Raw genomic sequence first — 142799 nt, forward strand, 5'->3', positions numbered from 1 at the left:
GGAAGAAAATAATGTAACAAGCTAGCTGTGTGTCGGGTAGGCAATGATGGCAGAAGAAATGAATTTTACTGGTCTTCACCTCTCATTACTGAAAACATTTTGCTTCTGTTCCAGTCCACTGATAAACCCCACAAGCTAAGATCTTGAATGTACACACCCCATACACAAACACACACATGCACACTTCTCATTCACAAATCCCACTAGGGGATATAGGGAGACTGGACTGCACACTGCTTAATATTATGAATGTAAGAGTCACATAAACCACCCAAGAGGGTAAGATAGGAGGATCATGAGTTCGAGGGCAGTCTGGGCTATATAGTGAGATCTTGGGGGGGGGGGGGAAGAGAGAGAGAGAGAGAGAGAGAGAGAGAGAGAGGAGAGACTATTGTCCCCATTTGTGTGATGGGAATAAAATAATAAAATGTAGACTAGTTCATAGGTTATAGTGTGAATTCAATGAAAAACAAAAACATTAGCTGGGCACTGGTGGCTCATGCCTATAATCCTAACTACACAGGAAACTAGATCAGAGGATCTCAGTTCAAAACTAGCCCAGGCAGGAAAGTCTGTTGAAATTCTTACCTTCAATTAACCAAACAAAAAAGCTGGAAGTGGGGCTGTGGGATGGCTCAAGTGGTAGAATGCCAGCCTTGCGCAAAGGAGCTCAAAGACAACACCAAAGCTGTCTGGCACACACACACACACACACACACACACACACACACACACACACACACACACACACAAACCTCACATCCATATTCATCATATTTGCAAGTACATGATGTTTGGTAACTGTCTGTCACTAACACACTGAGAACACCTTTAAGGAAAGCCACAGCTCACCGTCTCTGTGCCCTCAGATTGTACCAGGATGCCTAGCCTCTGTGAGGCATTCCAGAAATGACTGCTGGATAAATCACCATGTGCAGGGCTGGGGTGGAGTGGGCTGGGGGGGTGTCAGGGAGCACGGGGACACCCAGCAATAAAGTCATTTGCCCAGGGTCACTGATGCCACACAGCCACTTCAAAGCAGAGCTGACAACTCTCGCCGGTGTGGGTGCCCTTTAAGTGTCTCGCTCCCTAAGTGTGTAGATTGTACCTGACTGAGCATAAGTCTGGGGGAGAAAGATTCAATCAAAGTTCCAAGCCTGATTTCATTCCTGCCAGAGCGGAGTGAGTGTCTGTTCCTCCCTTTCTCTGGGCCTGCCACAATCCCAGCAAATAGGCTTTTAAATTAAGTAGTGATTTGGAATGTAAGTGAGTGCATTTAAGATGCTAAGAGACGGAGAGATCCTAATGGCTGAAATATTTGTCATATCACAAGTAAACGGAGTGTTTCGGGGAGTCACTAATATAACTAATTTTTTCCAGATCCTCCTCTGCTCTGTGTGAGGAGATGAGGTCAATGCAGGTTGAGCCAGCCCGGAGTGAGCAGCTGTCGGGGGACTGAAGAGAATACTGATGGATGGCTGAGGCATCCACACTGTTTTTCTTGAGCAACCACAGCCCAATTGTGCAAATTAACCAGCCGCAGGTTGCTACAAATGAAAAGGAGGGGGGGGGGCGTGCAGCCCCCCATCCTTCCCTCCCCGGAGAGCAGCGATGTCCTGAAGGGAAGATGGAAATAGTTAAATGCGACTCCCTCCTCCTTCTCCATGTCCCTTTCTCACATCTCCTCCTCAGAGAGCCTCAATCATGTCCCTCAAACCCCTTCTGAGCAGGCCCAGAGCCTGGGCCTCACCCCCGCAGAGGTCAGCACACAACCTCCGCTGTAGCCATAAAGGCCATTCTGCCCGTGAACTGAAAGCTGTCAAATACATGGGTATGGCAGAGCGTGGTGGAACACGCCTGTAATCTCAGCACTTGGGAGGATGGCATGTTTAAGGACAACCGTAGCATGAGAAAGAGAATAAGCAAATAAAGCCAGGTGCCAGTCTTACAACTGTAATCCTAGTAACTCAGGAGGCTGAGATCTGAGGATTGAGGTTCAAAGCTAGCTGGGCGGGAAAGGCAGAAATGTCTGCAAGACTCCATCTCCAATTAACCAGCAAAATGCCAGACTAGAGACTATGGCTCAAGTGGTAAAGCACCAACCATACGCAAGGAGCCAAGTGAGAGCTCAAGGCCCTGAATTGAAGCCCTGGTACTGGTGCGCACACTCACGTGCCTCACGCACACATACTCACACACACACACACACACACACATAACGACACAAACAAGACACAGCTGGTGAAACAATGTTACGCCATCTGGGCTTTCCTAAGTCTCTTGAGAGGATTCCCCAGTGAGCAGAGCGGGGTGGGAAGGCAGGGAGGCTGGGTGTGGGGAGGGGTCTTCCCTACCTCATAAAAATGTTAGCCAGGCCGGGCGCTGGTGGCTCACGCCTGTAATCCTAGCTACTCAGGAGGCTGAGATCTGAGGATCGCGGTTCAAAGCCAGCCCGGGCAGGAGAGACCGTGAGACTCCTATCTCTAATAAACCACCAGAAAAACGGAAGTGGCGCTGTAGCTCAAGTGGTAGAGCGCTCGCCTTGAGCTGAAGAGCTGAGGGACAGCGCCCAGGCCCAGAGTTCAGGTCCCACGACCGACAAAAAAAAAAAAAATGTTAGCCAGGCGCCGGTGGCTCACACTTGTAATCCTAGCTACTCAGAAGGGCTGAGAACTGAGGATCGTGGTTCAAAGCCAGCCTGGGCAGGAAAGTTCATGAGACTCTTATCCCCAATAAACCACCAGAAACAGGAAGTGGCCCTGTGGCTCAAGTGGTAGAGCGCTTGTTTTGAGCTGAAGAGCTGACTTCGAGCCCCACAACCAACACGCAAAAAGGAGCAGGGCTTCCTCAGCTGGCTGAGACCCTGCTCACACGCCTGCTCGCCTTAGCGTCCAGGCCTTTGAATCACGCTCTCCCCTTGCCTCACCTGCCCTTTCCTGTGGCTTTCTCCTGCTCATTCCTCAGGATGGGCTTGGCATTGCCTCTTCCAGGAAGCCTTCCTTGATCAAGCCTGGGTCCATGCCCCTCCAGAGGATGTCACCATGTCCTGCACACTGTCCTCTCGCGTTGCTCTCTGCTGTCTTCCTCATCCCTTTGCTCCAGCTGCTGGAGGGGATGAGGCAGGAAGGACTTAGTCCTCCTTTGTGTGCCTAGCACCCTAATAGCTGACCAATGAGTGAGATGCAAAGCCACGGGGGGGGGGGGGGGGCTGCAGAGCTCCTCTCGGTCACCAGCTCTCCTGCAAACCTAGGCTAGGCTAGGCTAGGGGGTCTGAGGGAGCGATTAGCTAGTCCCTTAGTGTGAATCACCAATGCTGCGACCTGTTCAGCCGCAGCCACCCCTCCAGCTCCCCCAAACCAGCCAAGTGCTCTTCCAAGTTCCTCTCTGGGAGTACATCGACCTGCTTCTCACGAAAACCTTAGACGTGATAATAGCAGGGGGAGAGAGAGAGAGAGAGAGAGAGAGAGAGAGAGAGAGAGAAGGAGAGGAGGGAGGAGAGAGAGGGAGAGAGAAAGAAATAACAAGGGTCGAGAGTAGACAATTGGTGGCAACAAGATGAACACTGATTAATGAGGTGGGCCTTGCCCTGGCCTGGCCTGGGGAAGGTTTGTGGCTGATACCCATTAAAGAGCTTAATGAAATAATTATAATTCCCTCCCAGAGCACGGAGGAATCAATAGCGGGAACTCTGAGCCACTCTGGGGGTGGCGTCCCACCAGCCTCACAGTTCAGGGCAGCAGGCAGAACGGGTAGAAGCAAATGCAATTGACACAGAAGTTGCATTAAAAGAGGGCAATAATAGATTAAAAGCTGCCGGGATCCTGGTGACTGGACGTCAATATCCTTTATTCTGTGCCTCGCCCCAAGTCTGCCCCTTCATGCACTATTAGCCCAAATCGATGGGCTGTCAGTTGACATCACCAGCTACAGCATTAATGCGAGCTCACAAAGGAAGCCCAGCTCTGTATTATCACTCTCCCTTCCAAATTACCACATAATGCAGGCTGCAGGCAGCTTGTGACATGTTAGCACCATACACGATTTGTTGGGATTGGACTAAACATTTCATAGCTAAAGATTTCATCAGAGACTTGATGACAGAAATAAACTGCTATCCACGGGGAAATCATGGGAAATAATAGAATTAAGCATTGCTTGAGAATCTGGAGGAATGGTGGGAGGAGAGAAATGAAACCTGCAGCTGGTGGCCCGCTCTGGAAGCAACTCCAGGAGAAAACTGTCATTAGAAGGCTTTTTGTGGGTCCTACTTAAAGAACGAATAGTGGGTTGTGTAGGGTTCAGTTTGTACCTTTTGTAAGACCTGGGGAAGGGGTCCCTCCTCAGTACAAGAATATGTGGTTTAGCCAGGCGCCGGTGGCTCATGCTTGTCATCCTAGCTACTCAGGAGGCTGAGATCTGAGGATTGCGGTTCAAAGCCAGCCCGGGCAGGAAAGTCCGTGAGACTCTTATCTCCAATAAACCACCAGAAAACCAGCAGTGGTGCTGTAACTCAAGTGGAAGAGTGCTAACCTTGAGCTGAAGAGCTGAGGGACAGCGCTCAGGCCCAGAGTTCAAGCCCCATGACCAGCCAACCAACAAACAAAAAAAGAGTATGTGGTTTATGGGGCTGGGGATTTAGCTCAGTGGAAGAGCATTTGCCTGGCAAGTGCAAGGCTCTGAGTTTGGTCCTCAGTTCCGGAAAAAAAAAAAAAAAGTATGTGATTTGTTTATGTCCTTCTGGCATAAATACAAGACTTGTATCTCAAAAATGACCAGAGCAAGTTGGGCACCTATGGATTACACCTATAATTCTATTTGGGAGGCTGAGATATGAAGATCCAGATTGGAAGCTAGCCTGGGGCAAGACAGTCTGGGAGACTTATTTCCAGTTAACCAGCAGAAAGCCTGAAGCAGAGCTCTGGCTCCAGTGGCAGAGCTAAGGGACAGCACTCAAGCCCTCAGTCCAAGCCCCAACACCAGCAGAAAAAAAGAGCAAAAATCCCACAAAGACTAGAGGTATGACTCAAAGCACCTGCCTAGCAAGAAGGAATCTCTAAGTTCAAACCCCAGGACATTAGCAATGCAATCAGGAAAGGCTGACCCAGGGAAACTTTTCTCTCCTGGTTTCCCACCTCCACGTTTCAAAGCTCTGTATTCCCCCCAGAGGGTTCTGTGAACCCTCACCAAGCCAGGCACTTTGACATCCATTCAAATCATATGGTGCCACGTTCTCACAGGGTGCTTGTCAGCTAGAAATGCTTTGTTTGCAACATTCCTGGCTGATTTCCTTCCTTATAGCTCACTGCACAATCTGTGAGAATTTTGTCAGCTTGGCAGCGAAGGTGTGGCTCAAGTAGCAGAGCAACACGTAGAGCTTCTAAAGCCAAGAGAGCAAGGTCAGTGGTGAGGCCCAGTACCGAAAGTCCAATAGCTTCCTCCAGGTAAACGGGTGGCAGCTTTACAATTAGCTACTGCCATCTAGTGTGCAAAAATATCCTCACACTAGTAGGTAAACTTAACAGAAGCCAAAGTTAAAAACTAAAAGAAAATTCTCTCACCCTGTTCCACCTTCACAGGAACCTAAAGGCCACTTTTCTATTAAAGCTCAGGGATGCAAACATTACCCCACCTGCAAAGTATTATTAAAAGGCCCCTTTTTCCTTAAGTATACAAATATAGTAACATTGAGGATCTTACTCCTGTAGTAAGAGCTGAGGAAGTACTATTCAGGAAATCCTGAGAACCATAGTAATCAAAAACATTTTAACAAGCTAAATATGCAGAAGCCAGTCACACCTTCTTTTTTTTTTTTGTCGGTCATGGGGCTTGAACTCTGGGCCTGGGCGCTGTCCCTCAGCTCTTCAGCTCAAAGCGAGCGCTCAACCACTTGAGCTACAGCGCCACTTCCGGTTTTCTGGTGGTTTATTGGAGATAGGAGTCTCACGGTCTCTCCGGGCTGGCTTTGAACCGCGATCCTCAGATCTCAGCCTCCTGAGTAGCTAGGATTACAGGCATGAGCCACCAGCGCCCGGCCAGTCACACCTTCTTAAAACTGACTTAGGGATTCTGATTTCTCTCTTACTCAAATTCAGTGGCGCACTATAAAAAGCAAATAAAGGGGCTGGGAAGGTGGCTTGGTGGTAAAGTGCTTGCCTCACATGCATGAGGCCCTGGGTTCAATTCCTCAGCACCACATAAGCAAAAAGAAAAAAGCCAGAAGTGGTGCTGTGGCTCAAGTGGTAGTGCTAGCCTTGAGCTGAAGAGCCGAGTTCAAGCCCCACAACTGACAAAAAAAAAAAAAAAAGGTAAATAAAATTAAACCAGCCATCTCTGCCAACATTCCTATACAACCAGCCCTATACAACCTTATAAAACAATTACTCCTGGGCTGGGAAGGTGGCTCAGTGGTAGAGCACTAGCCTTGAGCTGAAGAGCTGAGGGACAGCGCCCAGGCCTAGAGTTCAGGCCCCACTACCGGACCCAAAAAAAGAAAACAATTACTCCTGCCCCTGTATCTACAGATCATCCAGACATTCCAAGATGTGGCATTTTCTATGTCTGAACTGGATCTCTCCATTTTCTTTGTGCCCATATTGAGGCTTGAATTCAGGGGCTGGCCTGGGTGCTACTGTTTTTGCTAGTTTAGTGCTCTACCACAGCTCCACTTTTGGCCTTTTTGGTTTATTGGAAACTGTTTTCATGCCTGGGTTGCCTCTGAATTACAATCAACTCTCAGCCTCCTGAGTAGCTCAGATTACAGGTATGTATGAGTTTCCAGTGTTTTGCTCATCTCTCCACACTCGGACATCTCTACTTCCGACATGATTCCTGTGTCTGCCCTGCCCGTTTGGTTTCAAGTATCTAGGACTGTAAGGCCTCAGTCACTCTATTTCCCCTTATTAATACTTCTTGGTTTTCCATCAAATTTTGTGTGGGGTGGAATGTGGCTGTGGTAGTGCTTGTCCAGCATGCATGAAGCCGTAGGTTCCATTCCTCAGTACCACACAAACAGAAAAAAGCCAAAAGTGGCACTGTGGGGCTCAAGTGGTAGAGTGCTAGGCTTGAGCAAAAGGTCAGGGACAGTGCCCAAGGCCCGAGTTCAAGCCCCAGGACTGGCAAAAATAGAGGTATCTCAAGCCACTATCCTCAGCTTCAGTGTGTATACCCTCCGACTAGCCTGCAGAACATTTACTGGGAGTCATATTCACATTGCTTACTCAAAAACACCTGTTTTCAATAACCAATGTGACAGGGCCATCAGATGACTTCCGAGACACTAAGCTGCCAACTACAAGTTGCCTGTGTGCCATTATCCATCATCAAATACCAACTCTAAAATAAGTTGAAACTTGTTACACCATGAATCCTAATATTGGATATGGGACACCTGTATTGTACTTAAGGTTAAATTACTAAGGGTACCTAACCAGATGACTCATACCTGAAATCCTAGTTCAGGAAAATGAGACGCCTGAACCAGCTGATCAAAGTCCATATGAGTACTCTTCAATTAGCTCACAGAAAAACCATGGAGCTACCCAAATGTGAGTGACAGCTAAGGACTGAAGCCCCAAGCCCTAATACTAGCATAGTAAAAAGCACCAACTACACAGGCCAGCAACCTTGCTACTTTGACCTGTATAAAAGGGAGTAGACCTGTACAGGGCAGTTAATCCCTACCACCTATTGTCATAGCAAGATTTTATTCTGAAGCATACTTCACTATCAAGCATGGCCTCTAGGCATTAAAGATTTGACAACTTCCCTTCCCCTTTCACCTGTTTTCCTATCTGCCATCTCATTTGGCATAGTCAGCTGCCCTCAACAGGGTCAACCAATGTCAGTTCTGAAATTAATCATCTATCGGGGCTTAATAGAAAGGTCTCAGACATGCCTGCCTGGGTTGGCTTTGAACTGTGATCCCCAGGTATTAGCCTACTATGTAGATTTAGTAGCCAGGATCAGTAGTTGCAAACAGCCAGTGGATTGTTGAGCCACTATAGCCCAGCTGTGTCAAATTAGAGGCTTTTTAATCTGCAATTAGATTACCTAGCTCTAAATTGACACAGGTTGACCCAAACAGCCCACATTGGTCCTTAATACCTATTACCAAATCCACCCTTAACTATGTAGTACTAAGGCAACTCAGGAAACATGACAATTGTGTGCCAATTTTAAATATATTTATTTAAGACATTGCATTTTCCACTTACAATACAGTGCTTTATAAAGTGCAATGTTTATATTTTTCCCTGTGTACATGTTCCATATTCAAGTATTGAGAATGCCCAGTAATTTACTACAGCAGCTTAACTTTTAAAAGCTGCTATAGAAGTTGCTAAATTTGGGTCTTTAAATGTTTTCTTGTGTGGAACAATGCTACATGTATGTTTAGGTTGCCTTAATCAACCTCTTCAATGGTGGGCCCAGAGGAAGCACCACCAGAAGGAGGAGCTCCTCCACCAGGGAAGCCTCCAGGCATGCCTCCTGGCATGCCACCGGCACTCTGGTACAGCTTGGTGATGATAGGATTGCACACTTTCTCCAGCTCTTTCTGCTGATGTTCAAACTCTTCCTTTTCTGCAGTCTGTGGAAATCGAGAGAAATATTGCTAATTACTTACACAGAAAACAGTATGGAAATAGCTATAATTCTAACAATGCCAATCTATTATCTTTCACACATGTTCTAGCTGTTAGGATCCTTCTGATAAAGGATAAAGCCAGCACATAAAACTCATTCTGGCTTTTCCTTGACCAGGTCACTCAGACATCCAAGGAAGGTAAATTACCAACATGGCTTTCAATTCTGGTGGAAACCGCGAATGTTTTGGACCATTCATCCTTGTGACCCTTTCCTCCAAACCCAAGCTCAAAAACCTGGTAACACCATCATTTTTCAGAGCACTAACCTGATTCTTATCCAACCAATTGATGATCTCGTTACACTTGTCAAGGATCTTCTGTTTATCCTCATCATTGATCTTGCCCTGGAGTTTCTCATCTTCAACAGTTGCTTTCATGTTGAATGCATAGGATTCCAGTGAATTCTTAGATGATACCTTGTCCCTCTGTTTCTCATCTTCAGCTTTGTATTTCTCAGCTTCCTGAACCATGCGTTCAATGTCCTCCTTGCTAAGACGACCTAAAATATTTAAAGCACATTGTCTCAGGGTTCAAGACATTGCTGTATCAGCAAAGTGATATATGCCCTACATTCTCCATTAACTACTTCTCAGTATTACTACTGTAACAGATCACTGCCCACTTACCTTTGTCATTGGTGATAGTGATCTTGTTCTCCTTTCCTGTGCTCTTATCTACAGCAGAGACATTGAGGATACCATTGGCATCGATGTCAAAAGTGACCTCAATCTGAGGAACACCTCGTGGTGCAGGAGGTATGCCTGTGAGTTCAAACTTTCCAAGAAGGTTGTTGTCCTTAGTCATGGCACGTTCACCTTCATATACCTTTAAGCAAAAGGTGCAACTTTAACAGACTTGTAGAAAAGGTTTGTGCAACAAAATTAACTTTAGATTGGTCGCTCAGACATCCAAGGAAGGAACTGACCAACAGCTAGTGTTTCTGGTGGAAACTACGAATGGTTGTGGAATCAATCATCACAGCAGACCAGTTCCCTTATTTCATGGGTTATGCCAATACTATCTGAAGAGTGAACACATACCTGAATGAGCACACCGGGCTGGTTGTCAGAATAGGTGGTGAAGGTCTGAGTCTGTTTGGTAGGAATGGTTGTATTGCGTTTAATAAGGACTGTCATGACTCCACCAGCAGTCTCAATACCCAGAGACAGAGGGGTAACATCCAAAAGCAGCAAATCTTGAACATTTTCAGACTTGTCTCCAGAGAGAATGGCTGCCTGGACAGCTGAAAGGAGAAGTCAAATGTTAGAAAGAAGTACACAGAATTTATACACAGAATTTATAGATCTCATTCGCTCAGACATCCAAGGAAGGAACTAGCCAACACAGTATTTCTGGTGGAAACTACGAATGGTTTTGGAATCCATCATCACAGCGAATGATTTGAGCGACTTAGGGAGGCTGCTGACCCAAGAACGTATTAGGGACAATGAGATTACCTGCACCGTAGGCAACAGCCTCATCGGGGTTAATGCTCTTATTCAGCTCCTTCCCGTTGAAGAAATCTTGCAGAAGCTTCTGAATCTTGGGAATACGGGTGGAACCACCCACCAAGACAATGTCATGGATCTGTGACTTGTCTAGTTTGGCATCACGGAGAGCTTTTTCTACAGGATCCAGAGTGCCACGGAAGAGGTCAGCATTCAACTCTTCAAATCGAGCCCGGGTGATAGAAGTATAGAAGTCAATGCCTTCGTACAGGGAGTCAATCTCGATACTGGCCTGTGTGCTGGAGGAGAGGGTACGCTTGGCCCGCTCACAAGCAGTGCGGAGACGGCGGACAGCTCTTTTGTTCTCACTGATATCCTTCTTATGCTTTCGTTTGAATTCAGCAATGAAATGGTTTACCATTCGGTTGTCAAAGTCTTCTCCACCCAAGTGGGTGTCTCCTGCTGTAGATTTGACCTCAAAGATCCCATCCTCAATAGTGAGGATAGAAACATCAAAAGTGCCACCTCCTAAATCAAAAATCAGCACATTTCGTTCGGCCCCAACCTGTCATAAGGGGGAAGAAACAATAAGCGAATGCACACTTGAATCCAACAAATAAAACCCAACAGATGGTACCCACGAGGCATACCTTCTTGTCTAAGCCATAAGCAATAGCAGCAGCAGTTGGCTCATTGATAATTCTCAGAACATTCAGACCAGCAATGGTTCCAGCATCTTTTGTTGCCTGGCGCTGAGAGTCGTTGAAGTATGCTGGGACAGTAACCACAGCATTTGTAACAGTCTAAAAGCAAAGGTAAGGGAAAATGATAGTAAGCTACTGTACTTAGGCGACTAAAATTGCCAGACTAAAGAATACCAAATGGTCACGTGCCAGGGACTTGCTACTTAAGACTAACCTCTATTTGAAGCTCTTACCTTTCCAAGATAGGCCTCTGCAATTTCCTTCATCTTTGTGAGAACCATGGAAGAGACTTCCTCTGGGTAGAAACTTTTCGTTTCGCCTTTATATTCAACTTGGACCTTGGGCCTGCCTGCATCATTCACCACCATGAAGGGCCAGTGCTTCATGTCAGACTGGACGACGGCATCATCAAACCTACGTCCAATCAAACGTTTGGCATCTGTAAAAGACATTAAAATTCAATTATTTCAGGGCATATCCACCCAACAGCCAGGCATAAATGTTACACCGAAAGCCCAACACAGCCAACATTGAAAGGAAAAGCCCAACCCACAACTAATGCTACATCCAGATGATTTTCATCTCATCTCTGAGCAGCAGTGGTGCATCCGTTTAAACTTACTTTAACCCACAGCTTGTTTGGAAAGGAAGCTACTACCTATGTTCATTCTGCTAGCAAACTAGTGGCTCACCAAAAACAGTGTTGGTGGGGTTCATCGCCACCTGGTTCTTTGCGGCATCACCGATCAAACGTTCGGTGTCCGTGAAGGCAACGTAACTTGGCGTGGTTCGGTTGCCCTGATCGTTGGCAATGATCTCCACTTTCCCATGTTGGAAGACACCCACGCAGGAGTAGGTGGTGCCGAGATCAATGCCAACTGCAGGTCCCTTCGACATGGTTGCTGTGGGGGAAAGAACAGAATCACCGTGAGGCCTTCATCCTCGACACCCTTTTCCCCCAGAGCACCTTGGGCAGCGGCAATGGCCGCCGGGCCCGGACTCGCTCCCGAGGCTGACCACGTGGCAGGGACGGGGCAGACGCCGCAGCCCCGACAGCAGTGCCAGCCCGCGGAGCGCAGGCCCGCCCGCCTGCGCCCCCTACAGCCCCGCCTCGCCGCCACTCCGCCCGCGCCTGGCGCGCGGCCCCTTTAAGAGCCGGAGAAGGCGAGGAGGAAAGCCGGGCTCCGCCCGCCGCCGCCACCCCGCGTCCGGCCGCCCTTGCTTCCTGCACGGCCTGGCCGGGGCGGGCCGCCCGCCCGCCCGCCGCCCCGGCGCGCGCCGCGGCCCCGGCCTCCCCGCACCAGCCCGCCCCGCCCTGCCCTCCGCGGCCCTCGGGGCCGCCCGGCCGAGCCCCGCCCGCCGCGCTCCGCGCCCGCCGCCCGGCCGCACAAAGGCGGACGGCCGCGGGGAGCCCGGCCCGCGCCGCCCCGTCCCCGCCCCGTCCCCGCCCGGCCGCCGCAGACGGGGCCTCACCTCGTGTGTAGGCCCGGTTCCGCCGAGGAAGAAAGCACCCGCCGCCAGAGAGCTGCCACCGCGTTCAATGAGACCGGTTTCCGCCCGCCACCCCGGCTCTTATACCCTGTCTCAGAACCTTCCAGAAGGATCCCGCCCCGTCGGCTGTCTGTCACGGCGCCCTGAACCAGTAGGCACCGCTTTCCTTCCGAGAGCCCCAATCACGATCCAGAGCTCACTCCTTGGCCCCGCCCCCGCCCGCCTCCACTCCGCCCCGTTCCGCCTCACCTTGCGATGACGCACCACCTCAGCGTTCTCGAACTTTCACGCTCGCCCCCGCTCTCGGAACGGCCCCGGGGAAAGCGAGGGTGGGGCCCAGAGCCCGCGCGCGGGAGTCCTCTGTCACTCCAGGCGGGGGAGGGGAAGGCGCATTTGCTCCTACGCATGCGCCACGCCAGGGCACACGCGGGAGGGAGCGGAAGGAGGAGGCGGGGAGGGGGCGGGCACCGTCGGAACGAACCAATGACAGCGCGATTTTTGGCCGCACGGAACCCGGACAGGGGGTGCGCAGGGGCCTGAAGGGAAGAGAAGACGGAAGTGGAGCCAGGACAAAATGGCCGCGAAGGTTGTTGTTCCCCTCCCCCACAGGAGTCTGCGTTCCCCCTCCCCACCCCCACCGCAGTGTTGGCCCCGGGCCTCCGCCCCCCCCCCCCGGTTCCGGCGCCCCCCTCGTCTCGTAGGTAGCGTGGCTTTGGGTCAGGGTCGGCCCCCGGGGTCTGAGGTGAGGGTCCCGGCCGCATGGCGGGGCCGCCCGGGCTTGGGGCTGGCGGGAGCCGGCGCGGGGTCCCGGCAGCCCCCGAGCGCGCGGTGTGGGGCGCGGGCTCGCCCTGGGCTCCCGGCCCTGCGACGCCGCGCGCGGAGGGCCGTGCGCACCCTCCTCGTGGTCGGCCCGGCCGCGCCCCGCGGCCAGCGCGCCGGACCCCGGCCCGGGAGACCCCGCCCGCCCGCGACCTTGCGCCGCGGGCCGAATGTCAGACGGGGCGGGTCACGCAGCCGGGCCGGTCACGCAGCCGCGCCGGTCACGCAGCCGGGCCGGTCACGCAGCCGGGCCGGGGCCGCGCGCCTCACTCGGCGGCTGACCCGCACCCGGGGCTGAGAAGCGGCTTTCAGGTTAGGCTTTTCCCCGCTGTCAGTGGCAGGCCTGGCGCTGGCGGGCCTCCGACCCCGCGCGGCAGCACGGCCGGAGATGGAGGACACGTCGTCCTCGTCGCGTCCGTGGAGCCTCCCACAGACACTGGGCACCGAAAGGGACGGTTCCCCCTGGGTGTAGGCTGTTGGCGTGGAGTCCCACGAAGGGCACACGGCCTCTGCCTACCCCCCAGGCCCGTCGCGCCATTGTAACCAGCAAGTGGGGTACATATTGTTCGTCTGCGTTAGGACTTGAGCTAAAACCCTTTACTTGTGTGTGGTGAGTTGGAAGTGGGAAGTTCAGAGATGTTACCCCTGGGAAAACACACAGCTGGTTAAAAGAAAATGTCCAACCTAGCTCGGGTTTTTTTTTTTTTCTGCATTGTAATTTCCTTTCTAGAAACTTCTAGAAATGTGCCTAAGGTCACTTTCGGTTTCCTTTAACAAGTACACATTAGGAACTACAACTGCATTGAAAAAAAATTACCATTTGCCGCTGAACCGTGAACTGTTTCTTTCTACTGTTTCTGTAGAAAAATAGAACTGGGGCCCAAATCCATAGGTTTGGAAGATCCCACCCACTAGAAAATGTAATAAAATGCTTTGGACTAGCAAACTTGAAGCTCAGGCCTAGGTTTAATCACCAGCAGACCAAGTAACCTCTGTTTCTAGTTACTGAGAAGATCCATCACATCCATCCCAGGGTACCATGCAGGCACAGGAGAAAGATTACCAGGTTTATTAGAGGAACCATACTTCCCCTGGAGAGAAAGCACCTGGCACCCTCCACTATCTAGGTAGCACCAGGGTCTGGGGGTAGGAAGTGAGGTAGATGGGAGCTCAGGTGGGTCTGGGCGGAGAGATGGAGGGAAGCTGTATGGCCGGAACTCCAGGGCTGGGAGGAGCTCAGGTCTGAGTGGAACTCTGGACTAAAGGTGGGCCTAAAGCTTCCAGTTACTCAAATGTGTTCTAGGACTTGGAATATGTTCTTATGACTCAGAGTTTATATATGAAAAGGTCAGACTATGATGACTGTCCTTTTTCCACACCTAGAGGTACAGGGTTTCAAATAGTACATTTATTCAAACTCTCTAAGTTTGGTGCATGGGGCTTCAGTGGAGGAGGAGTTGGGACTACTGACTAAGGAATGGAATAATTAACATTGTTACATTTCTACTACATGCTAAGCAGTCCCCTAAGTAGATTGCATATATTCCCTCATTTAAACCACAAATCTTAAAAGGTAACCACTTACATATTTTTATTTGTTTGGTCGGTTGTAGGGCTTGAACTCAGGACCTGGGGGCTGTCCCTGAGTGTTCAAGGCTAGCACTCTACCACTTGAGCCAAAGCCCCACTTCTGCTTTTTGAGTGGTTAATTGGAGATGAGTCTCACAGAGACTTTTCTACCTGGCCTTTCTTCAACCACAATCCTCAGATCTCAGCCTCCTGAGTGTAAGGTCCGCTCCTGGATGGCAAGCAGACTCCACCCTCCTCACAGCAAAGTCTCCACCCAGTACCTGGGTTACCTAGGTCACTGGCACCCCTGGAAGAGGTCACATCTGCATCTGCTGAAGTCACATCTGAATTTGATGTGGCCACACCTTTCTCCTCCCATACCCTAATAAGGCCTAGCCCAGGCCCAGAAGCTCTCTTTTTTAGCTCTTTTCCAGCTCTTTCCCAGGCCTCTCCCAGCTGCGTGGAGGGTCAAGATGGCCTGGTGCCATAAACCTGCCCCTTACCTGAATACCATGTGTGTGGTGCTGTTCATACTCAGCTACCTCTTTTTAAAAACCTAACACTGAATAAGGCTAGGGTTCCCAGCTTGATAATCCATTTTGTAGAGGAAACTGTCACTCAAGTCACAGGATTGGGCTGGGAAGGTGGCACAGTGGTAGAGTGCTTGCTTTGCATGCTTGAGGCCCTGGGTTCGATTCCTCAGCACCACATAAGCAAGAAAAAAAGCTGGAAGTGGCGCTGTGGCTCAAGTGGTAGAGCACTAGCCTTGAGCTGAAGAGCTGAGGGACAGCGCCCAGGCCCAGAGTTCAAGACCCACGACCGGACCCAAAAAAAAAAATTAATAAATCAAGTCACAGGATTAAGCTAAACCACAAAATAAGACAATAGAACCTGTAATTCAAACACAGCCTAGCTAGTATCTTTAAAAATATCTAGGGCTGGGAAGGTGGCTCAGTGGTAGAGCGCTATCTGCTTTCTACCAACATTGCTGGAAATCACATTAAAATGAAGACAAAGTTGTGTGGCTTTTACAGCCTCATAATCCTTGATTATATCAGACTAAATATTTAGTCTATGAAATGCCTGGTTAGTGTTAAGCATACTTTTGTTTTTTCCTACACTGGGGTTTGAAATCCTTTCTTTTTTTCACTCAAGGCTGAAGCTCTACCCCTTGAGCCACAGTGCTTGTGACTTTTTGCTGGTTAATTGGAGTTGTAGATTTGTCTGCTTGGGCTAGCTTTTAACTAAAATCCTGAGCAACCTCCTGAGTAACTAAGATTATAGTTGTTAGCCATCCCCTGATAAGTATACTTTTTTAAGGGGGCGGGGGCGGGGAAGGTCTTGTATTGTGCTAGGTTCTGGGTCTTGAACTCCAGGCTTGGGTGCTGTCCCTAAGCTTTATTGTTCCTTGCTAGGGCTCTGCCACTGGAGTTAGCCCACTTCTGGCTTTTGGATGGTTAATTGGAGAAGAGTCTCGTGGGCTTTCCTGCCTGGGCTGCCTTCCAACCATAATCCTCAAATCTCAGCCTCCCTAATAACTAGGATTACAGCTTGAGCCACCAGCATAGAACATTTAATTGGATAGTATGTTTTATAGCTATGTGGTATGTGGTGTTTCTAAACATACTTTTTTTTTTTTTTGGTCAGTCGTGGGGCTTGAACTCTGGGCTTGGGCGCTGTCCCTCAGCTCTTCAGCTCAAGGTGAGCGCTCTACCTCTTGAGCCACAGCACCACTTCCGGTTCTCAAGTGGTTTGTTGAAGTTAAGAGTCTCATGGACTTTCCTTCCTGGGCTGGCTTTGAACCGAGATCCTCAGATCTCAGCCTCCTGAGTAGCTAGTATTACAGGTGTGAGCCACTGGCACCCGGCTTAAACATTCAATTTTAAACTTTATTCAACATCAAAGAATAATGAATTTATATGGTAATTCTTACTTTGAAATCTCAGATATTAAAAACAACCCATTTTGTGACTAAAAGATGAAATGTGTAAACTGATTTCCCAAAGAGTTCAGTATATTTACCAGAGACATTTAAAACCAGAATGACTCAAGGTGTTAGTATTTCAACTTTCTAACTGTAGCTAGGTATAAATTACTGCTGTTGACACATAGGAATAATTCCACTATCTTTTTTCATCATTATATTTCACTTGCCTAACCAGATTATGTGTTCTAACACCTTCATGCCCAGTGTGGTGTTTAGCTGGTAGTTTTCATCTTTGCCAATAGTATTTTATTACATGCTTGACATATATTTTCTGTATAACCCTCTCATCATCTATTCTAAGCACCTACTATGATCTTATCTTCAGATAGAGAAAGTCAGGCTCTCATAGATTCTAATAAGTTGTCCTAACTCAGCTTGAATTTCTCTAAATCAGACATATCTGGCTTTTGGGAGTTAATTGTGGATAAAAGTCTCAGGGGCTTTCCTGCCTGGGCTGGCTTTAAACAAGTCCTCAGATCTCAATTATTTATTTATTTTGCTGGTCCTGGGCTTGAACTCAGGGCCTGGGCACTGTTCCTGAGCTGCTTTTGCTCAAGGATAGCACTGTACCGCTTGAGCCACAGTGCCACTTCCAGCTTTATCTGTTCATAGTACTGAGGAATTGAACCCAGGGCTTCAGGCATGCTAGACAAGCACTCTACCACTAAGCTACATTCTCAGCCCCAGATCTCAATTTCTTTTTTTTTTTTTTTTTTTTTGGGTCCGGTCGTGGGGCCTGAACTCTGGGCCTGGGCACTGTCCCTCACTCTTCAGCTCAAGGCTAGTGCTCTACCACTTGAGCCACAGCACCACTTCCGGCTTTTTTCTTTTTGCTTATGTGGTGCTGAGGAATCGAACCCAGGGCCTTGAGCATGCAAGGCAAGCGCTTTACCACTGAGCCATCTTCCCAGCTCCAGATCTCAATTTCTTGAGTGGTTAGGATTACAGGCCTGAACCACAGCACTGGCATAATTTTTATAACTTCCATCTGAGAATGGTAATAAAAAGGTCATGCAAATCAAGACAAAGCTGATAAACAGTTTAGAAGTAGAGCTGGCTCTTACTTGGAATATGTAGGACCATGGGCCAACTCCTAGTACTGCTAAGTTAGTGGAGAAAGGAGGTAGGGGATAACAGAAAGAGGGAGAAAAAAAGCCAGCCCTAAATTTTGTAAACTTAATTACTTCTTTTTTTTTGCCAGTCATGGGGCCTGAACTCTGGGCTTGGGCACTGTCCCTCAGCTCTTCAGCTCAGGGCTAGTGCTCTACCACTGGAGCCACAGTGCCACTTCTGGCTTTTTCTGCTTATGTGGTGCTGAGGAATTGAACCCAGGGCCTCATGCACTCAGGCAAGCACCTCTACTGCTGAGCCACCTTCCCAGCCCCAATTTAATTACCTAAGTATAAGGTTTCTGAAATATTTGACCTCTGTAAATATTTTTAATCATCTTTGGAAAAACTATTTATTTTGTGATATTAATGTAGTTTTTATCTTCTTTGTCTCAGAAGACTACAAATTTAACCTTGATAAATTCAAGATATTCTGTGATTAACATTCAACTAAGGTTATGTATATGACCTAAACCTATTATTACTTTATTAACATGAAAACATCATAGGCAATAATAAAGTTGTAAATTTTATCCTAATTTTCAAAGCAAAGAAATTCTGAAAACAGATTCGATTTATGCATGAGCAATCTTAAGTGTGTCCAGGCATCCTAAAAAGCCTTAGGACAAGGCAGAATGTAAAGAGAAGGGCAAACCTATAGTTTAGGGTAAAAGAGTGAAGACAATCTGTATCTCGCAGTTCTGATGGAATGCACATCCCAGTGGCGGTGCTTAAATCCTAGCTCTGCTAAGACCTGACCTCTCTAAGCCTTAGTTTTGTCATTTATAAAATGAAAATATATAGTAGAGTGCCTAGTGCATGGTACTTCAGTGATAACTACTAGTATTGCTACTATATTTATAGACCTCTGTGACTTTCTGGGGTTGGGATGGGGGTCTGCAAAGACTTGGCCTTGCCTCATTGCAAATGCAGTGAGACTTAGACTTGCTATATAGGAAAGCTGTTCTTGAACTCAAGATCCCCCACTCTTAGCCTCTTAAATGCTGGTATTACAGATGTAAGCCACCACACCCACCTTTCTATGAAGTTTTTCAGATTTATTTAAATCCTTTAGTATGTGCTTTTGTTGTTGTTGCCATTTTACCTTGGTACAAAATACTTTCTAAGTAATAATTATTTGTTGATTTTAAGAAAGTGCTTTAACAACAACAACTCTTGTCATTTCTGGATATCTTGCCTTGTGAGAATAAAGTACTTGGTATACTTGTGACTGAAATCAATAAATAATAGATCATATTCAGTCTGAGTTCCCTCGGCAGCAAGCTGATTAACAAATTTCCAGTGTGGGTTATATGAGCTTCAGCCTTCCTACAGTATTGCCTTTACTTATTTATTTTTTAATTGCTGATACAGACACATCTATAATAAATATTTGGTTTTGTGATGTTCACAGTCTCATCTGCAAAGCAATTTAGAAGTTAACATTGAAACATAAATAGCTTAATACCAGAAATGAAGCAAAATTATAAATAACTTTTTGGAAAAACAATTCTGAGATTGTTTTTATACAATGTAACAACAAAAGTATCAACATTATTTTACAAATTTAGTGTTGATTTATATATTTTATTGAAATGGTCACTCTCCTAATATCCACATTATTCCATCTGCATTTTATTACTACAACATTTGGTCTTCTGAGTTTAAATTATATCCCCTTTCATAGTTTCATTTTGAAGGATCAATTTATTTGATTTAAAAAGTCAGCAGAATGTGGTCTAGAACCTAGTGTCTGTACATTTGATCTTAAACTCAGAGCCAAAAGAAATGTGTTGACCTTGCTTAGACTTCAAGTCCTTAGAATTTCTCAGCTCTTAGTATAATCTGTTTTGTGTGTTTGTTGTAGATTTCCATTGTGAGTAAATTTATAAAACAGCTTGAATATTCAATGATATTAACTCTTCTACTTTCATAAGCAGGAAATGTTTAGTTCAAAAGTAGTAAATAAGAGAAAATTGTTAATGATGACACAGCTCACATCTCTATAGTATGCTTATTTGACTCAAGTACTCTAGGAAAAAGAATTCTCAGAATTACGAGCTGAAGAGATAGGTTGCCTGGATACTACCCTTGGAGAAGAATAAAAATGTAGTCCAAGTAAAGGTTTTAAATCTTACAATGAGGTAAGAGTTAGCATAAGAAGCATTCCAAATATACCAGTTCTCTTAAAGTAATATCGTTATGTTTGTTTTTTTTTTAAGGTCTCTCACTTTCTACCTTTTTTAGAGAAGACAAAATTGAGATTAGAATTTTCCTTTTAAAATTTGCCAGGCCATGGGCTAGGAAGGTGGCTCAGTGGTAGAGCGCTTGCCTTGCATGCTCGAGGCCCTGGGTTCGATTCCTCAGCACCACATAAGCAAAAAGAAAAAAGCCAGAAGTGGCACTGTGGCTCAAGTGGTAGAGTGCTAGCCTTGAGCTGAAGAGCTGAGGGACAGCGCCCAGGCCCAGAGTTCAGGCCCACAACTGGACCCCCCTCAAAAAAATAAAATTTGCCAGGCCACAAGTTCAATCTCCAGGACTAGAAAAAAACAAGATTTTCATCTAAATTCCTGAGGACTTTAGAAGTAAATGCAGTTTTACTCAGTGAAGACATTATTGTAAAAATCAAATGTAGGGAAGAAAAACGAGGTAAACTTTTTCCTGTAAGAATCTGATTCTCATTTTAAAGATAATGCTTTTTTCACCATTTTCATTAATACTTTTTCTTTTCTGTTGCATGTTGCCCTTTAATAATAAGAAATACTCTCCACTTATGGAGATAGGTGTCATTTATTTAACTTCATTGAAAGGATAATTCAAGTGCAGCATTTGTGCCATAGACATCTATCTTAATAGAAACTATTTTAAAAAATCCCAAGTTGCTATACTTTTTACCTTTCACAGTTACCTTTCCTCTCTGATGCATTAGCTCCTTCAATAGTTTTCCAGATAATTTTTTTTTCTTTTTCTTCAATGGTAGTGGTTAAATCCAGAGCCTTAAGGACTCTACCACTGAGCTACTTCCGCAGCAGCAATTTAAATGTTAATGGACACAAGCTGAGCCTTCTCTCAACACCCATTACTTTTTCTTCCCTTTTTCTTTTCTTCCAGCCCAGAGCTAAGCTTTCTTGGAAGTTGAAGCTGGGAAAATGTGGAGTTAATGCTTTGGCCTCTCTAGAGGGAATGATTATGTCATGTCCTCGCAATACCACTAGGAAATGTTGGCAGCCTGATTTTTTTTAAAATGATTTAAGGCCTAGAATCATTAAACATCCTAGATTCTTATCCATCTAAAATGAAAAATAGAGAAAGCTCAAAGTTTGTTGCAATACTACACTTATTTGTACCATTCCTGAACATATTAAGAGATAACTGATCTAATCACTCAGTCTTGAAGTTCTGGTTTCACACACTTTCAGAAAGGGAAACTAATGTTGTGTCAGATGATCTTCAACATTCCCAGATCTTATTTCTCTAGAAGACTTTTTTTTTAATGACATTGTTAAATGACATGTAGAGAATATTTTTCTTCCAGAGATGTCCAGCAGGGAAGTCCTTAGAGGCATCTAATTTGAGGAAAAATTCACAATTGTTCCAGTATGTTGTTCTGATATTTTTCAGTAATCCTTCCGAGCATTAGGAGAAGCTGTTCACAGAACTTTGTCACACTTTTTAGACTTCTTTTTTAGGTTTTATTTTAGGGTTCAACTTAAGAAGGTTAGTAGTACAGTGGGGAAAACTCACTCTTTTCCATCTCCTACTAGTTCATATCCTTCTGAAATCAATACTTAAACTTTATGACACATGAAGTCAAGCCAGACCAGAAGAGATATATTGCCTTTTTTTTTTTTTGAGTTCTTGGAAACAATTAGCCCAATACCTGGTGCAGATAGGTATCATATAAGGCCATGGGTTCTGTTTGACTGTCTGAATTACCACAGTAATCCAGTAGGTTCACAGAAATGAATACAAAATTCACAAACACCCCATTTCTTCTTGACAATGGTAACTTAATACATAGATGCAAAACGTCTGAGGTGCCTCACCTTTCCCCAGCACCCTCACCACGGTTCTGGTCAGCAAACAGACAAATTTGGATCCCTGCTGTTTCTTCCTCTGGTCTAAAAGCCATATGAGATGCCTTACTGGAGATGATCACCCTACATCTTTTTGCTTCTCTGGTGTCATACCAAGAAAAGTGCCCATCTGAATCTGTTCCACTTGTTGTTCACAGCTATTTAAATAACCTCTTCTACGGTTGAAGGGGTTGTGTGGCTGGTGACGAGTTTCAGTGACTAGAATAGTCCTAAAATCCTGACTCCTAGGAAAGCATGGAGGTCAAGTCCACTTTAATTCAGACAGTTTGGAAGGCTCCACTCTGGCTGGGGATCATGCTGGATGTGGTTTCTGCTTTGGTCAGGGTAGCATGGTGGACTCTCTTTGGTTCAGATCCTCTCATGTCAGACCCAAGTAGGCTGTATGGCTGGGTGGCTATGCCTGGCTGAGGTGCTGCGTCGGTTGACAGTGTCCGCTGGCTGCGTGAGGCACTATTTGCTGTGGAGCGAGTGGAGGAAGAACCAGAGTGAGAGCTCTGAGAGCCTGAGGAAGAAGAGCCAGGTTTCACAAGGCGGGCTTTTGGAGCTTCAGCATCTTCTCTAAAGAGAAAAAACAGCAAAGATAAACTTCAGTGCTGGCAGGATTATGATGGTTTCCACTATGCTTACTTCCTCCTTGTAAGGTCTGCACAGGGACACCTCCCTCCCTCCCTTCCCTTTTGGCTAAGTTGCCTCCCAGTATCTGTTACCTAAGTAACTGGCAGACTTGGAAGCAGTCACCTTCCCCTCCTGCTAGGTCACATCCTGGGCCACCTCTGGTCACATGCCTCCCCTCTGACCCTAGGAGGGTCCCAGACCCTGAGGTTACGTCCAGATCCAGTGTGGCCACACCTTACCCCCACCTGGTCACACCTCTTCCTGTCCCTGGTCTAGATAAGTCTTGGCCCAGAGGTGGGTCACTCTTCTCCCCCCTTCCCCCCCCCACCCCCCCCCACCGTTCCGCCCCTTTTCCTTTTCAGCCATGCTTCTCCACTATGCATGGCGGGCTGGGGGGGGGGGGGGGCAACAGTTTGGTAAATTAACTTCTTTTCTTGCCTGAATAGTGTGTGTTGTTCTCTTCACTGGCTACCTAATGAAACCTACCTATTAAATATACCTTACACTCCTTAGGTTTCCCAATAAATTCCTCAAGCTGTAAACTTCAAATATCATCAGAAGGCAGCCATTTACTGAACTAATCACCCATCATTTCTTAATACTTAATGCTGGGTTTAAGCAAATGTTTGTTTTGTTAGCCAAAGGATCCAGCCTACAATGAGAGGCTACAACTCACTGTGAGACAGTGTAGATAACATTTGTGCTGATTTAGAGTTCCTACACTAAACCCTCTCATTTTCTGTAGGTCATAGCCATTCCTTATTGTATGCCCTGTATAAATGGAAATGAATCAGAAATAATGTAAGGTTGAACTTAAAAGTCTATTGACAATAGTTTCCAATAAAGTCTAGGTATAAACCATACCTTCTGTCCCTAGGCTGCAACTTCCTACTTATCAGGATAATTGTTTTATGATTCAGAGGAGTGGGGGGGGGGAGGGGGAAGGGGAAGGGTATTTGTTTAGACTAGTTACTATGGAACTAGCCCTAGAAAGGAAGGAAGCTCAGTCTAAGAATTTGTGAGGCTTACCGAATTTCGTTAGGTCTCTCTTCCTCATATCTCTCTTTGTCTTTCCTTCGGATTAGCAGCCACACCAAGAGAAAAATCAGCAGGGCTCCAGCAACTATGCCTGTCACTGCTCCTGCAACCATGCCGATGCTTTGTACATCTGTTTTCTCAGAAGCACAATAAAACAAACATAAGATAGGAAATACATGAATTAAAAAACTATAGTCTCTGGACAGGATATTTCTCTCCTGTCTTGCAGAGTAGCTACCCATTACTCTCTTTGTCTGACACTTCTTTTTTTTTTTTTTTTGGTCGGTCGTGGGGCTTGAACTCTGGGCCTGGGCGCTGTCCCTCAGCTCTTCAGCTCAAGGCTAGTGCTCTACCACTTGAGCCACAGCGCCACTTCCGATGTCTGACACTTCTTATTGAGTGATAATTTAGGAGAATGAAGGAATACCACCTAAATTTTGTGGCAGTGAAGACTTTGATACTTTATATCTTAGCATTTGAGTTGAGATATAAATGATAGTAAACATTGTCTTGTGATGATCGTGATGTAGTCACAGAGTCAGGTCCAGGTCACATAGGGCCTTTGAAGCTATGAGCAAGGTGTTTATTATAATGACTATGAGAGTTTGTTGTAGTGGCTATGAAAGAGTAACTTGAGCTGGGCCCCAGAGTCTCACACCTGGATTCCTAGATTCTCAGGAGGCTGAGATCTGAGGATCTCAGTTCAAAGCCAGCTCAGCCCATAGTTCAAGTCCCAGGATGGGGAAAAGAAAAAAAAAAAAGGAAGCTATAATACCAGTTAGAATGCTTTCAATCAGTAGTATAGGGCTAGAGATGATGCTAGATTAGGCTACGGTAAAAATAATGTGCATAGAAGCAGATAGATGGATATTGCTTACACTGTAGAAGTATCATTATCAGAAACACTGCTTATTCTTTTATTGTCTTCATGAACTAAACTTACTATAAAATTTTATTTAAAAAATTAACTTTTGGAAATGGTGCTGTGGCTTAAGTGGTAGAGTGCTAGCCTTGAGCTGAAGAGCTGAGGGACAGCGACCAGGCCCAGAGTTCAAGCCCATGACCCACAAGAAAAAAATATTTTTTTTGATATCCTATTTAAAGTTTCAAAAGGCTGTAATGTAGTTTACAATTTCAGCCAAGGATGATGTTTTTCTTACTGCCCTACTCCCAACACAATCTACGTGGATTAGCTAGTAATAGAAATTAAGGCTGCTTTTTTTCACAATAGAAAATAATATGTAATTTCTGTATATTTGCACATATATAGAATACCTCTAAAGGATAAATTCACAGAAGTAGTGCTAGATAAAATGCAATGAACTTTTCCATCTAAAATGAATCACGAGTTGGGCAGTCAAATACTATAAAACAATGAGAATGATAGTATAGTTACAAGCAACAAAATGATGAATTTCAAAAACAATGTAGAATAGAAAAAGCTAGACACCAAAAGTGATTCTGGAGCCAGGCCCCTGTGGCTGTAATCCTAGCTACTCAAGAGGCTGAGATCTGAGGATTGCAGTTCAAAGCCAGCTGGGCAGGAAAGTCTGTGAGACTTATCTTCAATAAACGTCCAGAAAAATGGAAGTGGGGCTGTGGCTCAAGTGGTAAAGCCCTTACTTTGAGCTGAAGAGCTGAGGGACAGTGCCATGACTGACCCCAAAAAAAGGGGGGGTTTGGGAAGGTGGCTCAGTGGTAGAGCGCTTGCCTTGCATGCATGAGGCCCTGGATTCGATTCCTCAGCACCACATAAGCAAAAAAGCTGGAAGTGGTGCTATGGCTCAAGTGGTAGAGCATTAGCCTTGAGCTGAAGAGCTGAGGGACAGTGCCCAGGACCAAACTTCAGGCCCTATGACCGGCAAAAAAAAAAAAAAAAAAAAAGTGATTCTGTCTCTTTCAAGTTTTGAAACAAAGAAAGCAGTCATAAAGTTGGAATCTGAGTAATGGAGGGGTGGCAAGAGGTAATGACAGGTTCTTAATCACAGTGCTTATTGGTTACCCAGGTAGACGTACTTTTGAAAAATCTACCTAAGTGTACATTAAGCATTTATGAACTCCTTTATGTAATTTTACTTCATTATATTTACTCCTCTCAAGTCTGTAGATCAACTTAGCTAAAAGCTGCTACCAGTTTATACTTCATTCAAAGATGTAAAAGTAGCTGGGACTTGGTGGCCTGTAATCCTATCCTAGCTACTCAGGAAACTGAGATCTGAGGACCACAGTTCAAAGCCATCCCAGACAGGCAAGTCCCTGAAACTCTCCAATTAACTACCACAAAACTGGAAGTGGTGCTGAGACTCAAGTGTAGAGTTCTAGCCTTGAGTACAAAGAGGCTCAGGGACAGTGCCCAGGCCCTGAGTTCAAGCCCCACAAATGACCCCCCCAAAAAAAAGTGTATATAAAACACATATATATTCATATATATATATATATATGAATATATATGTGTTTTATATATATATATATATACACTATGTATATGTTGTATATCTATATATACATATATATATATATATATATATATATATATGTTGTAGTCTTTTTTTATGGCCATAACATGCAATTTGCCGTATTTTTCCCTAGTGAAATGCCTATTGAATTTGTACAAAAAAATTGCCTGAAGCCGGGCGCTGGTGGCTCACGCCTGTAATCCTAGCTACTCAGGAGGCTGAGATCTGAGGATCGCGGTTCAAAGCCAGCCCGGGCAGGAGAGACTGTGAGACTCTTATCTCCAATAAACCACCACAAAACCGGAAGTGGCGCTGTAGCTCAAGTGGTAGAGCGCTCGCCTTGAGCTGAAGAGCTGAGGGACAGCGCCCAGGCCCAGAGTTCAAGCCCCACGACCGACCAAAAAAAAAAAAAAAAAAAAAAATTGCCTGAAACAAAAATAAACAGAAGTATAGTGCTGACCATTTACGACTTTGTAGGAGCAACTTGGCAACTTGTAGACCCTTGTCTAGTAGAGATGGAAATAATTACTGTTCCAGTTAAACACATGACTTCAGAAGTTACTGTGTGATTTTGTAGAACATTAACCAGTCTGATGCCTAACCTAGCAATCTTTTCATCTGCTCAACTGTTGTTGTCTGTAACTTCTCAAATGTACTTTGAACTAATTTTTTTTTGGGGGGGGAGGTCCGGTCATGGGGCCTGAACTCTGGTCCTGGGTGTTGTCCCTCAGCTCTTCAGCTCAAGGCTTAGCGCACTTGAGCCACAGCGCCACTTCCGGCTTTTTTCTTATGTGGTGCTGAGGAATCGAACCCAGGGCCTTGAGCATGCAAGGCGAGCGCTCTACCACTAAGCCACCTTCCCTGCCCCACTTTGTACTAATTTTATTTATTTTTTTTGGGGGGGGTCCAGTTGTGGGGCCTGAACTCTGGGCCTGGGCGCTGTCCCTCAGCTCTTCAGCTCAAGGCTAGCGCTCTACCACTTGAGCCACAGCGCCACTTCTGGCTTTTTTCTTTTTGCTTATGTGGTGCTGAGGAATCGAACCCAGGGCCTTGAGCATGCAAGGCAAGCACTCTACCACTGAGCCACCTTCCCAGCCCAATGAACTAATTTTAAAGTAAGTAATAAAGCAGTTTTTTTTTTTTTTCAGTACTGGAGGTTGACCCTAGTGCCTCCACATGTGCTAGATAAGCACTCTACCATCTGCATCTCTCTTGCTTGGCCTCAAACCCAGGGACTCTGCACATGTTAAACAAGTGGTCTAACACTAAGCCACACCCCTCAGTCCCATAGTATATTTATTTAAGGGGCTGGTTAATTCACACACTTGTAAATACAGAGAGTCAAACCTAGATATTGAATGGCTCCTGAAACTGTTGAACTTATTTTTGGTAATAGACATGTCCTCCTACAAATGGAAAACTTTGACCTTGACCTTACTTTTACTGTTAGGCACTGGTGGCTCACACCTGTAATCCTAGCTACTCAGGAGGCTGACATCTGAGGATCATGGTTCAAAGCCCATCCAGGCAGGATAGCCCTGACACGATTATCTCCAATTAACTATCCTAAAAGACAGAAGTGGAGCTGTGGTTTAAGGGTAGAATGCTAGCTTTGAGCACAAAAGCTCAGGGACAGCAGCCAGGCTCAAAGTTCAAGCCCCATGACTGGCATAAATAAATAAATAGTCATATTGAAACAATGTGAAAATAAAATTAAAATTTCTGGAAAGTTGATTTTTCCTTTAGAATTGTATGATTAAGGAAGATTTTAACTATTGCCTTTGTCCCAAAAAACAAAAACCTGTAGCTTTACATTGCAGTGTTTTCTCCAAAAGGCAAGAAGCAAAACACAGATGTTGAAGCAAAAATAGGATAGAATTTTTCTTCCATTTTAGTTGTTTACTATTAAAGTTGGTATAAACATTGATGTTTATCTTCTTGTAAAATGATTTATAAATTAATTTTCTATAAAAATGTTTTAAATGGTAAAATAAGTAAATTTGATTTAATTTAAAGATATAAAAGTACTCCTTGCTGTCTGGTTGGTGTGCCTACCTTATATACTTAATAAGGCCCTGGGTTCAATCCCTAGAAATAAACAAAGGTAAAACAATAACAACAAAAACAAAAGCCCTTCAGGTACTTACACTGTACGGTTACTCTCACCACGCAGCTTTCCTTCCCAGCCTCATTGCCCGCTGTGCACCTGTAGAGCCCAGAGGAGGCCATAGTGAGGTTCTGTAGGAGAACTCGCCCTGGGTTGTTGTAGTCTGTAAAAACAGAAAGAGTGATGCTAAAAAGTGACAACATCTGTATTTCTTGTTTTCTATCAGGGGTGGGTAACCTCTAGCCTGTGGGCCAAATGAAGCCTGTGGTATATGATGGGATAGACATGTATGCTTCTTATTGACTGCCTAAGCCTGTCTGTATTGATAATTTGCCTATTAAAAATACCCAAATAGTCCTTGCAGAAAAAGTGTTCCCCATTCCTATGAGCATCCCTGCACTGATTCTCTACTATAGACTAATAAGGAAGACATGATAGAAAATCTCCCTCTTTGAAACAGGGAAAGGAAACAGGTAAATACACTATTTATTTATTTATTTATTTTTGGTATGTCATGGAGCTCGAATTCAGGGCCTGGGTGCTGTCTCAGAGCACTAGTTCTCTACCACTTAGGGCCAAAGCACTAGTTCCAGTTTTCTGGTAGTTAACTGGAGGCAAGAATCTCACGGACTTTCCTTCCTGGGTTAGCTATGAACCATGATCCTTAGATTTTGGCCTACTGAGTAGCTAGGTTTATAAGTGTGAGCCATCAGCACCCATTGTAAATATGTTTTTAAATGGAAGTGCATTCTCAAAAGTTAGAAAATGCTTGTGAACTTTTAAGTGATCAACAAGATAGATGTAAGTGATTTATTTAATATATTTATTCTCAATCTCTTAGCATTTCTTTGTGTCATTTTAAGAAAGATTTTTCTGTCCTCATTTATAAATGAACAAAAATGGAAGTTGAAGAGGTTCAGGAGTATATTCAAAGTGAGCTACTGCAGCCCACCCAGTGTAGAGTTCATGGATACCATATGTCTCATTGGCCCAGTAGAGTGGTAGGAAGATGACTTACCAATCCTAGATTTAGGAGGCAAATGTTCATCCTCTCCTTCTTTCTCCCGGACTCTCTGCCAGTAATACACAATGGGCTTTGTGCCAGAGGATGACTCACACTGCAGAGTCAGGTCACTTCCCTCTGTCAGCTCTCCTTCCAGTTCACACTTGGGCTTGGATGGTCTCACTGCAGATTCAGAAATTCCCCAAATATCACATTGAATGGAAAAAGTACGTCTTACTGAGTTATTTCTCCAGTCATCCCTTGCACTGTCCCTGAGTGTCTTTTGCTCAAGGGTAGCACTGTACCACTTGAGCCACAACATCACTTCTCACTTTTTCTGTTTATGTGGTATTGAGGAATTGAACCCAGGGCTTTATGCATGCTAAGGCAAGTACTCTACCACTAAGCCACATTCCCACCCCTTATGGTCCATTTTTGAGTCAGGATTCCACTCACTCTGTCCCCTGCACTCACACAATTCTAGCTGCTACTAGTGGATGTGTAATTTTCAGGTGTAGCCTCAGAAACTCCCATATCACTTCTCAAAAAATAGGAACTTACTTATTTGGAATTTAGGAAAGCATGGTTTCACTGATACTTAAATAGGATTAGAAGATCATTAATTTGGAACTGATTAGGTATAACTCAGTGGTTCTTGATGTCAAAAGGCAGAAATGGCCAGGTGCTGGTGGCTCACGCCTGTAATACTAGTTACTCAGGAGGCTGAGATCTGAGGATCATGCTTCAAAACCAGCCTGAGCAAAAAAGTTGGTGAGACTCTTCTCTTCAATTAACTATAAAAAAAGCTGCAAGTGGAGCTTTGGCTCAACTGGTAGAGTGCTATCCTTGGGTAAAAAAGCTCAGGGACAGGCCCTGAATTCAAGTTCTAGGACCAGCACAAAGGAAAAAAAGATAGAGATGAATTTCAGTAATGTCTCAGAGATTGTAGAAGAGGCTGGGAATGGAGCTCAGTGGCATAGCACCTCTTAGCATGTTTAAGGCAATAGGTTAGATTCCTAGCATCAATAGTAAGTTATAATAATAAGTTAGACAAGTGCTCTACCAGTGAGCTACACCCCCATCTCTTTAAATATAAGGTATTTAAATTTGGTAATGAGCTAACATGGAGAGTTGTAATTATATTTTCTTTTTTCATTATGTCAAAATACAGAATATTATGTTCCTTTGCTAGGAATTGGACTAAATGACCTCTAAATGTAATATCTCTGCAGATACCTTATGGAGATGCAGGCATGACCAGGCACTGTTGGCTGACACCTATAATCCTAGCTACTCAGGAGGCTGGGATCTGAGGATTGCAGTTTAAAGCCAGCCTGGACAGGAAAGGCCATAAGACTTAACTTCAGAAAACCGGAAGTGGCGCAGTAGCTAGTAGAGTGCTAGCCTTTAGCTGAAGAGTTGAGGGATAGCGCCCAGGCCCAGAGTTCAAGCTCCATGACCGACAAAAAAAAAAAAAAGATGTAGGCATGTAAACTGTGTGGTGTGCACCTAAAACTGCAGCACCCAGGAAACTGAGGCAGGAGGATCTCATTATGGACGCATGGACTCTACATAGTGAGACCCTGTCTCAAAAAAACAAAAAGCAAGATATAGGCAGCTCCCTTGGCCCTATCTTACCTAGGACTTTTAAGATGACATAGTTCCACACGTAGCGTCCTGAATTCTTCACCTTACAGGTGTACTGGCCCTCATCACTGGGCTTCAGAGGCTCAATCTGCAATGAAGCATCTCCTGCCAGGAAATTAGAAGCAAAGGCTACTCGGCCATTCTGTTCCTCAGTTAGGTTATTGTAGACATGACGACTGGAATAGGTAATCACCTACAGGACAGACCAAGACAGGGTCATGGTTAAAATGCAGGTCTGATGCTGAGGATTTCATTGTTTGCTTTTTCTTCTTTGCTGGCTTTACTGTAGATTAGTAAGAATAAGTCAGATGGGGAAAAGGGGCTACCCTTCAACAAGTCAGTTTGTAAGTACAACACACCGTAATTGACATCACCCTCTCATCATTCTCTGTCCCTCACAACCCATCCCATCCCTTCAGTTTATTACCTGATGGACTTTGAATGATGTAGTCACTCTTACTTTGAAACTTAGTTGTTTTTCCATCCTTCGAATTAGAAAAAAAAAAAGCTTCTGAGTTCTAGTAGGCTATGCTATCACTTTTGGGCTGAAATTCAAATGTTCCTGAGACTGCCTACCCACCCCCAGATGTTCTGTGCCTGCTCTGAGAAACCTAGACAAAGGCAAAGAAAATATTTCTTCTCAGATTGAAATGGGGAGCTAAACTTGGGATCTGCGTCATTGGTTAGCCTACTTTTAGCACCCCATGTATTCCAACCCTTCCTGTCTTTTCTGTCACCCCCCACCCCAACACTGTGTTACCAACACGCTGGCAGTTATAAAGTCTTACCAACTTTACTATTTTTTTGTAATCTCCTTCAGATTCCAAACTACCTATGGCTATTATTTAAGCTATTGTATTGTATGAAATTGCGTTTGCTTTTAGTTAAGGCTCCCTAAAATCAATATGCCAGTGTCAGGACCTAAGATATACTCTTGAAAGCCTTCATTGACATCGTACAGGCAATTCTAAGTTCAATAACATGTATGGCACAGTAGGCCTTCCTGGGTTCTGATCCTATAGCCCCCACAGGCTCACATTTTGTATTGCACTTACACTAGCTTATGACTTCTCAAAATTTTCCAGCCTTTGTGTCTACACTCAGGGAAGGCTTTTGTATCAAGACTTAGATCAAAGCTGGCTGAGGTAGTACATGACTGTAATTCCAGTTCTTAGGAGGCTGAGGCAGAAAGATGAGTTCTAGGTCAGTTTTGGCTACTTGAGGAGACCTTGTCTCAAAAGCAAATGTGGAGGAGATGGGGAAAAACAAGTCGTTTAAGAATACAGGTGGACCTGTTGCAACAATGAGAAGTACAAGTTGTTGTCATGTCCAAAACGAGCTTTACAACGTCGGTGCGGGGGGGAGGAGAAGGATTGGGATTGGGGGGGGAGGGGGGAGGCTGGGAAGGGATGTGAAGGGTAAACAAAGGAGGAGGCTGCAATGCTTGGTAAGAAATGTACGCATTATTCTGCCCATGTAATTGTAACCCCTCTGTACAGTATGTTCACAAATAAAATAAAATTAAAAAAAAAAAAAAAGCAAACAAAACAGTCTTAGACCAGCTGTGCTTTCCATCAGGAAACTGTCCTTGACCTGCTCTCCTCTGCTGTAACTATTCAGCCCATGGTTCTTCCTTGATATTGTAATTCCTCTTAAATAGATAATTTTCCTTTCTGAGGTTTTATTACCAGCTATTAATCAAATATTAAGTAAAAAGTCCAGAAGTAGCCGGGGCCTGATGGCTCACGCCTGTAATCCTAGCTACTCAGGAGGCTGAGATCTGAGGATCGCGGTTCAAAGCCAGCTGGGGCAGGAAAGTTCGTGAGACTCTTATCTCCAATAAGCCGCTAGAAAACCGGAAGTGGTGCTATGGCTCAAGCAGCAGAATGCTCGCCGATTAAAATAAAGAAAAAAAGAAAAAAAGAAAGTCCAGAAGTAAACACTTCATAAGTTTGAACTTGGCCACCATGCCAAGCATTGTGATTGTCTCTAAAATTCTGTTCTATCCTGCTTGGCACAGAATCATTCAGCCTTTCCCTACTGTGCAGACGACTCACCTACTACTTACTCAGTAGTCATTTCATCAATTGTTGAAGTTTTATGTGCTTATGTTTAAATAGCTTTTATTTTACCCCAAAGCATAGGTGTAGTGACCCTGGCAATTTGGATATGCTAAAAAGAAGCGATAGCCAGGCACTACTGTCTCATGTCTATAATCCTAGCTACCCAGGAGGCTGAGATCTGGAGAAGTGAGATTTGAAGCCAGCCCAGGCAGAAAAATCTTTGAAACTTCATGTCTAATCAACAAGCAAAAATCTGGGCTGGAGATGTCGCTCGAGGGTTAGAATACCAGCTAAAATGTGAGGCCTGAGTTCAAACTCCAGTACCAGAGAGAGAGAGAGAGAGAGAGAGAGAAAGAATAAAGTGCTTCTTTCAGTGAGACGGTAAAAGTTTTTGACTTAATAAAACAAAAATCATATGCTGAGATTGCTAAAATCTCTGGGAAGACAAATACTTTTTGAGGGGGAAGGAATGTGTGTCAAACTTTCGATCCTCCTGCTTCAGTCTCCCAAACTCTGGGATTATAGGTATATATTACCACATCCAGTTTGCCAAAAACCAAATATTTTGTCTGAAGTTTTGAAGAAGGAAAAAGAAAATCATGAAAAATTTGCTCAAACTGCAAAAGTCATACCACAGTGCCTGGTAAGTGCTTAGTTAAGATGTAAAAGGCATTAAATTTGTATATGTAAGGAAGGTGCTGGTGACTTCTGCCTGTAATCCTGGCTACTCAGAAAGCTGAGGTCTGAGGATAGCATTCAAAGCCAGTCTGGGAAGGAAAGTCTGATACCCAATTAACCATCAGAAAACTGGAAGTGGAGCTGTAGCTCAACGTGGTAGAGAGCTATCCTTGAGCAAAAGAGTTCAGGGTCAGTACCCAGGCCATGACAAAAAATAAATGAATAAATAAATGAATTAAAAAAATTGTACATGTTGGGCTGGGAAGGTGGCTCAATGGTAGAGCGCTTGCCTTGCATGCCTGAAGCCCTGGGTTCGATTCCTCAGCACCACATAAGCAAAAAGAAAAAAAAGCCAGAAGTGGCGCTGTGGCTCAAGGGGTAGAGCGCTAGCCCTTGAGGGACAGTGCCCAGGCCTAGAGTTCAAGCCCCATGACCGGACCCAAAAAAAAAAAATCTGTACATGTGAACATGGGCAAAAGTTAGGGATACATAGAGTTTGGTATTGTCTACTTTTAGGCATCCACGGAAAGAACTCAGGAACCTGACTCAAGTATGGTGAAAGGAAAGTCTATCATAGTCACTTTTGGATTTTATCATAAGAACATGGGCTCTTATTTACTTATTCTGAACTGAGAATATCATGTCTAAGATTGTCCAACAAGTTGGAATAAACACATTCAGGTTAAGGTGACCTTGCTCTACAGAGAACAGATGCACTACTAGAACAAAACGATAAGGAGTATCAAAATAACAAGGTGATACTCTTTAAGCACGTTAAACTCCAAACAATGATCTTGAACTTTAGTTTTTTTAAACTCTAAACAATGATCTTGAACTTTAGTTTTTTGTGAAAATCTTAGCTTTCCCCAGAATAAACCATTTTATAAAATTAGCAATGGAAACTGACTGATCAGAGCAAAGGAGAGATTTTCATTTTTTAGCAGGAAAAGAAGTAAAGTTCTACCAACAATTTGAAGACTTTAAGCCACAAAATAGTTTTTTACATTAAACAGTCAATGCTTTATTATGTAATAAATATCATGGTAGATGATTTTGCCAAACTAGAGGCTAATATACATGATCTGAGCCTATTTCAGTTAGGTGAGGCGCAACTTTGATATTAGGGCCATTAAATACATTTTCAACTTACGATATGTCTATTTTACCATAGGTTTATGGAAATGTAACTTCATTCTAAGTTGAAGAGCATCTATGTTTACAAGAAAATTGTTTAGTACATTGTAGGAAATACTTCAGTGTTTACTTAGTCATAAAGGCAAAATGGGTTCAGAGGACTGCAAGTGACCTCAAACTCATAGCAAGGCCTAATTTTATGAAGAGACATGTCACACACTGTTCAAAGGTTTTTTCCTCTATGACTAGAAGGGGTCAAGACAAACCAAAGAGACCTTATAAATGTGTCTCTAAAACTAAACAGGAGGGGCTGGGAAGGTGACTCAATGGCAGAGCACTTGCCTTGCATGCATGAGGCCCTGGGTTCGATTCCTAGCACCATATAAGCAAAAAGAAAAAAAGCCGGAAGTGGTGCTGTGGCTCAAGTGGTAGAGTGCTAGCCTTGAGCTGAAGAGCTGAGGGACAGCGCCCAGGCCCAGAGTTCAGGCCCCACGTCCAGACCCCCACCCAAAAAAAAAAAAAAACTAAACAGGACACAATTTGGAATTTTAAAAATGAATCAGATTCCCATCTTCTCACTAATGTGACTTACTGGTACTTCTCATAAGTTAGGTTTCCCTTTGTTTCATTATTTTAGTCATCCTAAATCACAAAACCTTAGACAAGAATGTAAGTCTGAATAAAAACAAAAAACCCTGAGAATAATTATGCTGGAAATAATAGTTTTCTCTAATAGAGGAAACCAACCACTGTTGTATGAAGACAAGGCAGGAAGGAGTACTTTAGAACATGTAGCTTCTTCTCTTCTGGCAGTTCTGGGGCTTGAACTCCGGGCCGGTGCTGGCCTTAGTCCCTAAGCTTTTGTGTTCAAGACTGGTGCTCTATCACTTGAGTCACAGCTCTACTTCTGGCTTCTTGAGGTTCATTGCAGACTAGAGTCTCATAGACTTTCTGCCCCAGCTAGCTTCAATCACAATTGAAGCAGATCTCCATCTCTTGAGTAGCTATGATTACAGGCATGAACCATTGGTACCCAGCTCATAGTTGTCATTTTTTTCTTTTTGCCAGTCATGGAGCTTGAACTTGGCCTGGGCACTGACCCTGAGCCTTCTTTTGCTCAGGGATAGCACTCTACCACTTGAGCCACAGCGCCACTTCTGACTTTTTCTGTGTAAGTGATACTGAGGAATCGAACCCAGGGCTTCATGCATGCTAGGCAAGCATTCTACCACCAAGCCACATTCCCAGCCCTTGTAGTTGCCATTTCTAATATATAAGGATTTGGGGCCTGCTCCTTTTTTATTTTTTTCCAACTCTACAACCAGCATTATTTCCTTTGCTGGCTACTTAATGTTTGTGTGCAGTGTTTTGGTTTTTTTTCCCCCAAACCCTTGTTTGTCTGCATCATACATGGTTTGGCATATTACATAATCTTTGGAACCTGTAAACTCTGATTTTGTGCAAAGGTGAGGTCTAGACAGGTAGTAATAGTTCAAAAGTAGGAAAGGGAGCAGAGCTAGAGTTCTAGGCTTTGGGTCCTTCACACTGGATTATGGGATCAAGTTGCTGGATCTTAGGCCTCTTCCTCGGCAAAGATGTTAATAATTAAGATTCCCTCCTTGGGCAAATGGTAGATAGCTTTCTAGTACTTCCAGTTTATCAAAGAACTTAGACTTTCTTATCCTCACAATCCAAATATCCTTTCTTTCTAGTTTTGTATATAGAGTCAAGCATAAGCCAGATGAAAAAACAAAAACCCAACAAGAAAGACTGGAAAATGAAGAAAACAAATGCAAGAGAACAAGCAGGAGGGGTACTCAAGAATGACAGAAAAGTAAACAGGCTCAGATGGCTACGAGTAGGAAAGGGTGAATGAGGTGACTATGGTTGACTTCTCGTTTGTTTCCTAGCTTATTTGCATGTATGAAAATAAAACAGTGAAATCTAGTGAAATTGTTTTAAGGAGGGGAAATGGAATAGAGGAATACATGTGTGGAAATGTCACACTAGATCCCTCTTTGAATACTAATGTATGATAATTTTTTTCATGGGCAAAATTTTAAAAGTGGGTTACTCAAGCCAAGTATATACTTACCACTTTTTGTTTCCCTTCATTATCTGTGAGCAGCCATTCGATATCCAGGGTGTCTTTTTCCTGAAGTCCCAGTTGATGGTGACAGGGCAAGGTGACCTTTTCCTCTGCTACTCTCTTGATCTCAGTGTGAGTTCCCAAGGTTCCAACATAGTAGGAAACTAGAAGAGGCAAACCTCTAATGAGCAATGTAGAAACTGGACAACAGTTTGGGGAACAAACATTACAACAAATACTTTGTGGGTGTTCTTTTGAGCAAGGAGCAGCTTGTTTTGGAAAAATCTTACACTAGAAGTACAAATAGCTCCCCATTAATGAAAGTCATCACATCTTTAACCTCTCTATCTTTTACTAGTCAACGGCTTCCAGAAGGATGATGATCATGGAAACCATGCACTAAGTTGCCGAGCAATTCGTGTTCTCCACATTACAATATCAAAACCATTTGAAAGTGTAGAAAACCCTACAGGTGAGCTTTCTTATTTTGCAAATTAGCTTCTTTCAATCTGTAACAATTGTTCCTGATCAGTAGCCTATTTAAGAGGATGAAAAGAAGACTAAGAAAATACAGCCAGGTGCTGGTACCTCACGCCTGTAATCCTAGCTACTCAGGAGGCTGAGATCTGAGGGTCGCGGTTCAAAGCCAGCCCGGGCAGGAGAGACCGTGAGACTCCTATCTCCAATAAACCACCAGAAAACCAGAAGTGGCGCTGTAGCTCAAGTGGTAGAGTGCTCGCCTTGAACTGAAGAGCTGAGGGACAGCGCCCAGGCCCAGAGTTCAAGCCCCAGGACCGACCCCCCCCCCCCCCAAAAATACAATAATAATATTATTCATGATCAAAAGACTATACAAATTTACAGAAGAGAAATTATAGGCAGGTAAGTATAGGGTTCAGGTTATCGCTTTCAAGGGTTTCGTGAATATTAGAAATAGTGAATGTTAATCGTGTAGTATAGTGTTTAGCACATTATGGCTCTGAAAGAAAACAAGTGAGTGTTCTGGTTTGTTTCGGTTTTGTTGAGACTGGTGATTTGACTTAAGGCCTCCAGCTTGCTAGGCAAGTGTTCTACCACCTTAGCTACACCCTCTAGTCCTTTTGATTTTTAGATTGTTCTTCAGAAAAGGTCACGGTGCATTTTCCTGGGCCAGCTTCAGATCTTGATCCTCCTATCTTTACATCTACATAGCTGGAATTCCAGATGTGTCTCATCCTGCCTAGCCTAAGACACCTGCTTTTACGGAGAAGGGGTGGTGATGTTTCAGTGGGCACAGTAGTATATACTTGAAATCCTCTCTACTCATGAGGCTGAGATGGGAAGATTGCTTGAGCCCAGAATTCCAGAGCAGTCTAGGCAAGATTATGAGACAGAGACTCAGAAAAGTAAACAAAACCAAATAAAAGTGAAACTAAGCCAGGCATCGGTAGCTCACGCCTGTAATCCTAGCTACTCAGCAGCCTAACCAGGAAAAGCTATGAGATTCTTATCTCCAATTTACCAACAGAAAACGGGAAGTTTCACTGTAGCTCAACTGGTAAAGCACTAGCCTTGAGCTGAAGAGCTCAGGGACAGCTCCCAGACCTAGAGTCAAGCTCCATGACTGACCGGAAAAAAAAAAAAAAAAGTGAGAAAAGTTGGGTTTTGGTGTGGGCTTTGGAAAATAGAATTCTTATGGAGGTCAAGGAAAGATGTTAAGATGTGGGCAAGGGGAAATGGCAGGAACAAAAGCATAGTATAGGAACGTAGGGAAGGGGATATCAGTGAATGATAATAATTCAGTATGGTTCTACTAGTCTCTGTGATTCATGGTCTGCCCCTCTTTGGTTTCTAATATGCTCAGATTTACATCATAATCCACATTTCTGTACTGTGTCACCTCTTGTGGTGTATACACCAAACACTGAATGCTGTAGTAACGAATGCAGTGAAAAGTGCAAGAGCAGAAAAAGAATTCAATACATTAGAGTCAGATTTGACCAATTTATGTCATATAATTGAAATGGAAATGATACATTCAATTTCCTTTTATTATTCAGAATAATTTTTGTCAAAAGAGACTATGTTTTACTTTTAGTTTTACATGGAAGGTTTGAATACATTGCAGATATTTGGTAAATATTTGCTGAATTGATTTGAATCTAACTTTTGTATCTGTTTATCATTGAAGAAACCAAGGCAAAAGTCAAGACACAGGAGTAAAAGAGTTATCCTTCACTTAATAAATGATTTAGAGCAGAAATAACTTCTTTTATTACTCATCTTCCTTCAGTTCCCATAGGGCAGCTCTAAAACAGCTGAAAAAATTTGCCTATTTTTGTTTTGTTGGTCGTGGGGCTTGAACTCTGGGCCTGGGCGCTGTCCCTCAGCTCTTCAGCTCAAGGCTAGTGCCCTACCACTTGAGCCACAGCACCACTTCCGGTTTTCGGAGTGCTTTATTGGAGATAAGAGTCTCATGGCCTTTCCTGCCCAGGCTGGCTTAGAACCATGATCCTCAGATCTCAGCCTCCTGAGTAGCTAGGATTACAGGCGTGAGCCACCGATACCCAGCTAATGTGCCTGTTTTTGTTGTCTTAAGAAGCCAGCCTTGGGCTGGGAAGGTGGCTCAGTGGTAGAGCGCTTGCCTTGCATGCCTGAGGCCCTGGGTTCGATTCCTCAGCACCACATAAGCAAAAGGAAAAAAGCTGGAAGTGGCGCTGTGGCTCAAGTGGTAGGGCACTAGCCTTGAGCTGAAGAGCTGAGGGACAGCGCCCAGGCCCAGAGTTCAGACCCCATGACCGGACCCCCCCCCCCCCCAAAAAAAAAAAAAAAAAGCCAGCCTTATAAAAGTTCTGTCTTCTGTTTTGAACCTGACAATGCTCAAATGAAACCATGTATTTCCATACCACACAGAGCTAGAGAACCTAGTACCAACTTAGGAAGACAAGCAGGCATTTACTGAATACACTGAATAAATAAATAAATGCAGAATTAACTATGACCACTAGAGGGAATCAAAGGCTCAGATTTGGTTGATGTCCCCAAAAAGACTAGAACACTGTGGTGGGCGGTGTGCTTTGACAGAGCACCAAGTTCTATTTATACATATCCAAAATTAAATACTGCAGTGAAAGGAGGTGCCATTGGTGAATATAAATGGATTTCCCAAGGCAGGGAGCCCCAGCCATAGCTCATGAATCTGTAGTCTTCCCTGAATCTCAGTTTCTTAGACTCTAAAGAGGACCACTAGGGTCTCTAGATTTCTGTGATTCTTTTTTTTGGTCTGTTGTAGGGCCTGAACTCTGGGCCTGGGCGCTGTCCCTCAGCTCTTCAGCTCAAGGCTAGCGCTCTACCACCTGATACACAGTGCCACTTCCTGGTTTTTCTGCTTATGTAGTGCTGAGGAATCGAACCCAGGGCCTCATGCATGCAAGACAAGCTACTCTACCACTGAGCCACCTTCCCAGCCCCCAAAATTTCTGTGATTCTTTTGTAGCATTTTTAAAAATTTTATTTTATTTTTTTATCTACACTCTTGTCCAATAGTCTTAGATGACAGGGGCATAGGCTCTGTTTTTAAACACCAACACTTGACAGTGTTCATAAGAATTACTCAAAACGTTTGCCGGGCGCCGGTGGCTCACGCCTGTAATCCTAACTACTCAGGAGGCTGAGATCTGAGGATTACGGTTCAAAGCCAGCCCAGGCAAGGAAAGTCCGTGAGACTCTTATCTCCAATAAACCACTAGAAAACCGAAAATGGTGCTATGACTCAAGCAGTAGAGCGCTCGCCTTGAGCTGAAGAGCACAGGGACAGCCCAAGCCCAGAGTTCAAGCCCCACAACCAACCAAAATTTTAAAAAAAGAATTACTGAAAACGTGATGCCTGAGAGGGAAGGATGGCCCTGCAACTCTGTGGCCAGCTTAGAACTCTCTGGGCACTGAAGGATTCATCTTCATTTAAAAAGACTTTTAGAGATCATCAGTTTAATTTACAATAAAATCAGAGGCCAGAAAATTGAAATGGCAAGTCTCAAAGCTAGTAAGTGGCAGAACTGCAAGAAGAGAAATTGTTTCCACTAGGCAGCATCTATTTGTGGGGGGAGATATTGGAAGACAGCAGTGGTTAGGACACACAAGGTGTGCCTCCTCGTGTATATGCAGAATTCCTTTATGCAAGCTACTGGCTCTCCCTGAGTGGAGTGCTTACTTGCATCTCAAGCGCTTCCAAAGGTGTTTAAGAGAATCATCATCTGAGTCTTAGTGTTCTTATTTGCACAACTGGAATTGAACAAGATACAGAGGTGAAGCCTTTAGTCCAGTGATGTTACAGAGGAGTTTACTCATAAAATATTAGATCTTCTCATGTTTACCTATACTAGAAGGGATTTTCTCCAGATGACTTGTTTATATTCACTTTTATTCTCTTAAATAAAAGTTAAAGAATAGCATTGTGTGTGTGTGTGTGTGTGTGTGTGTGTGTGTGTACATATACTGGTACTGGGATTGAAACTGAGGCTTCACACTCTTGCTTGCCTTTTTCTCTTGAGGCTGGCACTTTACCATTTGAGCTACACCTCCGCTTATGGCTTTTGGCTGGTGATTGATTTTGTGCCTGGGTTGTCTTAAAACTGTACTCCTTACATCTTAGACTCTTGAGTAGCTAAGATTATAAGTATGAGCCACTGGCACCCAGCTGAGAGTATCATTTTTATTTTTATTTTTATTTTTATTTTTTGTGATCCAGTATGTTTCTTTTTTTTTTTTTTTTTTATTGTAAAGCTACTATACAGAGGGTTACAGTTACATGAGTGAGGTTATGAGTACACTTCCTCTTGAACATTGTTACCCCCTCCATTGTTTTCCCCCTACCATCCCCTCCCTCCCTCCCTTCCCCGAGGTTCTTTTTTTTTTTTTTTTGATTGTGATTAAATGATTACATAATTTCAAAGTCACAAGTTCATTCTAATTTCCCTGGAGCAAATTTCATTTTTATTTTTATTAAAAATTCTTTTGATCATTCCAGACCTCCAGCGAAATGAGGAAGAACGTTAGTTTTGCAGGGGAGATTTCATTGTAACACTTTCGTGAATGTTTACAATGTATTAGAATCAATCTCATTCCCTCTATTGCTTTCACTTCACAAATAAGTTTTATTTTTGTGTTTGTTTTGCTCAGAGCTAGTGCTTTACTCCGTGAGTCACAGTGTTTGGAGATAAGTGTCTCACAGACTTACTTGCCTTGTCTGGCTTCAAACCTTAATCCTCATATCTTAGCCTCCTAAGTAAGCAAGGGCCACTGGCAACAGGCTCCTAACTTTTTTTTTTTGTTGTTGGTCATGGGGCCTGAACTCTGGGCCTGGGCGCTGTCCCTGAGCTCTTCAGCTCAAGGCTGGCACTCTACCACTTGAACCACAGTGCCACTTCCAGCCTTTTCTGCTTATGTGGTGCTGAGGAATCAAACCCAGGGCCTCATGCATGTGAGGCAAGCACTCTACCGCTGAGCCACCTTCCCAGCCCCCACAAGCAACTTTTAACAGAAACTAGGATACTGTGTTTAAAAAAAGAAAATCTATTTCAGTTTCCTAACAGCCAGTTCTTTTGCTTCTCAGATACTTACTGAATGCCTGCCTACAGCCATAACTTGGCCCAATTCCCCAGCCTTACTTCCCTCCAGTGCTGCCACCATCAGCATGGCACATAATATTTTCTGAGGCTTTACCAGGTGAAACCACTTTGGTTTGATATAGAGTCATGAATGAGTGGTTTTGTGTTTTAGATTTTAATTGTTCATCTAACTGTGGAGAACAGAAGTTCCCAAATAACAAAATCAGAGCCAGATTACTAGCCAATACAAAGTCTAAGAGCCAAACCATACATGCTGTGTAATACACTGTGGACTACTGTCCACCAGCAATTAGCACATGGAAGGCCCTTCTTCTGTTTGATGATTGTCTTTTTTCATGAATCTGGTACAGTCAACCATTGACTGAATAGAAAAAGTTTTCCTGTGTTTTGTTTTACACAGAATACTTGAGCAAACGTTGAAAGAATCAAAATCATCACATATCCATCAGTAAAATCAAGGGACTTTGGAAATTTTCTGATCAGCTTCCCTTATTTTACAGATCAAGAACCAAGGCTTAGATGGAAGTGACTCATCCTAAGATCTCACATATATATATATATATATATATATATATATATATATATATATATATATGCCATATATTTATATAAAATCCTGTAGGAGTGTGTGTGTGTGTGTGTGTGTGTGTGTGTGTGTGTGTGTGTGTGTGTGTGTGACTTTCAGACTATTTCTGGTGCACTATCATTCAAGAGATAACATAGTGGGCTGGAAAAGTGGCTTAGAGGTAGAGTGTTTGCCTTGCAAGCATGAAGCCTTGGGTTCGATTCCTCAGTACCACATACACAGAAAAAGCCAGAAGTGGTGCGGTGGCTCAAGTGTTAGCCTTGAGCTAAAGAAGCTCGGGGACAGTGGCCTAGGTCCTGAATTCAAGCCCCAGGACTGGCAAGAGAGAGACAGAGACAGAGACAGAGAGAGATAACATAATACAGTAGAAAGAGCATGAGCATTGCAGTCAGATAGATCTATATGTAAGTAGTAGCTATAAGAGCAATTAATTCCCTGGCCACTCCAAGCCTTTTGATTTTCTGTAAAAGGAAAATAAAGTCATGGAAAGGTTGTCATAAGGATCCAACAGGTATATAAAAGTTGTTTCCTTTGCCGGGCGCTGGTGGCTCATGCCTGTAATCCTAGCTACTCAGGAGGCTGAGATCTGAGGATCGCAGTTGAAGCCAGCCCAGGCAGGAGAGACCGTGAGACTCCTATCTCCAATAAACCACCAGAAAACTGGAAGTGGCGCTTAGCTCAAGTGGTAGAGCGCTTGCCTTGAGCTGAAGAACTGAAGGACAGTGCCCAGGCCCAGAGTTCAAGCCCCACGACCGACAAAAAAAAAAAAAAGTTGTTTCCTTTTATAAAGTTTTTGTTTTTTATTTAATGCCAATACTGGGGCTTGAATTCGGGGCCTTCAGCTCTTGATTGGCTTTATGCTTGAAATTAAAAACATACAATATCATCTGTCAGTATATTTTGTTACTACAATGTGCTCTTCCACAATTTGTACAAAAGGTTTAATTTTGCTTCATTGTTTGCATGTATGGTAAAGATTCTTGAAGAGAAATAGCCTTTGGAAAGAACTGAAAGGAGCTGACCCAGCTCAGCTGTATGTGGATATATCCACAAGGTGGCAGGATTTACTTAGCATTAGCAAATGCCTCACAATTCATAACAGTTATAAGGGACAAAAAAGTATAGCTTACCCTGGATTTAAGCTTGTTAAGAACTTGGTTGCTATTGCTGCAATGTGCTAACTTTCCAGTTACATGCACGTGAATTTCAAGCACCCATGGAAAAAGTAGAAATCATAAACAAAATCAGGTGTTTGAGAAGAATAATTTTATCCAGGAAATTGAAACATACACTGTTTTAATAACTTCTAACAATTTAATGTCACTGTTTTATCTTTACACAACTACAACAGATGCTTCCTTTATGTACTTAAGGACAAAAGACTTTAATTGTAAAATTTGCCATGGCTGGGGGAACCTACTCAAATGTGAAGTGTCATCTCTGTGAAGCTAAAAAGAATCGGCAAAGAGCAGGGTGCCAGTGGCTTATGTCTGCAAGCCTAGCTACTCAGGAGGCTGAGATCTGAGGATTGAGATTCAAAGCCAGCCTGGAAGGAAAGTCCATGAGACTCTTATCTTCAATTAACCACCAAAAGCTGGAAGTAGAGCTGTGGCTCAAGTGGTAGAACAGTAGCTTTAAGCAAAAAAAAAAAAAAAAAAGCTCAAGGACAGTGCCCAGGCCCTAAGTTCAAGGCCCAGGATAAGCACAAAAAAAAAAACAAATAACACCAACAAAAAAGAACAGGCAAAGCAAGGATAAGGAATCAGTTGAAGAAATCTCAGGAGCCTTTGAATCTTTTTTTTTTTTTTGTCAGTTGTGGGGTCTGAACTCTGGGCCTGGGCGCTGTCCCTCAGCTCTTCAGCTCAAGGCTAGCGCTCTACCACCTGATACACAGTGACACTTCCTGCTTTTTCTGCTTATGTGGTGCTAAGGAATCGAACCTAGGGCCTCATGCATACAAGGCAAGCACTCTACCACTGAGCCACCTTCCCAGCCTAGCCTTTCAATCTTAAAGTTCAGTCTTTGTTCTAGGCTAGTTGCTTACCTGAATCACAGAATACTGCAATACTCTAGTTGTGTGCAATTTAGAATCTCCAACTGAGGCAGGCTCACAGAACATCATCTCTATTGTGATCTTGGATTTAGGCCAATGTCCTATTAAAACTAGTCTGCTGGGATGTTATAGTGGTGCATGCCTGAAGTGCTAGCACCTGAAAGGCCAAATGAGGAGGAGGCCATAGCAGGAGGAACCCAACTTTGAGGCTAGCCTGGAAGACTTAGGGAGACCTTGTCTCAAAATTCCAAAATGACAACAATTAAGTCTGCTAAAATGCATCAAATTGTTCACATTCTTTTATTATTACTGAGTCTGAAATGACAACAAAACTGTTCTAAGATACCAACAGATCTGTTAGTGTCAATTTTTATTATTGTACATCATAAGATATTTAGGGATACTAATTGCTACATCATTTCCTTGAATCAACACCTTTTTCCCCGTGCTTCCAGTTCTATGTTCCACAAACTAACAGGACATCCCCAGCATCGTTAGCATTCAGAGAGGAGTGACAGGAGCCCACATATGTTCAACAAATATAAGCAGTTCTCCTCTTATGATATTAGGTACTGCCAGGGGTACAAGATGAGTGTTACTGTCTTTTTGAAGGGACCAGGGTCTAATAAACAAAACAGACACCCACTAAATATGGTTTAAGGCAGCCCATGACCCATGTTATGTGAGAGTTCCAAAGTACTCTAGGAATTCAGAGGACAATCACTAGGTGATCAAGGTAGCAGCACAGAAAAGGCAACAGTTACTCTGGGCCTTCAAGAATAGGTTGGGAGCTGGGAAGGTGGCTCAGTGGTAGTACGCTTGCCTTGCATGCATGAGGTCCTGGGTTCGATTCCTCAGCACCACTTAAGCAGAAAAAGCCAGAAATGGCACTGTGGCTCCAGTGGTAGAACGTTAGCCTTGAGCTGAAGAGCTGAGGGACAGTGCCCAGGCCCAGAGTTCAGGCCCCAAGACAGACCAAAAAAAAAAAAAAAATAGGTTGGAATTTTAGCAGCTATCAGTGATAGGTGAAAATATGTCACAGACTGTGAACAGAAGCTTACTGACAAAGCAGTTACCAAGCTAACCTGAAAGCAGGCCAATTGGAGCATCACTGTGGACCATTCATCAAGTTCTCAAAGTCCAGTGCCGGAGAGCAGCAAAGTCAATAATGTCACATACTTCAAAGCTTTGCCACTTTCTTACAGGCCAGGGGTTGACTGTCTGGAATAAAGTTTTGTTTTTATTCTCTAGTAATAATAATCAAAGCAAGGAGACTGATGTGGTCTATAAGGACCAAGCATTCAGAAACATAGCTCTTAGAATTGTGTTCTCAGCGTATGTGCATACATGTTCCATGCATGTATTCACATTTACATATGCAGGAACATGTACATGCATACCCTTTTGTAGACACATCTGTGAACATGCTTGTGTCAGACTACAGATTAGACAATTTATGCCTCTGATTTGGAGACTCTGAGAAAACTAGATCTCGCCCTAGCCTACTTCATTGACATATCTATTTTCAGCCTGTCTTGTCCTGCATGCTAAGACATTCTCTAAATCTAAATCTTTTATCACCTTCAGCAGAGATTTGAACAAAGAGAATAATTAAAATAGTCATACTACTGAGTGAGCAATAGTCAATTATTAGAGATACATGACAATGAAAGCTTGAGATTAGGTCAATAATTGAAATTCATTAATAAATGAAAGCCTCACTTAGTCTTTATCCTTTCTCCTCTACCTCCCTATCAAAGCTAATAACAAAGAGAAGGTTACTGTTTTGAACTTCATCTCTTCTCCCTCTCTAGAGGGACAGAAGAGGTACAAAACAAAAATAATAGAAGGAGTTAGTTACATTTTGTACCCACAGGGAAATCACCTCTGACATGATAACAGTGATGACACAGATCTGCTGTACTGTAAATTTTATCCTCCTCACATGGATAAATTACACACATACACTCCAGGGAGCTACTGGGATTTGAACTCCAGGCTTTGTGCTTGCTAGGCAGGAGCTCTTGTGGCTGGACCACACCTCCATTCCTTGGAAGTATTTCTTACTAACAGCTAACAATTTTTTCTTTAGAAGTAAGGTCCCCCAATGTAGCCAAGAACTCAAACTCATGGTCCTCCTTCCTGAATCTCTAAATTATGAGATTGCAGATATATGCCACCGTGCCAGGTTAGCTAACAGGTTTTGAACAGTTAAAAGGCAACACATTACAGCTTGATTTCTATTCATTTGCTTTTCATTTTCACAACAATTCTCATTGTATAGATGGACATTAAAGTGCAAAGATTAATTTGTTCAAATCATAAAAAAAGAGTAAAGCCAAAATTCTAATCTGGCCACTTTAACTCAGAGATCTCTACCCTTGACAGTATATTGCACTGCTTGCCAGTATATACAGTTAATGAAAAATTGATTGCTTTAGAATACCCTCAAAGCTTTTCATTGTCTTCTTTTCTACTCTGGGTCAAATATAGAGCTGTTCTAAATCTTTCTCTACTTACCATCTAATTTTTTTACATATATGTGAACTCACACACTTGCTATTATTTGCAATAGGCTTTTAGTATGCTTTTTACATCAAGTATGTGAGCAAAACTATAATCAGATTTAGCTCATACTTTACAAGCAAAATCTGAGTTCCTTTTCTCCCAGAGACAGATAGTGGCTATTAAGATCTGGACCCTGATCTGTATGTGACTTAATAATAGCATACAGATAAATGGACTAAATCTGATTTCCTCTTCTCACATTAAAGTAGCAAGAGTAGACCCAACATTGCAGTTTGGCTCCCCACATCAAGTGCATATTCTTGGAGAAAAAGTCAAGTCTCAGCAAAGAAGGGTTTATAATGCTAAGCTATTTCCCCTAACTTTATTTCCTTCCTATCACTTACCCACACCCAAATGACTCAAGTGGCTGTTGTAAGACCCTTTGTTCCTTCATTTACTCATGTATTTATTCAAATGCTCTAACTATGAGTCTTGGGTTTGTCTCCCCAGGGACTGTCTTCCCAGTAATCTTTGCATTTTCATCAGCACTGCAAACCAGTTCTGGCTGACAACCCTTCCTGCAGACCTGGTGTACTTCATTCTAGAGGTGGAGGTGAAGGGAAGAGCTCGAAATCGTCCAAGTGCTCTGTTATACAAGATGAACAGTTCCCCAATTCAGTTAAATTCTAGTATCTTGTAAAAAGGCTTAAAATCTAGTAATGTAAGCATATGGTAAACAATCAAACAACAAAAATGTATCTAGTAAAAAGTGAATATTTTTTTGGGTCCAGTCGTGGGGCCTGAACTCTGGGCCTGGGCGCTGTCCCTCAGCTCTAGGCTAGAGCTCTACCACTTGAGCCACAGCGCCACTCCCGGCTTTTTTCTTTTTTTCTTTTGGTTGGTCATGGGGCTTGAACTCTGGGCCTGGGCTTTGTCCCTCAGCTCTTCAGCTCAAGGCGAGCGCTCTACCACTTGAGCTACAGCGCCACTTCCGGTTTTCTGGTGGTTTTATTGGAGATAGGAGTCTCACGGTCTCTCCTGCCTGGGCTGGCTTTGAACTGAGATCCTCAGATCTCAGCCTCCTGAGTAGCTAGGATTACAGGCGTGAGCCACCAGTGCCCGGCCCGGCTTTTTTCTTATGTGGTGCTGAGGAATCGAACCCAGGGCCTTGAGCATGCAAGGCAAGTGCTCTACCACTGAGCCACCTTCCCAGCCCCTGAAAAGTGAATCTTTTACACCTGTCTCTAAATTCCTGCCCTGCAGGTTACTCTTGCTGTAAATTTATGTGTGTTCTGTGGCTCTACCACTGAGCACACCCAGTCCTGGACCTTCGCAAATTTTAATCTAAGAACTCTAAAGAGAAAAGAGTGTAGGGATTTTTGTTATGTTTTAAAATTTTCTTTTTCTTCTTTTCCTTTCTTCTTTTCAACAGGTATATTTATTGTATTTAAGCTATTAGTAAAGGATTCGGATTGGGGAACATGAACCCGGGTCTTTGGGACACAGTGAAGACACAGGAATGCTCAGAACCCGGCTATCAGTTCAGTGTAAGTAAAGCCTGTTCTGCCTAGCTCAGCTCTTTCTCTGCCCTCATCTCTTTTGCTGTGTTTGCAGCTTGGAAACCCTAGTTCTAGAGACAGGCCTTCCTAGGAAAAATATTTGTTTAAATCTTTCATTTTCTCTGTGGTCTTTAAAGCCACTATGGTTTTAAGTCCTGAAATCAGCTTTTCTGGGCATGTTTGCTTCCAGCTCTGAACTCTACCAAACTCTAGTAGAGAGCTGGTATTTTATGCATGAGACATTGCTACCTTTCAGGTGGCGGATACTATAAGCATGGACTTCCACGCTCAACCCATTACTTTTCTTCTTTTGTATTTGGAGTTGAGCTCAGTTTCCCTCTCCTGCTCCCCGGCTCCGTGGTAGTAGCCACTGATAAGGTCCAGGACACACTCCCTTGTACAGAATCCGCCTTACCACCCTGAACAAGTGTTGTGAATAGCTTTTCCTTTAGCAATAGCATTCTGAAGGCATTAGCTCATTCTTGGTGCACGGGCCAAGGGCGCTGGTGGGTGTGTTCAAGTCTGCATGCTGGCATGCGGGCTGCCGGCCATGCGGCCGACCAGCTGCAGGGCACCGAGGCAGCCAGGAACAGATGAACTGGTTTGGGCCTGGGAAGGTTTCCTTTCCCTCATTCCTGCCTCCCCTCCCGCCCCGCCCGAAGGGGTCCGAGTGCAGCGCAGTACAGTTGCCTCCCAGAGTACATTATTTCTGTAGGATGTAACTCAGGGGCCAGGCCGAAGACTGGGGTGGCTGCGGCGCACCCGACCTTGGAGAGGCGCAGGCTGGGCCCAGAGCCTGGTGCTCACAGCCCGGTGCTCACAGCCGGGTGCTCACAGCCGGGTGCTCACAGTCAAGTGCTCACAGCCAGGTGCTCACAGCCCGGTGCTCACAGCCGGGTGCTCACAGCCCGGTGCTCACAGCCGGGTGCTCACTGCCGGGTGCTCACAGCCCAGTGCTCAGAGCCGGGAGCTCACAGCCGGGTGCTCACAGCCAAATGCTCACTGCCGGGTGCTCACAGCCAAGTGCTCACAGCCCGGTGCTCACAGCCAAGTGCTCAGAGCCTGGTGCTCACAGCCGAGTGCTCAGAGCCGGGAGCTCACAGCCGGGTGCTCAGAGCCAGGAGCTCAGAGCCGGGTGCTCAGAGCCAGGAGCTCAGAGCCGAGTGCTCACAGCCGAGTGCTCAGAGCCGGGAGCTCACAGCCGGGTGCTCAGAGCCAGGAGCTCAGAGCCGGGTGCTCACAGACGAGTGCTCAGAGCCGGGAGCTCACAGCCGAGTGCTCAGAGCCGGGAGCTCACAGCCGGGACCTCAGAGCCGCGTGCTCACAGCCGAGTGCTCCCGAGCGTTTCAGGGCTGAGGACTTGATCCTCGCCCTCTGGGGCGCAGGCCTAGAGAACCACCAGCTAGCGACCGACCCTAAAGGAACCTGACTTAGGGCCGGCCGGTCGCGTCTGGCTTTGGCTCCGTCAGACTGCTGCCCACCTGGGCCGGGCCGGGCCGGGGCCCGGGGTCCGGGAGTCGGGGGTCCGGGGGGCCGGGGGGGGGTCCGGGCCGGGGCGGAGGTCGGGGCCGGGGCGGGGGTCCGGGCCGGGGCGGAGGTCGGGGCCGGGGCGGGGGTCCGGGGCGGGAGTCCGGGGGGCCGCCGCGCAGCCCTGGCCCCTCCCCAGGACAGAGCCGGCCTCCAGGGCGGCGCGCCCCGCCCCGGGAGAGGTCGGGTCCGAGCGCCCCGGGAGCGCGCGGGCTCCCTGCGGGACGGCGCGACCTCCGCGCGGGCCGCCGGGCCTTGGCTTGGCCCGCGCGCGGCGAGGGCGGGAGGGCGCGGGGTCAGCGTGTCCCCGGGGAGGCGAGCGGCCCCAGCTCCCGGGGCGCGCCGCCCGCCGCCCGCCGCCCGCGCCGCGCCGAGAAGCCCGCGCGCCCGCCCGGACGCCCGCGCTGCCGGCTCCGGCGCGGCCGGCGGGCGGAAGGCGCCAGGCGGGGATTGGAACCACGTGTGCCCGGGAGGTTAGGGCTGGCCGGGCCAGGCGCGGTGCCGGCCCTTGCCCCAGGCCGACCCCGGAGCTCCGGACTAGTGAGGCCCCGGAAGAGCTGCAGGCTTGCTTTTTAAGTTGAATCCGCGTTCTCCACGCCACCTCCCACCCCCGAGACCCCACACACGACGGACAAGAACCAGAAGCCCAGGCCTGGGGATCTGCTTCCGAATGGGCCGAACCGCAGCAGCCGGATGAGAAGCCCTGCCCCTTCTCAGGACACAGCAAGAGGGTGTGTGCGCAGCAAAAGCTAGACTTACAGAGCAGAATTAGCCATAAATGGATAGTACACCTCGGAAGAAACTAGGGAGAAATCGGACTAAGCAGTCGGTGCCAAGCACGGGGGTGTTACTCATGAGACGACCCCTCCCTACCACACACACAATCCCAACTGTTAGACACCTGTCAGCTCTGATTTAAACTCTAGAACGCTGTAAAATGAACAAATATATTCACACATTAACAGGTGGAGGAGGAGGAGGAGGAGGAGAGGGAGGGGGAGGAGGAGGAGGAGGAGGAGCCGCCTTGCAAGGCCTTTCTTGACCCATTCATTCCCTTCACCCCCTCCTTTGTTCTCCCAAGTAACTCCTTACTAGGTTAAAATTTTTTTTTCTATTTTATTTTTGCCATTCCTGGGGTTTGAACTCAGGGCTAGCACTCTACTGCTTGAGCCACAGCACCACTTCTAGCTTTTTCTGTGTATATGGTACTGAGGAATAGAACCCAGGGCTTCCTGCATGCTAGACAAGCACTCTACCACCAAGCCCCAAGCCACCTTCCCAGCCCCATCTCTTACTAGTTTTTTTTTTTTTTTTTTGTCCAGTGTGGGGCCTGAACTCTGGGCCTGGGCGCTGTCCCTCAGCTCTTCAGCTCAAGGCTAGCGCTCTACCACTTGAGCCACAGTGCCACTTCCAGCTTTTTTTCTTTTTGCTATGTGGTGATGAGGAATCGAACCCAGGGCCTCAGGCATGCAAGGCAAGCGCTCTACCACTGAGCCACCTTCCCAGCCCTCTTAATAGTTTTATAACTATTCTTCTAGATCTTTTTTTATGTAGTCATAGGTATATCATGTGTACACACTGAAATATAAAACTGTATTATGTTGAACTAAAATGGGATCTTTATTGTGTTGTTGGAAATTTACTTCACTTTTCAGTAGATCCTGAAAAAACTTTACATACTCTATAATTTTACTTGCTCTTAAAACTCTTGTGGGAATTATCAAGAGGCAGAAAAGAAGACAGATGAGTCATAGGAGCCACTGTATCAGGATTTTCGGCCTGTGGGACAAACCTAGCAACACCTTTACTAGCCTCATACCCACATTATTCAAGGCTTGGGCCTAAGTAAGAATGGCTTTAACATTTTTATGTGTGTATGCTTTTGTAGTGCTGGGGAACCAACCCAGGGCCTTGCTCCTCCTAGGCAGACATTCTACCGCTGAGCCACACCTCTGGCCCTGTACATTTTTAACTATTTGGAATGAAAGGAAGCAAAAGTTTCCTGACACAAGAAAATTATATTAAATTTAAATTCATCATGGGCTGTGGGTGCTTTCATACTTCAGAGTGTTTGCATGGGCCTTCACAGCCTGGGATATTTACTAGAGGGTTCTTTGTAGCAAAGCAGTTGCAAACTTCTAACTATAGGATTCAACTCAGAAGGTACCACCATGGATGAGAAATGTTCAATAGGTCATTGGACCATTGGATATCAGAAGCAGAACAAAACAATGCACACTGACTTAGAGGTCTTGTGTTCATATAATTTGGCAAATTATGTGGCCTTGGGCAATCGATCTCCCTCCTTTTAGAGGTTGGATTAGATCTCTAGGTAAGATTTCATTGGTAATACTCTGGATTCTAAGTTTGGAATTCTTAGGTTTGTTTTCATTGCTGGTGACCCACATGTCAGAAGCCAGGCTATCATTAATTGGTTCAGAGAACCATCCAAGGGATCTTCTGCCAGATTACAGGGTGGGCTGGGGTGGTGGCCTGCTGATTTATTGTTCCTCTATCTGATTCCATCTTATGACTACCATCACCTCCCACCATTTGCTAAAAAGCTTCCAGTCTGGGCTGGAAAGGTGGCTCAGTGGTAGAGCGCTTGCCTTGCATGCATGAGGTCCTGGGTTCGATTCCTCAGCACCACATAAGCAGAAGAAAAAAAAAAGCCAGAAGTGGCGCTGTGGCTCAAGTGGTAGAGTGCTAGCCTTGAGCTGAAGAGCTGAGGGACAGCACCCAGGCCCAGAGTTCAGGCCCCACGACCGGACCCCTCTCTCCCCCCCCAGAAAAGCTTCCAGTCTTTCAATCTCTCTCTTTTTTTGGGGAGGGGGCCCAGTCGTGGGGCCTGAACTCTGGGCCTGGGCGCTGTCCCTCAGCTCTTCAGCCACTTATGGCTTTTTCCTTATGTGGTGCTGAAGGATTGAACCCAGGGCCTCAGGCATACAAGGCAAGCGCTCTACCACTGAGCCACCTTCTCAGCCCCCAGTCTTTCAATCTCTAGACTAGAGTTCTTTAACTTCTGCCCAGCCGGCATCTCAAGCCAGATGATTCTTTGTGGTAGGAGGTTGTTCTGTATGTAGGTTAGGCCGTCTAGCAGCACTGCTGGCTTCTGTTTACCACAAACTCTCCTCCTTTAGATGATGGCAATCATAATGTCTGCAGACATTGCTAGGTGTTTCCTTGTGCTCAACATTGCTCCCATTTGAAAACCACTGCTTTAAACCCAGGCCTCTTCATAAGCCTACACCAAGGTATTTGATTCTAGCTCACAATGGGCTCTTCCAGCTAAATTGTTTATCATATGTCGCTTATCTCTTAATGTTATACATTTATGACTTAATTAATTTTAATAATGCTTATGAGGAGGTTTATCCAGTCTTATATTCACTGTTCCATCATGGCAGCTTGGGTAGAATTTTTTTTTTTTTTTGGTCGGTCATGGGGAATGAACTCTGGGCCTGGGTGCTGTCCCTCAGCTCTTCAGCTTAAGGCTAGCGCTCTACCACTTGAGCCACAGCACCACATCCAGCTTTTTCTGCTTAATGTGATGCTGAGGAATTGAACTCAGGACCTCGTGCATGCAAGGCAAGCACTCTACCACTGAGCCACCTTCCCAGCCCCGGGTAGAATTTTTTAAAACAGGCTGTCTACTAAAGTTGTAACCCAACAATTTCTTGCTCCAAGCCCTTCTGTATTGCATCTGCTTAGAGGGGATAAGGCCCTGAATTGAATCCCCAGCACTGCATACACAGGAACAAAAATCATTAGGACTTCCCATAATTGTGGAGAAAAGTTCACATTTTTTATCTCAGTAATTCACAGAGACACACTACCTGACCTACCAGCTCCAGGAGGATTAACTTTGTGCTGATTTATTCTCCTGACAGCTAGCTGTGACTCACTGCTTGAGTATCCTGCCCAAGGCTGGATGTGGCAACTAAGGTAAGAGGAGACACCTTTCACTTACATATTCCTGACAGCCCAGGATTGGATCCATCGCATGAATGGATTTCCACTCTGCTAGTGGTTTTAATGCAATCAGCCCCTACTGCATTACCCCATCTGTCACTCCTGCTCCTTGGCTCCTACTCTGCCCTCCCTGGGGTTGAAGATCCACATCAGCAGGAAGTGTGGTCTGGGCAAATGCAGATAGCTCTTGGCTCTCCTTAGGGATAGCTGGGGTCTAGGGAGAGGCCGGCCATCCACAGTGACTGGTCAGGGACAAGCCGTCCAGCAAAGTTCTCATCCCAGGTCTATAGTGATGCTGGTGGTTCTGTTAGATACCTAATCATAAAGTTTTAATGATTTTTTTCCTGTTAAAATCCAGCTATCCCTGGGAGATGTGAAAGCTTTATCCAATATCTTTTATTTGTTGCAAGACATTACCATGTAGTGACTAAGGGCAAGTGTAGTGGGGTTAGACTGCCTGGAGTTGAAATCAAACCCGATTCTTAACAGATGTGTAACCTTGAGCACGTTGCTTCACATTCCTTGTATATCAAAGAGCATGTACTTGTGTTCTATTGTTTTGTGGTAAGAACACTTAACATGAGATCTTCCCCTCTTAAACTTTTTTTTTTTGGCCAGTTCTGGAGCTTGAACTCGGCCTGGGCACTGTCCCTGAGCTTCATTTGCTCAAAGCTAGCACCCTACCACTTGAGCCACAGCGCCACTTCTGGCTTTTTCTGTTTATGTGGTACTGTGGAATTGAACCCAGGACTTCATGCATGCTAGATAAGCACTCTACCACCAGGCCACATTCCCAGCCCCCTCTTAAACTTTTAAGTGTACATTTTGTTGTTTGATTATATCTATAACGTGAGGCCAGGCGCCAGTGTCTCATGTCTAATATTTACTCAGGAGGCTGAGATCTGAGGATCATAGTTCAAAGCCTGCCTGTACAGGAAAGTCTGTAAGACTTATCTCCCATTAAGCACCAAAAAAGCTGGAAGTGGAGCTGTGGCTCAAGTGAGAGAGCACTATCCTTTAGCACAAAAGCTCAGGGACAGCATCCAGGCCCTGAGTTCAAGCTCCAGGACTGGCACAAAATAAACAAGTCAAAAAAAAAAAGACCCACAAAATATAAGGTTGGATAGCAAATCTCTAGGACTTACTTAGCTTGCTTAGCTGAAATTTCATACTAATTGATGAGCAGCTTTCCATTCCTCAACCCCCCCAATTCCTGGTCACTACCATTCTCTTCTGTAGTTGTAGAAAAACAGATGAGTCACAACTTTCAGGTCACAAGTAGAAATCGATCCACTTCTCAGCTTTGTGTTCCCAGACCATATGTTCTGTGATCTGTGTTCTCATGTCATATGTTTTCATTTTTGAAAATCTGGCCTTTGCTTGCATAGACCTATTTCTTTAGGATCTCCTTTCTTCACTGGCTCTTCCTCTTCATGGATATGTTTCATGAATACTGATTCCAGCTTTGTCTCTCCTCCCTACTTTTCCTGGTGTTTTCATCACCCCAAAGACTTCCACACAAATGGATGCTGATAACTTTCAAATCTTGCCCTTATGCCCAGATCTTTTAGGACCAGAATATCCTGGAGCATCTACAGATACCTCATACTCAGCACTGTGCCTCCTGCATTCCTTGTCAATGGGAAGAGCATCCCTACTTGTTTCTGAGCCCAAACCAGGGAATCAAATTCTACCCATCCTTCTTTCTTCCTTTGCTTTCCATTCAGCTCTCTGTGGCCCTGTGGATTCTTCCTCCTTAATACCTTTGACTCTGATCTTCCCCCATTCCCTGCTGCCTACTTAGGGAAGACTGACATCTGCACTGAGTTATCTCCAAAGTCTTCCTATGTAGCCTAGGCTGACCTCCTGATACTCTGCTAGGCTCTTGAGTGCTAGGATTACAGGCACACACTACCACATCTGGCTCAGTTTATGCTGTTTCTTCTAGTCCATTGTGTTAGCCAGATATTTTTTGTCAGCTGTGGGGCTTGAACTCTGGGCCTGGGTGCTGTCCCTGAGCTCTTCAGCTAAAGCAAGTACTCTACCACTTGAGCTACAATGCCACTTGCAGTTTTCTGGTGGTTCATTGGAGATAAGAGTCTCATGGACTTTCCTGCCTGGGTTGGCTTTGAACTGCCATCCTCAGCTCTAATCATCCTGAGTAGCTAGGATTACAGGCGTGAGCCACCAGTGCCCAGCATAGCCATATTTTCATCCCTACGAAAAATACCTGTGAAAAAGACTTATTTGGCTCACAGTTTTAGAAGGTTCAGTTCATGGTCTGTGGGTCCTGTTGCTTTTGGACATGTGATCATTTAGAATTAGAGAGTGGTCATTGGTTTGGAATCAAGAGGTCCAAGTTTGAGTTCTAATTCTTATCATTAACTAATCTGAGTGACTCTGGATAAATTCTTCTTGCCCTTTTCCTAAAGGTTTTCTCTAGGAACCAAAATCTTGCCACAAAACACATCTAGCTGAGAGAGTACAGAGCAGTGACATTAAGTGTAATTGACATTAAAGCATCACTCTAGACTGTGGTTGATGGGACTCCCAAGGTTTCAGGGCTTGTGTGGCAGCAAACCCTGACATTCAAGCTTGCCAGTCATCTGGAACATTGAACTCCTCCCCTCGGGCACAGATGGAGATGGTCTCTAGAGATTTTCCTTCTAGGAGGAGGGCAAACTTTTATCTGAGATTTTTCTCTGAACTTTCTTTTCTTTCTCTCACTCAGCTTTTCTCCTTTGAGTTCTGTGACCATGATCACATCAGATCCCAGAGATTTGTCTTGCTTGCTTAATATTTTGGCCCAAGTATGAAAAAATACAAATATCTACTTGCCTTGTGCTCTTTAACAAAGCTGAGGCAAGCTAGGGCATTCAAAAGAGTTCTATATGAACTGAATTGGACACCTATAATGAGCATAAAAGCATTTAAGAAGGTACTGGATTTTTTTTTTTTTGGGTCCGGTCGTGGGGCCTGAACTCTGGGCCTGGGCGCTGTCCCTCAGCTCTTCAGCTCAAGGCTAGCGCTCTACCACTTGAGCCACAGTACCACTTCCGGCTTTTTTCTTTTTGCTTATGTGGTGCTGAGGAATTGAACCCAGGGCCTCAGGCATGCAAGGCAAGCGCTCTACCACTGAGCCACCTTCCCAGCCCCGAAGGTACTGGATTTTTTAAAAAAAGAAAAACAACTAGTCCACTTAACTTGCTCACACACACTTTCTAACCACTTCGAAGATGGAGAGATTTGCTTTATTTCCTGGGCTTTTCTTCCTGTGGCTCCTTTCTGTGCTTTCAGAGATCACAGTGGGATTAGATGCCATAAGGAGGCTCAAACCCATGATCCCCTGCTTCTGCTGAAATGACAGGCATGTGTCACTACACCCGGTTTAGTGTTAACATTTTAAAGTGCACATTATTCAGTGATCTCCCAGGAGTGGACAAGAGTGGGAAAACATTTTATCCTCTTAATGATATACTGGAATTGATTCCATTGCTCTTCCTACACCCTGTCTTTATTAAATGAATCAGTTCCTGCTTCTTTCTGCTGGGTCCTATTTGTTCAAAACGTCCAGGTTTGCTCTCCCAGGCTTTCTCACAGATTACTCTGTCTACCCAAAAGGCATGCTGCAAGGCTCAAGTCTCACCCCCTGCCATCCAGGACAGGAAGACGGTGTGATGGAAAGTGGCCCAGACTGCAGGATCAGGCTGGGGCTGTGACACTGGCACTGCTCTGCTCTGGGATCTTGGGCTAGTCACATATTGCTCCTCAGCCTCTGGGTGCCCTTCCAATTACCGTCTGCCATCTCATCAATCAGGAAAAGTAATCTCTTTTAATGAGCCAGCTAGCTAACTCTCAGTGTGCCTACATCATATAATGCTGTGAACCTGATAAAATGCTTTTCTCCTGGAAAAGACTCTTCAACAGCAAGGACTGTGGTAGAAAATTCAGGCACTGTGAAAGATTTTAAAATTATTTGTTTATTTTACTTTTATTTATTATTTATTTGTTTATTTTATTTTTATTACTGTGTGTGTACATGAGTGTATGGTACTGGGGATTGAGCCCAGGACCTGGTATATGCTAAGAAAATGCTTTACTACTGAGCTACAACCTCAGACCTTTCTCTTGCCTGCCTGCCTGCCTGCCTCTGCCTGCCTGCCTGCCTGCCTCTGCCTGCCTGCCTGCCTGCCTCCCTTCCTTTCTTTCTTCCTTCCTTCCTTCCTTCCTTCCTTCCTTCCTTCCTTCCTTCCTTCCTTCCTTCCTTCCTTCCTTCCTTCCTTTCTTCCTTCCTCCCTCCCTTCCTTCCTTCTCTTCCTCCCTCCCTCCCTCCCTCCCTCCCTCCCTCCCTCTCTCTCCTTTCCATTTGACGGAGCTCAAGCTGACCTTGAACTTACTATCCTTCTGCCTCTCCTCCAGTGTAACTTGATTATGGGCAACTGTGGAAGGTGTGAGCAGTTCTATCTGGATTTCATTGCTGCTTTTTCTTTTTTTTTTTTTTCCTGGTTCTGGGGGTTGAACTCAGGGCCTGTGTTCTTTCCCTGAACTTCTTTGTGCTCAAGGCTAGTGCTCTACCACTTGAGCCACAGCCCCACTGCCAGATTTTTCTGTGTATGTGGTGCTGAGGAAGCCAACCATGCATGCTAGGCAAGCACTCTACCACTGAGCCACCTTCCCGGCCCCTCGTTGCCTTCTTTAAAAGAATACGTACTGCACATTATTTCTCACGTATTTTGTATTTCAGGGTGTACTTTTTAGTTTTGCAATAAATCACAAAGCCAATGACCTCACTATTTACAGTACCTAAAATCAAGGTTAGCTCAACTATTGTCCTCATATTTTGTTGGGTCAAGCTTTCTAGAACCTTGCAAATTTAGTTTCAAAATGTGTCATTGCTTCTAGTTGTTAAAAATGGGCAAGTTACTGTACCTCTTCAAGCTGAGGTTGACTTGATCTACAAAGTATGGCACTAGTAATACTTAGTGTAAAAGGTGGTCTATTAGTATTAAAGATCATGCATAAAAGGCTTCACAGATGTGTGGCAAAAAGGGAATGCTCAGTGTGTATTACTATGTCTCCTGCTGTTCTCCATGGAGCATATGAACCCCCATTGTGTGCCAGATACTGCTCAAGGCACTAGGGTACAAATATAAAAGACAGACATTCCAGAAGCAGTTGTTGTGCAGGCTTTGTTCTAAGACTTTTGGGAAATATGGAGAAGATTCAAGATCTGTCAAAGCATGAAGAAATGAATGTACTTCAATTTTAAAATGATTAAAGCAGTGTCTGGAAGGTCTACTAAAGCTCATTATATCCCAAGTAATTATTACTCCCGTTTGGTAAGAAGGTAAATATTAGCCTGTGGATCTTCCAGAATGTGTTTATTCCAGATTACCAGTGAACTCACCTGAGGGCATGAGGGCCATTGTGAAGACAGAGCTCATGGACAGCCATAGGGTGAGCCTGCACATGGCATTGAGGAAGAGGCAGGAACAGAGCCACCCAGGGTGAGGACAAATTATGTTTGTTCCTGTATCATTGGGCCTCCATGCTGCAGGCAGCCAATGATACCATCCAGGCAGGTGTGGGAGGCATCTGACTATGTGTAACACCCGTGTGAGAAAATGAGAACACAAGAATGTACTGGTTATTGGATGAAGTAAAAGGTGGCTCAAATTGGCTTACTGCATCCATTTTCATCTACTTTGGCTTCTCTCCACTGCTCCAATTATGGAGATAATTATCTCACACTTAACAGAATAGAGTGTGGGCAGTGACAATGATAAGGTAGTGAGGTAAGGGCTGTGATGGTGAGAATGCTCAGGCATTCTAGGGGCACACAGGAGGACAAGTTCACCAGATGGCCATGATGTGCTGGGTGTGCAAAGGTGGGGAGGTGTGTTCCATAATTCCCTCGGAACACTCTTAGTCTATTCATAATCGATGCCTTAAACTCTGCTTTTTAATGTCTAGCACAAATAGGAGAAAGGTGAGGAACTTATTATGGTCTTTTAAAAAAAGATCTCCCAGGTTTGTTTGTTAACAAGAGTGCTCATGGGCTGGGAAGGTGGCTCAGTGGTAGAGCACTTGCCTTGCATGCCTGAGGCCCTGGGTTCCATTCCTCAGCACCACATATGCAAAAAGAAAAAGGCCGGAAGTAGTGCTGTGGCTCAAGTGGTAGAGTGCTAGCCTTGAGCTGAAGAGCTGAGGGACAGCACTCAGGCCCAGAGTTCAGGCCCCACGACCCGACACCCCCCTCAAAAAAAAATAAAAAAACAAGAGTGCTCACCTGATAATAATGAATTTATTTTTTTTTGTAGCTATTTCCTAAGTGCTCAGAGAACTATAAATCAAACCCTGGTGGTAACAGTTTTTTGCAATAATCTATATCCTATCAACTTAATATTCCTGAGAAGGTAAATACTGACATTTTGGAAAGAACAGTCTTTTTTTTTTTTTTTTTCAGTCATAAGCTTAAACCCTGGGCCTGGGCGCTGTCCCTCACCTCTTCACTCAAGGTGAGCATTTAACCACTTGAGCCACAGTGCTACTTCGGTTTTCTGGTGGTTAATTGGAGAGAAGAGTCTCACAGACATTTCTGCCTGGGCTGGCTTTGAACTGTGATCCTCAGATCTCAACCTTGTATCCTAAGTAGCTAGGATTACAGGTGTGAGCCACCAGCACCCGGCTTGGAAAGGACAGTCTTTAGAAACAAATTTGCTAATTTTGCCTTAACTTCCCAAAGGCCAGCTACATGAACACTATTTACAGGAAAAATCAGATAAGCAGCTTGAGATTATTGGGAGAAGAGGCTAGATTATGTGGAATTATTTGGGATGCTTGATGTTGGGACAAGTCTTTTGATTTACTGGTATCCTAAGATGCATAGATGGCCTGATCCTACTTCACTTCTCTTCCTCTTGATGCCTTCTCCTTTAAACATCTCAAGCTTAAATGCTTCAAAGAAGTTGAAGTTATTGGCTGGAATAGGCAGCATTAGGCTTCCCTTTTGCCAGCAACCACTGCACAGGGAGCAGGAAAGGCAGCTACTTGACCAGAAGTGAGGACTGGGTGCCCACATCTGGAATTGGCACCAGGCTGGCTTGTGGCATTTGCAAGAGCAGCGCTTGAAGATTTGGTCTCTAACCGCAAGTTACTTACAGTCTATTTGGGGAGGTAGAACTAAGATGGAGCAAATAATTTAACCTGTTAAATATTTATTAACGCCTTACCAAGCGCTAAGCTAGTTGTGCTCAGCCTGCATGTGAGAAACACTGATTTTATTTTATTAAAAAAAATACATAATGGCTGGGGTTCAACCCTCAGAGTGGAAGTTTCCAAATGTAGATTTTTGGATAGGCTGTCAGTATTATCTGGGAACTTGTTACATATGCAAATTCTTGGCTTCAGATTCTTTGGAGGCAGGTTTTGTATGTTGAGCAATCTGTGCCTTAGAAGACCCTGTTGCAAGGAATGGAAGATGTATTTAAACTATTTTTGCTAAGACACTGTCTCCTTAGCTGGGCCATGAATAAAGGCTAGGCATACAGACCACTAGTCACTTTGTACCTGTGACCTTTGCTCTGAGCCATTCTCCCTTGAAATCGCTTAGGCAGTGAAGAAGGCGCTGACAGAAGTCTGGAAGACCTGATAGCATCAATGCTTTTTTGTTGTTGTTAGTGTGGGGCTTGAACTCAGGGTCTTGGTGCGGTCCCTGAGCTTTTTTGCTCAAGGCCAGCACTCTACCACTTTGAGCCACAGCTCCACTTCTGGTGTTCTGGTGGTTAATTGGAGATAAGAACGTCATGGACTTTCCTGCCTGGGCTGGCTTTGAACTGAGTTGATTGTGATCCTCAGGTCTCAGCCTCCTGAGTAGCTAGGATTACAGGCGTGAGCCACTGGCCCCCACCCTTATCAATGACTCTTAACCAAACTCTCACTGACCAATCCTGAGACACAGAACAAGTATCTGACTGCCTCTAAACACCCTATGACTGGGGACTGTTAACTCCGCATACCTTCTCACTACTGCCCCAATATTCCTGATTTGACCTAAGAAATGTCTACCCTGACCTGTACCCTAAAGATGGCTGAGATGGGCTGAAGTCCTGCCTTTTCATGACATGCCTGTGTCATGTAAAAGTCTTTCTCTGTGGTTCTCTCTCCCTCTCCCCACTTCCTTCTCCCTCTCTCTCCTCTGTCTTCCTTCTCTCTGTCAGTTGTGGGGCTTGAACTCAGGGCCTGAAGGCTATCCTTGAGCTTTTTCACTCAAAGCTATTGCTCTACTACTTTGAGTCACAGCACCACTTCTGGTTTTCTGGTGGTTAATTGGAGATAAGATTCTCACTAACTTTCTTGCCCAGGCTGGCTTTGAACTGTGATCCTCAGATCTCAGCCCCCCTCCCCCTCCCTGCCCCCACCCAGCAGCTAGGATTACAGGTGTGAGCCACCAGAGCCCAGTTCACCAAGTCTTTTTATTTGATTTGGCATACAAGGGTGAGTGAGTGGACCTGACATGCGGAACTCCTGGAGTTTGGGCCTGTAACTCTGGAGTCTAAAACTCTGGTTTCATGCATGCCTATTCAAATTTAAGTACCTGCTTCAGGAGGCCTAGTGTGCAACATAGAGGTTTGAACCCCTAAACATTTGCAAAGCTGCTCAGAATACACAGCTGTAGAGCCAGAGTTTGCCCCTACTGTGCTATAACACACAAGATAAGGATGGAGAAAACAACGCCCCAGGCATGAAGGATCTCACAGTTTAGATGGCATTATACCTAATGCCACTAAATGCCATAGAACTTCCATCCAAGAAGAAGTTCCTGGGGGAACTAGAGATCACCCTAAAATTGAGCAAGAGTCCAAAGAGCTGCTACTTCAGGAAGACTGGTTTGGGGACAAACCAGTTTGAGCAAAACAGCCAGAGGCAGCGGGAGTGAGAGCAGACAGCAACCTGCTCTTCACCCAGCCTTGAAGGCGTCCCTTTATTCATTCAACAAATACTTCCTGCGTGACTATCTACTCTAACAGCTGATTACTTATGATTTACAGCTCACCAATTTCCAAAAAGGATTTGAGGTGGTTTACAATGTTAACACACATCCCAAACAGGAACATAAATAATTCAAGGAGAACAGAGACCCATTAAAAGAAGCTGGGAAATGTCTGCCATGCTCCTGGGATGAATGAATTTAGGGTTTGATGGGAGCAAGCCACCACAAGAGGTGCTTTGGGGTTCACTGAGAGAGAGGAGGGAGCTTGGCGTCCACAGGATAGATAGGAGTGCACATAAATAACCACAATTAGACAAAGGGCTAGTGGCATTTTCAGGGCAGCAAGCATCATTTCCAGCTGTGGAAGTGGCACGTCTGAGCACTTTAGGACGGGGAGGTTAGCACCATAGTTGGATGCAGGAAGGAGCATCCGTGAGAAGAAAAGTCACCAAGTCCCCAGCACACAGGAATAGTGGAAATGAAGAGCAGGATAATGAATGGAGGGGTTCAATAGAGGCAAAACTTCTATTGGATGAGAGCCAGCAAGGAGAGAGAGAAGGTATTTCATCAGGGGAGTAAAGTGGGAAGGTTATACTTGATAATTCAGCAGATACATGTCGGATGGAGTGGAGGGAGGGGCTGGAGGTCAGAAGGCCCCTTAGGAGACTGAGCTTGGTCTAGATGCTAAGGAGAAGGGAGCATGGGGTGAGTTGGAGATGCAGGAGCAGCAAGAGAAAGGAAGACACTGGAAAGCAGTACTGCAGTTATAATAAACAACTTGCTGCTCCAATTGTGGTTCTGTGACGAGCAGGATCTGGCAGCCAAGGTCCTACTGAATCAGAACCTACATTTTTTTTATTTGTTTGTTTTGTGTTTATATGTGTGTGGGAAGCTACTGGGGTTTGAACTCAAGGCTTTGCACTTGCTAGGTAGGTGCTTTAACATTTGAGTCATATCCCCAGTTCCTTTTGTGTTCAATTTTTTAAAAAAATAGAGCCTTAATTGTTTATTCAGGACAGCCTGGATTTGTAATTTGCCCATTTATGCTTCAGAGCCAAGATGGCAGGCAGCCTCCCCTTACCCCACAGCAGATTTTTATTGGTTGAAATAGGAGTGAGGGGTGGGAGAGGCCTGGGGAGGGGGAAGATTTGCTCAGTTTGTTCTTGAACTGTGACCTTCCCAAACTCAGCTTCCCAAGTAGGATTACAGGAGTGAGCCACTATACCCAGCTTTGCCAAGAGACCTGGATAATCAGAATGCACAGTGAAGTGAGAGAAGTACTGGACATGGAGTGCTGAGGGCAGGGTGTAGGGAAAAAGAATCTTAGCACAAGTCAGAGAGCTCCAGGTGTATGTCAAAAAGCTTTGGCAATACGATTAGAATCCGTTTTTATCACATCTGTAAGGATTTTTTATTTTATGTTTTATAAGACAAAATCCAAACTAGTTGACCAAATGTTTACTTGCCAAAAACAATTATGGTGATAATGATACGGCAGCATGTGCCACCATGGTCTCAGTGCTTGCTCTGCTCTAGGTCAGGTACTAAATAATTTACTTCTAGGCTAATCAATAACACCAGGCTCGGGGCTGGGAATGTGGCTTAGTGGTGGAGGGCTTGCCTAGCATGCATGAAGCCCTGGGTTTGATTCCTCAGTCCCACATAAACAGGAAAAACTGGAAGTGGCACTGTGGCTCAAGTGGTACAGTGCTAGTCTTGAGCAAAAGAAGTTCAGGGACAGTGCCCAGGCCCCGAGTTCAAGCCTCAGGACTGGCAAACAACAACAACAACAACAAATGCTACAGTTACCAAAAGTTGCTGTGGACTGTTAGAGATATCTCACCATTTAAAAATGTATTTATCTCCTTCAGTAGACCTCTTAGACCTCTTATGGTTTTCCCAGTATCTAAAATACAGCGTTATGATTAGTAACTTACTGACTTGATTTAAAATTTTTTATTGTGCCAGTACTAGGGCTTAAACTCTGGTACTTACTAGTCTTGCTTGGCTTCCCCTACCCTTTTGGCTGGTATTCTACTTAATCCATGCCTCCAGTTCCAGCTTTTTAATGGTTAATTGGAGATGAAAGTCTTGAGGATTTGTCTGTGCAGGCTGGCTTTGAACCTCAGTCTCTTAAATTTCACTATCCTGAGTAGCTAGGATTATTGGCATGAGCCACCAGTACCTAGCTTTGTCATTACTTTTTAATGAATGAAAAACCAATCTAATGAGTACAGCTATGAGCCTTACACTGGAAAACATGGTAATGCTTTGGCACATATTACATTGTGCTTGTTTATACTTATGCTTCATACAGGAAAAGACAGTTTTATCCACTGTCCTGCTTCCAGGATGAAATGGAGTGTCAGGCATATAGTAAGTGCTCAATAAATTTGGATGACTAAATGAAGTTGAAGTTTCCTCTAAAATTTTTTTAACATGATAATAAACTCCTAAAAGTTAGTAAAAGTAACCTCGGAATCCTTGGAATTGAAGCTAACCAAAGAATGTTATAATATAATTAAGTATATTGTAATTTGGCCAAGGAGGAAAGGATGTCATAACAGAAGGGTCATGATCTCCACAAAGTTCTAGAAAAAGGAACTATAAAAATGTGATTTGACAGTATCATCCTACACTGTGCTTGGGACAAGCTGTTCTGACAAAAACAGATACCTCTGCAGAGAAGAAACAGCCTCTCCAGTTTTTAGCAGCCTGATGAAGGATCCTTGTAGGCACCAGAACAATGTCTGGTCTGCCAGCTGGCCTCCCGAGGACATGGCATCTCCCAGGAGAGAGTGTTCTGAACACTTAACTAACCTCGTTATGAACAGGCTACTAAACACAGCTTGACAGTAGAAAGGCGTTGGAAGCCTGCTCCATCATATGCTAAGTCTGAAACCTTGAGCACTTGATGATTTTTTGAAGCCTTGGTGGTGGTAGTGGTGGTGGTGTATGTGTTTAATCCGTGAAAAAGAATGAACCTAATTCAGTGTTATAAACAGGGAAAAAGTAAATACGATATATGAAGGCATAACCAAGCATCTAGGCAAAATGAATGTTCTTTGTTCCTGACCACCCTTCCCCTCCCCCCCCCCCCCCCCCGCAGTTAGATATGCCTCTCATGATTAACAAAGACATTATCATCATTCTGAATTCTGGCAGGTACACGCAGGTCTGTGGTATCCATGGTGACCATCTTGAAGTACTGACTCCCTATGGGCTCAGCAGCCAGCCAGCTTTCCTTCTTTTAGCATCATTATTTGCAGTTTCCTGATTTGCTAGACATTTTCCTGGTAGCTTCCCCCCACCCCCATCAGAAATGGTCTTTTTACCCAGCCTGGCATCTGTAGGGATCTTAATCTTCCACTAGCATAGGGTAATAGCACAAGGTCTACCTAGGGCCCGCATAATCTGGTGCCTTCTCCCCAAACAAATATGTGGAAATTCAGGAGGTCGAATTGAACTGTCAACACTATCTTGCTGTCTTTCCCCTTTCCAAGCTATTAAAGGTCTTCTGCTTGAATTAAACCTTAAGGAAAAGTAAAAGATTCTAGGGGCATAATGAGACTGGTTTTCCAGTCGCGGAGCTATGTGGACTTTTCCTACTTCGAGATTCTGCTAAGAACTTACGATTTGTGGCCACAGTCTTTCCATTCATTTCACCTCCAGCCTGTCTTCTACAACTGTTCTTGCCTCACAGGTCTGAAGGGGGAGCAGCTGGGAGCATGTTCTTGGGAAGTGGTGTTTGGATGGAGAAAGGTTTCTACTAGTTAGGCCTGGCTAGCCATGGCCAGGTGCCTCTTCTCCAACTTTTGCCCAACCTTAGGGCCATGCTCTCTTCAGAGGATTGACTATAAATGGTCATCATGGGGAAGCATCCAGAATGCCAAGATCTACGAGCCTGACAGAGCTTGTATATCAGCCTGACAGCTTCAAAAGCACAGAGTCTGTGTGGAATCACAAACAGCCTCTGTTTCTTCCTCCTCAAGCACCGGCCGCCTGCCTGCCTGCTTGCCTCCCTGGCCTTATTTAAACAAGGCCGAGCAGGCTGTTTGGATTCAGAGGCCGGTTATTTTTCCCCAGTGTGGAGATTGTCCCGCCTGAATGTGAGCTGCTTTCCCCGCTTTGAGGTCTTTCTGCTTTTTAGAACCTGTTAGAGTTTCATCGCTTCAGAAGTCTGCTACTTACCATGAAACCTGACTGTGGCTTATGTGGGCTATCTGGGTCTGAGGGTGGTCATCATTGTGGCTAACATTAGGATGCCAGACAGGGCACTAGGTAGTTTGAGTTTAACACACACTTGGCACAGAGTATGTACTTGGCTGTTATTATCAATAATCCTACAGATCATCTTCTAAAGAAGTATTAGAGTCCCTAGTTTTGTGCAGCTGATGAAACATTCCCAGTCATGTATGTGAGGTTTCATATCCATCAAATTAGAGAGCTAGAATGTGATGTAGATATAGACTGGATGGCAGCCTCCTCTGTGTCATCTCGTACCACAGTGGCGAAGTTGATGGCACAGACTGACTTCCACAAGTCCTTCTAATCTAGCCTGCTGCAAATTTGAGCTCCTTCTCTAGGCAGAAGAAAGCTATTGCAAACTGGAAGGATTGTTGCGTTCCACCAGCAGCTAATGGAGACAGCATGGTCTTTGAGGTGCGGGGAGATAGGCAAAAAGCACAAGAGTCTCTGAAAGTAGAACATCTCTCTTAAACTGAGGGCAGCCAATCTGCCGAGGCCAGTAGAGGAAGCGGAGCAGGAGAAACCTTTGTCTAAGACTCACAGCTGAAAAACGTAAACGCGGAAGATCCTCCCTGCTTATTCATTTCTTTCCTCTGCTGCATCTACTGGCGCCTGGTCCCTCTGCAGCTCAGAGGGAGGAGTGTGCACGTGTCTGGTGACTCTGGCTCCAGCCAGCAGCACCCAGGGGCAGCCACCCCCCTGGCGCTCTCCATCCACAGCTGACTCAGTGGGCTCCGTTTCACAGTGTTCTTTGAAGATGAACAGATTTCCTCCAGACTTGGAAACCACTGTACTGGGCTGCTTAGTTTAATGTGAGCTATTGTCAGAGCCACAGGACCTTTGGGATTTGTCGCCTTGCCATTCAACTGCCCTTCACTGCCCCCAGAAGTGTCCGTGGGTGGTACTCTCCTAACATCACCCTTTCTCTGTCAGAATTCACCACAGAGCCCTCTGGGACAGGATTGAATCTAGCTGCTCTTCCTTCTTCTGATCCATCTTTGTGGAATTTACAAGGTGCCTGTCCTGCTAATTATGTTCTCATTTACAACTGTCTGGGGTCCATGTTGTGTTCGTTTTTTCGTTTGTTTTTTCACTTTTGCTCTTTCTTCTCTATTTTGTTTTTGCTTTTGTTTTTATCAGTCCTGGGGCTTGAACTCTGGGCCTGGGCACTGTCCCTGCACTCTTCAGCTCAAGGCGAGCACTCTACCACTTGAGCCACAGTGCCATTTCCAGTTTTTTTCTGGTGGTTTATCAAAGATAAGAGTCTCATGGACTTTCCTGCCTGGGCTGGCTTTGAACTGTGATCCTCAGATCTCAGCCTCCTGAGTAGCTAGGATGACAGGCGTGAGCCACCGACTGGGAGTCCTTTAAGAATATAAAGCCCTGGCTCTCCTCTCTTCCTCAAGCTTGCTGCCCTTCCCTGTCTGGGTGGTGCAGCATCTGTGCATACTCTGTGATCTGAGCAAATAAGAGAGTGGGGAAATCCCTTGTCTTCAGAGACCTTCAACCAGGAAGGATAGGATGGAGCTCCAGCTCACCAAAGGGCCACGCATATATTTTCTGCCATCTGAAAATGAGCTGTGGGCTCCTGCTGGGGAGTCCCTCACACTCTGGGGCTCTGCAGAGGCAGGCAGCTGGCTTCCATAGTCCAGGAGTTGCTGTAAAGCAAGGGAGATTTTGCTTTGGCTGTGAGGGTCTCGGGACTCCCAGAGTAGGCAGCAGGCCTTATAGGTATTTCTGCAAACTAGCCATGCTAATGAGCATTGTGGGGCAAGAACCTGCTGAGTTTTGTGTGCAGTTGGGCTCATCTTTAACACAGTCGTCTTTGTCGGAAGGACTGTGGGTTCCAATCTGAAGATTTAGGCTTGAACGTGAAGCTGACATGGAAACCTGCAGGAAGCCTGCAACAGGATCACAGCCCTCTCCCCACCCCACCAGGAGGAAGTAAAGCCTCGTATTCTGGCTGAAACCATCTTGTCCACCTTTCAGTGTCCGAGACACAGTACCCACCATTTCCTAGCTAAGGAGGTTTTTGCCCCATTCTTAAGAGACCCCTTAAAAATCGCTCATCCACTACAAAGACAGTACTCTGTGGAAGTTCCTCCTTTTGGTTAGCCAGTCTGTTTACTTGCTACTGCTTGATATTGGGGCTGCTTGCTGCCTCCCCAGTTGCAGCTTAGTGGCCAGTTTTAGTATGTTTGTCCTCAGTGACTTTGCCAGGCATTAGACATAGCCTAATGTGGTTTTGTGTGGGAGACATTCAAATACACTTACCACTTGTGACAGTATTTCCTAAAATGGAGCTGAGCAAAAGTTTTCAGGAATCAGAGCAAATAGCACCTGACTGATCTCTGAGAAAAGGAGGGGAAGGCCATTCTAAGAAAGAACATGCATGAAGACCAGACACGAGAAGTTTTGACCTGCATGGGGAACAAGAAGTCATATTTGGAGGTGGAACCCTACGTCCTGGTCTAGAGGCAGCGGGGTAACCAAGGTCTGCACTGAGCCTAGTGACCCGCCGGATCACTGAGCCAATAGAACATGGTCCTGGGGATAGCAGCCAGTGTGGGGAAGGGTAGCCCAGGGGAGGATGTGGGTGAGACACTTTCTTCAAGCAAAAGAGAGGGCCAGGGCTGGGAACATGGCTGAGTGGTAGAGTGTTTGCCTAACATGCATGAAGCCCTGGGTTTGACTCCTCAGTACCACATAAACAGACAAAGCTGGAAGTGCCTCTGTGACTCCAGTAGTAGATCGCTAGCCTTGAGCACAGAGAGGCTCAGGGACCGAGCTCAGGTCCTGAGTTCAAGTCCCAGGACTGGCAAAGAGGGGGGGGGCATTTAAAGACAAGCAGTACTTACATGTTTAGCAATTTTAAAGAATCATTAAAAAATAAAAGTTATATTACTTAGAATATAAATCTTGGACAATCAGGACAATAACGATTGTAACTACTCAATATTTTGTTACAAATTTCCTTCCAGCCCTATTTATATAGAGACATGGTAAAGATTTTACTGTTTATACAGCCCTTCCTTCCTTCCTTCCTTCCTTCCTTCCTTCCTTCCTTCCTTCCTTCCTTCCTTCCTTCCTTCCTTCCTTCCTTTGTTTGTTGGTTGTGAGGCTTGAACTCTGGGCCTGGGCGCTGTCCCTCAGCTCTTCAGCTCAAGGCTAGTGCTCTACCACTTGAGCCACAGTGCCATTTCCGGTTTTCTGGTGGTTTATTGGAGAGTCTCACGACTTTCTTGCCCTGGCTGTCTTTTGAACCGTGATCCTCAGATCTCAGCCTCCTGAGTAGCTAGGATTACAGGCGTGAGCCACTGGTGCTTGGTTATTATTCAGTATTATAACTCAGGTTATTTACCAAGTCATACAATTTCTTCATTATAGGCACATTCTATTTAAGGTATAGATTTAGGAATCATAAATTGCTTAGTCATTTTACTATTTGGAGACATGTTGTTTGTGCTGGTATGTAATAAAAGGTTTTAAACATCAATTTGGGATACAATAGTGTGTTGTTTCTTTGTTTTGGCTTTTGTTTTTGCTGGTTCCTTTTTTTTCTTTTTTTTTTTTTTGGGTCCGGTCGTGGGGCCTGAACTCTGGGCCTGGGCACTGTCCCTCAGCTCTTCAGCTCAAGGCTAGCGCTCTACCACTTGAGCCACAGCGCCACTTCCGGCTTTTTTATTTTTTCTTATGTGGTGCTGAGGAATCGAACCCAGGGCCTCATGCATGCAAGGCAAGCGCTCTACCACTGAGCCATCTTCCCAGCCCTGCTTGTTCCTTTTTTTGTCTGCAGTGCTAGAAATCAAACCCAGGGCCCTGTGCATGCTAGACAAATGTTCTAAGTTTGACCTGCATCTCTAGCCACATGGACTTTATATTTGATTATGTATTTAGCATAGGTTGCTAGCAGTAGAATTATTGGGGCAAGAATTTGTTTTAAAGTTGGTGAAGCAGGTATTTATTCTCTTTTTTAAAAAAAGGCTTGCACTGCTTGTTTCCTATTAATATGTCTTAGCATCCCTAATGGAACATTTTGTAAGGGCCATCATCTCTTTCTCTTTGCATGTCATCTCTGCAGTACAGGAGTTGTCTTACCATTTACCTTTGGATCTAGACCAGGAGCTTCACCCTTTGCTCTATTTATTCCTCAAAGTCCAAATTCTTGTTTCTCATACTTTGCCAGGATAATTAACAGTTTGTTTTATCCTCCTGAAAGAGTTCAATTCTGACACAGGATGGTAGATAGGATCATTATCTCTGAATGAGCCACAAGTCCACTGGGAACCAGTCAGTTCAAGCCTCAGGGCTGGTCTTAGAGTACGTGCAATTGTCCACGACATTCAGCTGCTTCATGCCTGGAGTCGTAGAGAGCCCAGCCTTTTGGGGAGAGTCCCTGATTCTAGCATGTTCTTCCTAATTTATTCTTACATTAGTCAGATCATAAAGTTGCTGGTACTTGTAAAGCAGTCTTACGTGCATGCATTCATAGGCACATGTTAGATGTGAGCTGACACTCCTCGATTCGTACATGCCAGATAGTAGTCTGTGCATAATAACCTCAGGGGAATGACTTCACGGTGCCTGGCTCATTGGCGAACATTTTAATGCACATGCTCTCAGCTGGGAGAGTTGGCATGTGGTAGTTTATAATTTGGTCAAGTTTCTTAACTTCTACAACTAAGAGCCTCACCTTCCTCCTTTGTAAAATAGGAATTGGTATCTTTGCTTTACACATAAACTGAAGAAATGCCTACACTTGCCTAAGGTCACAGAGCTGATAAGTAGTGATGTCACCTACAGCTCCCCATTCCCCCAGCCTATTATTAAAATTCCAGGCTTAGGAACTTGTATGAGCCCTCACCATCTCACCTGAGTTGGAGGCCAGGACATGGTCCCACACTGCATGCTCTTCCCACTATTTGCCCTACTACAGCCAACATGACCTACTACAACCAACACGTCCTGTCATGTTTTTAGGAAGTAGTGTTAATTTTTGTTGTTGTTGCATAGTATAAATAATAGGCAATTCCACTTGATTCCATCTTTTCCATGCAAGGAATCAAAGTGATGAGCAGGAAGGGACCTCACTAGCAAAGATCATCTGGATTGAATTTGGCTCCACGTCCGTCTGTATACTACAGCACTATCTTCTGAAGTATTTCACATCCATGACATTGGATCTCCTTGAGCTGTTTTGGTAAGCACTGAAAAAATAAATCGCAGAGCCTCCCACTTGCCGCCTCTTGCCTCCTTTGGAAGATGTGTCTGGTCTCTGGGGACACATTTTGCAATGGATGACCTCACAGGTTTATCCATCTTGTGAAGGCCTGTCTAGAGAGAGGCAGCAACCCAGAGCTCTTTATAGTCTCTGTTTAAGGCTCTATGAGGTTCCTTTAATCTGGAAATTAGAAAGCATTTAGGATTTTAAAAAATAATTGTTTGAAGGTTACTCAATTCATACTTTGTTATTCTACCTACCATTTTTTTTCTTCCTCGGCTTAAGCTATCTGATTCGTGTTCATTGTGAAACATGATAGTGAAATGTTAGGCTTTTGAACTTCAGGCAGGGAAAGAGGAGAATGGGCTCTCTGTTGGAAAAGTAGTGGCTTTCCCTTCATTTTCCATGCCTCAAAAATGTAATGGAAGACATTTTAGCTTTGGTTGGATTGAGACTTTTCTTGGGGTATTGCATTTGTCAACAAAAGCTTATGTGTCTCCATGTCAACTGTGAACTGAACTTGGTGGGTTCTGTACATCAAAGAAATGTGTTTGTCATCCGATTCCAGAGAAAGCATAGAAGAGCTTACTCTGAAGGGTCACATCCTGGCCTCTGTATTATGTGGAAAAATTAAGGTTCCTGATGTTTTGGCTCCTATAGCTATGAGCTACTTCAAGAAATCACATCTTAGTGATTCCCTAACATTAAGATATAATCCTGCCACTGGCCTATTGTGAAATGTTTATAGCTTCACAGGGAAGTAAGGAAAAAAATAGACAATACAATGTAGATGTGTGTAAAATGAGATATCAGTAAATCACTTAGAACAGTGTATAGTTGGCATTCAGTAAATGTTAATTAGCTGTTATAAAGTGAGAACAGTCTTTTGTGGTTGTTAAAATGCCATTTATTTTTTATTTTTTGTCAAGTGTAGGGCTTGAACTCAGGGCCTGGGCACTGTCCGTGTGCTCTTTTGTTAAAGGCTAACACTCTACCACTCTGAGCCACTGTGCCACATCCAGTTTTGGAGTGATTAACTGGAGATAAGCATCTCATGGGACTTTTTTCTGCCCAGGCTGGCTTCAAACCATAATCCTCAGATCTCAACCTTCTGAGTAATGAGGATTATGGTGTGAGCCACGGGTGCCTGGCTCCATTTCTTTTTATGAATCAATTTCCTATCAAGATGCTAGTTTATATTTTTGTTTAAGGCGATAATCAGCAATAGTTTTAATAGAGGGTCTCTGATTTCATGCCTGAATTGATTTTTGAAATTTTACTGGTCCCTGAAATCTCAGTCAGAGAAACACTAACCGAGGCATGCATAACTTGAGGTCAAATTTTGTTTGAGGCACAGATTCCTTTTAGAATGTATTAAGCAACCATCACCATGTGTTCCTTTTTACCTGCTTTCATAAGAAACAGATGGGACCATAGGCCCTACCCTGGAGGCTTCCTCCTAAGATTCAGATGGAGCCAATAAGACCCTGGCAGCTGAGATCCCAGTGCCTGTCCCTGGGAACTGTCCCCTTCCACACTAGGTGTCTGCTCTCTCCTGGCCCATTAGCACCAGATGGGACTGGGGTGGAAGCGTATCTCCCCCAGATGCAGCTCAGCCTGTCGACCCAAGCCCCACTCTCTGAGTTTCAGCAGTCTGTCTCTCTCTAAAATGCAGTGATTTCAAAATTGTTATAAAGATTAACTCAGTCTCTGTATTGGGTGCCTGGCAAATAACATGACCTTAATTAGTGACGGTTAGCACTTCAACTATGATAACCAGAGTTAAGTATACATAAAAGAAGACCATGCAGAGCATCTCCCTTGCTCCGTGAGATGTGTGTGGACTGCCCCTGTTGTGTGTGACACACTCATGCTCCCAGAGACTGACACTGGGACGTGTTGTACTCAGCTGGAGCCCTTCCTTGAGGTTGAGGATAAGTGGGTCATTCATTTGTTCAGCAAGTCTTGGCTAAGTACTAAGAGTTAGACACTGCAGAGGATGTCAAGAGAAATCCAATCATTATCAGAGAACTTAGGGTGTGAGAGGGCAAAAAAGGCTATGTGTGCTTGAAACGTTGGTGTAATGGAAAGTTTATGGGAGCTTACAGTAGACAGCGATGGAGAGGAAGGAAGGAACTCAGATGGTAAAAGCGTCAGTTAGCCTGCCACAAAGCAAGGCCCGATCTTTGGATTCTGGGGCCTTCCCTTGAAATCATGTACTTGTGGGACTTTGGGTGTTTGGGGTGCAGGGTGAAGGAAAAGGAGTGGATGGTAAATATATATCTTCTTGGCATCTTCTGGGAAGCTGTAATAGTTCATTTTATTTTTGCTGAATCTCCCTGGAGGAGACAGCCTCAGTGGATTGCATTTTCCTTAACTTTTCAGCCCTAAGAACTTTAGGGGTAAATGTATCCTTAAACTTAGATGGAAGCTTCCTGTGACTCCAGAGAAGCCCAACAGGTCTGGGAATGTCGTCTTCAGCCTCGAGATGAAAACAGTTGGAAGGCTAGAGTAGTAAGGAAGTCTGGATATGGGGCTGACAGGGCTTGTGGAGCCTGGGCTACAGCAGCACTTAGCCTACACTGCTCCAAGGCTTGCCAGGATCAAAGGTAGCCATTTCTCATTCTTCCTGAGTCCTTTTATCCCCTCTGTGAAAATTAGAACCTCAAAGATTCATTCCTAGGGTTGTCATGAATTTGAGACCTATATAATATAGTTGAAATAGCTTGAATGTAGCAATGGTTACATGGGCGTATGCATACATCCAAACTTAGCCAGCTGTAGACTTGAAACATGCAGTCAGATGACCTTGATAGCCTGTTTTGCTACAAGTGTTTCCAGTCAGTGTCAAGCCTTCCCCTAGAGGAGTGGCCTGCATAAGCGGGCTCCAGAGAAGCGCCCTCACTGGTGCTCAGTGACTCCATAGAGTCTCCATAGAGGAGACCAGATGTGCCAGCGTGACAGAGTCAGCTGGGAGCATCTAAGCCTGCATCAGCTCTGCTTGGTTCCCGCTGTCTTTGTCCCATCCCTTCTCCCTAGCACATTCTCCGCTCAGTCGCAGACCCGGGTTCAGTTCACTCACTCATGAGTGCCATGGGACAAATCACTTCTCTGAGTTTCAGCCGTCTGTCCCTCTACAAAATGCAGTGATTTCAAAATTGTTATGAAGATTAACTCAGTCTCTGTATTGGGTGCCTGGCAAGTAACATGACCTTAATTAGTGACGGTTAGCACTTCAACTCTGATAACCAGGGAGAGAGGTTTGAAGGAGACAGAAGAGAGGAGCAAGGGGGGAGATATACATGGAAGGACTGTCTTTGGCTATTTAAAGGGCTTTGGGGTAGAAGGAAGATGTATAGCTATGATGTAAGAAGTCGCTTAACCCACTCTGAGCCTCGGTTTCTATTTGGGAAATCAGGGTTGGTACACAAACTTCAAGTTGTGCTTGTATCACAAGGTTGCAAACCTATAAAGGTGTCCAGCACAAGGCCTGCCTCAAACATTTCAAAACTCTTTGTAAATGAGAGGGCTCTTATTTTGAAAGGCAATGATGGTGTTAGTAATCTTCATGAAGGGGTCATTTCTAGGCAGGAGATTTCCCCCTGCTCAGAGCAGAAAAGTCATTTTTTCATAGTGAAAGCTATCAGAAAGGATTCTGCAAGTATTGAGCTCCTGTTGTTTGCTCAAATGGAAATCTCCCTGAGAGTGATTTCTGTTGGGTGGGAGACAGGATTTGTAAAAGTTTTGAGCATGTCTGTGCTTAATCTCCTGTGTCAGAAAGAACAGGAGAGCAGGGAAATAATGAGGGCTGCACAAATGGGATGGCACTCAGTATAATGAGTGCTAGAATGCCAACCCTGCTGCAATGCATGGGACCTTGATAGACCTGAGAGAATTCCACTTTGTTTTGCATGCAGCAGAGTGGCAAGGGTGCCCTGGAGACCACATGTGGAGTAGCTGAGTGTTTGTGTTAGGAGGAGGTTCACAAACTCTGGGGGAACTATTCTTGTCTCTAAAACAAGAACTGACATGAGCTCTAATGGGAAGCCCAGAGAAAACCAAGTCCAGGGATGATCACCGGGGGTGTAGAGCAGTATCGGGGCCCCCCGCTTACAATCCCTTATCCAGGGGATTATGTTTCTGTGAGCTGTCTTGGGAGGTAGGGTTGCTTTAAAGCCTGGGGCTTCCTGAGGTCTTTTGGGGGGTCCAGTCGTGGGGCCTGAACTCTGGGCCTGGGCACTGTCCCTCAGCTCTTCAGCTCAAGGCTAGCACTCTACCACTTGAGCCACAGTGCCACTTCCGGCTTTTTTCTTTTTGCTTATGTGGTGCTGAGGAATCGAACCCAGGGCTTCAGGCATGCAAGGCAAGTGCTCTACCACTGAGCCACCTTCCCAGCCCTTCCTGAGGTCTTTTGTAAGTTTAGGGCTGGGAGCCACCAGTACCTAGGTCTAGCACTCCAGCTCCCCCATTAAATAGCCATGTAAGTTAAGGAAACACACCTAACCTCTTTGAGCCTGCCTGCCTCCCTGCCTTCCTTTCTTCCTTCTTTCCCTCCCTGCTTCTCTCCTGAGAAGTGTCCTCCATGTACCAGTAACATTGGCTGGAAACTTATCAGGACTGCAGTATCTTAGACCACCTCAAACTTAACTAAATCAGAGCTTGCTGTCAGAACGAGATCCCTAGCTGAATGTCAAAATTCTGTGAAATACTGCCTTAGATGTTGTGAGGAGTGTATGGTTTGGTTGCAATTTGAACCCTAAAGGTTCATGTACTGGGAGCTCACTCTCTATGTGGCTTGGTGTCTGGATGGTGAGACCTTAAGAGATGGGGCTGGGAGGGAGGAGGCTGCTCTGGGATCAGGATTAGTGTTTCTCGTGTGAGTGTGTGTTCTCATTCTCCCCTGCAGCCTCATGGATCATTAAAGAGTGAGCTGACACCTCCCCTGACTCTCTCTCGCTTCTTTGTCGCACACTGCCCAGCCCCTTCCTATTTCACCACATCATGACTCCAGCACACTGCTGACAGGCTGTTTTTGTGTACCAGCCATCAGACTCAGGAACCAAACAAATCTCCTTACTAGGTTATGCCATTAGCTCTGAAGTTAGACTGCCTAGATTCTTATACAGCTTCATTATTTACTACTTATATATTTTCTCAAATACTAAACTTATGTAGCATCCTCTGTGAGATGGGTTCCTGGTACTACCCCCCCTTGATAGACTTGTCATAAGAATGAAGTGGAGTCATAAATACTAAGAGCTTCATACTTAAAGACTCATTTAATGACTTCATTTCTAAAATTTATGGGTAGCTATGCTGCCATGTAGACAAGAGCACATGTTTATGGGACACCTCTGTTTCACGCACTGCTCCAACACCAAGGATACAGAAGAGATTACATAGATGATAGATCAGGCTCTCATATGGCTAGTGCTCTGCCAACCGAGCCATGCCTCCAACCCCCCATAGAAACACAACAGTCAAGCACATTGCTATAGACTGAATCTTTATATCATTCCCCATCCTACTAATGTTCATCATGTGTTAGCCTTCAGTGCCACAGTGTGTAGGCAGGGCCTTTTGCTAGGTCTTGAGGTCTTGAGGTACAGTGTCCTGATAAAGGAGACCCTAGCATTCTCACCATGTGAAAATACAAGACAGCAGCCAGTCATCATCCGTAAGGGGGCTCTTACACACACACACACACACACACACACACACCTGCCGTGGCTTCAGTCTTGTGCTTCTTAGCCTTTACAACTGTGAGAAGGAAACTTCAGTTGTTTATAAGCCACCAGCCTCTAGTAGTTTGTTACTGAGCATAGTAAGGCACACAATCGAGGATAACAAAGGATATTCAAGAGTGTGGTAAATGGTAGGGAGAAAATGTAACGGTGACGTGACTGGAGAATGTCTAACCAGGCAGAAGTTCTGGTGAGATGGGAGAGAGTTCAGGAAAGGTCTTAGTGAGGCAATATTTGCCCTGAAACCTGGAAGGGAGGATGCCAGGCTTGCAGTGATCTGGAGAAAGAACATTCCAGGGGGAGCATGGGAGTAGAGGGAAAGAGGGAGCCAAGTGCAAAGACCCTGAGGCAGAAATGACTGTCAGGAGCAGAGGTCTGAGCAGAGCTGAATGTTGGAGGATGGCTGGGCTCTTCTTTTGCGAAGGGAAATAAATCTTTGAGGGTAGAGCAAATCAGAAGGGAGGCTGGCGGTGTGTGGTAGGGAGGAGATGGGCTCTGGTTCAAACCTCAGTAGTAGTAAGAGCATCATTACATACATCTGTAGTGTAAAGAACAAGTCATTGGTCTGCATCTCAGCTGCCCACCTATAGCACAGAAAAGTTCTTACTAATTCTCCCTTCCAACTTCTCCTACTTGAATGGAGAAGACTCAGATGTGAGTTCCCACTGTCTTAGTCAGTGTTTCACTGTTATTAAAAAAAAAAAAAAGATTGGGCCAGGTGCCAGTGGCTCACACCTGTAATCCTAGCTACTCAGGAGGCTGAGATCTGAGGACCATGGTTCGAAGCCAGCCCAGACAGAAAAGTCTCAGTGAGATTCTTATCTCCAAGAAGTGGCTCTGAGGCTCAAGTAGTAGAGTGCTGGCCTTGAGCACAAAGAGACTCAGGGAGAGTGCCCAGGCCCTGAGTTCAAGCCCCAGGAATGGCAAAAAAAAAAAAAGATCAGATAATATACAAAGCAAATCAATTTGTTATAAGTAAATAAATCTGAATGTCTAAGATGGTGTGACTTCCTCAGTGGGTCTCTTGTGGAAACTTCATGGCAGGTGGCATTACAGCTGGAACACACGCAGGAGACAGAGGACAGTAGGACAGGAAGCCAGAAACCAGGGCTTCGCCTCGCTGTGTGGAAAGCTAAACCAAATCCCCAGAAAACCACCTTCATCCTTTATCCCTTCCAAAGCAGCATCCATGGAAGGATCTAGACATTTCCACATTGGGGACCAAATTCCAAGCGTATGACCCCTTGAAGGACAAGTCGCATCCCTAGCAAACGCCCACCATCACTTCCCACGCCCAACAGTCCATAAACTGCAAATCTGTGCTGTACTGTAATAGCTGTACTGTTAGCTGAAGTTTTCATCTTACTGGCCAGTCTTTCCCCAAACTTCCACATCCTTACTGCCCCTTCACGCTATTTGTGTGTTGAATTCCATCCTGTTTCACATTGTACACCAATTTCTTTTTTCCTTGCTCAATCTGATCTCCCAAACAGACTATGAGGAGTGGTCATAGCTTTGTGTGTGGCTCGAAATCCCCCTCCCCCTCACAGAACCAAACACAAGGGTTTGCCCCTTCTCCTGATAAGATCTACCTATCACTACACCGTTTGAGAACCAGGGAAGAAAGGTCACAGCCATCTCCCCTTCTTAGGAGAGAAGGGACAGCCTGAGTTAAGGAGGTATTCATACCACAGCCGATATCAGTTTGGTCTGAAACAGCTCTAACTACATGGATGAACACATCCATCTCTTCCAGACCTGCCTGTCATTTCCTCCCCTGGGCTGACCTTCTTTCCTGCTCCCCACTGGGCATGTGACTTGGAACAGAGGGAAAGTTGACAAATGTGGGTTATGCTTCTTTTAGTGCAAGCTACTCTACAATCCTAGAAATACAAATGTATTTTCCTACTTTGCTTGGTGCCTGTTATTTTAACACCTGGTAGATAGAAATTAGATAGTGTGCAAGAGAGATAGAGACAGACAGACAGAAAAATGGATCAGAGAGGACAATATCCTGCATCCATTTAAAAGTCTTGAACAGCTGCTTTGACCCATGTTTACTCTCAGCTAAGCCAAGACTTAGAAAGAAGTGGTTGAAGCTTATATGAGTGTTAGCCAACCTTCTCCCCACCTACATCTCTGATGCAGTTACTTCTTCTTCTTTTTTTGGGGGGGGTCTGGTCGTGGGGCCTGAACTCTGGGCCTGGATGCTGTCCCTCAGCTCTTCAGCTCAAGGCTAGTGCTCTACCACTTGAGGCACAGCGCCACTTCCTGATTCAGTTACTTCTGTTTACATGTAAGCCTGGGAAAGGACAGGCTTGGTCATCTTTGAGAGCTTGGTTGCAAAGCTAGGATGGGTTCTTGTGATGAGGAGAAACCCTTGTAGGTTTGGAATCGTTCTTTGATAGCCTCATTACTCCATGAATTGGTAACCCTAAGGATGGCACCTGAGCATGCTTTATCCTCCATGTTTTTATTTCCCATCGCTGAGCCCTCTTCTCCCAGGAACTCTCTGATGCTCTCCTGGCGCACACATTCTGGCTCGTCTATGGTTGGTCGTGATGTTGTAGCTTCTGTCCAGGCCAGGGGAAAAGCCAGGGGATTCAGGAAAGTTCATCAGAGACCCAGGGAATGGCGTCCCCATTAGAGATTATCATCCTTTTCATGGGGATGTTTGCTGGAGGAATTGAAGCCATCTTGGTAGGGCAGAGTAGCCTAGCCACACACAGCTCACTTCACACTCACAAATACAAGGCTCTCTTCAGCCTCTGGCTCCAACTGGGTTGAATGTGAAGGGGTGGGGGAGGGCTGGGACTTCCCCTCCTCTCTTTCCTTTTTTTTTTTTTTTTTTTCTTTTTTGGGTCTGGTCATGGGGCCTAAGCTCTGGGCCTGGGCGCTGTCCCTCAGCTCTTCAGCTCAAGGCTAGCACTCTACCACAGTGCCACTTCCGGCTTTTTTCTTTTTTCTTAGGTGGTGCTGAAGAATCGAACCCAGGGCCTCAGGCATGCAAGCGCTCTACCACTGAGCCACCTTCCCAGCCCATCTTTCCCCCTTTTTTTTTTTCCTCCTGTTTGATCTAAGTCTTTTGTCGTAGCAAATTGGTTCCCAGCTCAGATTTCAGGAGTGACCCTCTCACTCTAGCAAAAGTGCTGCAAGCCCTCGCTTACAAGAGCATCACTTTGTTTTGATTTTTCACCTGTATAGGAATCTTTATAGGAATCATGTTAAAATGCAGATTCTGGTTTGGGAGACTTGGGGTGGGGTCTGCCTGTGGGGGTGGGGGTGGGGGATGGGGGTGGGTGCTGGGGGCGGAGGGAGGGGACTACTGCTGTGGTCTGAGAACCACTTCTTGAGTACTGAGATGCCACTGGGTGACCAGCCAAAGAGCTTTCTCAAGGCAGTCTCCATTTCTACACTGATCCTACTTCTTGAAAAATGGCTCGATCATGGCCAATGTGGGATGGTTGATACTATGCCTGTTAAACATGTCTCAAGTCTTCCCGTGTGGATAGCAGCCCTGTCAGCTGGAAGCTGTCTTTCAAAGGAAGCTCCCCCAAATACCCAATTGGTGATCTAAGGTGACAGGAGCCAGTGTATGACAGGAGGCTGTGCAGGGAGCTTCCGTGCACAGGGGATGCAGCCGCCACTCACCATGGGGCTTGTGGTCATGTGGAACAGATGGACAAGCCATGATTTGGAGGGGTCAGAAGACCTAGAAGTAAAAAAAGACCTAGCTTCTAGTTGAACTGATTGTGTTACATTGGGAAGATTACTTAACCTCACCCATCCCTATCTGCAGAACAGAAGCTGGCCTGCTGTGTAATGTGGCTATTACGATGAACTGAACTAGCATGTGTACATACACATATTTTAAAGACATCCCCCCAAAAAAACCCTTCTGTGATCTTGGGCTGATGTGTGTTTTGTCCACTTGCGTTGTTTCCTTTGTTTGAGACCCTGGCATGGTAGTGCTCTGCAAGGCAAATCCAAGGCAGAAGAGAAAAAGAAGGAACAGGGCAGGAGCCTCCGTGCTCTGGGGAGAGACTGGGATCTGGCTAAGAGCTTATGGTCAGCGTTTCTGCCACTCACCCCAGGGGAGCTAAGAGGGCCAGAACAGGAGCCAGTCAGTGCTGCTGGGTCGGCCTTGTCCACTAAGGAGGCGAAAGTTCAGGGTAATGTTGGAAGAAGCAGCCAAGTGCCCTGAAAATTATTAAATGGAAGCAAATCACCGAAGTCTGAAAGAGCAAGTCTGACTTGCTACAGACTCCCTGTGACCGGAGAGGTGACCTCCCTGTGTCCTTCCATTTGCCCGCACCCTGCTCCTACTCTTCCAACAGCTCCGACGCTTCCCTGAGGATGCATTGGAGTTTATGCTATCTAGGGAAATCTGAAAGCCTGTTATAAAGCCCTCTCCTGTCCCTGTCTTCTCTTCTGAACCTCCATTACCATTTCCGCTTTTGGGTCTTTTTTGTAGGCAAAGGACGCTTATAAGATGTGTTCATTTTTTCTTTCATTCATTCATTTCTGTGTGTCTAACGTATAAGCTTGGTATTTCCGAGCCTGTGGCCACAGAGCAAAGGTAGGGAATGCTGACTGCTGCCACAGTGTGACCTGGCACTGGAAAGGTGGACTGAGGTGCATCAGGGTCCAGAACTGTGCGCCCTTAAAGCCACAGAAACCTCTGCAGATGAAGCTACACTGGAGGATGGGGGGTTGGGGTCTGTGGTGAGGAGGCCAGGCGAGGGGCAAGGGGAACAAAAGATCAACAGGGTCAGGGTCGCCATGAGTACGCTGTGGGACCCAGGGCCAAGGGCCAAAGACCCACACCTTCCAGGGTGGAGGACAGAAAGATATGGCCCAGGTGAGCTTCATTCATTCTATCTCCCTCTCCTTCTCCATCCTTGCAGCAGCCATCAGGCACTGGAGTGGGAAGGAACAGGAGGAAGGTCATATCAGGCTATGGTAGCAGCATGGGGGGGGGGTGGCGGGGGAGGGCGCAGGAGTCACAAGGATTCCTGGGGGCCTGGGACACTGCAGGGCTCCAGGAATGGGGTGTGAGATTTGGTGAAGCAGGGTAGTTGTCTGTAGAGAGGCGGCCTCCTTTCTAGCCTTGGAGGCCAGGCAGAGCCTGCTATCGCTGGCTACTGGCTGCCGAGGGGTAGGGGCAGGAACTCCCCCATGTGAAAGCAGATGGGGACCCCCCCACTCCACCTGCACAGTTCCAGAGGGCATTCTGAGTGGGAATGCTAGGCCTGCAGCAATCTGGGACACTAGCTTAATTCTCCTTTGTAGGAAGAAAAGTCCCACTTTGTTGCTCAGGTCAGTGGAAAAAAACCCTCACTCTGAGGTTTTCCTTTCCTCCCAAACTTAAAAAAGGAAATGTAATTCAACACATCTTGGATTTGGGTGTCGGACTCTCCAGAGTCTAATTTTGGATGGAACTGACTTCTGAGAACATAGACATAAATGTGGCGCTCCGTGGGGGCGGGGGCAGGCCCACAGCGGCTCCTGTCTGTATGTCCATGAGCCAGGCACCATGCAACAACTCAGTCCACAGTGGGCGAAGTGCACAACATTGGTCCCATAGAACTCGGTCTCCTGATGACATTGTACTTACTGCTGCCTCATTTGTGTTGGCACAGGGTTGAAATTGCCCAGTGATGTAATTCTAAAAGCACGGCATTGTTATGTGGCTCATGACTGCATATATGTTAGCTATGCTACCTCTACATTCTAGCCTCCTGAGATGAGGGCTGAAGCAAAAGGCAAACTTGGCTCAAACCTGCCCTATGCCACACTCTGCCTGTATAATAAAAGACAGATAACTGACTTCTTACACCCCACTTTTCTGTAAATAGGAATAACACCGACCTCATAGATCATTGTATGGATATAAGAAATACCTAGCACTAGTGAGAATAGTTGCTCAATAAAACCTTATTGAAAGGAACCAATTATCTTCCCAAGCTGTGGCTATCCAAATTGGCACAGGCACTAAGAGCACGTAAATAGAGGCTGGGAACAGATGATGTACATGCTGTGATATTCCTTCAGTGACCTGCAGACAGTATGGTAGGCAGTATAGAAGGGCAACTCTTGCCCAGGGGTATACAACACAAAAAGTTACTCTCTCGGGGCAATTGCAGACAGAAGGGGCACAGACAGGTCTTTGAACCTTGTGGGGTTCTGGAGCAGAGTGATATTCCCCAAAGGACATGAAGGACTTGCCTGTAGGATACAGGAACAGCTGTGGCCCTGGAAGCTGACGCCGATGGCCTGGTATCAGCTGACTTCAAGCAGGCTAGCAGAAGAGTCTCCTAGCAATGACTGACATCCATTAACTGCTTGTTATGTACCAAGTAGGGGGCTAAAATTCTTTATATGCATTACTTCATTTAATTTTTCGGAAAAAAAATCCTCTATGACATTGTCACTAGCAACAACAACTGCTGAGAAAACTCAAGTTCAGGAGGTGAAGTAATTTCCCCAAGGTCTTGCAATTATCAAGTGCCCCTGCCAGGCTTCAAGCCAGGGCCCGAGGACCCCAGGGGCCGGGATCTTACAGTGGTTATTCCATGGATGGTCTGTGAGGAAGCCTTCTGTGCCTCCCCCTGCTTTTCCCTTGAAGAGTGATTGGAAATAATTGGAACTGTCATTGGAAGTAATGAGAAGTGACAGAGGTTGGGTTAGAAGGCCTATCGCTCCAAGTCTGAACAATCTCCACAAACTCAAGCCTAAATTTAAACAATGAAGTCATAAAACAATTTCCCTCTCAGGGATTTGATATTTCCTCCCCCTCCCCACCAACCTAGAAAAGAAATAAGAATGTCAGGAACCGAGTCTCTGTTCCATAGTATGGATTTCTTCTGGGACAACAACAACAAAAATCCCTTTTCATTCTATTAGATTTCCTTGTAGAGGAATACTATACAAAGACCACCATTATTAATGAAGAGATCCAGATTCCCTGATATAATGCTTTCTCTTCCTTTTTTATCATCCCATGAGGGATGAGGCAATAGAGGTCACTACATGGCTGGCAGGTTGTGATGAAGAATGAGACCATAACTTTCCACAGGCAAGGACACCGGGAGATGCAATCCCGCTAGGAAGCACCTGGCAGAGCGCCAAGGGCACACGCTGATGGATCCATCCTTTCCGATGAGGACATAGGCACGCATTGCCCCATCAGCCACTTACCCTCGCTAACGCAAGTGCTGTGAGGGACACACGCAAGTCAGACCCAATCCCTGAAGACCATCTCCCAGATAACATGTGATTATGCTGTTTCCTCCCTGGAACCCCAGAAACCCTGGTACTTTCCTCCAGATCACTCTACCTCTGTGTGCAACTCCTTGTTTATGTTTCCCCCTGTGGTGAGTTCTTGGGTAGTAGAAATTGTGATTGACCTGGAATCTCAGAGCCTAGCTTAGGACCTGAACTCTAGAGGGCTCATCCCTTCATCATTGTTCTGTGAGAGAAAATGTGAATGAGGAAGGAAAGTAGTGCTATAGATCTAAGTGCTAGATGGTTACTGAAAAAAAAGAAAAGATGCCATCCTTCAGCAGAATGAGCTGAGGGGCTGCTCTGTACACACCAGATCAGTTTAGCTTTTCATTCTCTGCTACTTTTTACTCTATCCTCTATCCTCTTCTTCCTACTTTACTCTCTAACCTCCATCTTCCTTTCCTTCTCCCTTCCTTCTCCTCCTCTCCTCTTCCCTGATTCTCCATCCTCCTCTTTTACCTCCACCCTTTCTCTCTTCCTCCACTTCCTGCTCCCATCCTCCTTCTCCATGGCTTTTGTGACAGCTCCAGATCCCCTGTTTTACCTCCTTAGAAAAGCTTCCCATCCTCCACACAAACTAGGTACCATTCTGGAGATAGTTGCCCATTTTCTTCTCTAATTAGAAGAAAGAGGCCTAAAAGAAACAGCATTCTCCTTGCCTTCTCCCGAGACAGAGACATTTTAGACTTATTACCACCAGACTGTGGCAGAGACGACCCACACAGGGATCCAGCTGATGGTTACTCACAGTATAAAGAGTTGACTTCAGCATTCTTCCCATTGTGACGTCTATGGGGTGCTAAAGGAAACAAATGTTCATTTTTTTCTAGAATCCAGACAATCGGAAAGCTCACATAACCAGAACTCTTTTTTGGGGGACAAGAATGAGAGTAGAGGGAAAGTACAATCTGCATTTCTTCTTTAGAAAACAAGAAACTCAGTACTGATGAAAACATAGGTTTAACTAAAAAAAAATCAACCTGCAAGTCCCCACACTATGCACCAGAGCCCAGGACCATGTGCTAATGAAGATTTCTGCCTCTGACCCCAAAGAAGGGCATCCTCCCCCCCACTCCCCCCAGGACAGCAAGAGGCCTTTAACTAGTTAGGAGGAACTGACATGTATGTGTGATATGTGTACCAAGTTGCTTATAAACAGTAATCATCAATCCAATAACCATTTGACCAGAGCAGGGGCAGTGGGGTGGTTGATAAATGTTCCAACAGAATTTTCCACTTGGGGATTTACGGGTTGGCATCTTCAACGAAGCCTGGGCTTCAGCAGGACCTCCTACTGGTAGAACATTGAGTCCTGGTAAATGGGAAGCACATGGTTTGGGAACCAGGAGTTCTAGGTTGGTGTCCTAGCTCATCTGTTTCCTAACAGGGTATTATTATTGTTGTTGTTGTTATTTTACTGTGGTTTGTACTCAGGGCCTTGCGCTTGCTCTATTCTCTGAGCTATACCCCTGCTGTAAGGGGGCATACTCTTAAGCTCATCTTACTTGTTGAGCCATAGTCTACTTACTTGTAAAATACAGTAATAATGACATCTATTCTCAGCGCATGATGAGGAGTATATAAGGTGTGTGAATATATTTTGTAAACTGCTGAAGTTTGTACAAATGTTTGAAATTAACTCTACCAATGATACCATTCCTGTGAATATAATTCTCTCTTGGGGTACATATGAGCTAATAATACACAATTCATGTTTCAAAGCACAACCACAAATTCAGATCCAGCAAGAAGTCCATTTCTGGGTGTAAATGATGGCTTTATTTTTTACACAGAAGAAAATGTGTAGCACACAATAAATTCTTCTCCAGAGTCACTCTCTCTCAGAGTGTCCATGTTTCCTGGAGGTTTTAGTTTTTGTTTGGTTTTATATTTTTTGGAGTCCAAGCCTTGCTGTGCAGCCCAGGCCAACCTGGAACTCACAGTACTCCTGCCTGCCCACCCCAATGCTGGAATTACAAACAAACCCCAGCACACTTGGCTTCTGGGGTTCTTTTACAGTTAACTGTTTGGTATGACATCTTTGGGGTAAGAATTTCAGTCACTGAACTTCCTGGACAGGGAGCTGTCATCATTTCCTACATTTTAGTGATGTTCCTTGGCCCACAGAACCACAAGACACCTCCAGGATGGAGTAGCAATGCTCTCCATATTAGTGGCTTGGGTTTTCTGGGTTTATAATCATATGCCACAAACGAACAGTACCTGAAAACATTAATAAGGCTTGCTATATTAATAATTAGTGTTCCTGATTACAACTGTATCTTCACCAGCTAGCAAATTCTTAGAATCCAAAATTTCAGAAAAGCTGGTGGCTCATGCTTGTAATCCTAGCTACTCGGGAGGCTGAGATCTGAAGATCATGATTCAAAGCCAGCCAAGGCAGAAAATTCCCATGAAACGCTTATCTCCAATTAGCCACTTAAAAACTTGGAAGTGGTGCTGTGACTCAAAGTGGTAGAACACTACTCTGAGAAAAAGAACTCAGGGTAGTTCAAACCCCACAACCATCCCCTACCCCCTAAAAAACCTTAGAGTATGTTAGCAATATAAGAAAACACAGCAACAACCTCAGTATTATATCTCATTTTACAAAGGGTCAGAGTGGTATGATTTGCCTGGAATAACATGGCAAAATTTATGAAGGGATTAGAACCATCCATTTCTAGGTTGTTCCTTGTATGCACACAACTACTTCTTTGGAGCATAGATTCCTTTTCTCTTAATACATCAGCCATCAAACATGACACTTTAGAATGTCTCCGGGATTTCCAGTTATGATGGCTAAATTGAAATGTTACGACATTTGCCCTATTTTTCAAGCAATTTCCCAACATAAAAACCATGCCAATTATTCAGCATTTAGCTCATTTAACTGAAGCATTGGAAGGCAACTATGACTGTAAAGCTTAACTACATGAGCTGAAAAGGAGGGAAGGAAAGATATTTTTCTATTTTAAGAATGTATGACAGGATACAGCATGAAGTTAGGGTCCTAGTCTTGGTCCTTCTATTAAACTGTATGGTATAGTCTTAGCCAAGACTCTCAGTTTTGTTTTCTCTTCTTCTTAAAAGAATGAGTAGATTAAAATTGCAACAACAAAAAATGTAGAGGAGGGGTGGTAGCAGGGAGAATAAGAGTATAGAGGGGACAATTATGATCACAGCACATTATATACATGTATGGAAGTATCACAATGAAACCTCAATATAATTAATATATAATAGAAATGTAATAATAGAAATATCACAATGAAACCTCCACAATTAATATATAATAGAAATATAATAATAGAAATGCAAAATTAAGTTAAGGATCTTAAAAAGAAGAGGTAGATTTAGATCAAGGATGGCCTTGAGTTCCAAGGAAGAGTACCAGGTCAACGAGCCCCTAGAAATGACTAACAGAATCTGAGATGCATGTGTGTCTTCCAAGAAGTGGTTTTGTAATTGTCATCAGATTCTCTGGGGGAAAGGGGGAGATATGAAACTCAAAATGCTAACGAACAGTGATTTAGGTAGACTCTTAGCTTTTCCCTAGTTCTGACTATCTTTAGCTCTAAAAAGTGTGTCTAGTTCATTATCATTAGCTACATTCATGAAATTACACTGGTATGTACAATGCCCAGCTCAGCACAAAACAGGACTAGGATGAGAAGAGGCATGAGCTTGCCAGTACTATCATTATCATGACCATATCGTCAAGGTGGGCTGATGAGGGAAGACATGGGAGGCTACTGCCATCTGTCATTATCCTGCAGAACAAATAGACTTCTGCAGCAAACCTTCACAAGATCGTATTCTGGGAAACCAAGCTCCTCCATCTCAGAATGAAGAGTTTAGCAATAGGGATTACCAAACATTTTTGGAAGAGTTGGGAAAGACCATAAAATTACAGAAGCCTTGAATTCAAGATGCACCCATCCTGACCTCCATTTTACAGACATGCAGAACCACAACCCAGAGGTCTTGCATGTAAAATCCCAAGCCCAGGCTCCTCGCATTTTTCTAGTTGTCCCATCAGAAAGCAATGTGGAGGACAGAGACTAGAGGTCAGGCAAGTCATGAATACAGCAGCTATTACAAAGTCCAGGAGATGCTATGGTGGAAGAATGAGAAACTAAACAGCAAAGACAGGAGCAGGGAAATGGTCAAAGGAGGGGCTGGCTCCCCTTTATCCTCCCTCATACCAGGTAGGCATTCATGTCACTTGTTGGCAGGTGCAGAAGCTGGCCATCTTTGTTCATACTAGGAACCCTCTTGGCCCTACCAAGCCTCCTCCCACCCTGTTCAATCAGAATTAGATGCAGATCAAGAACCCCTGCCCCCCTTTAAAGGACAGTATATGATTTTAGGATCCATTTGTACACTTTGTATAAATCTTGGGGTAAGAATTTCGGATACTGAACTTCCTGGACAGGGAGCTCTCATCATTTGCTGCATCTTAATGATATTCCTTGGCCCAGAGAACCACAGGATGGAGTAGCAATGCTTTCTTCATATTAGTGGGTTGGCTTTTCTGGGTTTATAATCATTTGCCACAAGTGGCTTTGCTAAGGCAGCCCAAAGTACACTATAGCTCAAAAGCACTTTGTAAATAGGGGCTTGGCGTAGCCTGCAGCATTCTTCTCCTGGTGGGCTCCTGACCCTTGCAGGATGTCATTTGGAGAGGAGTTTCCTTAGTCTTGATTCCCTCTGATGCTCTCTTACTTGTATAGTTTAATCAATGTAGAGCTGGGATGTCACATGTCTGAGAATGCTCAATAGAGGACTAGATGTGTATGAGAGATGAGAAGCCAATTATACAGAATCCCAGGCCATCTGAGTATTTATAAAGAGACCCAGGAAGAAATCAAGGGAGTAGCTCTTATGATATTCTACAAGATTCCACCTCGCAAATTATGTTCTCACCAAAAGAATGACTACACATAGTAGGCACTCAACAAAGAAAAACAATGAATCCATGACCTTTTAATCCATCGCTCCATTAGATGACCACCGATGCTCACATCTAGGGCCAAAACTGATTTCAACTGACTATGGAGACCGGAACCACTTTTCACCTTTCACTGAGAGCACTACTCAACCTACACTCAGATCCCATCCCTGCTGCTTGTAAGCTATGGCCTTGAGCAAGTTATCTGACCTCTGTCCACCCCGAGTTTCTCATCTGTAAGTGAGGCTCCTCATAACAGGTAGTGAGCCGGGTTGGTGTGAAATAAAGGCACTAGCAAAGTACCATACACAAAATGCTCAGTATGTTAAGGATTTTATAGAGGCTGTTTTGAATAGGCCAGTGTGAAATTCGATTCTCCTGCACATCTGGTCATTGGTAGCTTAGCAGAGGAGGCCTGTAAGGAAAACACATGTGTCATCTAGCTAGGCCATACGTGCATAGAAGTATTGCAATACTTGGCCAGTATCTTGAAGAGCTCAGAGAACACCCCCTCCCTCCCCCTCCCTGCCTCCTCCTCTTGAGCAATAACTTAGGTGAGTCCACCTCTTCTATTCTTCTAGCTTGGGTGGTTACCAGCCAGAGGGGGCCCTACACAAGCGTGTTAGTGGGTTTGTAAGGCTTCCAAAAGACAGAGCTCTCAGAGTACCCCCAAAGGGCACTCTTTAGAACCATTTCCTTTTGTTCACAGACTTGAGGCATCGGCCTCCCTCCAGCTCTGTATGTGGGGGTACAAGAACAGAAGAGCCTCGAGAGCCATCTAGTTTTCTTGCTTGAGAGCTCAGAATGAAGCCCTCGACAGTGAGTAAGCCATCCCAGGTTACCTGCCTAGTCCTTTCAAGTCCACAACCAATTCTCCTGTGGCCCCATGTCCTGGGTAGTGCTGCTCACTGTCCCCACAGCTGGCTAGCCCTGGCATCTTCTGAACTCTAGATGACTGCGCCTTCTCTTTCTAGGTGGGTACCGCCCTTGGTTCCATGGTTCTGGTGCAACTCTTGTTCAACTCTTTCCCCTGCCTTCCTGCCCTGGCCCCTCAGAGACTCTCTGTCTCCCTCCTCTTTCTGCTGATCTCACACATCCCTGCTCTAACTCTCCTATAAGCATGCCGGTGTCCAGCCCAGGTGCCCCGGCTGGTGCATTAGGGCTGGCGGCCTCAGACGCAGGCTTGGGGTGGAGGAGACTGCCAGCGGGGCCCCTCCGTCTCCGGAGGGACTCCAGTACCGTTTCTTAGCCTCCTCTGCTCCATTTGTTCTGTTGGCTTCACCCTTTCTTTCTCAGCCTCCCTCCTTTGGCTCTCCACACTCCCTCCCATTCTCCTCCATTCTCTTTCCTTCCCTCTCTTTCCCGTTCTTTCCTTCCCAATGTCCCTTTCTGCCCGGGCGCCTTCCCCAGGCGCCTTTTGCTCTACCCTTTTATCCCTTTCTTTCCCTCTCGGCCCTGTCTCCCCCCCTCCACCCCCCTCCACCTCCCCTCCACCCCCCTCCAACACATCTGTTTCCAATCTGACCGTTCCGAGGCTCCCATTTGAAACAAAAAGCTCCCCACCCTCAGGAACCTGGGCAGAAATTCCTGGAGGAGCCCTTCCTCCTCCAGCGCTCCAGTTGACCGCACACACTCCCGGGAGCCAGCCCTGCCCGGCGCGCACCTCCACGCCAGGGCCAAGCAGGTCCCTGCCAAACTCGCCCGGGAAACGCCCCCACCCCTGGCCGGCTCCAGGGCCCAGATGTGTGAGACATCGCTGATGGCCGACTGGGCGGTCCTCGGCTCTCAGATGCGCTTCTCCAAGGCTGGGTGGCGGGGACCGAGAGGTTGGCACCCTGCGGGGCGGCAGGGACAATCGGCCCCGCGACACTCCTCCCCGGGACGCTAGACCGCGGGCTGGCCGGGGGCCGTGCAAACTCCCACCTTCCCCGAGCACTCACCTAGCCAGAGGAGGAGGAAGGGCATGCTGGTCCCCGGCCGCGGGGCACTTCCCCGCTCCGCGCTGCCTGGCTGCGGGGCGGTTCGGCGCCGCCGGCGGACCTTTGGCGAGCTGGGCGCGGTGCCTCGGGGTGCGCGCTGGGGACCGCAGCCATGTGCGGGCGCGGGAGCCAGCTCCGCGCTGGGCGCCCCCCGCGCCCCGTGCAGGGGTCCCCGCGCCACGGAGGGCTCCTAGTGCCTAGCCCACCGGCTCACACCCAGACGGGAGCAGGGTCCGGGTCCACGAGGAAAAGGCGAGGCTGAAGGCGCTACCGCTTTGTGGAACACTTTTCCCTGTTTGGAAAGAAATACGAGTGGAGAAAGAGAAAAAAATGAGCTGGAACCACATGGCTGCTTCCTACCGCAGCCCCTCCTTCTCCCCTCCCTCCTCCCGCGCCCGCCCTCCTTCTCTCCCTCCCCGCGTTTGGGGTGAGCCGCGGGGGCTGCTCGGCCGGAGAGGAGCGCTGGCAGGGCAGAGCCCCAGCTCTGGCTCCGGAGGGACGGCCAGGGGTTTGGGGGCGCTCCGGGGGCGGCGCCACCGCGGGAGGCGCGCCATGCAGGATTGATTCTGTGTAGGAGAGAATCCCTAACACTTGGGCAAGAATCTGCCGCCAGGCCTTCCCCCTTCTCGGTCCCTCTCTTCTCAGTCCGCCTGTCTGTCTCCTCCTACCAGCTCCCTGCTCTTTTCATTCTTCTTGCCGCCCCTTCTGTCTTCTCCCTTCGGTCCTTTCCTCATTCCTTTCTTCCCCCTGTTGTGCGGTTGGGTCAAGGCGAAGCTACCAGACCACCATATCAACCACCGGGCAGTCTAGGTGGGGTCTTTAAGATGGTCGCCTACTGGTGTGATTGCTGCTTGTCTGATTTCATTGCCTGTTTTGGCATCTTTCTGTCAGCTGCCTGGCTTTCCCTTGGCCTTTGGCAGTGTATCTTTCTCTGCTCTCAATCTTGACAATAGCCTCCCTAGAACTCAGCTAGCCACCAAGCCAGGGAAGTGGGACTCCAGCTCAGGGGAATAGGGTGCCTTAAGAGGCATTGGAACAAATGCCATTGCATGTGGCCCTGGATAAAACCTGCTGGCAATCCCTTGAGAAAGAAGAGGGACCAGAGGGAATCGAAGTCCTTCCACTCCAGGGACCTCAGCGGGAGACATGCCCTGCAGAGGTGGAGGAGCACGCATATGCCGGCTCTGCACCCCCAGTGCTGGGTCTACACGTGAGGACTGCTGCTGGGGGAGGAAAGCACAGGGGTGGGAGAGTCACACTCAAGTCTCCACCCATCTACACTTTGTCCTGGGCCTCCCAGAAATCCTCCTGCTCTCTCTCTCTGGTCCTAGGCTTATGATGTCCCTGGAGGGTGGGCTAAGGATGCTCACCTTCAGCCTAGATTGGGAGCTGGGACAAAGGCCAGAGAAGCAGGGCTGCAACTGGAGAGATGCAGGGCTGCAACTGGAGGGATGAAGCCCTCCAGGGCTAGTCAGCTGAGGAATCTCTCCAGCCCTCTCCCCAGTGCCCCAAGTCTTCTCTAACTGGCCTGGCCCTGCCTGGATGTAATAATAATAATAATAGGAATCCCTTTTCATAGCTGAGGGAAACAGAAGCCAAGAAAGGAGGTGCTGGTGAGTCGTACCTGCAATCCTAGCTACTCAGGATGCTGAGATCTAAGGGTCATGGTTCGAAGCCGGTCCAGGCAGACAAATCCAAGAGACTCTTCAGTTAACCAGCAAAATGCTCAAAGTGGAAGTGTGGCTGAAGTGTTAGAGCACTAGCCTTGAGAAGAAAAAAGAAAGCCAAGGAAGACTGTGAGGCTGCAAATTCCAGCCTCAGTACTGACACACACGCTCAAGCAAGAGAGTGCAGAATGCTGTGGAGGTAATGGCAGGAGATGCCCAGCGGAGAGCCTGGGAGCAAAGTCTACACTGGAGGAGGAGAGGCAGCGGAAGGAAGTTCATCACTGCCCACCTCACAGCGGACCCAGGCACCGCGGCCCACATCTTCTCACCCTCTGGGGTTCTAAATCTACCTGTGTTCCATCCTCACAAGAGGAAGGCACGCGGTCATGAGCACATGGAGGAGGAAGAGGAGGAGGTGGCAAGTTTGGGTTTCAGCAAGTCCCTTCATTTCTGCCGAGCCTTCCTTTCCTCTGTGCCTAACACCGTTAGGAATAAGTGCTTTTGCAATGGAGGCGCCTGCCGCAGTGTCTAACACATCAGGAACCTGGTAAATATTTGTTCCCACAAAAAAAGTAAAGCGGGGTTTATATCATTCTTCTCTCTGTGTTAGGACCAGCCAAGTGCAGTCTCATTTACTTTTTCTATTAAAACAAGGTTGTCTTGATATACTCCTTCCTGTCCTGCGAGGATGCTTCTCAAGTTGGCTGTGCAATGTATTGCTTCTTTTTATGGATGGACAGTAAGAGGTCCCAGCTGGCTTTCAAGGTCTTGCCTGGAAAACTTTTATTAGACTGTGTCTGAGACCATGTGCAAGAGAGGCTAAGGAGTAAGACATTCTCATGGTAAAGAAAGCGGCTGCTCAGGGCTGGGAAGGTGGCTCAGTGGTAGAGCGCTTGCCTTGCATGCCTGAGGCCCTGGGTTCTATTCCTCAGCACCACATAAGCAAAAAAGAAAAAAGCCGGAAGTGGCGCTGTGGCTCAAGTTACGGTAGAGCACTAGCCTTGAGCTGAAGAGCTGAGGAACAGCGCCCAGGCCCAGAGTTCAAGCCCCATGATCGACAAAAAAAAAAAGGGGGGGGGGCTGGGAAGGTGGCTCAGTGGTAGAGCACTTGCCTTGCATGCCTGAGGCCCTGGGTTCAATTCCCCAGCACCACATAAGCAAAAAGAAAGCCGGAAGTGGTGCTGTGGCTCAAGTGGTAGAATGCTAGCCTTGAGCTCAAGAGCTGAGGAACAGTGCCTAGGCCCAGAGTTCAGGCCCCACAACCGGACCCCCACCCTCCCAAAAAAAGCAGCTGCTCAGGTCCCAGAGGTCAGAAGAGGACTGGGTGGGTCCTGTTCTCCCACACATGAGGTGAGGACAGTCCCCAGCCCTCCCACGAGGTCAGTATAGGAGGCAAGAACTGGGAATGTGGTGTATCCTGTTAGCTGCTGATAGGTGAAGAAAAGGTCTCACCCCATCTGCCTGCCAGTACCCAGGATGCAGGCTGTCCCTCCACCTGGTCAAAGTTCCTTTGTTTTGTTTAGCTTTGTTTTGTGCCAGTCCTGGAGCTTGAACCCATGTGCTGTCCCTGAGCTTTTCTTTTGCTCAAGGCTGGTGCTCTACCACTTGAGTCACAGCTCTGCTTCTATATGCATGTGTGTGTGTGTGTGTGTGTGTGTGTGTGTGTGTGTTTAATTGGAGATAAGAGTCTCGTGGACTGGGTTGGCTTTGTACTGAGATGTTATTTTAGCCTCCAAAGTAGTTAGGATTACAGACATGAGCCACTGGCACCACACTACACCTGGTGGAGTTTTGAAGGACCCAAAACCCAATAGCAAAGGTTGCCATAGCTGAAGAGCCTCAGGACTCTGCTGAGCTTTCCACCCTCTTCCAGGAGGTCAGCTAGGCCGGGGTTCCCATCTCCTGTCACATACTACCCTCAGTTTCTGTAGGGAAATACCTCAGAGAGGCAGTTCAGCCTTGGAGGAAGACAGGATAATTTTGAATTTCAACTACTTTCTAACTGTGCTTAACTTGGGCACAGTTCTTAATTTTTCTCTCCCTGTTCTATTTCTTTGTAAGATTTCTTTGTTCAGAAGACTTTTGGAAACTGTATAAAAAAAGCAATGTACACCTTGTTTCTCATAAAATTAGTATTAACTTGAATTAGTTCAGCAATGTATGTTCTGAATGAATGCAGTAATGTGTGTACGGAATGAATGCAACAGTATATCCTGGATGTAACACTATACCTTCAAATGCAATAATGTATGCTCTGAATGAATGAGACAATGTACCCTAAGTGTAACAGTGTATTTCTGGATGCAACAATATCTGCTCTGAATAATGCTACAGTGTATCCCTGAATGATTGCAACATTGTTCTGACTCTTCAATACCTTGTACCTGTATCTACAGACAGTGATCTTCCTTTAGAAGTACAGATCATTGCCGGGCGCTGGTGGCTCATGCCTGTAATCCTAGCTACTTAGGAGGCTGAGATCTGAGGATCCAGGTTCAAAGCCAGCCTGGGCAGGAGAGACCGTGAGACTCCTATCTCCAATAAACCACCAGAAAACCGGAAGTGGCACTGTAGCTCAAGTGGTAGAGCGCTCGCCTTGAGCTGAAGAGCTGAGGGACAGCGCCCAGGCCCAGAGTTCAAGCCCCACGACTGACCAAAAAAAAAAAAAGTACAGATCATTTCCTAAACCAGATGTGATGGCCCTTCTAGAAGCTGAGGCAGGAATATATAGAGTTTGAGGACAGCCTGGTCTATGTATGAAGATCGTGTTTCAAAGTAAATAACCAGTTTTTAAAAATTAAAATACTATCTTCTGCTTTCCTGTTCTCACATCATTTCCTATCTGAGATGATATTTAAAAAAATATATAGACCATTAGCCAGGCACTGGTGACTCATATCTATAATCCTAGTTATTTAAGAGGCTGAGATCTGAGGATCTTGATTTGAAGCCAGCTCAGATAGGAAAAGTCCATGTGGCTCTTACCTTTAATTAACCACCAAGCCTCCCCCCCCTCCTGCAAAACAAAACAAAACAAAAAACCCCAAAACAAAAACAGAAATGGTGCTGTGAGGCCAGTGGTAGAACACTAGCTTTGAGCAAAACAATTCAGAGAGAGCCCAGGCCCCGAGTTCAAGCCCCACTACTGGCACAAAAGAAAAATAAAAAAGAACAACACCAACACTAGCCAAGCAAGCATGGGTGGCTCATCCCTGTAATCCTAGCTACTCAGGAAGCCGATATCTGAGGATCATGGTTTCAAATCAGCCTGGGTAGAAAAGTCTGTGAGACTCTTATCTCCAACTAACCACCAAAAAGCTGGAAGTAGAGCTATGGTTCAAGTTTTAAGAGTACCAGCCTTGAACATAAAAGCTAAGGGTTAGTACCAGGTCTTGACTTCAAGTACCAGTACAAAGAAAAGGAGGAGAAGGAAGGAGGCAGAGGAGGAGGAAGGAGAAGGAAGAGGAGGAGGAGGCAGCCTTTCTGGTTCCTAATTTTCAGAATTACCCTCAAAACAGGCTGGCAGAGGGAGCCAGATGAGGGAGGGGTGAGAAGGTTAACTACGACATCTCTGATTGTTCGATTGAAAGGAGCATTGAGGTGTCTGATCGGACTTGTTTCCAGCTCAGAGAGGAACACAGGCAGGGACACACAGCTAGATGACGGTGAGGAGGCATATGGACCCCAGTCCAACTCCTGGCCTAGTGCTCCTGCTGCCCCTCCCACAGACATGCTGTCATTTCTCAGGGACTTCTTCCCATGAGCGGCTGCTGGGTGACCACACCCAGGCTGGCTTCATTCTCTGGCCAAACCATGATGTGGTCGTCTCTCTGTCGCTATGTAGGCAGGGTACTGAAGTCGCCAATCAGAAGACAGTAATAGTTTTGCTCTTGCTGGCTGGGGAAGAGAAACTTGCTGCTCACAGGAGCAATCGTGTACCATGCACTTAGGCCTAAACCATGTGTTCCAGCCTGGAAGTCTGCGTTCACCAGCAAGTTAACTTCCTTTCCATCTAACTCCTCCTTTTGCAGACAGAGACCCATCCAGGGGTATGGCTGTCTCTGAGTCATGCTCTGTAGAGGCTGAGCCACATTTGCAACCCCACTGCCTAGAGATGGGCTTCTTGCTCTTTCTAGAGTGAGGAAAAGATCACACAGTACATCTTTATCATTTTCTCATAACTCAGAAACAAGAACAGAAAACCCCATAGCATGCACTGACAAAAACAGGTGTGCTGGGGCTTAGAGAAGAGCTGGGCTTTTTTTGTTCTTAGTAATGGACGAGGCCCAGTGGAAGCTATAGAGCAACATGGAAGACACGCCTGGGAAGCCTGATGAGGCCTGGGGTTCTGCCTGTGGGGGAAGCATAGTTTGTGGCTGGGATGTTACAAGCTGTCACTGCTCATTGACAAGACCGATGTCCGCAGTGGCCAAGCTTAGGAGGTGGGAAGGGAGGAGGAAGCTCTCTCCCTCCCTTTTACTTCAACTGCCAGCCTTTCCCACAGATAGCCGTATGACCAGCTCATCTTCCTTGACAATGCTGTTCCCAGGAGGTGTGAGGATGTATATGACAGCCGTGGCTTGAAGTCAGTGTTCAGGAGAGTGGAGGGGGTGAGCGGGAAGACCAGGAAGTAGGATTTCAGCCAATCAGCTTGGAGCTCTCAAGGACCACCCCTACTGAACCAGCTTGAACAAATTAGGCACCTCCCTGTGTCTCTGTTGTTTATCTGAAGGAAAGAGGGATGCTAGTGCCTTGTAAACTCTCACATTCTTTGTGAATGATTAGGATTTGTGGGGGCCTAGCTGGATTCCATCATTCTGTGAACCCCATGCTGCTCACTTTCAGCAGAGAATCCATCAGTCGACAAGGGTTACATTTAGTCCCATGCAGGGCTCAAGAGAAACCAGACTCATGGCTGGCCTCTCCCCCTGACTTCCCAGAGGATGTGTCAGGAAGATACTGGCTGACCCGTCTCTTTTCAATTCATTCTTGCCCACCATTATCACCAAGGCTAGAAAGACTTCCACAGTCTCCATGGCCTTCAGGGAAGGCCTTCAGGGAAGAGTTGTAGCCAGTTTGGCACAAGAGAAGACTGCTATTTTATATGTATTATAAACTAGAATTGGATTTTGCCTCTGAAGCAGCAGCATCCAATTTAATGGTGTGGGGATATACACTATGCTTCTGTGTGTGTGTGTGTGTGTGCACGCGTGCGTATGTGTGGTAGCACTTGTTAGGCAGGTGCTCTACCATTTGAGCCACACCCTGGAGCCTTTCTGACTTTAGCTACTTTTATTATTAGTAGTAGTAGTAGTAATAGTAATGATACTGAAGTTTGAACTCAGGACCTGGTCATTGTCCATTGGCTTTTTCCCTCAGGGATATCTGCTCTACCACTTGAGCCACAGCTCCACTTCTAGCTTTTATTTAAGGTGGCTAAATGGAGATAAGAGTCTCATAGGCTTCCCTGCTTAGGCTGGCTTTGAATTGAAATCCTCAGAGCTCAGTCTCCCGAGTAGCTGGGATTACAGGTGTGAGCCACCAGCACTTTGCTTTTCAGGTAGTCTCTCGTGTTTGTCCAAGGCCAATCTCTGACCACAATACTCCTACCCATGCCTCCTGCGTAGCTGAGTTTTACAGGCAAATTCCAGCAAAACCAGTTCGTTGGTTGAGATGAGGTCTTGCTACCTTTTTGCTCTACAGGCCTCAAACCATGATCCTCTCCATCTCTACCTCCTGAGAAGTTGGGATTACAGACATATACCACCACATCTGGCCCTGTAGTTTCTCCCAAACCACAGAATGGGAACTAAATGTTAGTGTCAGCTGTATAATTGGAACACTGGAGATGATCAGGAGATGCTCAGACATAATCATAGCTGTTGTCACAGAGACCTTTTCTCTGAAATGGGCACACATGGACAAAGGATGAAGAGGGCAGGCCAGGCACTGGGGCCTCACATGTGTAATCCTGGCTGCTCCGGGGCTGAGATCTGAGGACTGGGTTCAATCTTTCTGGCCTGGGCAGAAATGTCTACGAAATTCTTTTTTTTTGGGGGGGGGTCCAGTCATGGGGCTTGAACTCTGGGCCCTCAGCTCTTCAGCTCAAGGCTAGCACTCTACCACTTGAGCCACAGCACCACTTCCTGTTTTTTTTTTTTTTTCTTTTTGCTTATGTGGTGCTGGGGAATCAAACTGAGGGCCTCATGCGTGCAAGGCAAGCGCTCTACCACTGAGCCACCTTCCCAGCCCTACGAAATTCTTATCTTCAATTAACCAGCCCCAAATTTGGACATGTAGCTGTGGCTCAAGTAGTAGAAAGCTAGTCTTAGATGGAACATCTACAGGCAGCACTCAGGCCCTGAGTTCAAGCCTGAGTACTAGCACATACACACAAAAAGAAAAAAGAGAAGGAAGGAAGGAGGGGGGAGGGAGGGACAGAGGGACGGAGGGAAGGAAGGAAGGAAGGAAAAAATAAAGGAAAAGGAAAAGAAAGACAGCACCTGTGGCTCACACCTGTAATCCTACCTACTCAGGAGGCTGAGATCTGGGGCTGGTGGTTTGAAGCCAGCCCAGGTGGAAAAAGTCTCCATGAGGCTCTTCCAGAAAACTGGAAGGGGTGCTGAGGCTCCAAGGTGGTAGAGTGCTAGCCTTGAGCAAAAGAGCTAAGGGACTGTGTCCAGGCCCTGAGTTCAAGCTCCATGACAAAAGTAAAACCCCCAAACCAAACAACAACAACAAAAAACATGAAAAAGAAAAAGAAACGATTAAGTTGGGTTGGTGGGCTCGGTGGCACAGCACTACTGTATGCAGTACCCTGGATTTGACCCCCGCATGGCAGATAAATTAAAGTTGTTTTTTTAAAGAAATTTTGGCTAAGTTTTATGTGATATTTTATCACAATAAAAGGAAGTTGTCCACCTACAACATCAATTCCTTAGAAATAAGAGCCTTGCTTCTAAACTGTCCAGCACCGTGTAACCAGGCTGCCCTCACCGCCCTCCCCCTCAGCCTCTCAGGTGCTGAAATTCCAGCAGTGTACCACCACACTAGTCTTTGTTTCACATTTGAAGATCATCATGGTAGAATAAAAAGGTCAACATCTTATGTCAGAAATCTTCTGCTTCCTAGTGGATTGCTCTTGCTCTGAATGGCCTCAACTCTCCTTGTCATTGGAAGAATATTACCATACCTAGTCTGCCTATTTTACCAGGCAGATGTGAGTCTCTAAGTGGGTAATTTATGTGACTAGGCTTAGCAAACTCTGGAGCACTAAACAAATCTGAAAGAGTCTTAGAGATATGGATGAGGTTCTCTCTGGGACTTCTTGCTGTATTTTCCAACTTCACTTGCCAAGAAGTTCCTCCTGTTACACCTACATTCCAGTGGGGTGTCAGCCAAGTTGAAAATAACCTTTCCACTGGAATGTTCACAGATCCCCAATTTAGAGACCCTTCCATCTGGACGGTGTCAGTGTGGACAGCAGAAACCCGCAGCAAGCAGTTTGGAACCACAAACTTTTAGGGCCAAGGACAGAATTCTTTTCCAGGTCCGGTTTGGTTTGAAATTCCTGGCTGTCATAGCAACCCCCAAAGCAAAAGGGACTGTTTAATGTTGTTTTAGGCCACAGCTGGGCCTCAGAATGCACCCAGGTTGGCTGGGATGAGCAGAGCTCTTGGTGATGGTGATGGACCCCAGCTCATACCTTGTTACACAGCCTCCAGCTCCTCACCAACCCCCCAGCCATCTTCATCCACAACACCATGGGGTGAGGGGGGGGGACTTCCCAGAGGGGAAGCCACCACCAGATGGAATTATCTCCACCACAGACAGACGTGGACGTGAACACCCACACCCCGGTGCAGATGTGTGAAGATAGCTTGGGGAAAGGGTGGCTAATGGCGTTTCCATGGCAACCATAAGCATCTCTGATGGGTCATCAGCTGCGCTTTGCTGACCTATTCAAACCCTGGCAACTGGGGGCTATTTATCCCCAGGCTCTGGTGAGAGACCTAAAAATGTTCAAGTCCTAAATGGTGTTAGCTGGTTTCACTATTTAAACTAATTGGTAAAATTGAAATGAGTAAATATCTGCCTCTCTGTTTTCCTTCCCTTCCTATTCTCCTTTCATCTGTATTTTCATGTCTTCTCTGTTTCTAGCTCTCAGTATGTCTCTGTGTCTCTCCTTTCTTTTCCCTTCCCCTCTCTCCTCATTTTCCTCTCCGAATATCTACAAAGATGTATTATGTCTTTTCCATTAATTGGTACCTTGATGATTATAAAATTTTTATACCTTTGAAAACAATTTATAGCTGAGGTTTTTCTTTTTGCAACAATTTCTGATTATGGGCAGTGATTTCCAGGAAATTGTTTTTGGATGAAGTTTCAAAACCCAAAAATGACACAAACATTGCAATATTTTTTCAGTAAAGGGTATATTTAATATGTTTAAAATGATATGGTCTGGAGTCTCAAAGGGGTTGTGATATTTTCTCTCTCCCTCCCTTCCTCTTCGTATCTTTCTCCCTCCCTCCCCCCTCTCTCCTTCCTTCCTCTTTCTTTCTTTCTTTTCCTCTCTCTCTCTCTCCCTCTCCCTCTTCCTGTCTTTCTCTCTTTCTTTCTGTGAGTTGTGGGTCTTGAACTCAGGGCCAGGGAGCTGTCTCTGAGCTTCAGTGTGCTCAATGCTAGCACTCTACCACTTTGAGCCACAGCAACACTTCTGGTTTTCTGGTGGTTAACTGGAGATACGAGTCTCACAGACTTTCTTGCTCTGGGCTGGCTTTGAACCACAACCCTCAGATCTCAGCCTCCTGAGTCTCTAGGATTATGGGTGTGAGCCAACAACGCCCAGCAAAGAATCTTTTGGGGGTTTTGGGGGGGGAGGGGTTTAACTTTTTTTTGCCTTTTCTCTTTTGGAACTGGAGGTTGAACCTAGGATCATGTTGCACTTGCTATGCAAGCACTTTGCCACAGAGCTACGTCCCAGCTCCCCTGCTCCCTTCTTATGAGTGGATTTTTTCCTCCACTTTCCTTCCCTCCCCCTCTCCTTTGCATTCTTCTTTTTCTCTCCTGCTTCCTCCCTCTCCTGTCTCCCATTCATCCCTTTATACTTCATTCTTACCCTTCTGTTCCTTTTCTTTCTCCTTCCTCTTTCTCTCTCTCCCTCTCTCCCTCTCTCTCTCTCCCTTCCTTCATTTTCTTTTCTGTCTCTGTCTGTCTCCCCCTACATAACTTCCTACCTTTTCCTTTCTTCCTTCTCTGTCGACTGATGGGAGGCACCACACTGTTCCTGTTGGATTCTGAAGTAGTGTGAGATGGTGGAGAAGCTCCAGGCTTATGTCCTGATTGTTGGGATGAGGGTGCAGGCCTGTCACTGTCTGCCTCATCCCCAGGATCCTTCTTCATCTGTAAAATGTGCCAAGAACACTGGCTTCCAGAGGCGTCTGTGAACATTAACTTTAGTCCGTCTAACAGGATATCGGTAAGTGCTGGTTGTCTGACTCTGGTTCTTCCATCAGTAGCTGCCTCGTCACCAGCCCTCATGCAAACCTCATTGCTGTGCTCAGTTTACCACCCGTGTAACAGTCTTCTAACCCCTACACAATCTATTAGTGATTTCTTCCCTCCTTCCCTTATTCAGTCTGCCAACACTTACAGGCTGTGTGTGTGTGTGTGTGTGTGTGTGTGTGTGTGTGTGTGTGTGTGGTGTGTTGCATGGTGCAGTGCTGAGGACCTTGTGCATGCTAGACACTCTTGCTACCACTAAGTTGTAACCTCAGCTCAGTGACCATCTGGGGGCAGCTTCTTTATTCAAAGAATTAGGCTAGACATAGTATATATGGAATGTCCTGATGGAATTCACTTTTGCCCAACATTTTTGTTGTGTGATGCCATTACTGTGACTTGAACTTGGGGCCTGGGCTTTTTCTGCTCAAGGCTAGTGCGCTACTATTTCAGCCACAGCTCTCCTTCTGGCTTTTGGGGAAATAAGAGTCTCACAGATTTTCCTGTTGGGGTTACTTTCAAACTTTGATCCTTAGATCTCATCTTCCTGGATTACAGTCATGAGCCACTGGCTCCCAACTAATTTTTTTTCTTTTGATGGAGAAGTTATTGTTTCATATGTGATGCAAATGGGATGTAACATTTTCATGAGTTTATGAAAATAAACACAGGAATTTAAATTAGTGTCCCAAAGGGAGTTGCCTAATTTCTTTTCTTTTCTTTTCTTTTTGCCATATGCAATATTGGGGGAGATTTTGATGTTTTATGGGGCAGGTGACGTCTTACCATTTTGCAGTCTCTGCACACTTGGCTTGTCAACTTTCATCTCCTGAGAGCTCCAAGACCAAAAGTTTTATGGGCTCCTGGGATGGACTCATTCTTTCTTTTTTTCTGAGCCTTTGTCTGAACTGACACTTAAGCCCTGGACAACTTCCTACCCTCCTGACAGCTGCATTTCTTTCTCTTCTTACGATGCAATTCAAGGTCACTTTCCCTAGGAAGCTCTCTGTAAGTTAAGAAAACTTACTCTGGGAAGACTTGCATGATTTTGTATGGGACTTAACAGTGTATAAAGCTACCAAGCACATGTCTTACTTAGTAATGATTACAACTCTGAAAAGCATATGTGTGGTAGTTTTCATCTACCACACAGGTGATGGAGCCTGACAGAGGTTACGCAACTTGCCCCAAGCAACACAAATAAGTGGTTCTTTTGACCTTTCTTCTTTCCTTCCTTCTTTCCTGGCTTCTTTCCTCCCTCCATCCACCCTTTCTCTCTCTCCTTCTCTCTCCTGTTTCTTCTTTCTCTTCCTTTCCTTTACCTTCCTTTTTTCCTTCCTTCCTCCTTTCTTTCCTTCTTTCCTTCCTTCCTCCTTCCTTCCTTCCTTCCTTCCTTTCTTCCTTCCTTCCTTCCTTCCTCTCTTTTTCTTCTTTTTTCTCTCTTTCTTCTTTCTTTTTTTCTTGAATGCTTGCTTGCTTGCTTCTTCCCTCCTTCCCTCCCTCCCTTCTCTCCCTCCCTCCTCCCTCTCTCTCTCTTTCCTTCTTTCTTTCTTCCTTCCTTCCTTCCTTTCTTTCTTTTTTTCTTCCTCTCTTCAGTAGTGGGAGCAAAACTCAGCAATCTGCTATCCTCGTCTGATTCAGTGTTGTTTTCTTTTGTTTGCTACATAGAGGCTGACACTTTTGCTCTGGTTGTCAGAAGCCCAAGGTCCTCCTCCTGCTCTTTCTTGAGTAGCTGATATTATAGGCATGTGCCCTCATGATTGGCCTATATTGGAATATTATTCTTATTTAGTCTCCTAAAGATTATTTAGGGCTAAGTTTTGTAGCTCAAAACTTTAATCTTAGCTACATGGGAGGTGGAGTTTGGGATATGAGAGTCAAAGCCAGGCTGAGAAGGGGAAAAAGTTGAGAATCTCCATCTTAACCTGGATGCATGCCTGTCATCCTAATGAGAGGAGGTACAAATAGGAATAACAAAGTCTAGGCTGGCCCAGACATGAAGCAAGTTGCTGCTGCTGCTGCTGTGCTGCTGCTGCTGCTGCTCCTCCTCCTCCTTCTCCTCTTTCTCCTCCTCTTCCCCCTCCTCTTTTAAACAACCATTAGCAACTACTCTACTAAGGTTCCAGAAAACTCTATGTCAGTTTTAGGACCTCAGTTTGTCATTGTTACTTAGCTAGAATTCTAAAGGGTTAAAAGAAATCCTAACACTTGACCTAAAAGCTCCTGGAATGCCTTTCTCTGGCAATATTTAACACCTCAAATGAAAATACACAAGCTCACTGGCATTGCTAGAAGAGGGCACAGCAGTTCTTCACGCTTCTTTTGCCAACAAGATAACACTTTAATTTGAGCTTCTGACTTTTTCTCACCCTGGAGAGGAGGCAGGATAACTTTTCTTCTGGGCTCTGGGGGCCTCTGGTCCACCTCCAATGGTTTCCTTGCAGAGAATTGCCATGAGAATGCCCAGGAAGTATTCGACTTCTTCCTGCCCTTTTCAGTTCAAATTTCTGTCTATATAAGTTGGATGCAAAGGCCTTAGTATCTCTATCTAGCTCTTTCTTTCACATATAATTAATTAACTGTGTGTGTGTGTGTGTGTTGGTAGTGGTCAAGGGGCTTGAACTCAGGGCCTGGGAACTGTCCCAGAGCTTCATCACTCAAGGCTAGCATTCTACTGATTTGAGCCACAGCACCCCTTCTGGTTTTCTGGTGAATAATTGGAGATAAGAATTTCATGGACTTTTCTGCCCTGGCTGGCTTTGAATAGTGATCCACAGATCTCAGCTCTTGAGTAACTAGGATAAGAGATACGAGCCACTGGCACCTGGCTTGACATTTATTTTATTTATTTATTTATTTAATCATGAGTTGTGCATTTTGCTGGTTGATTGAAGTGAAGAGTCTTTCAACTATGTCTTCCCAGGCTGGCTTGGAACCAGGATCATCAGATCTCAGCTTTCTGAGTAGCTAGGATTATTGCAGCCACCAGCACCTGGCTGGTTTTCCCTTCCTTAGCCCCTTCCTGGGTTGATTTATCTCAGTGCTCTGAAACATCCAGTGAGCCAAACCTTAGAACAGGAAGTGAGAAGTTAGAGTAGCAGAAAGCTCAGTCACAAGCCTGAAGGCCTGGGTGCTGCCGACGGACCTTCAGCCTGGTCCTGGATACTCCTGGCTGAGTCCCTGCACCCTGACGAGGCTGACTCATTTCCTCCAGGTCCAGCAGCTGCTGCATCCTCCACCATCCTCTGCCAGCTGTCCTGTCCCCTCCATCCTCATTACTGACCCTTCCTCTACCCAGTCCAGTTTGACGGATCAGGTGGCTCCCCAGCTGGGTGCTGGGGAGGCACAGATGGAACTGCATGCGGCCCTGGCTCGAGGGACTCCCAGAAGCTCTCTGTCACTCATTTACTTAGCATAGTGATCAGCATCACAGGGTGATGGGTGATGGGTGAGCAGCTCCCTTTGCTTCCCAGTTTTCACACAAAGATCCTCTCCTCATTCAACCTGAAGGCAACGTCTTTACCCTGAAAGTGAGGATGTACATTTGCTGTCTTCCCAGGGTTGCCACGAGATAAATCTTCTTTCTCTGCCCTTCACCTTGTCTCTTTATTTGGCCATGGGACCTTAGGACTCGGACTTTGGGCCTGGGTCTAAACCTGCTTTCACAAAGAGCTATACACATTATGGAGATTCTTCAGTGGCTTCCTCTCCCAGTCCTGGGTCTCTTTGGGACCGTTTTACCATCGAGCATCAGGAACATTCTCACCTCCACTCTTCACCTTCCTCTTTCCCCCCTCCAGGCCTGCCCAGATGAACCTAGCTCTAGTTTCAAGGACAAGCCTCAGGCTTTCCTGTGTTCCTTTGCCTTCTTTGCTCCATCTGGAACTGCCTTCTGTTCCCTCCTTTGTCAGACTTCTCAGTGTTACTGATTCTTATGGCACTGGGTAAAGGCCTTTTTCTCTGTGAAGTCTCTTTCTTTTTATTTTTACTCTGTTCAGCTGGAAATGGTCTTAAAACATTTTTATTAGTGCAGTGCTTCTGATTTCTCCTTATCAAAGCTGAACAACATAAAACAAAAGACTGGTAACCACAGATTTCCAAACTGGCATTTAAATAACGTGATAGCTTATAGATATATAAAACGGTCTAAATCTAATATGAACCCCACATTTCCAAGCATGTGATTAGGTGGAGCGGGAGAAGAGAATGAGGGTCTTTATCCACCTGTGGGGACTCTGAATTTGGGAGGAAGGCTCTGTGTGGAGAGGCTAAGGGACCCCTAAGATCACTTCTACCCAGTGGCACTGCTTATTGGCCAGTGGGTGAAGTTTTGCTTGCGCGGTTTCCTTTGTAGAGCTCACTGGCACTATTACAATGGTGATGCTTGCTGTTTATTACAGAACCAGCTCAGGAGCAGTGGCCCTTAAAACCAGAAAGAATGTACACAGGGCTCTAATTTCTGCCTTCAGCCAAAAATGCTGTGATATAGATTTTATGATCGCAGTTATGGAAATTGTGGCTGCATTAGTAGTTGGGTTGAGAGCACTTAGACATTTAGAGATTATTAAAGTTGCTTCCTGAGGGAATAGTATTGTCTTTTTTACTTAGTGCCAGTCTCCTGTTGCAAATAAAATTTTTTTGTATTTCATTACTAGGATGTAAGAATAAAAACAAAACTGGAAAATTGGGAAAGGAAAGATGAAGAAAGGAGGGAGATGAAAAGAAGGTAGGAAGCCAAGAAAGATTGAAAGGGAAGGGAGGAAAATGAGAGGAGATACAGACAGAGAAAAGAAAAGCAACGTTGTGAGTGGAGTTGGGCCTCAGGTAGCTGTAATGTTTGAACAATGCTAAGTAAGGCCCACAAATAGATCTCCATTCATAAGTTTCTCTCATTCACTCAGGGAACCATTGGGGGAGAGCAATGGGGAGACTGCATGGTTCAAGCTTCTTTATAATTAATTCAACAAATCTGGCTGCATAGACAGCCTGTTCCAAGGTAGCCTGGGAGTTTTCTCTAATTATTTTTTTCACCGTGAATAAATGCTGACTGCCCTGGTAAAGGCCTTACATTTCACTTGTATTCCTGACCACCCAGTCTGCCTCACCACCCACATTCTGAGAATGGGGTAAACTGAGGCATTGCCTCTGCACAAGTCTGCTAAGTGGACAGTAGTCCTCCTGTGGAGGGTCTTAGGAACTCCACCCTCCCCTTGTAACCCAGATTCTCACCACCACTACCCCCTCTCTAGTTACTCTCTTGGGAAATTATGTTCCAGTGATTGGTGCCCCACTGCACTACATTATGGTTAAAACAGGCCTGACTGTTAACAGAATAACAGCTACCAGTAACCCTGGATCAGAAAGACCTGATCTAACATTGTTGGCTGCTTTTCACCAACCATTTCTCTTTGCCTGCATTTTTTTTCCTTGGCAAGGTTTAGTTGTCTAGCTCATCTCAGGTACAATTCACTGACATCTCCAGATTTTCGCACTCACTGATAGCACTCTACCACTTGAGCCACACTTCTATTTCCCACCTTTTCCTGGTTAGTTGGAGATAAGAATTTTTAGATTGTCTGCCTGGGCTGGCTTTGAACTGTGATTCTCAGATCTCAACCTCCTAATAGTTAGGATTACAGACATGACCCACCAGCACATGGCTAGCAGATGTCCTTTGAAGACATGAATGTCTGGTATTTATTGATTGATAGCCACCTCTTCTTATTCTGTTATTTGTGAGGATGAAGAAGAAAAGAAGAGCAACCTAAAGAGCAACTGTTTTCTGGGTGTGATGAGACCTATCTAAACAGCTATTTCCAATGAAAATGTCTCTATTTCTAGAGACAGAACATTGCTTCCACCCCTGGTGTTTTGTATCCCAAAGGAAATTGGACAGTTGCTAATATAACCTGAAAACGTGGCATCTTAGGCTTACAGAGTGATTTATGGTTTACAAAATACTTTCATGATGATCTCTCTTAGTCTTCCAAAATCAAGCTGTGATATGGTTTGAATACAAAATGCTTCCCCTAACCACCTCAATTGTAGACTTGCTTGCCAGCCCAGGAACTTTTAAGGACAAAGGCTGTGGCCTAATTAATGGGTATTACAAATACCCATTAAAATTTATAAATATCAGGAATATATATACATTTATCATTTACAAATACTATAAATCCATTCCTGGTGGGTTTCTGATATGATGGCATTATTGAGAGGTGATTAAAAAGTAGAAGTTGAGCCAGCAATGGAGGCTCATGCCTATAATCCTGGCTACTCAGGAGGCTGAGGATTGCAGTTAGGAGCCAACTTGAGAAGACAAATCAGAGACACTCTTATCTTCAATTAACTAGGAAAAAGGGGGAAGTAGAGGTATGGCTCAAGTGGTAGAGCACCAGCCTTCAGCAAAAAGCTAAGCAAAAGCTTGAGGTCCTGAGTTCAAGTCCCAGTACTGACATTAAAAATAAGAAACATAGGAGGTGGGGTCTAGCTGGATGAAGTAGGTCATTGAGGGTGTGTCCTTGGGGGGCTGTATCTTGTTATCTTGTCTTAGCTCCTTCTCGTGTTCCCTCTTAGTTTCCTGTCTACGACTGTGTGAACAGCCTTGGACATGTTCCAACTGCTCTAATGGTCTGTCTCCCTCCGGGCCCAGGAACTTGAGTCATGAGACCACGGACTGAAACCTCTGAAATGTGAGCCAAAAGAAATCTCTCTTCCTTTTTTTTTTTTTTTTTTTTTAAGTCGCTGTGGGGCTTGAACTTGGGGCCTGGGCACTGTCCCTGAGCTCCTTTGCTCAGCACTAACACTCTACTACTTTGTACCACAGCACCCCTTCCAGTTTTCTAGTGGATAATTGGAAATCAGAGTCTCTCAGACTTTGTTGCCTGGGTTGGCTTCAAGCCCTAATCCTCAGATATCAGCCTCCTGAGTAGTTAGGATCACAGGTGTGAGCCACCAGCACCCGGCTTTGCCTTAAGTTGTTTATGTCAGGTATTAGGTCATAAAGATGGTGGGGGGGGGGGACCCTGAATACTAACCATGTTCTTACTCCTTCTTTAAAGACAAGGAAATGGGAAGTATGGGTCAAGTGAGTGGCTTAAGTCACACAATTAATCAGAAGTAGAGCCAACACTAGAGCTGCAAGCTTTGTTCCTGAGGTTGAGCCCCTGAAACTCTGTCCAGGCTCCTTGTCCTGTAGAGTTTCCTGACTGCTTTGGGAAGAGTTAGGGAAGCTTGCGGGAAAAGTGGCCTTGTCCTTTGTCCCAAGCCCCACAGCCCTGGGAAGGCAATGGCTAGGGAGACAGCAAGAGTGCCCTGTGAGCCACCCAGTTGAGTCATGCCAGAGTGACAGCCTTGTTCTGAACGCATTTACCTGGAGGTGATTTTTTTTCTGCTAGATTGACTGTGACATTAAAAATGGATGAGGACAGGGACATTTCTCACCAGGATTTCAATGGGAACTGGCAAGTGTCAGATTTGAAATCTCTCATTGCATGTCACAGGCTTCTGCTGACCTGGACACACTCCAGAATGATCTGTTGACATGTCACGTAACTCAAGGAGAGCAGTACGGGGTTGGGGTCTTTACCTAGAGTGTGGACAAGGGAAGATGATCCACCAGATTCCAACCTACCTGCTCATGCTGACACCGTGAGGGATTTGATGTGTGCTTCCAAATGAGGTGAGGCTTTTGTGAGGCAGTGATAGGAGGAGAGGCCTCCCTCACCAATCAGATTCCAGTCCAGTGATATGGGTGGGGCCTCCCTCACCAATCAGATTCCAGTCCAGTGATATGGGTGGGGCCTCCAGTCTTTATCAAGGAGGCTTCCCACAACATTTGCTTAGGTTGCCCTTCTGCAAGGCAGAGGTTATAATACAGCAAGACGGCCCTCAATAGACCAAATGATGGTGCCTTAATCTGGGACTTAACCTCTAGAATGGGGAGAAGTAAAATTCTGCTCAGATATTTTGCTATAGCTTCCCAAAGAAAGGCATCCTACCACTGTTTCATTGTGTGACTCTGAGCAGATGGCTTTTTCTCTCCAGCACTAAGCTTCCTTACTTTAAAAGAAGGTCAGAATAAGATAGTCTCAAAGAAGATGACATCTGACAGTACAAGGGCCACCCACTCTACAGCTACAATTCAGTGGTAAAGCACTTGCCCAACATGCATGAAGCCCTGGGGTGCACCAAGTATTAAACAACAACAAATATTGCTGACTCTTTGCTTGGTGTAGCCTAAAGTCCAGTGCTGCAGGATTCAGCATTCAGGAGGCTGAGGTAGGAGGATTGTGAGTTCAAGCCAAGAAAGAAAAGAAAAGAAGGGAGAGAGAAACGGGGGAGAAGAGAGAGGGAGAGAGAAGGAAGGAAGGAAAAGTACAGTGGCTCACATTTGTAATCTTAGCTATTCATAAGGCTGAGACTGAGAGGATGATAGTTTGAGGCTAGTCTAGACAAAAAAGTCCCTGAGACCTCATCCCAACCAATAAAAGGTTAGGTGTAGTAGTGTGCATTTTCAACCCAGTTATGCGTGAAGTATATATAGGAAGATGGTAGTCCAAGTCAGACTGGGCAAAAACTGAGACTCTACTCAAAAAATAATAAAGCCAAAGCCAAAAAATAAAAGCCGAAGGGCTGTGGCTATATCTACCTAGCAAGTGCAAGGTCTTGAATTCAAATCCTAGTATGGACATTAAAAAAAAAAGTAAATATGATTCTTAAATAAAACAACAACAGAAGAAAAACCATTTATTCATAGATCAGAAAATGAGTGGACTGTGGGGTACACAGTATGTGTTCATATATACCCAAAACTTCACAATGTCATCCGTGAGCTATGCACATGTCACTGGGGAAAGTGACCCAGGCGTGTGGCTGCGTTCTCACCTGTCCGCTGTCTGTCTGTCCGTTTCCCGTGCCAGGCCCTGAGCATCATACCTGGTGCATGGATGGTTTGAGTGGATGAATTTGACCGAGAATCTGGCACAGTGCTCATCTCTCCTGGGAGGCTGACAGGTGACAGAAGGAAGTTAAGAGTCCACATTCCCCGTTGATTCCCAACACCACCCTTTATCAGCTGTGTGGAATGGGGCAGACGTAGGGCTACCCTGTGGCGCGCACGTGTGTCAGCTCCTCTGGCAGTCCTGAGCTCTGGGCAGCGGCTCACAGGGACAGTGTGAAGCAAGCACCACCCTAGAGCCCTAGGATAGCAGGGTTCCTGGGGAGATTTAAGTAGGGCCTCGAGAGAGGTAGGGCTGGGGAGAAGAAAAAGCAATGCAAGTGAAAGGAGGCTGAGGCCTGAGTGACAGGCAGGGCCCTTGGACTTGGCCTGGTGGAGACTGGGAAGCCACTGGGGGACTTTGAGACAGGCAGGGACAGGTTTCAGAAGTTAGATTCCTACCAGGCAAGTTATGGGAAAAGCCGCCCGCAGGTAACTTAAGAATTAAGACAGGTACCCTGGGAAAAGCGGGGGGAAAGACAGGCCCTGACTTCAGAGGGGGTCCATGAGACAGCGTTGGGACAGATGCCTGGTGCGCATGGCCAGGGGGTGCCAAGCCCGTGGTGAAGGTCTTGGAGGAGAGGCAGCGCAGTCCTGAGGAAGGTCTACCCAGGACCAGGTTAATTGGATAGAATTTCCTTTTTTTTGTGCTGGTGCTGGGGCCTGGGCTCTCTATATCTTAGGTTTTTCACTCAAGGCTGGCATTTGCCACTTGAGACACAGCACTACTTCCAGCTTGTCGATGGTTAATTGGTGATAGGAGTCTCACAGACTTAGCTGTGCAGGCTGGCTTCAAACCATAATCCTCAGATCTCAGCCTTCTGAGCAGGTAGGATTGCCTGTGGGAGCCATTGGTGCCCAGCATAGATTTTTGGAGAGGAGAGAAACCAACAGGGATTTGCCCCTTGCTGCAGTGGAGTTTAAATGGATTAGTCATGTAAGGCCTTGAATGTGCACCAGCAGTGGGAGTCTTTAGGGACCCCGGGTGACTGCACAAGTTTTATTTTAGACAAATGACTGAGTTCTTTAGCTCTGAGAGACTCTGCTGCCTAACATCGTTCCCCATCACAGGCAAGGAAAGATGAGAAAGGAAAGGAAAAATGAAGGGATGAGGGAAGCGGGAGGAAAGGGAGAAGGGGTAGGAGGAGGATGCTGGAGAGAGGAAAAGAAGAAAGAACTGGGAGGCAAGTCATAGGCAGGATACACCACTCACAGCCCCCATGTCCTAACCAGGGTGCTTGGCCTGGCCTAAATCAGCCCCAGCAGGAGGCGGAGAGCAGAGCTGTGCCACCAGAACAAGCTGAGTCGGTCTCATTGGTTTGGGCTGTAAACAGTTCAAATGGAAAAACGTTGGCTGAGACTCCCTTGGCTCTGCAGGGGAGGAGGAGGTCTGTTTATCAGTCTACGAGCTTTTTCATTTCTGGGGATTGTCACCCATGTCAGATCCATCTGGACATGTCCACTTTTTTTTTTCCAAATGCCTTTGCCAGGAAATAATATTTAGCACATTTGGACTTAAGAATCTAGGGCGCCCGGGGAAGACATTGAGTGTTAGCCTCTGTTTTGACCTTTTTCATAAAATCCAAGTGTTCTTAAAGTATTGTTCGTTCTGCTATCGAATAATTTCCTTTTCATTCATTTTTTTAAGCACTGTGCAGAGGGTTTGGCATATGCCAGCAACCTATAGGTTGCTGTTGGTGGTGCAGCAAGATCGTGCCGCGAAGATGTTCTCACACACAGATGAAGGAAGAAGTGAAAATGTTGCAAGATACTCCCTTAGTTATGTGCCCAAGCAAAGTTCCTGTTGTATGGCATCCCTCCCTCTCTACCCTCAGCCTGTCTCCCTGTTCAGCTCCGCAGACAGCTCAGATTGCCTGGGCTTTATGTCACTCCTGCTTGAAAATCACTTAGTTCTAGGAGACCCCATTTCTTCAGTGGTCAGACTTCAAACCATGATTTGTTCATTTCACTCCACTTCCTTTAGCTCCTATGATCTGAGTGCATGTATCCCCTCAAACTTACTGCATTGGACCCTGGTCCCCAGCGTGATGCTATTAGTGGGCGGGGCTTTGAGAAGGGATGAGGCGGTGTGGGTGAGGCCAATACCATGGGATTTGTGCCCTTCTTAAATGAGAGGCACTGGCTAGCTGGCTTCTCTCCCTTCCTTATGAAGAAAACACAAAGAAGATGCCACCTGCGCAGAATCCTATCTTAAGCCTGAATTTCCAGCCAAAACAGTTCTGTTGTTTCAGTCACCAGCCCACATGGTCTAAGGGAAGGATAGGACCAGACAGACACCATTGTTGCCATTCTGTCTGCCATTGATAATGGTTTTCAGCTTCCAAGTCCTCTCTCCAGGGGTCAGATCTCACTCTCATGATCTTTAAGCCTTGCAACCTCTTCTAAGGAACTGAAGCTCGTCTGGGCTTTGTTTCTTGTCCAGAATACACAGCTAGAAGGCACAGAGTCAGAGCTGATCCTCCCATCTGCCCAACCTTGACAATGTGAATCCTTTTCCTGGGCAGAGTGCATCTCCCCACCCCCACCGTGAGGTATTTCTGCCTCTGCTTTTGCCCTGGCCATGAAACTCAAGAATTTCAGCCAGGAGACGGCGCCCCTAGCCCTCCCTACTAATAAATGTTTGATTGATTCTAAACGCGCTGTCACTATACCTCGGAGTGAGAATTACAAGCAGCTCCAGAAGCGGATTGTAAAGCGACAGCCACATGACCCACGCCGTTGCCGCGGCAACAGCTGAGGAGGAAGAGTGATTATGGGGATGGGAAGAAGGAAGCCAGAAGGTCCGAGGAAGGTGGGGTTCCTGGCCTGACCAGCAGGGATCCCGAGGCTCTGTGCTCTCTCTCCTTGCCATGTGTTAAATCTTCTTAAGTCAAATCTCCTTATTGCGTTGAGAAATTGTGCTGGTTGTGTGATAAGAGTGACAAGGTGTGAATGATCACTTGTGAAAGCCCGTCTCCAGGGTCCCGTGGCTCAGATCTGCTGGCGTAACGCATTTCAGTGGGTACTCTCACCCCTCCAGTGTGCATCCTGAGGCGGCTTCACTGAATTAGAAGCCTGAGGCTCGCTCACAGTTGCACCTTGCCGGTGTGGGAATAGTCCTGACACATGGCAGGTGAGAGGTGAGCTCCTGTCACCAGCCTTGGGAAGGGGTGAGGTCCTGGCCACCCTTCCAGATGCTGAAGAGTGGCCTCTGCTCCTTCCCTCCCTCCCTCCCTCTTTCCTCCCTCCCTCCTTTCCCTCCCTCTTTTCTTCTTTCTTCCTGTGCCAACACTAGGGCTTGAGCTTGGGGCCTGGCACTCTGGCTTAGCTTTTTTAAATAGTGAACATGGTGAGCAGAGAGCATGCTAGACGTTTGCTCTCCTGCCACGCCTGTCCCCACGGCAGCCTACTTAGGACCAGCACAGTTTAATCAGTCAGGGATTGTTAACTACTAAATATGACATTATTTACCAACTCTATCAATGCCCGACAAGACGGATTTAAGACTAAAGAATTTAGGATTGTGTCATGACAATGACAAGAACACTGCTGTTACACCTGTATTTGATTCCTGAGAAGACAGGGCTGATTCTGAGTGTAGGTCTGGGTGTGGGTGTGAGCTGTGGGTATGAGCTGTGGGTATGAGGTGTGGGTGTGAGCTGTGGGTATGAGCTGTGGGTATGAGGTGTGGGTATGAGGTGTGGGTATGAGCTGTGGGTATGAGCTGTGGGTATGAGCTGTGGGTATGAGGTATGGGTATGAGCTGTGGGTATGAGCTGTGGGTATGAGCTGTGGGTATGAGCTGTGGGTGTGAGGTATGGGTATGGAGTATGGGTGTGGGTATGAGGTGTGGGTATGAGCTGTGGGTATGAGCTGTGGGTGTGAGGTGTGGGTATGGAGTATGGGTGTGGGTATGAGGTGTGGGTATGAGCTGTGGGTATGAGGTGTGGGTGTGAGCTGTGGGTATGAGCTGTGGGTATGAGCTTTGGGTATGAGGTGTGGGTATGAGCTGTGGGTATGAGGTGTGGGTATGAGGTGTGGGTATGAGCTGTGGGTATGAGGTGTGGGTATGAGCTGTGGGTATGAGGTGTGGGTATGGAGTATGGGTGTGGGTATGAGGTGTGGGTATGAGCTGTGGGTATGAGCTGTGGGTATGAGGTGTGGGTATGAGCTGTGGGTATGAGGTGTGGGTGTGAGGTGTGGGTATGAGGTGTGGGTATGAGCTGTGGGTATGAGGTGTGGGTATGAGCTGTGGGTATGAGGCGTGGGTATGAGGTGTGGGTGTGAGGTGTGGGTATGAGGTGTGGGTATGGAGTATGGGTATGAGCTGTGGGTATGAGCTGTGGGTATGAGGTGTGGGTATGAGCTATGGGTATGAGCTGTGGGTATGAGGTGTGGGTATGAGGTGTGGGTATGAGCTGTGGGTATGAGGTGTGGGTGTGAGGTGTGGGTATGGAGTATGGGTGTGGGTATGAGGTGTGGGTATGAGCTGTGGGTATGAGGTGTGGGTGTGAGCTGTGGGTATGAGCTGTGGGTATGAGCTTTGGGTATGAGGTGTGGGTATGAGGTGTGGGTGTGAGCTATGGGTATGAGGTGTGGGTATGAGCTGTGGGTATGAGGTGTGGGTATGAGGTGTGGGTATGAGCTGTGGGTATGAGGTGTGGGTATGAGCTGTGGGTATGAGGTCTGGGTATGAGGTGTGGGTATGAGCTGTGGGTATGAAGTGTGGGTATGAGGTGTGGGTATGAGGTGTGGGTGTGAGCTATGGGTATGAGCTGTGGGTATGAGCTGTGGGTATGAGCTGTGGGTATGAGCTGTGGGTATGAGGTGTGGGTATGAGGTGTGGGTATGAGCTATGGGTATGAGCTGTGGGTATGAGGTGTGGGTATGAGGTATGGGTATGAGGTGTGGGTATGAGGTGTGGGTGTGAGGTGTGGGTGTGAGGTGTGGGTATGAGGTGTGGGTATGAGGTGTGGGTATGAGCTGTGGGTATGAGGTGTGGGTATGAGCTGTGGGTATGAGGTGTGGGTGTGAGCTGTGGGTGTGAGCTGTGGGTGTGAGCTGTGGGTGTGAGCTGTGGGTGTGAGGTGTGGGTATGAGCTGTGGGTGTGAGGTGTGGGTATGAGGTGTGGGTATGAGGTGTGGGTATGAGCTGTGGGTATGAGCTGTGGGTATGAGGTGTGGGTATGAGGTGTGGGTATGAGCTGTGGGTATGAGGTGTGGGTATGAGCTGTGGGTATGAGGTGTGGGTGTGAGCTGTGGGTGTGAGCTGTGGGTATGAGCTGTGGGTGTGAGCTGTGGGTGTGAGGTGTGGGTATGAGCTGTGGGTGTGAGGTGTGGGTATGAGCTGTGGGTATGAGGTGTGGGTATGAGCTGTGGGTATGAGCTGTGGGTATGAGCTGTGGGTATGAGGTGTGGGTATGAGGTGTGGGTATGAGCTGTGGGTATGAGGTGTGGGTATGAGCTGTGGGTATGAGCTGTGGGTATGAGCTGTGGGTATGAGCTGTGGGTATGGAGTCTGGGTATGAGGTGTAGGTATGAGCTGTGGGTATGAGCTGTGGGTATGAGCTGTGGGTATGAGCTGTGGGTATGGAGTCTGGGTATGAGGTGTGGGTATGAGGTGTGGGTATGAGGTGTGGGTATGAGCTGTGGGTATGAGCTGTGGGTATGAGCTGTGGGTATGAGGTGTGGGTGTGAGGTGTGGGTATGAGCTGTGGGTATGGAGTATGGGTGTGGGTACTGAGTATTGGTGTGGTTATTCATACAAGCTGCTGTGGTCAGGGCTATGTCATCCAGAATTCCCAGGTCTCAGGTCTGCAGGGAGAAGCAAATATGGATGGAAGAGTTCCAAATCTGGAATCAGAAAAACTGGGTCCCAGCTGAGATTCCTTGCCATGTATATATGGAGATCGTGGACCAGGCCTTTAACTTCTTTAGTTTCCTTATTAAAAGTTTAAAAATGGAGCCAGATGCTAGTAATCCTAGCTACTCATGAGGCTGAGATCTGAGGATTGAAGTTCAAAGCCAGCATGGGCACAAAAGTCTGTGAGATTCATCTCCAATTAACCAGAAAAAAAGCTGAAAGTGAAGCTGTGGCTCAAGTGGTAGAGCACCAGCCTTGAATATAAAAGCAGGATAGTGCCTAGTCCCTAAGTTCAAGCCCTAGTACTGGCACACAAAAGAGAGAGACAGACAGACAGACAGAGAGGGAGGGAGGGAGACAGAGACAGAGAGACAGAGACAGAGACAGAGACAAAAAGAATATTTGTAAAGTCTGGCTTCGTCTAGCTCAGAGATACTAGAAACTATGACTTCATGCTTTTTTTTTTTATCATGGAATACTTTTCAAATGCATGGCTGGGCACAGTTCCACCAGGAAACTAAATAAATTTTTAAAAAATCCAGAGTTGCTTGTGAAACACAGAGAATTTTAGAATTCAAGATAGATTCAACTTTAATTTGAATGTGCAACTTTATTTTTCATAGATTTATGAAACATATCGCTTGTGGTTGAACTTATAACTTAAAATAACCAGCAAAAGCAAGGCTGGAGGCATGGCTCAAGTTGTAGAGCACCAACTGAGCAAGCAAAGCCAAGCAAGGTTTTGAGGCCATAAGTTCAAGCCTCAGTACTACTACCATAAGAAAACAAAAGGGAAAAGAAACAGAAAAAGAAAGAAATGAAATGAAAATTTTTCTTAAGACTTGTGTCTAGCATTTTCTCTTCAAGTGAAATTGGTTTCTGGGAGGTTCAGTTGTGAGGATGGATTTTGTTTTTAACGTTTGGTTTGTAATAGGAAAAACACTCACTGTGTGTTCTAGTCCGCAAAGAAACTGACGGAAGTAAGGGAGTGACAGTTGGAACTGGAGTGCAAAGCGTTTGAGTAGGGATGGGGATGGGCGGTTGAATGGTTCTTTTATACAACGGTGTAGAAGTGAAGACCTGTAAGCTACAGGAGGAGTTTCCTTGGAAGCAGGGGGTCTGATCTACCTGGGGCATCTTCTTTTTTTCATTATCCTCTTGAACGTCAGTGCATTTGTGGCATATTGTGCGGCATCGGCACCTGCCTTTGACCTGCACAGCCTGAAGGTGTCTTCTTGCAGAACCCACCTGCTTCTGCCCATCCAGTTCTACGTGTGTAAGGAAAGGCGGCTGTGTTCACACTAGCTCTGGGCAGATTGCTTCACTGCAGGGAGCACTTTGGCCCTTGAGTAACTATAAATTTATTTGCATTGGTTTCTAGACCCATGATTCTCAACTAGGGGTGGTGCTTCCCCCTAGAGGATATTTGGTGCTATTTGTCACAATTAGGGACAATACTGGCAGCAGTTACTTCTCCCTGTGAAGGTTTGATAATTGAATCTGACAATAGATTAGCAGGAGAAAAAAAAAAATATATATATATATATATATAAAGCCTTTTAATGTGCACAGGAGTCATATCAAATGTGGAGACTCTCGAAGATGTGCCAGGTAGTTGGAGCTTAAATACCCTCTCACTGTGGGGAGGCGATTATAGAGGACCAGTAAGTGGTCCTAGGGGAGAACTTGCCTGAAAAGCAGGCACTGGCCTGGCACTGAGTTCCCCTGAGCCGTGAGAGTGGTTTTGGATACGCCATGTCTTCCTCTGAGACGTGAGTTCGACCTTCCCTGGTTGGTGAGTTTCATGGGAAGGGACTAAAGGCAACAGTGTGCCTCTTAGAGGAACGTTCCAGAAGGGAACTTCAGAGAAAGCCCTTCCGTGAACACGCACCTCCCAGCTGCTCTCAGTGCAGAGCACCAGGCAGCGTGTTTGTCGCCGTTGTGTTCTGAGCAGGCTGCGGCCGTGTCTCCAGCACCGAGGACAGCCCCTGGGGAGCCAAGCCTGAGGGCCGTTGGCCTGCGCAAGTTGAGGAGTTCTCCATTCTCTTTTGGCCATCGCTGGGTTTTGAACACCAGAGTCTGGTGCTTGTTTGGCTTACTCAGCTGGGGCTCTTCTGCATGAGCCACACCGCCAGCCCTGATTCTGCTTTGTTAATGTGGAGATAAAGTCTCACAGACTTTTCTGCCAGGGCTGATTCTGAGCCTCTATTCTCCGAGTCTCAGCCTCCTGAGTAGCCAGAATTAAAGGTGTGAGTTTAGCTCTACTATGATAATACCGCTACATAGAAACACAACCTCAGACCTCAGGGACACACGACATGCTTAGACTTTTTCTGAGTCTGAAAGCTAGGAGGCAGCACTGCTCACCTGGGCCATACGTGGCTGGCTCCTGCGGCTCGACCCGGAGCTGGGTACCAAGTACCCTTGGTATGTGCCGTTAACTGGTACAGCAGCTCGCTTCTGCTCAGAGCTACCCATGTCGCCAGCTGATCTGCTCGTCTGCAGTTGAGGGTGTTCTGCTTCTGTGGTTGGCTCTTCTTCCCCTTCTGTCCCTGGAAGAGATAATTGTTTCTTTCCTGGGGGCTGGCTAAGGCATCTCACCTCCCAGGCCCGGGGAAGTCCTTGCAGCCTGGGTCTCCATCCAGGCCTGGGAGGGAGGCCTGGCTTGCCCTGGGGCTGTGGAAGTCCTACAGATCACAGGGGTAAGAGGACGTGTGGGAGGGAGTTCTATGCACACTCTTTAGCTGAATTCAATGCTGCTGTAATGTTCTGGGCACTGTTAAAATAAGACATGCCTGTAACTTCGGACAGATTTTATTTTATTTTTTGTTGGACGTGAGACTTGAACTCAGGACCTGGCTGCTGTACCTGAGCTCTTTTGCTCAAGGTTAACATTCTACCACTTTGAGCCACAGCACCACTTCTGGTTTTCTGGTGGTTCACTGGAGATAAGAGTCTCATGGACTTTCCTGTCCAGGCTGGCTTTGAACCGCAATCCTCAGATCTTAGCCTCCTGGATAGCTAGGATTATATGCGTGAGCTACGAGTGCCCGGCATCAGAAAGATTTTAAAATGGAAGCATGAAATATCTGCTTCTGCCACCGAATAGTTTTTATTGGTTTTTCTTTTCTTTTCTTTTCTTTTTTGAGTCTGGTTGTGGGGCCTGAACTCTGGGCCTGGGCGCTGTCCCTCAACTCTTCAGCTCAAGGCTAGCACTCTACCACTTGAGCCACAGCGCTACTGCTGGCTTTTTTTTTTTCCTCTGCTTATGTGGTGCTGAGGAATCGAACCTAGGGCTTCATGCATGCAAGGCAAGCACTCTACCACTGAGCCACCTTCCCAGCCCCTTTTATTGGTTTTTCTAACCAGCAAAAAAATAGACATTAGAAGACACGTTCCGAATGAATAGTGTGCCACTTACCCCTCACAGCGAGCGTGTCTATCATGGCTAACTCCTGCACAACGTGTCTTTCCTGTCACTCACAGCAAGCGTGTCTATCGTGGTAAATTCCTGTACATTGTATGTTTTTTGAGTTGCTCACAGTGAGTGTGTCTATCATGGCTAACTCCTGCACATCCTGTGTCTTTCATGTCATGGGTCTCAGCAGGAGGGGGATGCAACAGGAGGAGGGGATGATAGACTACCAGAGCTACCAGGTAGGATTTCTCTGCCGGTCTGGAAATGGCTCTCCTTCCAGCGGAGCTTCCTGAGGCCTCACAGAAGACTCTTGGTTTCTGGTGGAAGCTGGACTGCAAAAGGGGAAAAATCGAGCAAAGCCAAGTGGAAGTGGAAGTTGCATTTGCATTCCAATGGACTTCATTTCTCTAACAGTACCACAACCAGAGACCTGTGTGTATACTAATTCGTTTTACTCTTTAGAATGCTTTTGTGTGACACAGTCAGAAATGTATGGTTTACCACTGTGAATTCTGGTTTTGAAAGGACATTTAAACTTCCATATGAGTTAATCTTACTTTCAAAATAGATATTTAGAGTTGCAGGCATAGCTCAAGTGTTAAATCACTTGCCTAGAAAGATGTTCTGAAAGCTTTAATTCAAATTCCAGTACCATAAAACAAAACACCCCCCCACCACAAAACTCTGTACATTTAGCCAGGTGCCAGTGGCTCATGCCAGTAATCCTAGCCATTTGGGAAGCTGAGATCAGGAAGATCATGATTGGATGTCATGAGTGGGCAGAAAAGTCTGTGAGACCGTATCTTAGTGGAAGCAGCTAGGCATGGTGGCGCATGCCTGTCATCCCAGCTGCAGTGAGAAATGTAAAGTAGGTGGATCTCAGTCCAAGTGCATGCCTGGACAGGCAGTGAGAGCCCATCTAAAAAGTAACCACTGCAGCAGGCTGTCTGTGGCTCACTCCTAAATCGCAGCTGCTCAAGAAGCTGTTTTCTTTAATTAAGTGACGTTATTATTGTTATAGAGGTGATGTACAGAGGAATTACAGTTACATGGGTCAGGTGACGAGTACATTTCCTTTCACACAGTGTCTTCTGTTCCCTCACCCTCTCCCAGTCCCTCCTTCCATCTCCACCCACAAGTTGTATAGCTCACTCTCATCAGTGTCCAGTGAGCGCCTCTGCTGCACTTTTCCACCCTCTTTCCCCTCTAGTTCTATACCTTCCCCTCAACCCTTCCAAAGATGGACTATTGAATACGCCATATATAAGATAAAGAGGACAGAATCATGCCAGGCGCCAGGCGCTCATGTTTGTAATCCTAGCTACTCAAGAGGCTGAGATCTGAGGATCACAGTTCAAAGCCCCCTGAGCGGAAAGCCCACATGAGGCTCTTATCTCCAATAAACCACTCAAAAACTTGAAGTAGTGCTGTGGCTCAAGTGATAGCGCACTAGCCTTGAACACAAAGAGGTTCAAGCACAGCACCCAAGCCCTGAGTTCAAGCTCCACAAAAGACAGGATCATCAAAAAATAAAAACTGGAGGGGCTGGGAAGGTGCATGCATGAGGCCCTGGGTTCAATTCCTCAGCACCACATAAGCAGAAAAAGCTGGAAGTGGCGCTGTGGCTCAAGTGGTAGGCCACTAGCCTTGAGCTGAAGAGCTGAGGGACAGCGCCCAGGCCCAGAGTTCAGGCCCACAACTGTCAGGGAAAAAAAAAAAAAAACAACCCTGGGAAAAAAAAAGAAGTCTCTTGTTTCCATATCTTGGAGTTCATCTCAGTATGTATATTATTCTTTATAAATATGAAGAGGCACATAGGCATTGTGCCTTTGTGTAGCCTCTTTTGGTCTCACAGTGTGTATCTAGAATCCTGTATATTTTATTATATTCTAGTGCATTTTAGATCTAATTTCTGCACATCAGAAAGAACATGCACAAATGTCTCTCTGAGCTTGGCTTACCTCACTTAACATGATTTGTTCTAGTTCTATCCAGTTCCCTGCAAATTACATTATTTTATTCTTTCCAATGTTGTGTAAAATTCCATTGTGTAGAGGTGCCACATTTTTTGGATCCACTCATGTACTATGGGGCATCTGGGCTGTTTCCATATTTTGGCTATTGTGAATAGTGCGGCAATAAGTGGCTGATGTTTGAGGATCAAGGTTTGAAGACAGAGCAAATTCCTTAAGATTCTTATCTTCAATTGACCAGCAAACAAACAAACAAACAAAAGCCAGACCGGAGGTGTAGCTCACATATAGAGCACCAGCCTTGAATGAAAAAGCCAAGCACGAACATGAGTTCAAGCCAAAAAAATATAGGGAAGTAAGGGTTGGGCAGGAGGCGGGATCAGCTCGCGTGTGGGAAAGCCGACAGGTCTGCTCCGGGTTTGGGCTGTAAACTCGGCTGCACTGGCGAGGATTCTGGGTATTTTGGAAGTTGCTAATTTGGACAGCTTGAAGGCCCAGGCACCGGAAGGAGTGGGTGGCTGGAGGGGCGCCAAGTCTTGACTCCACTCATTATATTGAGTAAGGTTCTTGTGCCTAATGATTTAAGAAACACTTAGTCAAATGTAAGATTTCTAAAATAAGAAAACACTGAGACACTAAAATACTGAGAGAAATCTAAAACATAAAATTAACAGTACTGAAAAATCTATGGGGTCTTACCACCACTGCAGTGTCAGGAGAATCTCTGAGCAGATTCTCTGTCCTGAGTCACTGTTTTTGTATTCCAGACACCTGTCATGACAGCGATTCTGCGATCTTGCTGAAGCTGGAGATCAGTTCCCGGCAATGTCCTGATTGCCCATTGAAGTTCTGTGTGGCTCACCAGAAGTATGAAAGCCTTGGCTACATGCCGCTGCTGTCTAGTGAGTTTGTCAGAAGGGGTCTGACAATCAGAGTTTTCCGCTCATGTTCTTTGGTTATTCACAGCTTGTACTTACCAAACTCATGTCATTTTTCTCAACAGAATTGGGTAGAGAGTAAGCCATTTTGGTAAGAGAAAGGAGCAGGAGATATTTTATAAATTATAATCATTGGGCTGGGAAGGTGGCTCAGTGGTAGGGCGCTTGCCTTGCATGCCTGAGGCCCTGGGTTCGATTCCTCAGCACCACATAAGCAAAAAGCAAAAAAAAAAGCCGGAAGTGGCGCTGTGGCTCAAGTGGTAGAGCGCTAGCCTTGAGCTGAAGAGCTGAGGGACAGCGCCCAGGCCCAGAGTTCAGGCCCCACAACTGGACCCCCCAAAAAAATAAATTATAATCATTTTTGCTATGTTAATTTATTGTTATCAGCCTTAACCAATACCCCCCTCTTAAAAAACCACTCTGTGTATAAATCAAAAGGAAATAGCTATCCTACTTTTCTCTTGAAACTAAAAAAAAAATCAATCAGCTCAAACAACATGACAAATCAAAAGACAGGATAGGAGATATAAATCTTGTAATTAAAAATTCATTTGAGTTGCAGTCTATATTGAAAATTGCTAATTAGTCTGTAAAGAGTATAGCAGGGAGTTGTCAAAGGCTTTTCATGCTTGGTTGGTTAAAATTGTTTCAGAGAACTCTACTGTTAACAAGTTCCTATAATTCCCAGTGCAGTTCCCCTCGTGAACTCCTTGGGGTTGGAGGGTGTGGTTCAGTGGTTGAGCTGGTGTTTAGTATGCATGAGGCTTCAAGAGTTCAGTCCCCAACACTGTGCATAGTGTGTGTGTGTATGTGCGCACGCACGCGCACACACACACACACACACACACACACACACACACGGAAGCACGTCTGTAACACAAGGGATAAATATAAGTGAAAGGAACAGGAGAAATAAAAATAAATGTTATGAATTTAGATTGTGTGTGTTTATGTGTGTGTGTGTGTGTGCGTGCGTGCGTGCGTGCGTGCGCAGGCACGTGTGCATGTGGAATTTGAACTCAGGGCCTCCTTTTCTCACTTAGCTTTTCCATTCAAGACTATCTGTTATGGTACCACTTCCACCATATCTCCACATTTGTTATTTTGGAAGCCATTTGGAGTCAAAATAATAACAAAACAGACACACAAAGTACTCAGTGGTTAGAATCTGTCTTTGATGGTGTCCCTTGTAACTACATTCAAATACCACACTGCTCAGTCTCAGATTATGAATCCATCAATGATTAACCCATTGATGATGTAAGAGCCCTAGTCACGGTCCCTAAGTCCCACTGTCTGGCACTGCTGCCTTAGAGAACAATTCTTCCTCAACATGTGAGCTTAGGTGCTCTACCACTTGAGCCACAGCTCCACTTCCAGTTTTCTGGTGGTTAATTGGAGATGTGAGTCTTTTCCTGCTCATGGCTGGCTTTGAACTTTGATCCTCAGACCTCAGCTCCTGAGTAGGTGGCGAGGATGACAGGCATGAACCACCTGTGACTGGCCTGTGCGGTGAATGCTTAATAGATGAAGACTGTGTCCAAAGATGTGCAGTTAGAAGTAGGCCAAGATGTGATTCAAATCCAGATTCAACTCCATGACCCCTTCCATTGTCTATGCTAGGCTGCCTCCAATAGCTAAGCATAGCTTGGAAATTTCTGCTCTCATGTTTGTTTGCTTTGGGTTTTATTAAGTACTGTTTTTGCATGATTATGTAATTTAACTGTGATCCACCAAAACCTGTCGTTTTGAAAGCACAGGGTAGCAGAACGAAGCTAATCACAGAAACACTCTATTTATGTTAATCCTGCGGGGAGACTACTCAGGTCATTTCTCTGGAAGCTCTCTTGACCTTGCTTTGCGCAGCCTAAACATTAGGCTGCTTTCAGTTATTAAACCTCTGCTAATTCAGATCCCTGGTGCAGAGCAAATGTGCTATTAGTGATAAAAATCGTCATCACAGAAATGCTCGCTGTGGGATTGTAAACCCTGCATTATTTCCATCTCCGGCTTCTAATTTACCTCCATACTGCGGGCCTCTGCGGATAAAGGAAATGGTCTCCTGAAGGGTGGGTGTGCAGGCCAGAGCCTGGAATCGGCTCCTTACTACTGCCACCTCGTGGCCAGACCAGGCTCTTCCGATTTCTAATGGGTGGAGAAGGGCTTTGGGCTCTGCATTCCTCAGTCCCGCAGCTGGTGGCGGGGTTTTGGTTGTTGTTTTTACGTAGAGAGTAGGGTACTTGTGCGAGGAGGTGAGGAGTAACCATTCTGATTACCCAAGACGGCAGATTTTTGGACTTGGGTCATTTTGATTCGGCTTCTTACTGGAACAGCAAAATACATACATGCACGCATATGCACATACATAAATCCTCTTCTCCTGCTTCTTTCAGTCCTGGCCTCACTAATTCCTCAGGAACTAGGCTATGTCATCTGACACCACAGACCGGGGGACATGAAAACAGATCTTTCACTCGACTGATTTTAGTTTTCCTTCCTTAAGAGTTCCCAGCCACGAGCCTGGCAGAGGCTGTTCAGAGACGGCGCCCCAGCACCTCTTCCTGAATAACATGTGGATGGCCGACCATGGGGCCACCCCATGGAAGCACTGAGAATGCGGAGTTACCTTGGAGAAAGGCACGGCCTGGTCGGACAGAGCCTTGCTGACATGTGATTACACTTGGTGTGGTGTCTCGTGCCTGTAGTGCCAGCACGGGGGACGGGGCGGGCCAGGGTAGGACAGGTAGATGCAGCCTAAGAAGTCCTGAGTGAAACCAGCACAACTTGGTGAGAGGAACTATATGCCCAAACAAACAAAAATCTAGTTTTGCTTCAATCATAATCTAGTCTTGTACCTTCTATAGCATTTAAATGGATTTTTTTTTTTTTTTGGGTCCGGTCGTGGGGCCTGAACTCTGGGCCTGGGCGCTGTCCCTCAGCTCTTCAGCTCAAGGCTAGCGCTGCACCACTTGAGCCACAGTGCCACTTCCAGCTTTTTTCTTTTTTCTTATGTGGTGCTGGGGAATCGAACCCAGGGCCTCAGGCATGCAAGGCAAGCACTCTACCACTGAGCCACCTTCCCAGCCCTTAAATGGATTTTTTTTTTACTAAAATTGCTGTTTGTACTTCACTTTTAAGATTTTGTTGTTTGGAAAGATGAAGGCCAATTCTGAGACAAATTCTCAGATTCAAGCTTAAAGGATATGAAAAAAAAAAAGGCAAGAAATGCTTTGTCTCCCCCCACCCTTCTCCATCCTCCACCTCCTCCTCCTCCTCCTATTTTTGAATCAGAGCAGGACAGTGTGGTCAAGTGGTTATTGACGGTGAGTCGGGGAAAGCTCCCCGCCCACTCACACGCCATGGACAATTCATATCTGAAGTAACAGCCAATTCTGTGAGAGCTGGACGTGGCAGAGGCTGACTTCTGGCCTCTCTTTGTCTCCCATCTCTCTAATGATCCTGCCTGAGGCACTGGAGAGAAAGTACAGTGATTATGCACTGTGACAGGCACAGGCTGAGGATGCGGCGGTGCTAATAACAGTGGTTTTTCCAGTTCTCCCCGTACAAGTTCTGCCTGGCTCATGGCCGTGGGCAGCTTATTCCTGTGGGTGGTGGGAATCCTAGGTTGGCACTCTCATTTTCACACCCAGTCTCCTGGCACTGTAACTCTCCTTTTGCAGGGGTAAGGAGGTAAGTTTAGATGCGAGCAGCTAGTTTCGCCAAAGCTGCCTGCGGAAAAGGACACAGCATTTCAATTCTGTGTGCAGGGATAAAGTTAAGTCTTCTTAATAGGCAGAGTCAGCACCCACTGCCTCAGGTTGATAGCAAGCCAGGGTTTTCTCCTGAGATGAGAGGGCTATGTTAATCCTGTAATTCTATCACAGGTGCGAGAGAGATGCTGTAACTTACAGAGAGGAAAGGTTTGTTTTTGACTCATCATTTGAAGTCCCCGATTGCTTGGCCCCAAGCTTCAGTTCTAGGGTGAGGGGCATGCCACGGGCAAAGTGTGTGACGGAGCAATTCTTTGCTAGGAAGATGGGGGTGGGGCTGGGAGGAGGGGCAGAGGGAGCAGGAGATGCCACTCTGCTTTGCTTTCATGAATTTGACGATGCTGGGGACCTCACGTACTATTTGTCCTTCAGTGACTGGCTTGTTTGACTTAGCACCAGGTTGGTCAGGCTCACCTCCAGGTTCATCCAGGCTGCAGCACGTGATATGAGATGATTTTTATTGGCCACAGACGGGGGTCCATGCTGGCAGAGAGCTGAAATACAGCCCTTTACATAGGGCAGCAATGTAGGAAAATGTCTGAAACTCAAAAGAGTTTTGACTAGTGTCAAGAGATCATTTATCTCCGCCTATACCCATCTCAAACATAGAAACATCTAGATCGCTTGCTTTTAAAACTTGAGATTAAACGATTATATTTTAAATTTTATGAACACACACACAAAAACCCATTTCATTATGTATTTCAGCCACAAAAGATGGGGGATGGGAGCATGGGCAGGAAAAATGAAGGCAGGGAGCGAGGGAGAAAAAGAGATTATCAGGAGAGATATAAAAATATTTTGAGAAGAGGATTAGTGGTAATAAACTGTCCCCATTTTTTGATTGCAGTTCAGTTATGCCCCGGGCTTCCAAATGGACTTTTGCCTATTATTTCTTGTCCTCTGAAAATGTGAACAGCTGATTAAACTGTTAGTTCCTAGAAACCCAGATTCCTAAGGTGAAGAAAAAACGCATGCTGCTGGTCAGAGGGTAGAGTACAGGCAGAGCTTTCCACAAGAGCCAAGAAGAGCCAAGATCATTGTGTGTGTGTTCCAGTGTGAGCAGTCAGCCTTCCCCCGTGCCCTGGGAGTGGCTCGCCACCCTGGGAAAGGGCCGTGCCCTGGCCAGGCCTGGACCCCGAGCTGCGGTGGGGGATCCTCACTCTCACCACATGTCAGGGCTGCCCTCGCTAGGCCATGGAGCCCTGAACTGCCGGAGAGAAATGAGCACGCCAATTCTTACCTGATATTCTGGCTCTGGGGCTTGGATCAGAGCGTGGGTGCTGTTCTTGAGCTTTTCTCCTCAAGGCTAGTGCCACAGCACTCGAGCCACAGCTCCACAGAAGGGTTTGGGGTGGTTTATTGGAGATAAAAGTCTCACAAGTTCTCCTGCCCAGGCTGGCTTCAAACTGAAATCCTCAGTTCTCAAGTAGGGATTGAGCCGCTCGGATGACAGGCATGCTTGCTTTCACTTTTCTTCACAGCTGAATAGTACTGCCTTGTCTTGGCCGAGGGAATTTAGCTCATAGAAATGCCCACACATTTTCATGCCACGCAGGGCAGTGTGGTCCTCAGAGGGAAGGCTGTGCCTGCCCCCGGCCGGGGGCCGTGGAGGAAGAGCCCTGCTGCTGACACGGTGACAGGAGAGACCAAGTTGTCTCCCGTCTTTCATCTCTTCCTCACCCCCATTTTCTGGCCTTTCCCTCTGAACTTCACGTGGCAGTTCAGGCTGAACCCCTTCCGAGTCGGTGGAGCTGGAGCAGGGCCTCGGCACGCACTCTTCTCTATTACAACCTGACGCCCTAACGCTTAAGCAGAGGGACTGAGAGGGAGCTCTGTGTCCTCGTCAGTCAGGCGACCTGCCAGCGGTGACAGCGTGGGTCTGAAAGGTGCCCAAAGCTCATCGATTGAAGAATTGTCCTCCGAGGCGGCTGGGACTTTTGGAAGGTGGTTGTTGTGTCAGGGCTGTGACACCACGGATGGACTACTCCACCGATGGATTCCTGTTCTGATGTCCTGTGGGGAAGGGCCGTTGGTTGGGGGCAGGTTTCTGGGGGTGTGCCTTAGAAGGTCGAATCTTGTACCCCTCCCTTTCCTCTCTGTCTGTACCTTCTGTCCATCCTGAGGTGGACTTTGGCTTTGGCTCAGTGACCTGGGGCCCCACACAAACCTTCCCTCCGTCCAGCTGCTTTCCTCGGGTGTGTAGCACTGCTGGGCGGCACATTGGCCTTCGGGGGCGCGAGAGATCTGAGTTAGTATGACAAGTTTCAGCTGCGTATGGCAGAGGGGAGGAGGTTTTCTTCCTCTGAGTCACTTTCTCCGTTCCTCAGGCAAATCATAGCCCAACCCCATAAAGTTGGGGCGCGTGGTGTGGGGGGTAGACCCCGCCTTTGGCACACGCAGAGATGAGTTTGTGTCGTGCAGCAGGTAAGAGCAGTCCTGGGCCAGTTACCTGCTTAAAATAAGAGCATTCTTGGGGCTGGGAAGGTGGCTCAGTGGTAGAGTGCTCACCTTGCATGCCTGAGGCCCTGGGTTCGATGCCTCAGCACCACATAAGCAGAAAAAGCTGGAAGTGGCGCTGTGGCTCAAGTGGGAGAGCGCTAGCCTTGAGCTGAAGAGCTGAGGGACAGCGCCCAGGCCCAGAATTCGGGCCCCACGACTGGCAAAAAAAAAAAGAGAGAGAGTTCTTAATACTTCCCTTTCCTACTGCTCAGACGCCTGTGAAGGAAGCCATTCTGCATTCTGTCTGTGTTTGTGTGTGTGTGGGATTGTGTCTATCTTGCTCTTTTGCTGGGCATGGGATATACTCTTCTAAGCACACCCCAGAGACCCAGCTCCCACAGCTGGGCCTCAGCAACTAGCGCCTACCACTTCCGCATAGAGACGCCACCGATACCTGGCCGTGACAATGCGTTTCCTCAAACAGACGATGTTCGTCCATTGTTGAGTAAACGATGGAACTGGATCAATGAAACCAGTGAACCTCAAACTTTTTCCCATTCCTGAGGTGCTTGTTAAAACATGTCTGCCAGGGTCCGCTGAGAGTTTTTGGCGGTCAAGGGTAAACAGGAGAGCTTGTACCTGTACCAAGCTCCCAGGTGATGGCGGGGCCGCAGCAGGAGAAAGAGCCAGCAGATGGCGCCATGATTGAACCCAGGCCTCCCCTGGGAGTGGATGGAACTGGGTCGGGGTGTGGAGGCAGGTTTTCCTCGCAGGAGCTCGAGGCTGCAGTCTGGCTTTGGAGAGCAGAAGGCACTGAGGGAGTGGCTGGAGGGGGGTGCGACAATCAGAGTTATTTCTACCACCCCAGGTGCTCTCCCTCCCTCCTCCCCCACCTTGCTAGCTGCCAGAAGCATTGTCTTACCAAGAATCAAAAATAAGTTCTATTCCTTGGAGCGTCCTCCTCAGTGGCTCCCTTTGGGGAATGACTACATACAAGCAAGAAACTCTTTCCTAAAGTCTCCTGAAATCCCATCCGTTGTTCACGCTGGGGGCCTGGGCCCGCTTCCTACCCGTGCGACCCACCGTGACCGCCCTGGAGTCTCCACCTCTGGCGTCTCCCTGCCCACTTTACAGAACTGTGAGGATCAGAGCGTGGTTAGCAAGCCCTTACGTCAAGGTCCGGACGTGCTGATCATGAAGAGTTAGGCAGGAAAAGTGGGGGTCTGAGGGGCGATGGCATCCCGGTTTAGCTCTGTTGTTACGTTGCACAGAGCTAGCTGCACTATCGCACACAGGGGCCACTAGCCTGGGTGGCGTTCAGGCACTTAAAATGCTGCTAAAGTGACCAAAGCAAGCCCGTTTTCAGCTATTTAATTTTAATCCAACTAACAAGAACGGGCTGGTACTGGTGCTTGAACTCTAGGCCTCATGCTCTCATTTAGCTTCTGTTTTGCTGAAAGCTAGTCCTCTACCACTTGAGCCACACCTCCACGTCTGGCCTTTTACTGGTTCCTTAGAGATAGAGTCTCATACATTTGTCTACCTTGGCTGGCTTTGAACCAAGCTCCTTATCATCCGAGCATCCTGAGTAGCTAGGATTACAGGTGTGAGTCACTGGCGCCTGGATTAATTTAAATGTAAGTCTGGGGCAGCCCAATATTAGCAGAACATCTGGGTGCATGTCTAGGGGTGATGGAAATGCGCCCTTCGGGCTTTAGGACAGGTCTGGAAGGGGGAAAGAAATATTTAAATTGCTCTACTGAAAATGGTACAGGAAGCTTAGGGGACCCTCCAACTAACAAGGAAGGGGGAGAATGAAGAAGGAAGGGTGCAGAGGAGACCCAGCCTCTCAGGTGGCAGGACGGGCTCCTGGCGGGCAAGCCAGTCCACGTACAGCTGGAATGTCTAATATTCCTTTTTAGTTTGTTTTCTGAGCCACTTGCTGGTGCCACTGGGCTCTGTTTTCCATCTCTTGCAAAGTGTCTGCACAACCCTGAGCCTGGGGGTGGTGGCAATTAGGGAGCGAAGGGAAGATCGAACCTGGGGGTGTCCAGTGAGAGTGACTCATTTAAGAAAAGTGTCAGCACGCGTGCGAGGGAAACAGAGAAGAAAAATTCAGCACACGCAGGACGGAGCGGTGGGGAGGGGGCTCTGCAGCGATCCTCCATCCTGCTGGGAAGCCAGCCGTTCCACTTCTGGGAGGAGGGACATTTGGATCCTCATAACCCAAGTAGCTGCACAGAGCAGTCAGAACAGGGTTTGCTGCAGGCCTCAGGTGCAGGAGAGAAGGCTTCTAAGTTCCACAGGAGGACACAGACAGGAAGCAGAGACACCGTGTCTTACTGAACTTATAAAGCATGACATCATTTTCCCCCAGAGCTTTGTATCTCTCTGTGGTGTGTAACAGCAATGAACCCCTGTCCACCTGCTCCCAAATTTCTGTAGTCTGTGTGTGTGTGTGTGTGAGGGGGGGGGGGAGGGGGGAGAGAGGTTTGCAGAGGCAGGTGTAGCTCAGATGACAGGCAAGCTTCATGTGGTGCAGCACAGAGCTCCCAGCCATTATCTTTTGTGTAGTCTTGGAAGCTGGCTCCTGAGTGTCATAAATGTAAGATAAACCTCCTCCTGCAGGGGTTTCTCAGCGCACTGGCAGATGAGACTGCGTCTGCTCCCCACTCCCTGCATGGACCCTAGAGGTAAATCAAAGCTTCTGCTTAGCAGCCACCTGAGATTCAGCCCCAAGAGCTGCCTGTGCCCCAAGAAGGCTGTGGATGGAGAGCCAGGGAGAGGAGCGGGGACTTGTGGGTTTTCCTAGTCCCTCGGCAGCTCTCGCACACGTGTGAGGATCTCACATACGGGGTCTTGCCTTTGCCCACACCATCTCCCCATTCTTCCCGCTCTCCCCCTCATCTCTGTCTCCGTGTTCCGTGTTCGTCTCTCCATGTTCCTGGCCATGCTCATGTAATCCCTCACGTTCCGTCTGCGTGGTTGCTCAGGGCAACTCCCAATGGATGTGGAGCGAGCAGGTATTCTTTGGTCTGATTTGAGAGCATCTCCTTTCCAGAAAACTCCTATTAACAGAATTAAATTACCCAGAGGGTCGGGAGGGGGAGAGAGGGCAGCAGCATTCAGGTGCAACCTGGCAAAACACAATTCCGTCGGGACAATCAGACATTGCTAGTCCAAGAGGTAAAGCTGCAGGCCCGTGGGAGGAGGGGATGGAGGACAGAGGACTGGAAGTGTGGGGTAGAGCACAGGAGAGAGGAAGGCGGGGGAAGGGACATCCCTCTGAAAGGGGCCAGACGAGAAGAACACAGGGAAGAATGAATCCCGGGTGTTGCAAGTCAAATCAACTGCACTGAAATTGTGACTAAAAGGTAACCATGGGTGGCTCACACCTAGAATCCTAGTTACTCAGGAGGCTGAGAGAGGAGGATTGTATTTCAAAGCCAGTCTGTGCATGAAAGTCCATGAGACATCTCCTATTAGCTATCCCCCCAAAAAACCAACCAACCAAAAAACACCCTAAAAGTGGAGATGTGGCTCAAGTGGTAGAGTTTCAATCTTCCGTGAAATAGCTAAGGAACAGCACCTAGGCCCTGAGTTCAAGCCCTATCACTGCATTAAATAAATAACGACTCAGTCACCACTGGAGCAATTCCCTTGGGAGTGCATCTCAAGTTTTCTTCCCTCCTGAGGACAGGTAGTAGACAGGACCACACCTTGTCCTTGCCTGATGTCAATCCCTCCCTCCCTTCCTGCCACAGCCAAGACCAGCAGGATTGCTGTGTGCATTTCTGTCGTTCTCTCTGTCTTTCAGAGTACTCCATCCTGTAATGTTTATGCAGCTAATTAGTTGGGAAGACAGGAACACCTGCATATTTGAAAGACCCTGATTGTGAGGCATTAATTAGGAGCTTGTCTGAGGGTGCCAGTTGGGTGTCTGCTTTCCACTGTGAAAGGTAGAATCCGCGGTCCTTGGAGGAAGTTAGCAATTGACACTGCGCTTTCCCACCGCACCAGGCTGCAGAAGGGACTGCTGGCCACAGGGCTCTGGTCCTCTGATGAAGGCCCAGGAACAATAGTGAGCCAGGAAGGTGTATTCTGATTCATTAGCGATGAAGTCGATGTCTGCATGAACCAAGCTTTGAGTGTTTGTTTGCAGTGCAAGGGCGGAAAAGCAAGGGCTGTCCCAGTAAGGTGACAGCATCTTCCATGAAATCCACCCCCTAGTGCCAGCTAACACCCAGGTTTATCAAGCAGTTACCAACTTCAGGCCGGGGCTGAATATCTCCTACAAGACGCTGGCCTTCTGAACTCACAGATGAGGACGCCATCAGTCTCTGTGAGCCAGCGGGGAGTGTGTCCTAAGGTATGGGCTAGCACACACTAAGGTATGTGAGGGCATCATTGGAACGCTGGGGCTTTAGGCTCTCTCTCTCATTCTCTCTCTCTCATTCTTGCTCCTGCTCTCTTGCTCTCTGCTCTCTCAGTAGTACTGAGGACTGAACCCAGGGCTTTGGGCTTCACAGGCAATTGCTCTACTACTTGAGCCACCCCTCCAGCCCCCTGTCACCCTGGTGACTCCCTTTACGCCTGGGTGTGCCTGGACAGCACTCCTCTATCTGTCACTGAGGTCACAGGCAGTCAGTGCTGCACCCAGAGCCCGTGGCGGCAGGCTAGGCCCACCACGCTCGTCCCCAGGAACGGGGGTCACAGAAGCACCAGCTGAGATGGGGTCTCTGTTACAGCGGCCCTAGAATGCAGGGGCAGTTACAGAGCAGCGAAGTTCCAGGGGTGATCAGGATCCCAGGACAGTCTTGGAAATAATTACAGCTCACAGAGACATCAGCCTGCAAGCTCTCACTAAGCACCGGAGCACAATAGCCATGTGAGACCCAAAGTCCAAGGAGCGTGCAGTGCACTGGGGAGATAAAAATAGCACCCTCAGAACAATTAGAGAGCAATTCATGCCACTGTCTGGTTCTGACTCAAGTACAACAGGACATAGGGACTTGGGGAGTATGGAGAGGAGAGAGCTTTTCCCTGGAGACACAGCTTCCTGGAAAGCTGGGGGTGGCGCTGGGGGCACAGTCCTGGGTGGCAGATGCTTTGAGGGCAGGGCAGGGTGCTCTGTGTCTGCAGCAGCCTAAACCAATCCTGGTGTCACCTTGGTGTGTGAGCATCCAGTTAAAAGGCAGGATATAACCGGGCACTGGGGCTCACGCTTGTAATCCTAGCTACTCAGGAGGCTGATCTGAGGATCGCAGTTCAAAGCCAGCCCAGGCAGAAAAGTCTGTGAGACTCTTGTCTCCAATTAACTACCAGAAAACTGGAAGTGGTACTGTGGCTCCAAGTGGTGGAATGCTAGCCTTAAGCAAAAATAGCTCAAAGACAGTGCCTAGGCCCCGTGTTCAAGCTCTACCACTAGCCAAAAAAAAAAGACAGAAAAAAATAAAGCAGGACACAGTGACTGACCTATGGCAGCTTTGATGAGTAAATAGATAATCGGAGTCCCAGGAATTCTCGGAGTCACTCAAAGGATGAAGAGTGGCAGGAATATTTCTTGGTCTATTATCTATGTATGGAGGATGAGAGAGGGAGAGGAGAGGAGAAGAGGGGAGAGGGAGGAAAGAAAGAACACACACACACACACACACACACACACACACACACACACACAGAGGCCTGTGTCTTCATTCCATATTTATTAAGACCTGGTTTAGGGGGAGGGGATAGGAAGTCTGGAGATGAAGCAGACAACGTTGCTGGCTTTTAAACCTCCATATTAGATCTTCCTTTGTAACTCAGAACCTAGTTACTTATACCGTCGTTCAGAGGATGGGATATTCTACCCCCTAAACACACATCTGCCCTGCCAGTCATCGGCTTTTGCGCTTACACTGTACTGTCATGCAATAGGGACTGGATCTAAGCACGGAAAGGCAGTTACAGCCACGTCGGGAAATAGCCACAGGAATTTAGGGCAGTGCACAAAGGCTTTCATGGCACGGTATGCAGAGTGTTGGGAGATTTTAAGAAAAGATCCTCCGAGCCAGCCAGATGAGTGAAGATCGACATCACGGAAGACTAAGCATCTAGTGTATTCTGGAAGGTTCTGGAAGGGGCTCTGTTGAGGGCAGGTGTGGTAAGTGGGAATAGTGTCTAAGCAGGTGGAAAGGGATGCATGAAAGCTAGAAGCATGACAAGACAGCAGCATGCGCTGAAACTATAAATAATTGAGTGTCGCTAGAGCATGAAGTGCTAAAGCGAGCGAAGTGGACGCTGGCGTGGCCCGGCCAGCAGGAGCTCACTTGTGAATGACTCGGGCCGTGGCAGCGAGACAAATCCTGTCTGGTTGATGATGGATGGCATGTTGGGGAATGAATGCTGAGTGGTGACATGATGGCACTGGACTTGTGGAGTAAAACAGCGTTCTGTCAGCTGCACGCTGGATGAATAGGGCTGCAGTTCAGGGTGGGGAAGGACAGCTGGGCGAAGAGGTAAAGAGACTAAATCAGAAGCTACGGCCAGGGTCCATGCTGGAGATCAAGAAGACTTGCTTAGGAAACAGATGGTGGGAAAGGAAGGATGGGGGGAGTCAACCAAGTCAAGTTCTGTGGGGTGAAGGGATAGAGGCGGGAAGACCACTCTGCAGTGGACGGGGGGCTGGTGGGCGTCCCTGCCCCCCACTGTGCTGGAGTTGCTCCTCTTCCTTGGTTGGCACTGAGAGCTGCTCTTACCCAAGGTCATTGCTTCACCTGGGTCATTTCTTCTGGAAGATGCTGCTCACCATTATCCAGCATCTTCACATATCTTCAGTTCTCTGTGTGTGTGTGTGTGTGTGCGTGCACATGTGTGTGAGCACACCAGTACTGGGCTTTAGCTCATGAATTTGCACTTTTGCTTGGCTTTTTCACTCACAGCTGGCATTCTACCACTTGAGCCATGCACACCTCCAGTACGTCTAGATTTTTACTGATGAATGAGATCAGTGTCACATAGACTTTTCTGCTCAGGCTGGCTTTGAACTGCAGTCCTCAGATCTCAGCCTCCTGAGCAGCTAGGATGACAGGCATGAGCCACCGGTGCCTAACTAATTCTTACTACGATTCAGACCATCACCCGCTTTGGAACAGTCCTCAACCTCTGCACCTCCTCTTTCATGGCATCACGAGCCTTCACAGGCAGAGGTTCTTAAAAGAGTGATAATCATCATCATAAACAGCACATGCTGAGTACCCACTAAGGACCTAGCCTCCGGCCAGGCTCTGTAGATGCAGCTTGCTGTGGCTGTGCTTGCTGTCTGTGCAGCCAGGGAGACAGACGTTGTTAGCCGTCTAGCTCACAGATGATGGAGCCTAGTTAAAAATCCAAGCCCTCGGTCATAGGCTCTCCTAACACTCCCTGGGGGCTCTCCCTTGCCAAGGGGTTGCCATGGTGACACCATAGGCAGGGCTGAGGGAAGCTCAAGGATGCGGATTCCTTCGTAGCACCCTGGAATGGACTGATGTCAGCCTCTAAGTCCCAGCCAGGATGCTCTCTGAGAGGCGGGTTGAGTCCAGACTTGTTGTGTGCTTCCTTAGGAAGCACCGGTGCCGGTATTGATGGAACCTCTTGACTCAGAGCTCAAATAGCAACAGCAGATGCATTGGGTCAGGTGATCTGGCTCAGAAATAATGAAGGAATGGGAACAAGGACAGGACTTGGGAACTCCAGGAGCCAGTGGCGGTGCCGTTCAGGGAGGACGCAGGTCACCCCGCCGACCTCCGACGAGGCTTTCTTTGCTGCCAACTACAGAGAACATTTTGTACCTGGAAGTCCTGCCAAAGATCACACTTGGGCTTTGGCCCAGTTTCACGGTGCTCCTCCTCCAGAGGGCCCTGTCAAGTTTGTTTCCGCGTAGCTGCTCCAGCACAGTGCCTCAGCAGCCATTTGGCTCCTGGTGTCCTTCTCCATGCGGCTGGCTGGCTGGCAGCTACTGCTCTTCCCCTTTCTCCTTCTTTCTGTAGGTCCATGGTCCCTCCACGCTGCCCCCGTCCCAGCAGCTGGAGGCCTGAGGTCTTTTCTCTCCCCAACATCTCTGCAATAGGATCTCCATGCCCCAGGCCTCCATGCTCTTCCTCTGAGAGAACAGCACCCCTGCCACACGGGCTGGGCAGTCCTCACCATGGCACTGAACAGGGTAGATCCAGGTCCTAAAATTACTTTTCCTTCCTTCCTTCCTTCCTTCCTTCCTTCCTTCCTTCCTTCCTTCCTTCCTTCCTTCCTTCCTTCCTTCCTTCCTTTCTTCTTTCCTTCCTTCCTTCCTTCCTTCCTCCCTCCCTTTCTTTCTTCCTTCCTTCCTTCTTTCCTTCCTTCCTTCCTTCCTTCCCTCCTTCCCTCCTTCTTTCCTTCTTTCCTTCCTTTGTGTGTGTGTGTGTGTGTGTGTGTGTGTGTGTGTGTCCCAAAGCTTGAACTCAGGGCCTGAGCACAGTTCCTGAGCTTTTTTTTAACTCAAGGCTATCATTCTACCACTCGAGCCATACCTCCATTTCCAGCTTTTTTTTCTTTTTGCCAGAGATGGGGTTTGAACTCAGGGCCTGGGCACTGTCCCTGAGCTTCCTTTGCTAAAGTTTAACACTCCACCACTTGAGTCACAGCTTTTTCTGTTTATGTGGTGCTGAGGAATTGAACCCAGGGCTTCATGCATGCAAGGCAAGCACTCTACCACTGAGCCACCTTCCCAGCCCATCCAGCTTTTTTGATAGTTGGCTGGAGATAAGCATCTCATAGATATTCCTGCCCTGGCTAGTTTTGAGTCACAATCCTCAGATCTTAGTCTCCTGAGTAGCTAGGATTACAGGTGTGAGCCACTGGTGCCTGGCCGGAGATCATGATAGTATATGCTGTTTTGAATGATGTCATAAGTTTTCAACTTTATTCAGTAGGCAGTAGGCAAGCCTTGGATATTTTGGACAAGAAGGAGATCTTCGGACCTGCTGCTCCTGGAGAGATTTGGGGCAGATGGGAGAACAGGAAGCTATTGTGGTCGTTCGGAGGAGAGTTGGGAAGAACTTGATAAAGACAAGCACCAGGACTATGAAGAAGGCAGATTTGGAAGCCATTAGGCAACAGGAGGGATGGGACACAGAGGCTTCTTGGGTGTTGGGAATGAGAAGGAGGGAGAGAGGACGAGGAGCTAAGAAAGTGTGAGGTGCCACAAACCAAACAGAGCAGGAGTAGGATTGGGGGAGGGTGGAGAGGACGAATTTCATTAGGACACAAGGAGCTGATGTCATTCATTGAATCCATTTTTCCACGCCCACTTTTCCTGCTCCTGGCAGTTTCAGAAGGAATGACAATAGGAAGGTGATCGATCCAGCACGATGCACCCCACCAGATCCTGAATTCAAAGCAATGACAGCACCTGGAAGGCTAAACAAGTCACCGTGCAAAATGAACTCCCTTGTCTCCAAGGAGGAGGACCAGAGAGAATCCAGAAGCGCCCCGAGCTCCATTCGGGGTTTCACTGTTCAGGGAGTGTTGAGGTGTTGGGGGTGGTTTCCTGGCATGAGTCAGAGCTCCTGCATGATCGAATTCCCCCAAGAAGTCGGAGACTTTCTTGACTGGCAGCCCACCTCCCCTCCCCTTCTTCCTTCTGCTTCCACAAATCTGGATCACACGCAAGGGTAAGGAGTACTGTCGGATTTTCAGAACGACATCTTGTCCTCAGCTATATCTCTGCTCCGCTCCGATCATCTGTTGAAGCTGGGGGGATCATCTCTCAATCTATATCCATCCACATTGTTTAAAAGTACTTCTCATTCATTCAACAAATATTGGTTGAGGGTTTACTATATGCCAGATCCTGGCAAGGCACCAGTGAACAAAACAATGTCCATTTCAGTTGTGACATGTGGACTGGTAGAACTCAGACCAGCACTAACACAGGAAGACACATTTTGGCTCAGTCTTCTGGGTAGCTAGGATTACAGGGTGAGCCATTGGGCCTGGTGTAGCTAGGGTGTATTTTTAAATTTTTTTCTGTGGCCAAACTGAAATTTGATTCTCATCATAGTCTGTTACTTGTTCAGTACAACATCCAGAGATTTTTGTTTCTGTGTCCTCAATTCCTTTTCTCCCCCTGTAGCATCTGACACTAGAATCTTGTGGACATCTATGTTTGCCTGGCTTTCGAGGGCCGTTCTCTGAACATTTTCCTGCTCAGTGCATGGAAAGACCAAGTTCCTTTTTCCTCTCTCACAGATGTCATGTGCACTTCCAGTCAGCATTCCTGGAGACTCTCTGCTGAACACCTCTGCACCAAAACACCCCAAAGACCTACTGGGTCTCCATGTCCTGCATCCTCCGCAGCTCTGGGTTCTTTTTATCTCAGAACTCCAATTCTCACAGAACACTTAAACCTGGATAGTTCCAACCCCCAAATTCCTAATGTCAATCATTTTTTAGTAAGTTCAACCGTCAGAAAGCTGCACTCTTGTAATGACCTACCAGTCAGGAAAGAAATTGAATCTTCCTTTCCTGCCTTTCCGATTTCTCTTGCTAAAACCCAGTCTCAAGTTCACTTTTGACTTACTTGCCCTGCCCCATACCATGTCTCCCATCCTCTAGAATTCTGCTAATTCCTTTCCCGCCATTTCTGTCCTTTCTACACAGTTTGTCCTGCCCTACTTCAAGACTTATTCCCACAGGCTAGAATGATGCTATCCAAAGATGCCAGAGTCCAAAGTGGATTTTCCCAATGGATCACCCAGAAGACATCTCTGGTCCCTATCATCATATTGATCAGCACAGTTGAAAGAGACCCAAATCCAAGTTGAGATGTCTGGGTTATAGACTTTTATCTGTTTCCAAAAGAATTGGGTGCTTTGGGATGTTTATTTAACTTTCCTGGGCCTGGAAGAAGCTTTCTGAGTGACCTCTAAGGCATCTTCCTGCTTAAAAAAATCTTTAACGAGAGCAAGCTATACTATTACTGGCTTAGAGGAACAAAATGTATTATCGAGAATCCAGTTAGCCATTCTGTAAGACAAAGACTAGTAGAAGATAAATGGATGGCTTTTGGAAAGGAGAAATAATGGGGAAAAAAGGGAGCAAAATGTTCTTACCCTACAGACGATGCTGTGCGCTGTCATTTGTTTAAATCTGGCTGCAGATGTCTTTAAGGAATGAAAATGAAGCATCTTTCCCTTGATTATGAGATAAAACCTCAGTGATTCTCCTCTTTCCATTAATTCCTTCTGAAAAAGTGAAGATAGTTATTTGTCAACATTGATCAAAGCAAATGGCCG

General features: G+C 46.4%; 2 protein-coding genes and 1 non-coding gene across 5 annotated transcripts; all 3 read right to left on the reverse strand.

The window, feature by feature from the left end:
- Positions 1-8161: 8161 nt before the first annotated feature.
- On the reverse strand, positions 8162-12376 carry Hspa8 (heat shock protein family A (Hsp70) member 8). 3 transcript variants are annotated; one of them, XM_042682819.1, is made up of 9 exons: positions 12271-12376; positions 11490-11699; positions 11031-11236; positions 10744-10896; positions 10103-10658; positions 9686-9888; positions 9272-9470; positions 8912-9144; positions 8162-8587 (listed from the first exon to the last, which is right to left on the reverse strand). In XM_042682819.1, the coding sequence occupies exons 2-9, from the start codon at positions 11692-11694 to the stop codon at positions 8402-8404; spliced, it is 1941 nt and encodes a 646-aa protein (XP_042538753.1). In that variant the 5' UTR covers positions 11695-11699; positions 12271-12376; the 3' UTR covers positions 8162-8401. The 3 variants fall into 3 exon arrangements, with proteins under 3 accessions (XP_042538753.1, XP_042538754.1, XP_042538755.1); XM_042682820.1 differs by having other exon boundaries at positions 11490-11703; positions 12272-12349; XM_042682821.1 differs by having other exon boundaries at positions 11490-11704; positions 12279-12332.
- Positions 9956-10041, reverse strand: LOC122110436. The gene has a single exon (XR_006147867.1). It is a non-coding gene; the product is annotated as a small nucleolar RNA SNORD14 (small nucleolar RNA).
- Positions 12377-21627: 9251 nt separating the features above from the next.
- LOC122110296 (CXADR like membrane protein) lies at positions 21628-93260 on the reverse strand. Its single transcript, XM_042682826.1, has 7 exons — positions 92897-93260; positions 36706-36863; positions 30727-30928; positions 29104-29271; positions 28126-28248; positions 23514-23652; positions 21628-22427 (listed from the first exon to the last, which is right to left on the reverse strand). The coding sequence occupies exons 1-7, from the start codon at positions 92919-92921 to the stop codon at positions 22127-22129; spliced, it is 1116 nt and encodes a 371-aa protein (XP_042538760.1). The 5' UTR covers positions 92922-93260; the 3' UTR covers positions 21628-22126.
- Positions 93261-142799: the final 49539 nt, after the last annotated feature.

This window comes from Dipodomys spectabilis, unplaced genomic scaffold (genome assembly GCF_019054845.1).
Source record: "Dipodomys spectabilis isolate Male_0828 unplaced genomic scaffold, ASM1905484v1 ptg000076l, whole genome shotgun sequence".
Lineage (NCBI taxonomy): Eukaryota > Metazoa > Chordata > Mammalia > Rodentia > Heteromyidae > Dipodomys > Dipodomys spectabilis.

Bases quoted from the DNA above. Each gene is read 5' to 3' on its own strand.
- Hspa8 (XM_042682819.1), bottom strand. From the start codon at position 11,694: ATGTCGAAGGGACCTGCAGTTGGCATTGATCTCGGCACCACCTACTCC. The intron at 10,659-10,743 runs GTATGCCTCGTG...CCCTTATGACAG, and splicing joins CTTATGGCTTAGACAAGAAG to GTTGGGGCCGAACGAAATGT. The intron at 9,889-10,102 runs GTAATCTCATTG...TTCTCCTTTCAG, and splicing joins GGCTGTTGCCTACGGTGCAG to CTGTCCAGGCAGCCATTCTC.
- LOC122110296 (XM_042682826.1), bottom strand. From the start codon at position 92,921: ATGCCCTTCCTCCTCCTCTGGCTAG. The intron at 29,272-30,726 runs GTAAGATAGGGC...CTGAATCTGCAG, and splicing joins TGTCATCTTAAAAGTCCTAG to TGAGACCATCCAAGCCCAAG. The intron at 28,249-29,103 runs GTAAGTCATCTT...CTGTTTTTACAG, and splicing joins GCCTCCTAAATCTAGGATTG to ACTACAACAACCCAGGGCGA.